We start from the raw sequence: 114,972 nt of genomic DNA, 5'->3' as shown, positions 1-114,972 counted from the left end.
TGAATGGGAATTTTGGACCATTCTTCCTGTAGGCATGTAATGAATGTCCCTTGATCTCACCCGACGTTCCACTTTGTCCAACAGATGTTCAATAGGGTTGAGATGTTCAATAGGGTGGGTGACTAGATTTGAACCACCAAATCCTTTCTTCGTGCTGTCAAGCGCCGTAGAATGCAAACGCCACTTCTAATCAGCTACTCAGGCTCGTTATCTAATCGCAAAATCACGAAAATAATTAATTTTTAAATATATATTATTAATTTCTTCTATAAAGAGCCACCGACCCCTAGACCGCCTGATGCTTCTGATCCCACTATAGCTCCCCCTAGAAGGCTTCGGCGCCCACTGGGGGGCGGTACTGCCCACTTGGGAACCTATACATTAGAGCAACCATCTCCAGTTCCCACACCATAACACAATATATTATTGTGTCTGTACAATAATGGAATTTCTTTAATTAATGGGAAGAAAAAACTCCCTTGCAGTGCTAGAGATTGAAGAACTAGAAAACTGATCGCCAAATGCTTAGAAGTTCCTATTATTGGCAACTATCAGCTGAGCCTGAACCATAACGATTTCACCAAACCATATGAATTCAAACGTGCAGTCTACAGGATTAAATAGGCCTAATTTTTGTTTTAACAAAAAAAAGTAGAAGTCGATCTCCATCATCATCATCATCATCATCAATTTCCTGATATGTCTCAAGGGACACTCAGGTTACTAGGACATAACTACATGATTAACATTACATTACATTATACTAATCTGCTATCATTTTCCTCCAAATCAATATATTACTTGTGGGCACCCTCAGTATTTTCATATCTAACATTTCGTACTTCTGCCTGAATCAAAACAACTAGATCTTGGTCAACCTCTGGGACTCTTTCCTGCCATCTTGCTACCAAACACCTATTTGTTAACATATCCTCATCCATTCTATTTAAGTCGCCATACTACGTTATGTTAGCTCTGCTTAGAGATTCTTGAATGCTAACAATTTCAAATTCCTTTCTAATATCTTAATTTTTAACATGATTCTACAATTGATGCCAACGGTTCACTCCCCTAATTTTTCTCAGGAGCTTCATATTTGTCATCTCTAGTCTTTGCTCAAGTGCGTTATTTTTAACCTAATTCTTAGATCCATGACTTAAAACTCGTTTAAACACTGTCTTGCATATTGATAGTTTGGTGTTTTGGTTAATTTCTCTCTTGTTCCATTTAAATTTATTTAGTCGGCTGCCCACTATACTTGTTTTGCTTATTCTATTGTTTATTTTCATATTTAACCCGTCATCTTCACTAAAAACTGTACCAAAATAGATGAAATATTTTATTGTCCTGCAGGATCTCATTCAAAATTCAGCTGGAGTTTTTTATGATCCTGCCTATTTTCATAGTTTTGATCTTTTTATTGCTGATTTTCATGCCAATTTTGTTACAGCGGATATTCAGTTTAGTTACAGAATCCTGGAGACTTTTGTGCCTGGTGTGTTTAGGACTACTACATCACCTGCAAAAAAAGCAAGGAGTAAATTTGACAACTCCATTTCTAATATCAGGCTAAATGCTATTTCTTTTTCATAATGAAATCCATATAGATGATGAATAAGCGTGGAGATAATTTGCATAATTATCTTATGCTTGATTTTACATCAAACCATCTTCCTGTATTTCCTTCAATTCTCACTGCTGACTGATAGCTTAAATATAGACTATGTATTGCTCTGTATAATATTCTTTCACTCCACATAATTGTAGTGTATTGAAATGGTTTTCTCTGGGCACCATGTTATTTGCCTTGTCCAGATCTACAAAACTAAGTACAGATCTTGTCATATTCCCATGATTTCTCAACTTTTTATTTGAAAGTGAAAATTTGATCATGACAACCTCTATTTTGTTTGAACCCAGTTTGTGGTTCTCCAAGTCTATCTTCCTCAATCTCTTTTCAAGTTCGCTTGTAAAAATCTTATCTGGAATACTTAATATTCCATCTGCCTTTCCACATTTTAAGTTTTGATAGCTTTTTCGATCTCAAGTATTTAAATGTATTCCTCTTGAAACGTTTCTAGTACAGGAGTACAGTGCTGTCACTGCTTGGTTTGTTTAATAGTCTTTCAAAGTAATTACTCAAGACATCTAGGATTTCGATAGCTTCATCTTTCTTGTCATCTTTATTGCAGGGAACGAAAAAATGCATCGACAATGTTGCCTTATGGATACTAAACGAGTAGTCATTGCGGGTGACTTTAATTATCCAGACATTGACTGCGTAGAAGGGAAATGTCAGGATAAGAATGAAGAAGAATTTACTCAATTGTTGCGAAACAATTTTCTCAAGCAACACGTGAAAGAAGGGACTCGAGGTCAAAGAGTGTTAGATTTCTTCATTGCGTCAGAAGGGGTCGCTCTTCAAATATGTGATTATTTTAGCACCAGTTGGTAACAGTGATCATGCTGTGCTTCCCTGGAAATCATCGAATTATATTAATGATCCCATTATAGCAGGTTACGTGCTGAACTACAAAGCTGGATATTATTATCCAATTAGGAAAAAATTATTTTTGATCCCATGATATCATTACTGAATAGCAAAAATATCAGCAATGCATGGAAATATTTGAAAAAGTGCTTAAGTGAAGCTATATATATGAATGTGTCCCTAGTGTGTGAAGAATAAATAGGTTGGGAGTGAAATGAATCTCCATCCCTATTAAGTAAGAGATCCACAAGAAGTACATTATGAGGAAAGAATATCGCGGGAATAAGAGTGAGAGGAATTATGAAATATACAAAGATCAAGCCAGAAAAGTAACAAATATTGTGCGGATAGCTAAATCGGAGTATGAAAAGAGATTGACTATGCAACCTAAGGGCAATCCAAAAGAATTTTATTATTATGCGGCAAGCAAAATGAAGAAAGAATGTAACAGAATCTTCTTACTGAATGTAAATGGTACTCTAGTGTCAGAAGCTAAAGAGATTGTTCAATTAATGAGTACTCACTTTGCTACGATATATCAACCAGGTGTGTGTGTAACATAGTGCACAGTGCTGCTTAGGGCCGGTCCGAGAGTATCTGATACCCCTAGGCAAAGAAAATGTAGGCGTCCCCTTTACATTGTCTTTCTATATATATTTTGTCATAATCACACAAGCACACGTACACCTACACATGTGGATATTTATAAAAATAATATCCTTATGAACATTAAAAAATGTATTAATCAAAACCAATAACATTTGTATACATATATGATTACTCCACGAACTATGTAGCAAAATATGGCACCCCTAGACGATTACCTAGGTTTGCCTAATGATAAAACCGGCCTTGGTGCTGCTGCAACATTGGATAAACACTTAGAGGTGCATAATAATCAGGTTGAAGAGTGTTTCATAACCTGGATAAGAATTTGTCAACAGGGATAGATTGAATATTAGCACATTTGCTAAAGGAATGTTCAGCCTAATTAGCTATGCCTTTCACATGTTTGTATGACTTGAATCTAAGCTCAGCAATGATATCACAAGAATGGAAGGGATGTATGATTGCTCCATGGTAATTTGGTGGTGAAATAACTGATGATGCATGAAACTATTGGCCTGCCAGTCTAGCTGGTGTGGCAGTGAAGATTTTAGAGAAGTTAATAAGAACCTGCACACAGACATGGGTAGATAAACAAGCTGTACTCTGCAAATAGCAGCATAAAGGAAGGTCATGTCTTAGCAATTTGCTCATATTTTATAACAATGTTATAAAATATGAGCAAATTGCTAAGACATGAGGCTGAGTTGGATAAAGGGATTGGATACACAATGAAAATGTTGGATTTTTCTGAGGCATTTGACAGGTAACACACGAAAGGCTGTTCCATAAACTGGAGAATATGGGATTAGAATATAATCTCTTCACTTGGATCGGTGAATTGGTTCACTGACAGATAACAAAATTTTGTATGTGGTGGGTGTGAATTTGTCAGATTTAAGGTGACCGGTGGTGTACCACAATGTTCGTTTACTCCTTGGGCCATTCTTGTTCAATCTATACATTAATGGCACGAAGGAAGGATCTAGCAGGTGCAAGTGCAATTGTGTATCGATGATAAGAAGATAGGCTGGTCAACCAGAGATGCTACCGAAATACAGCACTTACAAAATGATTTGAACAGGGTAGAAATTTAGTCAAACGAAAATGGCTCACAGTTTATTACAAGTAAGTGTAAAGTTATTCACTTTGGCGTCATGCGATTTCCAGCGGCATATTATATATTAGCACGGTTATGCTACAAGAAATTGATGAAGCTAGGGATCTTGGCATAATGGTGGTTAGGAATTTGAAGTACAAAGGTCATATAGCAATAGTTTATTTTGCCACTTTATAATGGTTTGATAAGACCAACTCTGAATTACTGTGATCAGGTTTGGTCTTTCAGGTTCTAAAAGGAAAACGAACCTGTGGAAAGGATGCAAAGAAGAGTTACAAAGATTACATTCGGATTACGGGATTTAGATTATGAGGACAGATTGCGAGTATGTGGATTACAGACTCTTGTTAACAGAAGAATAAGAGGTGATATAATAGAGGTCTATAAACTTCTGAATAGGTGTTATAGGATATCGGCTGACGAAAATTTTCGTTATATAGAAGAGAGAGAGAGAACACGGGGAATATCATTGGACGTTAAATTAGCTTTTTCCCTTGCTCTCTCTCTCTCTCTCTCTCTCTCTCTCTCTCTCTCTCTCTCTCTCTCTCTTTCTCTCTCTCTCTTTCTCTCTCTCTCTCTTCTAAGTAGGGGGTAGTGAGTACATCTAGTGTGAATGAATTTAAGGGAAGGTATAGCATCTGGTTTGGATGATTTATGGCTTCCACGATGAGTCTGGATTTCTCAAATAATAATAATAATAATAATAATAATATTTTCCAGGCCTTCAACCGAGTTCCCAGACACTTAATATGGCAAACATTAAAGAAAAACAAGATACAATATAACTTAATAGCAGCCATACAAAGCCTCTACAAAAGTAATAGAAATTATGTAAGAACCAGTAATACTAGATCGAAAGAATTTGAAACAAATGTAGGATTGAGGCAAGGCTGTATCCTCAGCCCTCTTCTCTTCATCGTAGTAATGGATGAAATTTTAAAGGCATGCCAAACAAAAACAAAAAAATTCCACTTAGGATACAGGAAACTGAAAGAAACCAGGATTTCACATATGGCTATTGCAGATGATGTAGTGATTCTAGCAAATACAGCTGAAGATCTGCAGTACAATATCAACACTTGGTATGAAGAAACAAAGAAAAGGAATATGACCATAAATATAAACAAAACTAAAACAATGATCATATCTAGAAACCAACAAAAACACATAATAAAAATAGAGAATCACCAACCGGAGTAAGTCCACTCCTTTAAATACTTGAGATCATATATATACAAGAATATGGTAGACTAGACACATTCAACAGGATAAGAGGGGGAACAAAGCTATTCTATGCAATGAAAGGCCCACTCCTAGATAAGAAACAAGTCATCCAAAATACCAAAATGGCAGTGTACCATTCAATGTTTCTACCAACATTAACATACAGTTGTGAGTCTTGGTGTTTAACAACAGGAAACAGAAATAAACTACCAACAATTGAAATGAAATATCTCAGGAAAGTGGCACAAAAAACAAGACTAGACCGAATAAGAAATCAAACCATAAGAGACAGCCTTCAAGTTGCACCTCTGAATCAATTCATGACACAAGCCCAAATGAGATGGTTTGGACATCTCAATCGAATGGAAGAAGGAAGCATAGCAAAAACTGTATACGAAAGCCAGAAAATAGGAAAAAGAAACATAGGCAGACCCAGGAAAGGTTGGCAAAAGGAAATTAACGAAAAATTGGAAAAGAAGGGAATTAACTGGAAAGAAGCAAAACAACAAACCTTGGACAGGACGGCATGGAAATCTCTTTGGCAAAATCTCGACGCTTAAACATAAGAGATCATAGACGAAGAAGAAGAAGAAGATTTTCCTTTTACAGTATTCTTTCCTCCATTATTAAGCTCTACTTCATCGATATCCTTGACAAACACGTTCACCCGGCATTCACCACACTCTCGTCCATCTCCTCGGCAGGGGATGTAGTGTATTTCTTCGCTCCATGACATAGCTTTCAAAGCTTCCACCTCCCACTGTACATGCTCTTTTTTCCACCACTGAAGGTGACGCAGCATGTTAACTCGAGTAGTGTGGGACTTGTATATTGCGGTCCTACAATGGAGACGCATGTGAGCCTCGGTTCTGAATGCTTTTGTACAGATTCGTGTTCCAGTCGATGGCTTAATCTCTTTAAATCAACGTAGAGTTGTACCCCACAGTTATGTTCAGTGAGAAGGGTGAATCGTTTACTGTGGGTTGTATTTGCAGTTGAATCACAGCGCTCTGATCTCAGTATGGTGTCACTGATCGTTGACCTGGAATGACCCAATTTGTCAAGAATTTCATATCTCTAGGGGATGCAGACATCCTATCACAATACATTAAAATCCCTCTGTTCCCTTCTTTGAGCCATTTAACTCGCACTCAGTTGAACTGACTTGGGAGCAGAGGCGTAGCTAGAGGGGGGCGGAGTGGGAAGTCCTCTTCAGGCAGCACTTTGAACATTTTTGAACTTTTGCAGTTAATTCTAAAATACAGTCTCGAGAACGTATTTCCAAATATTGTAATACTACTGCGAAATTTCATCACAATTGCTCTAAGTTTGCTAGTTGTGAGAGGAGTTTTTCTAAATAAAATTGATTAAGAATTACCTACATTACTATGAAACAGACTTCGACAATGTCGTCAATAATTTTGCTACAGAAAAGAAAGAAAAATAACATTTTAGAATGTTAATATTAAAGTTTTACTTCAAAAATAACATCAATTATTTCCCTATAAGTTCTTTTGACTTTTTGTAGTATTTTTGGTGTGTATTGAGAGGGGCAGCAAACTCAGGGATCGCCCCGGATTGCAAAAGCTCTAGCTACACCACTGCTTGGGAGCATCATAATTCCTCCAATTTATTCCGGACCCAGACACGTGACTCATCACATAGCATTATGCACCATTCCCATGGTGAATAACCATTTGCACCATGGGAAAGATGTTCATTCGTTAGAGTCGAACTAGGCGAACCGAGCCTCGTTAGTCGAACCAACGACGCTCTTTTTTCGTGCGGTTTAGCACTGAGGAGTGCAAACACCACTTCAGCTGAGCAACACAGCTCCTACAGAATTTATTTCAGTTTTAGTTCTTGTTGATTTTTTTTTCTGTTATCTGTTTCTGGTAATTCTATCATTATTTTACTTACTATGATTTTAATGCGTCATGAATCACGATTTTCAACATTCTTCTGCAACGAAAATAATTTCATAAGAAGTGTCAGCTATTGTCAAAATTATATTTATCACATTATATACTCTAAAGGAGTGTTTCTTAAACTTTTCTTTGGAACCCTAGGGATCCCCAAAAATTCATAGGGATTCTCTAGTGGGATGCAGACATTTAACTTCTATTATATGTAAATTCTTAAAAACCCTTGAGTGAAATGGGTAAAGGAAAACTTCGCTTAACGCGAATTCGATATGCGCGATAATCATTTAGTGCGCTTGAGTGAAATGATATTATTTCCGGATTTAAGCGAATGATTAATCAGTTAACGCAATTTTTTTACGTTATGCGAAATTTTCTGTCACCAATCTATCTACAGCGCAGGACGCAGGACATTTATGGCGCAGAGGGTGAAGCTGGACGCTTTTTATATTCCCTGTTGTCTGTTTCGAGAGCAGTAATGTGAGAGGTTTGTGAACTGTTTTTAGCTCGTCCTGAGTGGGCAGAGGTGGTTATGTGTCATCGTTGGGTGTTAAGATGGCTTTTGGTTGTTTATGTTACCAGTGGTCATTACAATCATAGTTTCCAGCTTGCTGTATTAGTTGGTTTAGATACGTAGATGTCTTCATAAAGAATTCCTCTGCTAGGGAGCGTAGTAGTAAAGAGATGTGGGGGATATTTATGACCCAGTGGATCTGGGCGTTCCTGACGAACCACGGGGCGTCCAGGATTATCCATAGGCACTTGTTTTGTAGTCTTTGTAGCTTGAGGATGTTTGTCTTGGAGGTATGGCTCCAGGATGGGTAGGCGTATATAATTGTGGGACGGATCACTGTCATGTAGAGTAGAGTAGAATTTTGTTTCTTGTGCTTAGTTTTATGTGTCTGTTGATCAAGGGTTCAGTTGGGCGATAACTTTGGATGCTTTGGTGCAAGTGTTCTCGATGTGACTGTTGAAGCATAATCTTTTGTCGAAGAGTATTCCGAGGTATTTTGTTTCGGTTTTCCAGGAAATTTTAGAGTTGAACAGGGTGACGTCTCCTTTGAGGGAATGCTCGTCTTCTTGTGAAGAGTATCATTGTGCTTTTCTGGGGATTTACTTGTAGTCGCCAGTCTGCAAACCATATTTCTAGGTTCTGAATGGTGTCTTGTAGTTTTTTGGTTACAAGATGTGGTTGGCGGGATCTAGCTACTGTAGCTGTGTTGTCTGCATAAAGGGCGATAGTGGATGTGATGGGATTTTGAGGAATATCTGCCATGTAGATGTTGAACAGGATCGAGGCCAGCAGTGATCCTTGAGGAACTCCAGCCAAGATTTTTCGTTGGGTTGAGACTGCTTCGTTTATTTTCACTTGCATCTTCCTGTTTGTGAGGTATGACTTAATCAAATGTGTCATGTTTAGTGGAAAGTTTGCGATAATAAGTTTGTAAAGGTGACCTTGATGCCAGATCTTATCAAAGGCCTTTGAGATGTCTAGGAAGACGGCTCCAGTGTGCTGATTCTAATTGAATCCCGTGGTGGTGTTCTACCAGCCTATGGATCTGTTGGGTGGTGCTGTGGATTTGATGGAAGCCAAATTGTTCTTGTGGAATGATGTTTAATTGGTTGACAGATTCTTGGAGTCTGATGAGGATGATTTTCTCTGCTATCTTTCCTATGTTGGACAGCAGGCTGATGGGAAGGTAGTTTTGCGATAGGTGTGCTTCTTTTCCTGGCTTGTGAATTGGGATGATGTCGGCTATTTTCCATGGCTGGAGGAAGTGCTGCCATTTGAGGATGGAGTTTATAATCTACAGCGAGTGGCGGTAGTTGTAAATGTAGCAGCCAGTGGTCACTGGGAGTACTGTGGGCGGTGGCCGGCCACACTCTGCAGTGGACTCAAAGCTATCATCGCACGCGAAAACTCTGGTCTCTTGCTCAATCACTTTTCCTTTATTTTGCTTTAATTTTGATACCTATAAGGCTTTATTATATTCAACCCCTGATATGGAAAAGGGAAAGACTGATAAAGAAAGTGGCAATAATAAAAAGAGAAGAAAAGTAATTACGTTAGAGGAAAAGCTGGAAATCATTAAGAGACATGAAAGTGGCGTAGTAATACAATGATTGTGCGAGACGGGGATACAGCGAGTCTACAATTCGGACTATATTCAAAAAAAAATAAGAGCAAAGAATACAAAGAACAAGAAAACTTGCTGCTGCTTCTTTAAGCATGCAGATCACCCGAAACAAAAGTCATTTAATGATCGAGATGGAACGTTTTCTATCACTCTGGATTGTGGATTGTAAGCAGGAAAGAATACCTCTCTTAGTATAAGGAATGTTCGGCAAAAAACTGTCAATATTTTTACACCATTGAGAGAGACCAAATTTCAAGAGGAATGTGAAAGCTTTACTGTGAGTTTAGGATGGTTTGACAGTTTTAAAAATTAACCTGGGAATCTGCTCGTGCTGATAAAGATTCTGCAGCAAAGTTTTCTCAAGAATTACAAAGGATAATTCTGGAGAGTGATTATGACGATGCTCAAATATTCAATGTCAACTAAATTAGTCTCTTTTGGAAGCGTGTGCCAATAAACTCTTTCCTAGCTAAAACTGAAGCATCTCAATCAGGATACAAAGTACTTAAAGATCGTCTTACGGTTTTATTAGGAGGAAATGCAGAAGGCGACTTTAAACGAAAGCCTGTGTTAGTGTATCGTGATCAGAATCCAAGATCTAACATTACTGAAGAAATTAGCACAATTGAAAAAGTACTTGGATTTAATGAACTGGATAATGAAGATGTGAGAAACTTGCTCGATTCCTATTCAGAACAGTTAAGCGAGAATGATCTCCTTCAATTAGAAGAACAGCGTGCAGAAGAAGAACTACAAAAGAACTTGAGCTAGTTTTCAATCACAGTGAGCATGCTAAGGAAATTTTGTTTGATGCTGATCCTGATATCGAACGAAGCTTCGAAGTCCGCCGAATTCTTGATAAAGCGATTGCAAACTGCATGACAAGATGAAAAAGGCAAGAACGATTCAAACATCTTTACTTAATTTTTTTGTAAAAGTAGCTTGATCAAATGTTTAAACATTAAATAAAAATTTAAGGCAATTGATTTTTATTAACTTTGATGATTATTAGAGAATGATTATAGATGATTATTAACTATATTAGAGAATAAATTCTCTAATATAGCTTATGCTGTATTTTTTTTCAAATTTACACTAAATGATGATTTACACCAACGAATTATAATTACAGTATGCTTATTGTTTACTGCATTCGCTTAACACGATTTCACTTAATGCGCATTAATCAATGGATTAATTAATAGATTAATTAGTCCTTTAACAAATACAAATATTTGTTAAAGGACTTATTTTTTAAGACAGTTATGTTACTTCATAAATCGTAGTATAGTATATTATACTAGAGTGTGCTGAATAGTTGTGATAATCACCATGAAGGGGTTTACCGTGCAGATAGAACTATGTAATGTAAACATTATTCTACATATTTCCCAAGAAGTGGTATACACTTGTTACCACGCTGCTGCATCACTTGCAATCCTCTGAGAAAAAAGTCTTGCCTTTATTGCACAAACAGGTCCTCAGCTACAGATATGACTTCATCATCTGCGATAAATTTTGTATTTTTTCAAGTGTTTCTCTAAATTTGGGAATAGGAAATAGTCAGATGGGGCCAGATCTGGGGAAGAGGGTGGGTAAGAACGACATTGAAAGCCCAAGTTGTGTATTGCCTGTTGAGTTTTGGGAGCAGGTGTGTTGTCCTGTAAAAGCAACATGCTCTGCACAGTTCCCTGCAGCGCTTTTTCTTCAGACCTGTTAATAAACTACTGCTGTAACAGTTTCACATTTTTTGTGGTACTTAGTAAGGATTACACCATCCATATCCCAAAAGACAATGGCATGGACTTTCCCTGCTGAGTTTTGGGTTCAGACCTTCTTTGGCAGTGGAGAATCTTTGTGTCTCTACTCTGCTGCTGTTGTTCGGATTCTGAGTCATAGAGATGAAGCTATGTTTCATCAACAGTCACAATACGAGTCAAAAAAATTTGCAGACGATTTCTCAAAATAATCCCAAATCCCTTGAGATGACAGCACATGCTCTCTCTCTCTCTCTCTCTCTTGTGGTCGGCATTCAAACATCTAGGAAACCACTTCACTGAGAGCTTTTGCATGTCCAAATGTTGATGATAATGACCTCCCCCAACTCGATATCACCGGATATCCCCAGCGTCTTTACAATGCTTTTGGCTGGTATTCGTCTATCATTAAGGATCATGGCATGCACTGCATTAATGATTTCAGTTGTGATCGCTGTGGAAGATCTTCCTGACTTGGGGGCATCTGTTGTCTCAGGATGCCCAGTTCTAAACTTGGCCACCCATCTGGCAACTTATATATATGCTGGGACAGCATATATAACAGTTTTTAGGGGGGGACTAAAGACTAACAGTCTTTAGTTCCCCCTTAATTCGATGACAGTGGCCCGCACCTCTGTCATCGAATTTCTTCAAAACCTCGGACGTCTTCTTATATATCCGAAAAGAAAAAGAAGAAATTATTAAATCTGATGAAACATCGGGTTGAAGGTTTTTAAGATATGTTCTTTCTTGTGGTTATATCAATTGAGTTAATATAATTTTTGTTCTAGGTGTTTATCAGAACTTTTCATCCCCTTTGCAGGTATTCATTGTAATAATTTTTTCCGATAATTTTTATAAAATTTTTATAGGGATTCTGCGGAAAAGAAATATTTTTGTATTCAGTCTCACAGTTTTAAAATGTTTAAGAAAGAACGCAATTGAATATTACACAAATATTTTATTTTCCAAAAAACTAAAAGCCAAAAAAATGTGCACATTACAGTGATAATGCTAATATCACTGTGTAATGAAAAACTGATAAATCAGCTTTTCTTATAAAAGTTGGTGTGATTTTTTTGTCTTTATTTGCATATAATTAGTCTCATCGAATTTTATCTCATTCTTACTGTGAGTGGAAATTTAAAATATTCAACGCAGTGTAGTATAAGTAGGCGTATTAGGTATTGTGTCCTGAAATTGGTAAACTGACAGTTAACCTACGAGCAAAGATCATTATATCAGAAAAGGGATTCATGTTCTGAATGTCAAGAGAAATCAAATATGATTTTTTTTTTTTTTCGTGAACTGCGTGACGTCACTGTCAGTAATTTTCTTATGTTCAGAATATGGTTGCCAAATAGTTTATCAACGTGTTTTGAGTGTATATGTTTTATAAATAAAACAAAGATAAATTCATGAAAAAGAGTGCAATAATTTGGTCTCAAACCGACTTTCTAATTTTTTACTTTAAATAGCAGTCAGATTGGAATTACTGCAGTAACTGGTTCTGTTAGTGGCGCAGAATGGTATTTAGCATACCCTTGAATGTGACAGTATATAATTTCCCACTGTTATAAAATAAACAAATGCAAGTATTTTCATTGATTTGTGGATACATATGTTTTTCTTAGTATTCAAGTACTTTACGAATTACTGTGGAATATTATGAATATCTTATTGTTTTGTATCAATAAATGAACAGAATTGAATTAATTTTAGATATTTATTAGGAAATAAAATGTTCTTTTTTGGTATCAGTGACATGGTTCTGCATACGTACAGTTTGAAATAAAATTATTTCGTATAGAAATCTTTTAGTAATTAGGTAGTAGTGATCACTTTGAATACTAATTTAATGTAATGCGTTTCTTCTCTCTCCCCCCCTCAATTGCATGTTCGCTTTCTAATAACTGTTCAATTAAAGATAGGAGGGAGGGGAGGTATATCAGCTGTTACTTTGCACATATTGGCGCGTTGTTTTTTGTAAACATATAGTTAATGAGAATCATCTTTTCTGAACTTAACGATTACTCTTGAGAATCTCAGAATCAATATATAAACATGTAAACGTTTGCTGTTTCTCTTCAAATAGCACCAATTTACTTTCTGTAGCAGTTTATGCGTTATTACACCACATTTCATTTTAATGGTAGTTTAAAGGTTCTAGTCATTACTGTAGAGATGGTTCATATAAAGTACTAGTGTTTCTTTTTGTCTAGATATCAGTTAAATGAATGGCCTTTTAATCAGGTTTAAAATGAACATATGTAATTTATATTATAAGTAACTATATATTTTCAAGCGTTTCATTTTAGGGAGAAAATGTGTGAAATGGTCTTTCTCGCATATTAAAATTTCATAAAACACTAAAAAGTTATTAATTTTATTCTCAAATAATCAGCGATCAAGCTGTTTTTTTTTTTTTTTTCCCCATTTGGTGGGGGAGTGTCATAAGTAAGGGCACCAGTGTTTAATGTAGCATGTAGATGGAGATTAAAGTAGTATAGATGGTGGGGGGTTGTGTGGTGTGGAATAACTTCCAGTGATGAGACCTTGGAGGTAGTATATAATGAAGGGATTTTTTTTTCCCCCTTTTCAGATTTCATTTCTCTGAAGAATGTAAATTTTAAATCATGCCTCTTAATAGACTTGAGAAATTGTTTGTGGTTTTCTTTTTTTCCAGTACTTCTCAACATGTCTCTGTTTTTGGTTCTAAGAATTCTTGTACTGGCTTCTCAGCAGTATAAATATACATCTATTAATCCAGTTTTATTGACTATAGGCCTCACTGGGAGGGGGGGGGGGGGAAGATAAAGATATGCACATTAAATTCCAGTTTCCTGAGAAAGCGCCATCCATCCATAATGCTCTAATTGGATGGCACTTTTTTCAAAGAAAAAAATTCATTTAAAAAATTTGAGAGCTTATGATCTGTTTCTATGAGCAGAATTTTGTTGGTTGTGGATTTGACATAGGCATTAGTAGGCGTTTTTACTTCCTACTAGATGAGGCAATAAAGAAGCATCCTATCCTAATTTACGCTCACGCATAGACTTATGCATTTTACCGTGTAGGCATTTGGAACTGAAATCCTACGGAATTGGTTGGTTACTTCTTATTCCCGGTTACTTCTTATTTATGTCTTATGTCTATAGAAATGTGTATTCATAGGACCAGTTTGCCTGTTCTGGGGGATGAAAAAACCCAAGTTTCCAGGTGAACTCCCCCCTCCCCTACCTCTGTATGAGACCGGCTAACTCTCCTTTCGTCGAAAGAGACCAGATAAAGGTTCCTCCCGTCACTGACGGGAATCGAACCCAGGTCTTTCTGACAAAAGAGCTTAGCTTATACTGACTGAGCTACAGAGGCTCAAAAGAGCATATCTTGATATATTTCTGCTGGTTATAAAAACAGTAAGAAAACTACATCATTTAGTTGTTGTTATTATTATAAGTGTCTCCATGGAGTCAAAAACCCATCATAGGAGACCCTACTTTGACACACTAACCATTATTCACACAATACCTATCCTCTTTAAATTCATTCACAGACGAAGTGCTTGTGACCACCTCTGGCAGTCCATTCCACACATTCACCATCCTCCAAGCAAAAAAATCCAGTCTTAACACCCTTAACTACATTTACAGGGATGACCTGTCGTTCATTCTCTCCCTTCCTGCACTGCACAGAAAAAAAAGTAATCAGTATCAATGCTATCTATAAAAACCCCTTTAATAACTTATATGCTTCTATCAGCTAGTTTTTGGAGCCCACAGACCTTAAATCTATCCTCATAGGAAACATTTCACAGATGTGCAACAAGCTTTGTCACTCACCTCTGGATTCTCTCTACCACTTCTTCACCAAGGAATCCAGGTGACCATATCTGTGCACATCAGATGTGGCCTTATTAATGCTTGTTCTTTGAACAATATGTCTTACAAATAACAAGCAAGGGGATCCAGTTGCCTTAATGATGAATCAAAAGTTTCTTTGCATCATCAGGTCTGGATCCACAGTAGCTCAACTGGTTAGCATGTGTGGTATTTATAAGACAGTACTTGAGTAATGCTGAGGTTTTAAGTTCCATCCTCACCCAGGGAAAGCATTTTTTTTTTAGGGATAGAATGTAATGGATATTTTCAGAGAAGATAGAGGAAATAAGGCAGGAGGAGGGGTATTATTAATGATAGCTAAAGAACTTCAACCAAAAAAAAAATATATATATAGAAGTTAAGAAAGATTGTAGATCTGAAGGAAATGGTTCATTTGAGGCTGTCTGGTGTGAGATGTTAGAAGATGTGGTGTGAGATAGAAGTCAATAAGACAAAATATATTGTTGATTGCTGTTTTAGACCTGGGGGTATAGAAGATGTGGATGCCATGCTTCAGCAACTTAGCACAATGAGTGCAGGCCAAGCAATTGTCTTGGAAGATTAAGGGGATATAGCAAGATGGAAATGGAATTTATACAGTTGCTAAGTGATAATTACCCATAATAGCAGACGATAGAGTGGACCAGGGGTTTGAGAATATTGGATCTGGTATAGTACACCCACAGATTCGAGACCCTTCGACACTTCTGCACATCTCGTAAAAAAGGAGAATCCATTCCGATAATAGGGTAATCAGTCCGTCTTCTGGGATGAGTTTGTTAACAAGAAAGCACCTGATTTCGCATGTTGGCGATCAATTCGTACATCCTTCATTTCTTTCTCCCCTTCAACATTAAGTGACACACTAACTTGACGCACTATTCTGGGCAGAAATCTAAGTGAAGCTCTACAAAGTGTGGGCATACTATAACAGCAACAGAAGATTGATCTGTAACTGCGGTGGCAACTCTATCTCAGAGCAGGGAAAGTGACCATGCAGTCTTGTCCTGGAAAGTTGCTCAACATTTGGAAAGTTCAGTCAAAAAAGGGTTTATGTAGAACTACAAATCTGCTGATTATGACAAATTTAGGAGGCAACTTGGAGCAATGCCATGGCATAAGAAACTACATGGAATGAATATCATTAGTGCATTGGAAGCAGTCAAGAATTGGTTGAGCAAGGCAGTATCGGAGTGCAGATCAGGGTCAGGAGAATAAACCAAGAAGGGATTAAGTAGATGAGTAGTAAAATAAAGCAGGAGATAAAAAAAAAAAAAAAAAAAAAGTATTGAGGAAAGAATATAAACAAAAAAAAAATGTGATCAGTATGCTAATGAGCAATATAAAGCACAAGTAACAAGGGTAATTAGTATGATAAGGAAAGCTAAATCAGATTATGAAAGAAAGTTAGCTAAGCCAGACAAAGTAAATACAAAAGAGTTTTTTTTTTTTTTTGCTACGTAGCAAGTAAGAGAAAGAATGATTATGGAAAGATAACTTTACTCAGTGCTGATTATAAGAAAGTGATAGAAGCAAAATACTTGGTTCGGTTACTAAGTGATCACCTTGCAAAGATATATCATCCAGGTGGTGACTTTGCAGTTGCTTGTATGATAGATCGATGCGAGAATTGAGGTAGATGAACTGGAGATGCTCAGTATGTTGAAAAATATCGATGTGAATACAGCAGTGAGCCTGGACAGTATGTCAGCCCATGTGCTACAAGAATGTGCTAGTGAACTAGCAATGCCTCTCACAAAGTTTTAATCTAAGTCTCACTCTTGGCAAGGATTCAAGGGTGTGGGAAATTTATATTATTATAAAGATGGCTCCAAGACAGAAGTAGCAAATTAGAACAATTTGGAATGGTATATTTCTGGAACAGTGGTTAAAGTATTGTAAAAGTTGGTTAAAAGTAAAATTCAGCAGTGGGTGGATAGGAATATGATGCTCTTAAGGGGCAGCATGGTTATGTAAAAGGTAGGTCTCTCTTCCAGTAATTTATTCACATTTTATAATAAGGTGACAGCAGAACTGAATAAAGGACATAGCTATGCCATGATACTGCTGGATTTTGCAAAGGCATTTGACAGAATACTGAATGGAAAACTGTTACATAAATTGGAGCAAATGGGAATGGATATGAGGTTGGTGGCATGGATCGGAGGGGGGGGGGAGAATGATAGACATCTGAAAGCAACTAGTGAAGAGTGTATACCAAATGAGAATGACTGGTGGACTGCTCCAGGGCTCTCTACCAGGACCACTTCTCTTTAATTTGTGCATTAGTAATATATAGAATATCCCCCTCCCCTGAAATTTTCCAAATTTCATATTCAGTTGTTGGCTGGTGGTGTAAAACTAGGGAGGACAATAATTGATAAAGGTGTTGTTGATATCTTATAAGATGATTTAAATAAATTGGCAGTGTGGGCAAAGGTTATCAATTTAATGTTGTAAGTTGTAGAGTAATGCACTTCAGGATGATGAGATTACATACTTCGTATCACATTGATGGTACTAGTTTACAGGAAATTGAGGCTAGGGATCTGGGGGTGGATAGAGATTTGAAATTCAGAGGACATTGTAAGAGTTGGTAAAATAGCTCAGAGGATTACTTTTCAATGTTCTTCAATGTTGAAGAACACATTGACAAGTAAAGATAGGGAGGTTATTATTCCTCTTTATAAGGCTATGATTCAGCCATACATTGACTACTGTGTGCACAGATTTAATCACCTGCATTTTTAGGGGATTGGGAGAAGTTGATGGAGAGGATTCAGAGACCAGTGATCAAGCTGATGATAGATCTGTGGAATGTTCCTTATGAGGATAGATTGGTGTGTGGGTTGCAGAATTGAACTGACAAGCAGAGGAGAGGGGATATGATAGAAACTTCTAAGTTGCTAATGGGATTCTGTAAGGTTGATACGAAGAACATTTTCCATGTGTGAGGGAGTACGGAAAAGACAAAGGATCACTCTTGGAAGTTGTCTAAGAGTATGTGGACTTCTTCTTTTACTTGAAGAGTGGTGAATGAGGGAAATGGATTACCAGAGGTGGTAATCCATTGTGAGCACCCCAACAGGGAATAAGTTTATGATGTATGATATACTTATCATACATTTTGTTGTACACAGTGTTAATTGACAGCATCAGTCTCCCACAATGAGTCTTTTGATTCCATGGAGTACCCTTATAAATAGTTAATAATAATGTTTCATCATGAGACCTTATGATGATTCTTTACCAATTTTTGAAATATATCTTTCGATTTTGAAAGCATTATTGGAAATGCTTTCAGATGTCAAAAACAAATGGTGAGCTTCTAGTTATAAAATGCCAGTGGAACAATGCAGATTCCAGTTAATTTGGTCCACTAATTAATTGGGGAAGAATTTGCTTCATTTATTGGGGATGCAATGCTATTTAATGGGGCTAGTCAATAACTTCTACCATGTGGAGAAGTTAAAGAAATTATATAATCATGCTTCAAAAATTTAGTGCTGATGACATCTGCACTGCTGGTAAAATGAGGCTATTTTATGGTGTTATACCAGATGGTTCCCTGTGTTATAAAGGCACTACTGTTTGCATTAAAAAAAGGGGGGACAGTTATGGTGTTCAAATATGTCATGAACTGATAAACAAAAGCTGTCAGTTATTGGGAAAAGGGCTAGGGCTTCACACTTTAAAGAGATTAGAATAGTGTGTGTACCAGTTCTGTACCTTGCTAACAGAAATGCATGAATGTCATCTGATTTTTTTTTTTAAATTTACTTATGAGTTGAGACATAGAATTACAATTGAAATTGAGAAAAATTTTACTGCTTGATGATTGCCAAGGAGGTCAATGCGAAAGTTAATCATTTACAAGCAGTATAGTTTATGGGCGGTAGTTGGTGAGGAATAAGCAACAAGACCATTCTAAACTGTTTTGCTCAGTGTGGTGTAAGCATTCAATAATGGATATAGCTGATATCCATTAGAAGTGAATCATACCAAAAACTATGAAGAGTTTGCATCCATTGATAGTCTTCAGTATTATAATAAAAATGAAGATTTTGAGCATGCAGTTGTAGAGGAAATTGTAGCTAAACTTCAGAGGATTTCAAGAAGAAGAAAGTGATGAGGATGATACTCCTGAGCTTGAAAAATGACTACCCAGGATGCTAGGAAATTTATTGCTGGATTAAGATTATTGAAAGAAAGCAATGAAGGCAGCAGTGTTATATCTGTACTAGACATTTGCACTTATCTTTTTCTAAAAAAAAAAAAAAAAAAAAAGGAAAAAAAAACCTGACAGGCTACACTCAATTATTTCCTAGAACATCATTAATTGCTAAGAACTACATGTGTATTTAATACGTATATAAATGAGATTATTTTTTGGGCAAATATTTTACTTTCAAATCTAAGTTTATAAGTCATTAATTTTGCTACTCAATAAATGAAAAACTGAATTTGTATTTTGTTTTATGTACATACACCTTTTTTAAACTCTTTATGTGCAGTTTTGTGTAACTGGGGCAGCTTATTAATTAAGACAATTATTCCTGATGTTGCCCAAATAACCGGTATCCATAATTAATATAATACTTAGTTATTATAGGGATACAGTAGCCTCAAACACAAAAGTTGCATTCATTCAAGAAATCTTGATTCTCCAATTTGTCTAACTAATAAAGAATTACAGCAAGTATAATTATCAACAAACTTCCATGTAGTTAAGAAACTCCTGTTGGGTGTGTCTACCTTCTCCATTGTCTGTCAGATATCTTAAATTCGAGACCCTGGCTGTTCTTTCTGACTACATTTTACTTGCTCACTGCACGACATATGATAAACTTGTAATTTAGGAATATTGTTTGATTTTATACACCTCGCTATCTTCCATTCTAAAAGACCCTTGCAATACATATCCATTCAGATATTGCAGGGAATCATCTGGAATGGAAGACAAGAACTGCCTAAAATTTTAATTTTAGTACCTTTTTCCAACTTTTCTCTTATTCATCAAGCTTTTCAGGTTGTATAGTCTTGCTCATAGCTGACATTCCATTCCTCTAAGATAGTCATAGATCATTGCCTAAAACAATCTTTATTATATTTTAAAGTTAATCTTTAATGGACTGGAAACTTAATGGGCTGAAATTTTATTCTTGGTTTCATCGTTTTATTCAAGTGTAAGTAAACAAAGTTTGCACATGAAATAACTTCACAACTGGGTTACTTGTATATAGAGGCTAATGACTTCACATGAATTGCCTTAGTATCCCATAATGTTAAGCACATATCCTTATGGACAAGTATAATTATGGGAAGGGCCACTACCCAGACTAGTTTCAACCACTGATTTTCAACCTCAATCTCCCACTGATTGAGGTCTTATCAGTGGGAGACAGACCCAGAAGAGATACCAAGGTTGAAGTACCTTTTTCTTTTTTTTTCTTGTTAGCCCAATTCTCTATTTTAGCCCTATTTTAACCACCACACACATGAGTTTTAATTGGCACATAAGCTGAATTCATGTCTGAAGTATTAAAACAAATAACTTGTATGAAAATAGTTTAGTATACAGAATATTTTTGTGAAGTTTCATGATCATATAAGATGGAAGAAGCACTAAAAAATAATTAACAGTGAATGATGTAATGCCATGATGATGTACAGTACACAAATTCTTTACTGTCATTTGCTGGGCCTCTGTACCAGTAACATTCTCCCTTCAGTGAATGACCCCATCTTGGCACGAGGAACATTTTATAACTTTCAACAGAAAGTTAGTTAGCCAATCTCATATGGATGTTTCCTTCCCAGAGACTTTGATTTTTCTTCCTGTAAAACAGATATACCAGCTAAATGGTACATGCAAGTAAGAAACATAATATACTGACCTCATAACCTGAGTTGTTTCAACTATAATTCTAATTCCAGCTGATACAATGTTATCATTTAGAGTCCAATGGAAGCTATACCAGGTGGGAGGAGGGAATCATAATTTGGTATAACTAATTGCACTGTAGTACTTGATGAATTACTTGCCTCTGCACGATGAAGACAGTTCATGAAAGTTGGCTGAAAATATATTAACAGCCCTTACCTTCACATTACTGTTTTCACAGATAAAGTGATCTCTTTGAATGTTTTAACCATGGAACTTTCCAGTTTTTGACTCATTAATCAGCCAATTCTGAGCTGAAAGATTTTTTTTTTTATCCCTCAGGATAGTAAGCATGCAGTCTGTCTTCACTAAGTGTTTAGAGCTGAATCTCAGCAATCTAACTGATATTCTGGCTTCCACAGTGTGGAGTAAATCAGATGCTGGTGAAGTCTGGCAGCCTACAGCAACAACCAGATCCTCTTGCTTACAGTTTAACATTCATGAACCATTAGCAGCTGAGGATAAAATCTCTAGCCAACATCCATTAATAATGATTAGCAACCACTGCCCAGATAGGCAGTTGAAGTATGATGCCCTACCCCCCCCCTTCTCAAGGAATGGCCAATAAGGTGGTGGATGAGTATAGTAAATTTAGTTTAATCCTTTATCCAAGTGTGAGCAAACAAAGTTTGCGCCTGAAAGTATCTTCAGGACTGAGGTAAGGTGGTACACACCAGGGCAACTCGTACCACCTTACCTCAGTCCTGAAGATACTTTCAGGCGCAAACTTTGTTTGCTCACACTTGGATAAAGGATTAAACTAAATTTACTATACTCTAACCAAGTGAAAAATAAACTTTCAAGGTGGTGGATGAATTTACAAGACACCAATAAGGTGGTGGATGAATTTCATCGTTTGGTGTGTTTCCAAAACTTTGTTTATTGGAACTGAAGTAGCCATAAATGAGGACTTGGTTTTTGGCCACTTTACTGTCCCAATAAGCAAAGATCCTGGTTTCTCACTACCCATTTTTATATATGAGTGGTGTTTTCAGAGTGACATCAAATGTCATAGAGAACCAACCAACTTATTATTATTCGTGACACCTCCAAGGAGTCCGAAGACTCATCGTGGGAGAACACCTATTGTACAACTCTCCGTCTCCACCGCTACACCGAACCTCTACTACCAATCATCAACATCAGCGCCATCTACTGACCACAGCTAGTATTTTGTTTTGTCTGTAAATTGTGTGTTCTGAAGGGCCGATTTGTCTGTATGCAGGATGAAAAACCTGAGTTTCCAGGAGAAAAAACCCTGCTACCTCCGTATGAGATCAGCTAACTCACCTTTGATTGAAAACGTCCATATAAAGATTCCTCCCGTCATGACGAGAATTGAACTTAGGCCTTTTCCAGTTGAAAGGTGCAATGTACTGTTGTTCTTCCAATTGCTTTACAGAGGCGCTTTTTTTCTTTTCAAAAAAAACTTCTGATCTTTGAAAAGCTTACCTTTGAAAAGAAACTTCTTTTCAAAGATATGCTATAAGTTTTTTTTTCAGACTGGATAGTAAATGAACCAAATGTAACATAATGCTTTAGGAAGTTTATGGGTCAGCAAGCAAAAATAATCTTTTGTAATGTGCGCCTGAAGACCTAAGTAATTATATTGGAGGGGGGAGAGACATTATAGTCCCAATTTGTAGGTGGTATAAAAAAATATAAGGGTCAGAGGATTCATCAAACTTTGCAGTTAATGCTAGAATTCCACAAGGTTCTCTCTCTTCTTTCTGTCCATGAGTGGCCCTTGCACTAGACAAAACCCCAAATTTTTGATAACGCTGAAATCATTGATTAGATTTCTCTGGTGATAATCCTCATCTCTGAACAGCTGTAAACTCTATACATATCTCATATCCATCCAGCTATCAAATACTGTTCTTTTCTGTATCAATACCTTTATCCAGCTGACTGCAAACAATACACATTTTGCCAAGGACAGTAGATACCATGCTACACTTTATTATTGAATAAAGCTTTAATATACACATATATTTATCCCATATATGAGAGGTACAATAATCTAGAGCATATCAATGTTGTATATTACTATTACTATTATTACGGGCAACTCCAGGGAGTCATTAGACTCATCGAGGGAGGCCCCAAATCATATTCATCACAACTATCTGACATTCATACAGTATCTATCATACCTCGCCTTAAACTCATTCACTGTCACAGCATCCACCACAGACTCAGGGAGCGCATTCCACTCATTCACTACTCTAAAAGTAAAGAACCCAGCTCTAACACCTTTACTAACCACACTTTTGCCCAGTTTCCATGGATGTCCCCTAGTCCTCCCACAACCAGCCCTGTTCTCAAAAATATCTTCTGAATTAATTTTATAGTATGTGTGAGATAACATTAGCCTAAAGAAATGAGGGGAAACATGCAGTGGGAAGTGATAGATTGTGAACATATGACAACCGTATGTAATGAGCGACCACTCTCCTTGTCATTCTCTGACCTCAGCAGTGCTTCCCACATAACACTACTCAGGCTTCCTCTTCAAGCACAACTTGGCAGATTGTACAGCAGTAGGATTTTGCATAAGTTAAATGAGAAGGTTCCTCATTTGTTACTTCCAAGTTTGAGCTCATATACTATCTGGCAACTGGTCTATGGTACCACTGTTTTTTAATTGATGTATCCTTGAAATTGAGAGGCTTCTGGGTTTCTTTGTTTGGCATGCTCTTGAAAGGTATCACTTGCACTGCATGGAATGAGAGGGAAGGACAGAGATTGAGACCATTGTCTGGAGGCCAAACACAGGCTTTGCTACTTCAGACCCCTCCCATCCCCAAAATAAGCAAGTGGCACTGTTTCACCAGGTGATGAATGGCATCTTTCACTTAATGGGTCTAGTTGGCATTTCCTTCAATCAGAAAAGTTTTCTTCTGCAGTCAGAATGCTTGCTATGTGTGTACCAGAGCCAATTTTGTGGATACAGGCCATACTGCAGGAAGGTGGGGTTTACTTGAGAGGCTGTATATTCTAAATCCCTGTCTATGAGTGGCTCTTGCACTAGACAAAACCCTCTAAACTTCCAGAATATTAGCCTCTGCAACCTTAAATTCTTATTTCTAAATGATTCCTCAGTGGGGTTCTGGTAATCTTTGTTAATTCTAGTGCTAGTTAAACTCGATCCTGTTTTTCCTCATAAAAAAGAGGTATTTTCTCTTGGTTTTATTTTTGATAACACTGAAATCATTGATTAGATTTCTCTTGTGGTAATCCTCGCCTCTGAACAGCTGTAAACTTTATACAAATCCATCCAGCTATCAAATACTGTTCTCATAGTTGATTTATTTATTATCCAAACAGAAGTGGTACAGTAGTAAGTTGTACAACATTATTTACAACATATTAGGATACATTACAAATGAAAACAGCTTAAATTTGATAGATCAATTATACAGGTAATAATAAGTAAAATATGAAGAAAGAAACTATACATAAGTTATATACAATAAATATGGTCAGATATTCCTCCAGTATCTTGTGCAATCAACTGCTCTTTCTGTGCAGGTTATAAGGTCTTTTTTTTTGTGCAAAGTGATTGAAGAAATGGACAAGAAAGATGTTCCATGGACTGGGTTGTTCCACACTCACAATTCTCTGGTCCAGTGAGGTAACCTCCATTTGAGGTTTTGTTTGCAGCATCTTGTTGTTCGAAGTCTGAGGCTTTTCCAAGTATTCCAGTCCAAGTGGGCACCACGTGGAAGATGTTCGGCTGTTGGAATACCAGTATTATTCTCAGGGTATAGTGTAAGCCATTGTTGAAGTCTTGTCTCTGGAGGGTTTTTAGTAGGTGGTTCAACAGTTGCTAGGAAGCTATGTCAGGATCTTAGTCTTTGGGAAACTGCGATCTGGTCAAACAGTCAATGTGGTACCTCATATGCCTTGCTAAATATGCTGAACTTGTGCAGAAGAAAATGACTAGATTGATTAATGCCTCTTCTCTCACCAATTCACCCTGTTCTTTTTCACAGAGACATTCAGTTTCTGTTTCTTGTATTTTTTTTTCCCCACAAATATTTCGATGGTCACTTCATTGAGAATTATAATTCCCCTGCTCTCCTCTAAATTTTAAACTCGTGCAGCAGCTATTTGCCATTCCTTCATAGTTCACCAGACATCAGACCACATAGATTTTTCATCCTCTTCATTCACTTTTTTTTGCTGTTTTCTTTTTGGAACTGTTATCACTTTTATGTATTCAAAAAAAAAAAAAAAAAAAAAAAGTAATCTTCAAATTCAATGTTACCAAGTTTTTTCTTTCTCTTTAACTTTCTGTCCATCTGTAGTATAAATGTGCTAGATTGAACAACTTTTTGTATAATATTAGGATTACCGAAAGTTTATTTTTCACTTGGTTAGAGTATAATAAAATTAGTTTAATCCTTTATCCAAGTGTGAGCAAACAAAGTTTGCGCCTGAAAGTATCTTCAGGACTGGGGTAAGGTGGTACAACACCAGGGCAACTCGTTGCAAAGGTGGAGTAAGCTACCAACCCTCCTATCTCAGTATCTCCTATAATGCGAAACACATCTCCTTGCGGATATGTCTAATGTTATGCATTAGACATATTTGGGTAGTGGCCCTTCCCTTAATGCATAACATTAGACATATCCACAAGGAGATGTGTTTCGCATTATAGGAGATACTGAGATAGGAGTGTTGGTAGCTTGCTCCACCTTTGCAACGAGTTGCCCTGGTGTTGTACCACCTTACCCCAGTCCTGAAGATACTTTCAGGTGCAAACTTTGTTTGCTCACACTTGGATAAAGGATTAAACTAATTTTATTATATTAGGATTACCATTTAAAAAAAAAAACTTTTTAATGGTCGGTTCACTATACATGTCTTTTCATAAGACATCCATTCTGCATGCCTCATTCAATGTAGCTTACTTAATATTTTAAAAGTATTTGTTGTGAGGACTTGCTGTCATAGGACATTATGAGTGCATTTCATAACAGAGGAAATGCACTTTCATAATGTGTTACATTATTTCCTCTACTGCTGCAACCGTTTTTCAGTGCTTCTCTTTACGTGTTCTACTAAGACATTCTTGTTTAGGCCACAATACAATGCATTTTTTTAATGCAGCTTTCACTCGTTCTCATTTTTAGACCAGATGTGTTATCTGCTTTGAACCAGATCATCAAGAACTTCTAGGATACTTGCACATTCTGCTCTTTCTTCTCTTACAGTATATCATTTCCATATCATAAACACTGTCAAAACTTACTGTTAATCCTTTGTGTAAATTATAAAAGAGATCAAAACCTTAGAAAATATTTTACAAATAATGATGTAAAATCATTTTATAACAGTCATTACAGAAATGCTCCTGGATGTGAATAGTATTTTTTTACATAAAAGGGGAAGTCTTTATTAATATAATTTTTTTATATAAGTGTCTCTGTAATTGGAAGAATGATGGGACATTGTGCACTTTGATTGGAAAAGACCAGAGTTCAAATCTCGTCATGATGAGAGGAATCTGTATGTAGGTTTTTCTTTCAATTAATAGTGAGTTAACCAATCTCACATGGAGGAGCAGGATTTTTTCTCCCAGAAACTTGGGTTTTTCATCCTGCATACAGGCAAATCATCCCTAGTACACATGCAGTTTATAGACAAAACAAATGTTATTGGTGGTAGATGGCATTGTGTACAGGTGGAGATTTGAGTACTGTAGACAATGGACTGTGTGGAGCCAACTGCAATAAGTTGGAAGTGTCACATAATACTTATATTTTTGATTATCCTGTTCAAAAGTGTATTTGAACTTTTTTTTTATATCAGTTACATAGGTTACAGAATATATTCAAAACACATCAGTGCTATACGAGGGTAGTCTGAAAAGTTCTTGGCCTTGACCATAGATGGCAACACTATCGCCAAGATTTTTTCTTTTTCTAAGTTGGTACATCTGTCATAAGCATCCATGTGAAATTGCAAGTCATTCTATCAAGTAGTTTGTTTTATACAGCTGTCTGAAGCAAAAGTGTTATCTGTATCTCTTGAAATGGATAAAATTGAGTATCGTACAGTTATAAAATTTTTGTAAAAGAAGGTTTAATGCCAAAAGAAATTCATTTGAAGTTCATAAAAAGTTTATGGGCACTCTTCTCCTTCGTTTTCGGCAATTAAGAAATGGGCTGCTGAGTTTAAACACGGCCGTACCAGCCTTGAAAATGATCCACATGAAGGATGTCCAAAAAAGTGTAACAACACCAGAAATCATTGATCAAGTACACGATATGGTATTGGATGACCAGTGAGTCAAAGTGTGTGAAATTGCTGAGACTATAGGCATTTCAAAAGAATGTGTATGATATATTTTACATGAAGAATTGCATATGAAAAAGCTTTGCGCAAGGTGGGTGATGTACTCGCTCACAGCAGATCAAAAAAACGCACTCGCATGAAAATCTCTGATCAGTGCTTGGAGCATTTTAACAAAAATAAAACTGATTTTGTGCATCAATTTATTACTATGGATGAGACTTGCATTCACCAGAATCCAAACAGCAGTCAAAACAGTAGACAGAAGATAGTTGTTCAGCACCAAAGAAGACAGTTGGTTCCATCAGCAGGAAAGGTCATGGTATCGGTGTTTTGGGATGCTAAAGGCATTCTCTTTATTAATTATCTTGAAAAGAGTAAAACAATAACCAGGAAATATTATTCTGATTTTTTAACCAGACTAGATGAAAAAATTTGTGAGAAAAGACCCGGTTTGCATAAGAAAAAAAATCATCTTTCATCTGGACAAAGCACTTGCCCACAAAGGTGTTTTGGCAATGGGAAAATTAAGGGATCTGCACTATGAATTGTTGGAGCATCCACCCTACACCCCCTCCCAGATTTGGCTTCCTTCTGACCTCTGTCTCTTCCCATAACTAAAACTCTTCCTCGTTGGTTAGCTCTTTTCTTTGACTCAAGAGGTGATTGCAGCTGCAGAGGGGTATTTTGCAGATCTTACTGAGAACCACTACAGGGATGGAATAATAGTGCTAGAGCATCGCTTGAATAAATGTATTAGTCTTAAGGCAGATTATGTTGAAAAATAAAAAAATTTGAAATTATAAATTTGTTTTTTCATTGTTAGGTTGAGAACTTTCAGACCACTCTCCTGTATAAACAAGGGGATAAGTAGAAAATGGGAATCTGTGTATTTCTTACTAATTGGAAGGTGTAAGTTCAAGGGGAAGATTGTAAGATGAAGCTTACAAAGAAAAGAGAAGAATGAAAAGTTAGTGGATTTGTAGGTTGAAACTGGCCGTCAGTTGATGTTGGTTAACAATTCTCACTTGTTCATGCTTAAAGGAAAGAGGAAGAAAGATGGTAGCCAATTCAACCAAATGTTACCCATGTACCCAAATGCTACCTCTTCGGAATGTCCGAGACAAGTTATTGAAGTAAATCTCAGAGAGAGATTGATTGATAGATACTTAACCAGACTGTCTTCTCTTTCTATAAAATATAATGAATTTTAGGGAGGTTTTTGGTGAGAACAGTATTCTAATATGGAGGATTTCAGACTTGTAGCGTTGGCAGTTATACAGGTGGCAAGTAACATTATGAACAGAAAAAGGACAATTTTTTTTGGAGGCTGTCGATGAATATTAACATTATGTAGCCCTTTCTGGCATAGACACAATTGTTTGTACCAGGAAAGGCTAGAGATGTAAGTCAGCCTAAGAAAAGAAATCTGGTTATCATCAGTGGTAAGAAATGAAGTGAGGTCATTCCTGGAAGGAATAAGATAAGCCTGCTGGCTGCACTGAAGTTTGTCCTTGGCCTCCTGGAATAGGGTACTGGTTAGGGAAGATCTGGAGGCTTGGAAAGATGCAATACATCGACAGTTTTCTTATGTGCTCTCAAGAGGTTCACAGGATAATGATGGCAGTCCTACATAATTAAGTTTACATTATTACTAATGCCTTCAACAGTTTTCCTCCAAATTTCTCAGTTACATCGGTACTGTCTGGATCTTATATTTCTGTCTTCTAGGGCATTTCTAACAGCATCACTCCACCTATATCTTGGTCTTTTTTCTGCCATCAAATACTTGTTTTGCTAACCTCCAGCCTGGCTGGCCGAGTGGTTAGTCAGACTGGAGGTTAGCAAAAGAGGCTGCAGGTTCGAATCCCGACGTGGGCATGGATGTTTGTGATTGTCTGTGGAAATACAAGTGGTGGTGGTGGGCGGCGGTAGCTGGCGTTGGTGTAGTTGTGGTCAGTTGGTGGATTGCGAGTGGTGGAAGGAGAGTTGTAGAGCAGATGCCCTCCCTCGAAGAGTCCTTGGACTCCCTGGAGGTGACAAATAATAATAATGATAATAATAACCTTTCCTCTCCCATTCTGTATATCACCTGAAATTAGCAGAGCTAATTTGAGGTGATATACAGAATGGGCATTCAGGATTTGCACATTCAGGATTTTCATCCTGCAAAACAAACCAGCTATAAGAACACACACAATTAACAGAAATAATACTGTCTTCATAGCCCGTGTTGCTTTGGCTATAAACTGAAAATAACCAAACAGCCTAGCTCACACTTTCTTGAATGTTAACAGTGTCAGTTCCTTTCTAATATCGTCATTTCTAATAGGATTCTGGATGCCATCTGTTCACTCCCCTAATTTTTCTTATAATTCTCATATCTGTGGTGCCAAGTCTTTGATCAATTGCTTTATACCTAATCCTTCTCACAGATTCATCCATAAGCAAAAATCGCTTTGAACAGTGTCATGTATACTGCTAGTGTAGTGGTTTGGCTAATTTCTCTTATTCCACATAAATCTAACTGGCTCACCATATACTAGTGTTTATACAACTGTATATACACAACTCGTATGATGCATGAAGCAAGAGTAGTTGTATACAGTTGTAAACAATTACTGAAATATTTTACTTTTTGTAGGTTCTCCATTGAGAATGCAATTAAAGATTTCCATGTTCCTGCTTATTTTCATAGTGCTGGTCTTTTTATTGCTCATGTCAAATTTGTTACAGCTGTTATTCAATTTAGTTAAAGAATCCTTAATATTTGCATGGATTTGTTTAGGAGTACATCACCATCCACATAAAGCAGAGAACTAATTATAATGGTATCTCCAATTCTGATGCCAGGTTTAATGCCACTCCTTATTGTGATCCATATAGATGATACATGAGAGTGGATATAGAATATCTCTTTCTAATATTTGATTTTACATCAAACCACTTTCCTGTGTACTTCCCCCAGTTCTAACTTCTGCCTTATAACTCAGAACTTAATGATGAGTAGTCTGTCCTGAACATCCATGCTGTTAGCCAAGTGGCTGTGTGCTTCGCAACCATATGCCTGGGAAACGAGTGTCCTGAGTTCGATTCCCATCTCTGACGTGAGATGGGAATTGATGGGAGCTTAAGGATCTTTCTCAAACATAGTCAAGTTAGCCAGTCTTGGACATGGACAGCAGGGTTTTTGCAGGATGAAAAACCCCAGTTTATCTGGGGTTTTTCATCCTGCCAACTGGCTCCATGAACACATGCATATACAGACATGGGACACACTAGGAGGCATAGGGCTAACCACCTTATCCTTGAGTTGCAGTTGTGAAGTCCAAGAATACTTGGAAAGGTCGTGGATGCTTAAGTGCCTGTTATGACCAATGATAGGATAGTCTGTCCTGAACAGAAGTCCAGTAAGTACTTTCATCATTATTAGCTTTTGCTTTTCTCCAAATTTTCCAGAAACAATTCTGTGCTTGGGATTCAGTTATTTAATAGAATATCAAATTTGTCTTCATCTGAGTAACATAAATTGTGTCCTTGGTATACTTAAGTTCTGCCAGTTTGATTCCTTTTCCATTGATACTTTTTATGTTGATAAGTTTGTTCCAGTAGCTGAGAATTCACTGTTTGCCCAGGTTCCATCAATCTGTTCATTGGACAGCATCTGAAAATAAGTCACTCCAGACACACCATCCATCTATCTCATTGAGGGTCTGCTCCTTCCTCTTTTTCCAGGAACTTTTTCTATTACTGTTTAAAAGTTTTTTCCTTTCATCATGTCTAAAATATTTAAGCTTTCTTCAGTTGGTATCCTTGAGAAGCCTTAAAGTTCTACCAGTCCTTCCTGAAACTTATCTATTTATCCACCTTTCAGTATATATCCTCAAGAGCTTTCTATAACACCACATCTCTAAAGTGGCTATTCTTTTCCTATCAGGCTTCTTTAGGTTCCGAGTCTTGCATCCATAAATGAGATGATGAAAACAGCTGGGGATTTGTTTAACTGAGCAATGCCTTGCTAGCAGGAGATTTCATTGTTTCAGGTATAAGCCAAAATACAAATTACAGTTTGGTCAGCTGAGTTCCAAATTGCCATCTCATCTTCATTCATTCAGTGAATGAAGATGAGATGGCAATTTCTTCAGTGGATACTTACTAATTATACAGGTTATTATATCTTTTTATAGAGCCTTAGTAAGACCCCCAATCTTGACTAGTTTGCACAGATCTAGTCAACAGTGTTTCTTTTTTTGGTGTGTGGGGGGATGATAGGCAGTAGGGAGGATCAAGAGGTAAGTCACCAAGATGGTAGCAAGTTTACGGAATCAACCTTATGAGTACTGGTTGAAAATTTTTGTTAGTTACAAAAATTGGTTGACAGGTTTAAAAGGGGTGGTATGATTGTAACATACAAATTACTGAAGGGTTTTTACAAGATTCATACAGAGGAAATTTTTCAGAACAGGTCTGGGGGTGGGAGAACTAGGGCCATCCTTTGAAACTGAGCAGGGGTGTCAGCACTAGATTTTTTGTTTGGAGTGGAATAGGTTGCCAGAGTCTGTTGTGGGTTAAGTGTTGGATAGTGTATGGCATGATGTTTAGGACTTCTCTCGATAAGTAAGGACTCTATGGAATAGCCCATAATAATAATGTGGTGTCCCAGGTGAAGGTAAGGATTAGACATAACATCAAAAGCCCTAGTTGGTTCTTCACATTCCTTTAAAGGTTGGGGTCCCCTTCTCAGTTACCTAGCTTTGATCTTTAAGCAACTCCATTATATGTTAGAAGTTTTGTGAAATACAGAAAACGTGGTGTGTTGTCAACAAATCTGGATGTGTACCACCTACCCCCATCCTCGGGAATTATGGTTATGATATTGGAAAAGTTGGTAAAAGATAGACTTCATGACTAGGTGGATAGGAATATGATGCCTTATAAGGGACAACACAGTTTGTGAAGGGCGAGTTTTTGCCTTAATGATTTGCTTACTTTTTTATAATAAAGTGACAGTGGAGTTGGATAAAGGAAATAGTTAGTGATACTGCTGGATTTTGCAAAGGTTTGACAAGACTCCACATATAACTCTGTTTGCATAAATTGGAGCAAATGGGAATGGAATATGAATCTTGTGATTTGGATTTGAAGGTGGCTGATAAACATATCAAGGAGCAGTTTATGGAGGAATTGAGTCCACGAGAAAGTGACTAATGCTATACCACAGGCTCAGTACTTGGTTCTTTTGTTTAATTTGTATATCAGTGATATAGGAAATAGTTTCATGGGATATATTCAGTTGTTTTACTAATGATGCAAAACTGGGAAGAGCGATGGTAAATAAAGGTGATGTAGAGATCCTGCAGATAAATATACTAGCAGTGTTGAGCAGAGGTAAATAGCTGCCGGTTTAACATGGCCAATGCAAGGTGATGCACTTTGGGAAGAAGACATCACTTCATAACTGAACTGCAGGAAACTGATGAGATGGACTAGGTGGGGTGATTGTGAACAGAGAGTTGGTTGAAGTTTAGGTGATATAGTACAAAGGTAGCCAAAACAATACATCAGATTATGTAATTGTTGAGGAACACAGTGAATAGCAGGAATAGGGAGACTATCGTTTTCCCTTTATAAGGCATCAATAAGGCCATATCTGAATACCGTAGGGATGAAGAAATGGTGGAAAGTATCCAAAGGCTAGTGGCAAAGATTGTGGCTAGTCTGTGGAATGCTCCCTATGAGAATAGATTGAAGGTCTGTAGGCTTCAAAAACTAACAGATATTGTATGAATAATTGTGTGTGTGTTCCTGCTATGATTCTTCTGACTGAATGTAGTCAGTGAGAAAATGTTATGTATAGGAGGAGAAGAGTAGGTACAGAACCCTGGAGGTGGGGGAATATTCTGAGGAAATTTAAAGAGAAAGCCATTGACCATGACACAAACATCTAGAAAGGAAACTGGAGACCAAGTTGGAAAAGATAGAAGGTAGACACTAAGAGCTTTGGTGAGCCAGTCTCTGTGATCAAATTCTCTGGAAATGTTGCAACTATGGGACTTCTAAATCTAATCCATAATCCATCAGCTAAGTGACCATTGGTGGTCATTAGCTGATGCCTCCAAGTGGTAAAGAGGTTGGAAGTTTATTTTCTACTTGGTTTCTACTTTATTTTCTACTATAATAAATTGAGTTTAATCCTTTATCCAAGTGTAAGCAAACAAAGTTTGCACCTGAAGTATCTTCAGGACTAAGGCAACTCGTAGTAAAGGTGGACCAAGTTCTCGTCACTCCTCACTCCATTGCTTCTGCCTTAGTATCACCACTTCTGGGTCTGGCTCCCACTGACGAGACCTCAATAAAGGTCAAAACCGGTCTGGGTAGTGGCCCTTCCCTTAATGCATAGCATTATACATGTCCACAAGGAGTGACGAGAGCTTGGTCCACCTTTTACCACGAATTGCCTCAGTCCTGAAGATACTTCAGGCGCAAACTTTATTTGCTTACACTTGGATAAAGGATTTAACTAAATTTATTATGGTAAAGAAGTTGTTGCTGGCTATTTCTGTGATTTTTAAGAGAACTGAAGTGAGAGTAATAGAATGATTTATTTAGTGGCTTTCATCACTCTTTTGGCTGAATATAGTCTCACTCCCATGTTGTTGAATGGATGCTGAATGAATTACTATAATGGTAATACAGGTAGTATTCCCCCCCCCCTCACAATTTTGGTGGCGGGATAATATCAGAAAACTTTGTGTGTGAATCCCACCCATAAAAGACTATTAGCATATAAGCACATTAGTATGGATACCATTGGTGGACTGAGGGTTAGATAATTCCAAAATCCTGCTCTTGAGATCAAACATGAAACTTTTTTAAGCTATTTCAGGCTTCCAGTGAGCAGTTCAGTGGTCTCATGCCAGATGACAAAATTCATCTACCACCTAAAAGGCATTCACAAAACAGACATGATCATGTTGTGATTAGAATATACAACATGTTGTTAGAAAGTGGATATGTTAACCACTTGGTCGACCAGACTGGTAATCTTTGCTAGTTTGATCAGTCAGGAAAGAAATAAAGCCAAGAAGTATGCCTTATTTTTGGATGATATTACATAGTACTATTGAAATGTAAGAGTGGTAGAAGCATGGGAAACCAGAAGGCTCGAATGCCATCTCAACATAACCAAAATTGGATTAGTTTTTTTTTTTTCCTCATCTACTAATTGAGAAGCTTCAGTTAGTCCTTAAGCCACTTGTGATATGCCCAATTCTTTTTAGACTGCCTTGGTACTGGAAAACCAAGATTTGAATAGTAGTTGGATTTTGAATGGAATTGAGAACAGCATCCTTCATTTGAGTTAGTTAGAATTGAGAATTATTTGCTGTAATTTAATCAAGTTTTTGGAACAGGAAGAATGAAAACAGTAATCAGAGACCATTAAAAGGAGTAGAAAAATGGAAATAATTTCATTTTGTACCATTGTAATGTTAAAGGATGCAGGACAGACAAGGTTTATAATTATTATTATCAACACCCGACCTCCACGGAGTCAGAGACTCGTCGTGGGAGGTACTCACTATTGCATACAATGCTCATCCAACTGAGTCTTAAACTGATTCAGTTTGTCCACATCCACAACACACTCAGGTAATGCATTCCACTCACCAACCACCCTCCATGCAAAGAACATGCTTCTCACTCTTTTGCTCACACCCTCCTTATACAGTTTCCAGCAATGGCCTCTGTTCTACTCCCCTCTCCAGTTATATGAAAAATCTCTTCCATGTCTACCTGATAACAACCCCTGATCAGTTTGTCTCAATCATATCCCCCTCCCTTCCTCCTATTCATGAGGCTTTGCAACTTACATTCTCTCAATCTGTCCTTGTACTCCACATTCCAAAGACCACTGACTACCTTTGTGAATCTTCTCTGTACCTACCCCTTTCCAACATATCCTCGTCACCATGTACCCTTTCCAACTTATCATCATCACCTGGTGACCAAATCTGTGCACAATAATCCATATGAGGCCTGATCAAGGCCTTATACAACGGAATCATAACTGCTATTTCTGCATGTCAGGGTTCTCTGCATCATTGCCATTATTCGATGTGACGTCTTCACAACTTGTGCAATGTGGCCCCCGAATTTCAGGTCCTTGTCCACCATCACTCCTAGATCTCTCATCTCCTCAACTTCTGTTAAAGTTTCCCCACCAAGTGTATACTTTGCATCCCATCGTTGCTTACCAAATCTCAAAACCTTATACAGTAATCCCCCCCCCCCCCCGAGTTACGTAAGTAATGCGTTCCGTAAACCTTTTACGTAAGTCGAATTTGTAAATTGCTTAAGTGTAACTTCGTAAGAAACTGCAATATTTATTATTATTATGTATGTGTGTATATATATATATATATATATATATATATATATATATATATATATATATATATATATATATATATATATGTACAGATATGTACAGTATATTATTTACACAGTATTATTTTATAAATGAAACATCATGCAGCAGTATTTACTCAGATATAAACTATAAAAGTATGAAAAATATATAAAAGAATATAAAAACAAACCGAAATAACACTTCTCAAATAAAAAAAAAAATGTCTTGTGACAGCTAATTTAGCTCTGTAGTAGGAGAGTCGGCACTGGTGGTGGATGGTTGTGAAAAGAAATGCTGTTCTCTGGCAACTTCTATGCCCCTCTCGATGTTGAAGGCTGAGTGTAGTCGGGGTCGTCTGAGTTGTCATCTTGACGTTGTTGTGAGCGGCATCTCACAAACATGTCTAGAGTAGATTGTGTGGTCACGCTTTTTGTTATCATAGATGGTCTTGTAGCTAAACATATCAGAATGGATACGGCGGCTAACATTCTCGAACTGCTGAGTGTTCGGATCCATCGATTCTAATTTTGCTAGTGCCATGTCTATCAGGTTAAAAGCCTTGGCTAGTCCCTTTGTTGTAAATTTCTTAATGTCTGGAGTTGGCGGTTCAATCGGCATAGTATTTTCTTCAGAATTTTGGAATGTCTCCAACTGAATAAGGTCATCATTAGTAAGTTCTTCATCGTGACTCAAAAGAAGCTCGTTAACGTCAATGTTATCCACTTCCAGCTCAAATTGCTCTGCCAGTTGCACACACGTCTCCGTCGCTTGTTGTAATTCTTGTGTCAACTCAACAACCGTATCAGTCATTGTCTGCTCTCCTTCCTTTAAATGATTTTGCACCATTTTTGGGCAGAGTTTCTTCCACATTGTTGTCCGCTTGACTTCATTCCTATGCCACCCCAATGTTTTTGATAGCGTCAAGGATATTATAATTCTTCCAGATATCACGTAGAGTAATGCTCTCACCACTATCAATGGCATTGATTGCTTGGGAAAACATATGCCACAGATAGTAGGCTTTGAAAGTCTCGATACCTCCTTGATCCATAGGTTGCAGCAGTGCAGTGGTTCTAGGAGGCAGGTAAACAACTTTTTACGTCAGAATGAAAGTCATCCAACTCTTCTGGGTGGCTAGGGGCATTGTCCAGGAGGAGAAGCACTTTAAACGGGATTCCTTTCTTGGCACTATATTCCTTCGCCTGGGGAATGAAGTGGTTATTGAACCAGTCTGTGAACAGCACATGTGTAACCCATGCCTTAGTATTGGATTTCTAGTTTACGGGCAGCCTACTCGGATCAATGTTCTTAAAGGCCCGTGGTCTCTGGGAATAGTACACTGTAAGTGGTTTAAGTTTTAAGTCCCCTGAAGTGTTGCCACCAATCAAAACAGTGATCCGATCTTTTGCAACCTTGAATCCAGGCATAGATTTTTCCTTTTTTGCAATAAATGTCCGTGTTGGCATCCTCTTCCAAAACAGAGCTGTTTTGTCAACATTAAATATTTGCTCAGGCAAATATTCCCCCTCCTCAATTATTTCTGCCAGAAGTTCGGGAAATTTACTTGCCACGTCGGTATCTGCACTTGCTGCCTCACCCATGACTTTGATGCTGTGTAGATTTGTATGCTTCTTGAATCGTTCAAACTATCCAGCACTAACTTTAAATGCACTCTCCATGTCCGTGATGCTAGCCTTCTCTTGTAAATCTTTATGTAAAAACCTAGCCTTCTCCTGGATTATCAGAAAACTCAATGGTATCTGCTTATATGTCAGATCCTCTATCCAGTGAAACAACAATTTCTCCATCTCTGAAAGTGCCCTTCAATGTTACTGCACCTTTCATGCTTTCAACAATGCGAACTTTATCCTTCATTATCGTATTCACTGTCGAAATAGGTCGATTTATATCTTGAGCTATTGTTGATATAATTTTCCTGTCTTCATAAAGAATTATTATTTTCAACTTTTCTTCTAAAGTAATTGCAGACCTTTGTTTTTTAGATTTATTACCAGCGCATTTGGTTTTGCGTTTCGAACCCATTTTAAGGGTAAATAAACAACGAACACTAATGGTGATAAACAAGTGACTAAACTAACTGTGCAAGACATGAACTACTGATGGGTCCAGGAAAGGAGGAATTGTTTACGGAGTCTTTATTTCTAATTGATTGGTTTCAGTTTGAATGTTACGGCTTTTGCTCACTTGCCCTCTGCTGCTCTCGGCGTTTACTGGTAACCTGTTGCTGTCTGTTACTCTTCGTTACATTTGCTGTGAATGCCAAGTCTAGTAACATTGTGTCGTTGCATATTGCAATGGATGTTAAAGATGCAAAAGCTGCAAAAATGTTCATACGTGCTAGTAGTTGTAATTTTCGAGATTTATTACATGACTGTGAATTTACCTAAGTCGCATATTATGTAAGTCGGGGGGGGGGTACTGTACTTGGCAACATTGAACTGATAGTTCCACTTACCTGCCCATTCATGCAATCTATTCAAGTCCTCTTGTAAGGCATTAACATCAGCATGACTGTGCATTGCTCTCCCCAGTTTTGCATCATCAGCAAACAGCTGGATATCACTAGTTAAACCCAATCCAATATCATTAACATACAAATTGAACAACAATAATGGCCCCAAAAACTGACCCCTGTGGCACACCACTGGTGACCTTTCTCTTTCGAGATACTGCACCACATATACAACTTTCCGATACGTATCTGACAGCCAGTCACTGATGCAACACAGAAATCTGTTATCCAATCCCATCTGTTTTAATTTATTTAAGAGCTTGTCATGTGGCAGTCTATCAAAAACCTTTAAAACTTTTGCAAAATCCAACTATACCACTATATATGCATCTCCTCTGTCCAAGGTATTTGTCACCTTCTTATAGTACATAAGTTAGTGAAACATAATCTCCCCTTAACAAACCCCATGCTGATAACCACAGAGAATACTGCTATTATCAATCCATTTCTGTATCCTACTTCTCACCAATCTCTCCAGGACCTTCACCACAACTCAACATATACAGACCGGTCTATAATTGGAAGCTACAGCCTTATCACTGCCTTTATGCAGTGGAACAATTTTACCCTCCTTTCACTCCCTTGGAACCTGTGCTGTTGCAAAACTCTTGTTAAACTGGCATGCCAATGCTACTGCCAGTTCTCTGGAACATTCTCTTAAGAGGCGTGGTGATATTTCATCAAATCCTATCACCTTATTAACATCAAGGTTATTTATTTCCTCAAAAACTTCCTGCTCACTCACAATTAAGCTATCCTCTCCTATGTCCTCTACACTTAAGTTCCTCGTGATTCCATCCTAATCAGGATGAAACACACAAATTGATCACTGAATACCTCAACAATGTCTTCTGCAGCAGTTACCATTTTACCACTTTCATCCCTTATCTTCATCTTTCCATGATCATACTTCCTTTTACTTGTCACATATCTAAATCAAACTCTCTAGGGTTTTTCTTTGCCTGATTTGCCAATTTCTGCTCGTGCTCTACTTTAGTTTTCCTTACTGAGTCACTCTCCTGGCTTGTTCTTTATATTCTTCATGTGGCTGATTAGCATTATTTATCTTGTACTTCCTCCTAAGGACTTTCTTTTTCCAGATTTCATGCTCTGCATTCATCCATTTTACACCAACCTTATTCAGTCTTTTGGCCTTTTGGGATCTTCTTCTGGTTCCCATCTGCCATACGGCCGCGGGAGGGTAGCTATATGCTACCATTCTAGGGAGAGATGATTATGAGCAAGGTGGTTTCCCGTTGCCTTCCTTGCCGTAAGTATTTATGACTGTAACCTGTGTGTTCACGGGGCCGGTTTGCCTGCTTGCGGGATGAAAAACCCCAGATAAACTGGTGGAAAAAACCCTGCTGCCTACGCCCAAGACCGGCTAACTTGGCTATGGCTGAGGAAGATCCTTAAGCTCCTCACGTCGTGGACGGGAATCGAACCTAGGACACTCCTTTCCCAGGCATATGGTTGCGAAACGCAAAGCCACTAGGCTAGCCGCGCGGCATGGGCCTTTTGGGATACATTTGTACATTGATGATGTTATGTATTTTTTATAAGTTCCCATGCAGCATTTATTTCCTTACTGCTCAACTCCTCGTTCCATGTTATAGCTCGAAGTTGTCTCCTAAGCTTGTCATAATCACCAGCCTTATAATTCCACATATATCCTGTCCTCGCAAAAAACCTGCATATGACTAGCCACAGCGCAAGTGATTATTTCATGATCACTTTCACCAACTGGAGGAAAATGTGAAACCCCCTCTAACAATTACATCCTCTGATGAAATGGTGAGATCTAGAACTCTTGATCCTCGCGTGCCTTTCTTTACATGCTGCCTGAGATAGTTATCTTTCAAGAACTTGAGAAATTCACTTTCCTTATTCCCAAATGCTATCTCTTCATTCTAATCTATACTGCCATAATTAAAATCACCCATAATAATTACCCTTCCTTTGTTCACTAATCCAAGTTGTTTATACATTTCTTCATCTTCACCTTCCACATTTCCAGGCCTATGGCAACATCCAACTAAATGTCTTCCTCTCAACCTCCACGTTACACCACACTGCCTCATAACCATTGCCACTGTTTTCCCCTTTTCATATCTACCTTATGTGGACTTAATTCCCCTGCTATCATCAGCAGCACTTCCCCTCCCTTCCTGTGCTTCTTATCCTCATGAAAAATACTGTATCCTTCCATTTCTATTCCCGTTACGATATCATCTTCATTCAACCATGTTTCACTTATTCCAATGATTTGGGGTTGAATAAACTAAATCACTGAAACCATTTCATCTCCTTTATTTCTGATACTTCTGGCATTTGTAAACACAACAGTTCATTTTTTAGGTCTATAGCCAGTCCTTTCCAAGCCCATATGTTGGTTGTGATTTCCCCACTACTCCTGCCAAATCACCTTTATCACTACTTACGACATTTTCCTGCTCAGTCTCCACTTCTCCACCCACATTGCGATATACTCCATCTTCATACACAAATTCACTGCCACTTTCAACATTCACTCTCTCTATGCCATGTCTCCCTGTCCACCCGAGCTCCTCCCCCATTTCCCTGTATTCCAGTTCTCTCTTCCTTTCTGACACCACTACTGTTTCCACTGCCAAACACTTGTCTCTTCAGTATAGTTCGCCCACCGATTAGAGATTCTTCGACACTTCTGCGCATCTTAGAAAAAGGAGAATCCATTCCGATAATAGGGTAATCAGTCCGTATTGTGGGATGAGTTGTTTATTATTACCGGTCGGAAAATTAACTTCTCTTTTGATTGTTGTAGTTAACTATGTTGCTTGTATAACAGTTGGAAAATTTTACCTATAAAGCACGTGATTTCGCGTGTTGGCGACCAATTCGGACGTCCTTCATTTCTTTCTCCCCTTCAGCATGAATCGACTATTCTTGGAAAGATGCGAAGCAGGGACCTACAAACGGTGGGCGAACTATACCACTCTTCTGATTTTTCTCTCCATCTCTTCCTTCTGATCTCTGGCACACATCACACACACACACACACACACACACTATACTTTCATCCAGCAACAATAATGTTCTATAGTAAAGGAAATTTGGTAATTGAAGGTTATGGTTTGAGTTATCAAGGAGATATCGGGAAGAAGAAGAACTAGTTAAGAAAAGTCAAGGGTGAGAAGATGGTAATTATTATTATCTGGCATTCTGGTGGGTAGGTGGATAGTTTTTGTTTAGTCAGTAATAGCAAATACACTTCTTGGAAAGAAGTCAATAGACACCAAACCATAGTGTAAGGAACAAACAGCCATGGCACCCATTTTAATAAGATGTAGGACCTCTTTTCGCTATGATGATTGCAGCAATCCTATGTGGCATACTTTCCCCCAAGTGTATGATAGCGATCAATGGGAATTTTGGACCATTCTTCCTGTAGGCATGTAATGAGCTCCTGGACTGTTATAGGTTAGATGTCCTTTGACATCGCATGATGTTCTAGTTCATCTCACAGGTGTTCAATAGGGTTGAGATCAGGGCTCTGTGGAGGCCAGCCAAGTGTAGTGATGATTGTATCCACAAACCACACAGTTACAGGAGCAGCCTTATAACACTATGCATTTTTTCTTGCTGAAAGAAACAATGGGTTCCATAGAAATGCCACAAAGTAAGAAGCATTGCATTATCCAGAATGTTCAAATACCTTTTGGGAATTCAGTGTTCATGGCACCACAAACAGAGCTCCATGGCCAAACCAGGAAAAATAGGATCATACCTTCACTTCCGAATTTCATAGATGGGTTATGCACTCTGGTAAGAGACATTCATCAGGTATTCACCACACCCTTCCATCTGCTGGTAAAGGGTGTAGTGCGATTCACCACTCCGTAACATAGCTTTCTAAGCGTCCACATTCCACTGTGCTTGCTCTTTGCACCACTAAAGATGATGTTGCATATTGGATCAGGTCATTTGTGTAGACTTTGATGGAGACTATGTTGAGAAATAAAGGTGATTTTTTTCGAAAAAATGTGTTTCTTATTTTTTTACCAAACTTTTCAAACAACCCTGTAGCTGTGATGAAACATCATGTCACTAAGCTAATCAAACAGTGGCAGCCATCAAACTGATAAATTTAATATATTGAGTGTCTCTTTATGTATGTTTTCATTTTATAAAATTAATTATTAATAATCATGAAATATAAAACAAAATACAAGTAATTGATTTTTTTCCCTCTCATTTTCTTTTATTCTTTTTCTGCTTAAAACAAGGGAGTAATTGACCTTTGTAGGTAGTGGTGCCAGAAAATTTATGAACCTCTGTTTCATACCTGTTCAAAATGGTCACCATGATTGTTTTAAACAGAGATGCCAGATGTATTGTAAAGTTTGAAATGTATTATTAACATTCAGAAGAGAAAACTGCACGTACAGCGCCTCTGTAGCGCAGTTGGAAGAACGATGGCACATTGCACCCTTCGATTGGAATAGGCCTAAGTTCGATTCTTGTCGCAATGGGAGGAATCTTTATCTGGACGATTTCAATCGAAGGTGAGCTAGCTGATCTCATATGGAGGTAGCAGGTTTTTTTCTCCCGGAAACTCTGGTTTTTCATCCCAAATACAGACAAATCGGCCCTTCGGAATACATGCAATTTACAGACAAAAAATACTAGTTGTGGTGGTGGTGTAGATGGCGTTGATGGAGATGATTCGTAGTAGAGGTTCGGTGTAGTGGTTGAGACAGTTGTAGGTGTCCTCCTGCAATGAGTCTTCGGACTCCTTGGAGGGATCAGGAATAATAATAATACCAGTCACTGAATTAGAAACTTTTTAGAAATCAGTGGTTTTCGTATAGTCACGTGACTGCCAATACTGATTATCTTCAATTTCCTGCCCATAGTTTGGTGAGATGTGTTGGGAATAGCCTTCATTAAATGATTCGGGCAATTGCTACACACAGGAAGTTCTGTTTGTCCATACAAGCCTTCTCAGATGATGGTGATCTTGTTCCTTACAGACTTTCTTAAGACCACAGTCATGCCTCTTAGACAAGCAATGTGGGCCATTTTTCCACCAATTAAACACCTATGATATCTCACCTCTTGGAGAAATCAGTCAGTTCTGCTGTTTTCAAAATCATGTCTCCAGCCAGACAGGCACCCACAATAAGCCCTTTATCGAACTCCAAAGATAATTTGTTTTTCCCCATTGTGAGCAACACAATTGATGATTGCTGAATCAGCAGCATTATACGTTACCAAGTATTTTGCATATACATTGCTTAAGTAATGTTTATGTATATCTGCATAATGGTTTCTAATTCAGTGGCCAGTAGGTGTACATTTCTCCATTCTTTACTCTGTGTAATATATTTATTTTCTGAGTGTTAATTTTCTTTAAAACTATTTTACTTCTTGTTGTATTATTATATGTGCATTCAGTGTGATATTATACTATAAATATAATCTTATTTTTCTCTGACTTTTAGGTTGCCACCAGATTTGGGTTCAAGTTTTCTTGAAAGAAGATAATATCAAAACAAAAACAATGTCTTCAGTAAATTCTAGATCCAAACCAAACAATAGTTCACATGTGTGTTCCCTTGAACTTTCTGAAGCACCTGTAAATGTCCCTGGAAATCATCGAGAAAGGGAAAATGCTAGTAATAATCATTGCCACTGTGAAGACTTCTCTACGGCAGTTAGTGCAAATGCTGTGAATTATGCAAGCCAAGTAATATTTAATTGGCAAGCCTCTAGAGGAACAGTTAAAGATCGTCTGACGTTCATTTTTAATAAAGAGATTCTAAGTGATGTACATTTCATTGTTGGTAAAGGGACTCAGCAGCAGAGGATTCCAGCACATAAATTTGTTTTGTCTGTGGGCAGTGCAGTATTTGATGCTATGTTCAATGGGGCTATGGCAACTACCTCTGATGAAATTGAACTTCCTGATGTTGAACCTGCTGCATTTTTGGCATTATTAAGGTTTTTATATTCTGATGAAGTGCAAATTGGACCAGAAACTGTAATGATGACTCTATATACTGCTAAGAAGTATGCTGTTCCTGCACTGGAGAAGGCTTGTGTTGATTTTCTGAAATCAAATCTTAGTAGTGACAATGCATTTATGCTTCTGACTCAAGCAAGGTTGTTTGATGAACCTCAATTAGCTGCTTTGTGCTTAGAAACAATAGATAAATATACATCGGAAGCATTAGGTGCTGAAGGATTCACAGATATAGATCATGAAACATTATGTGTTGTACTTGAAAGAGACACTCTACGAATAAGAGAAGCGAAACTTTTCAGTCATGTTGCAAGGTACTGTATATGTTGCTGTTAGTGTTAGATTTTTCTTTTTTGAAGAACAGTATTTCATTAATTTCTCTTTCTGAGATAATGGTTTTTATTTTGTAGCACAAAAAAAAATTTGATTTTTGATTAGCCTTTTAGTTTATAAATTACTGTATATATCCCTGTCAAGAAATTCAGCAATATTGTAACACAAATGAAACAAAACCAGAAGTAGCAGTAAAAATTACCTACTATGTATGTAGAATTAATAGACCTTTATTCTAATTAGAAATTTCTGATTCATCATCTCTTCAAATGCATTTAATGTTTAGCGGTATTTAAAGAAAATATTTAAAGTAGCAGTTCCATTAGAATGCCTTGATCAGGATTCATTTACTACTGTATGCTGATATAGTTACCTGGTTTCAAGATAATGAAAAGATTTTAGAAAGGGTCCAAAGAAGAAGAGCATCAAAAGTAGTGTTAGTGTACTACCATGTTGAGTGTAAGGACAGATTGAGGGAAATGCCTTGCAGAATGAAGAGGATAAATGGTATGATTGTGGCACAATGTAGTAAGGAATTTGTACCATATTAATGAAAAGGAGTTGTTTCATAGTATGAACAGACAGAGAGAGAGAGATGGATCAAGAAGTCATTCCTTAAGAGTTGTATGAGAAAGGTGTAAATAAGGGAGGTGGGGAAGCATTGGTTCTTTGTTTGGAGAATGACAAGCAAATGCCATGCATTGCCTTATTGTGTGATGAGTTTACATACAGCAAGCAAGTTTAAGGCATGGTTTGATATGCAGTGTGATTAATAGTAAGGACCTTACGCAGTGAGTCCTTTGGCTCCAGGGAGATGATGATGATAATAATATATAAATGAAATTTAGCACTTTCTCTAATTACAGACCACACATATCTAATTTACTTTCAAAATATAGTGTGGGTATTGAATGTTGAGATTCAGGATTAATGAAAACTGTGTGGAAGCAAAAAAATGATGAAGAAAAAAAAAATTGTAATCAGCAGGCAGCACAAATTATTCAAAAACTGATAAATGTAGTATGAGAGAGAAAATAGGAAAAAATTGTTTCAAGTGATTAGAATTTTCTAAGATGTGATAAGAATAAATAATGAGAAAAAGTCGTGTAATTATATATAATTTAATGCATAGAAAAGTGAATAGTGGCAGAAAGAAAATAATTCATGACATTCAGTTCAAAATACCAAAAATTATTGACTTGTGTAAGCAAGTTCTAGTTGCCAGAGGATGATATGTCGGCCTGGTTGGCAGAGTAGTTAGCATATCTGCACAGCCTGTGCAGATATGCTAACTCCTCCGAATCCGAATCCCACCGTGGGCATGGATGTTTGTGATTGTCTGTGAAAATAACTAATGGTGGTGTGCATTAGATGATATTGGTGTAAATGATGTGGTTGGCATGTTGGTGGATTGAGTGGTGGAGAGGTAGAGTAGGCACCCTTCCTTGATGAGTCTTTGGACTCCTTGGAGGTGTCATGTAATAATATAATCGTGGAGAATAAAATTTAAGAGGTATATTATTTTTTTGAAATGCTTTAATTTCAAGAAAAAGGTCTTAATAGGTTTGAGGATGTGTGAGAGATGGAGTCAAAGAAGAAATGATGTATGGATGTGTAAGAAGGAAGCAAGTGGAGCAACATTTGATTGACAAAACTGTGCATGAGAAGAGTCAAGTAAGTGTTATTAGGGTAGAAGCCAAAGGAGTTTTGCATAAGCAACATAGTCATGAATGGCTGCAGAAATGTGTGTGGTAGTGTTGTTGTTTTTATCACTGAGTTTTATAAAATCCAGTGTTTCTTACACTGGTTGTGACAGTCATTGCTGAGTGAAGGTAGAATCCTGTTACATTGCACTGAAGGAGAGGTACCTTTTTTAAATCTGGGAGTTGGTGCCATTTTATTTTTTTCTTTAATATCTGACTTGCACGTGAAAGGTCATAGGACCTATAGCATATCAGTGCTGGGGGAAGAGCATAAGAAGAAGGGGGGGTAATTATTATGTGGATGTCAGTTCTAATGAATGCATAAGGGTGTTGCCCTTGTGGGAGAAAGAACAATGTAAAGCAGTTAAGTTGCCAGCTGGGGTTATGCTAAAAATAGCAATTCTGGTTTAGATGATGGTAGGTGGCAGTGCATATCATTTATATTGCTGTTTAGACTATGGATGTTGGTGAAGTGGATATGGAAACTTTTTTTGGGGGGGGGGGGGTTAGAATTAATGTCAATGTTTTTTTGGTTTTTTTAATGTTCATTTTCATTGGATTTTTACTGTTTTTTGTTTTTTTTTTAAACTATTTTACGTAGGAGAATTTTATGATCCCCTAAAATAATTTTTCTTTGAGTTGTATCACTTATATGTGGAGAGGAAGAGATAGTAAGGAATTGGGCATGAGAAATGACAGGCTCACAAACATACTACACACATATAGAATGAATAAACTTGGTTTCTTCAACAGTTTTCCTCCCCCCTACATACCCTGCAACCACTGTACTTAATCTTCCTCCAGTCACAAACTGGCAAAGTAAATAGTAGCAAGATTTAGGTACTACCTTATCAGGAAGCCTCCTAATTCCTTACTAACTAGTAGTTCAGTCTTGTCAATTGGATTTTTGCTGTTTTTTGCATTTTTTTTTAAACTATTTTATGTAGGAGAATTTTATGATCCCCTAAAATAATTTTTCTTTGAGTTGTATCACTTATATGTGGAGAGGAAGAGATAGTAAGGAATTGGGCATGAGAAGTGACAGGCTCACAAACGTACTACACACACATAGAATGAATAAACTTGGTTTCTTCAACAGTTTTCCTCCCCTGCAACCACTGTACTTGATCTTTCTCCAGTCACAAACTGGCAAAGTAAATAGTAGCAAGATTTAGGTACTACCTTATCAGGAAGCCTCCTAATTCCTTACTAACTAGTAGTTCAGTCTTGTGCAAAAACTAGCAGCCCATCTTGTGGAACCATCGTGGAAGATGTCACTCTCACTGCAAATGGGAAAGGGGAGGAAGAAATTGGAATCCTTGCTCTAACTACCTAACAAGGCTGTAAACCACTTCATGCCTCCAGTAAGCAAGGGAGTGGTATTTCGCTAGGCAATGAAAGATATGTAACACCTAGAAGTCTAGTTGGCATTTCTTCCAACTAGGGAAGGTATGCATTTGCAGTGGCAGTACTCACCAGTACATCAGATTCCCCATTTGTGGAAACAAAGTATACCATGGGAAGGTGGGACGATGACTTCACCGTAAGAGACTGTATATCGTGCATCAACAGTCCTTTAATAGCCTATGTAGTGTTTGTTCAGTACTACCAGATATTTTAAGAATAAAGAAAAAGTCCATGACATTCAGTGCAAATTACCAAAAATTATTGGCTTGTGTAAGTAAGATCTGGTTGCCAGAGGATGGTATAATCATAGAGAACAAAATTTAAGAGGTATATTATTATTAGTTTTGAAATGTTTTAATTTCAAGGAAAGGGCTTAGATAGTAGGCTTGAGGATGTGTGAGAGATGGAGTCAAGGAAGAAAAAATATGATAGGATGTTATTACAGACCTGTGGGTGCAAAGAAAGATGAATGTGAAATATACTAACACAGTTTAGCTAGGTACCAAGGCAGCAGCCATTATTGGGGATTTTAACTAATGCATATATGTACTAGAAGAAAGCATAGAAAAGAAGGAAATTTATAGAGTTGCTTTGGGATAACTACTTCAGCTGCATGATAGAAAGGACCCTGGAGTCAAGGATGGCAGATTTGGTGATAACATTAGAGATTGAGTGTATAAAATGCAGGTCATCCCACATTCAGTTGAAAGAGAAATGCAGTTCTGATATAGGAAATGGTTCTAGATGTGAAGGTTACTTTAACGAAGTAATGTGTGATGATACTTAAGAAGAGACTGTGTGATAATAGCCTTAAGGATACCATCATTAATTCATGAGAAATCAATCAAAAAGTGCTTGTCTGTATCCTCAGTTAAATGGGTTACTTAGTTGGGATTAAATAAATTAATGTCATCATTAAGGTTTGAAAAAAAAAAATATATATATATATATATATATATTGAAATATAAGGAGAAGAATAATAAATACTACAAAGATGGTACAGAATACTTGTCAGAAAAACTTAACTTAATTATGCATGTTATTCATAATTATTAAGCAAGATGTGCAAAAAATAAATTAATATGGACGAAATATATGGTGGGGAAAAAAGGGCATGAAGAGGTGCATGAGTAGTATCAGTCAGGCCAGAAAAGTAACAAATAGAAGTTAAAATCAGAGTTTGAAGATCAGAAGTCTTAGTTCTTTTGTTATGTATTAGCATGTTAGAGGAGGTAACATGGAATCATTACTTTCATAAATTCAGATGATAGAAAGTGACTCCATTAGAAAAAGTAGTATCTGAATTATTAAATAACCACTTCTCTCACTTATGAGAAAATGGATATACCTGAATAATCATAAATACATAAGATAATGACATGACAAAAAAAATTAAACTGTTTCAACTTATATAAATACCTTATTGATGACATAATTTTTGGGAAGAGGATGTCTCTTGAGGACAGTCGAGATTTTTTGCCCATCCTGAATGCAGTTTGTCGAGAGGGCAGAAAGTAGAGGAGAAAGAGGAAACATGTTAGCATTGGATTGGACTTGGTGATCATAAGTTATGAAACATGCTGTATAGAGGGCTCATCTTTGTGAAGCAACTGTATAATTTTTTTTAGCATTGTCAGATTTTTGTTTGTTATAAAAAAAAAAATAAAAGCACATAAATGCCTTCCATTTTCACTTTCGCAAAGACTGATCCTTTCTAAAGCACATTCCATGATTTATAGACTACTCTGTGACTTATGGGTCACCCTGTACTTTACGTTTTCCTCATGTATTTCCTATTCCAGAGGATACCAGCAGAGGGAATGAACTAAAGGTGATAAGAAATTCTGTGATTTTAAATTTGAACTGAAGAGGTTGAATAGCTTCTACATGCAGGGGAAATTATTACTGCCACCCATGATATAGATATTCACTGCTGCTTGCATTTTCTAGCAATTCCATGACTACTATGCATCCTTTTGGAGCCAAAATAATTCCAGTAAGATTTAGAAGAGCCGCAACCTTTGGCCGATGCGATGATACGGGAGTGAGCGTGCACATGGGAAGGTGGGGATGCAGAAGGCACTGATCTATCAGTATCGTTCAACATATTGTTGTGAGAGTCCATTGATAGTGCTTGTTACCGTTGAACTCATTTTCAAGTGCTTAGAAATGTCGCATAAAAAGGTAAATATGAAGAGGAACACAGAAGTTTAAGGCCAGAGTGGGAAGAGGAGTTTCTTTTTGTGAAACGACAAAGTAAACCAAATAACAAATAACACTTGCACAATTCAAAGCCAGCAATTGCAAGTGTCATTATGACACACATCACAGTAATTTTAGTTAAGAATTTCCTTTTGGCTCTGATCTGAGGCAAACTCCATGGTCAGAGTAAATTAATGTACATCTTTACTAAAGAGACTGATTTTAGAAAGAAGGAGAAATTTTTCTCTTATCTTGAAGATACTCAGTGGTTGTTAGACGTGGCATTTTTCATCGATGTTTTCTAGCATCTACAGATAATAAATCTTTCACTTCAAGGGAAAGAAAAAACTAATAACCAATCTTGCACAGACTGTGCTAAACTTCCAAAACAAACTGCAACTTTTCCAGAGAGACTTGGAAAATAAAACTTTCAAACACTTTGCTTGTCTGAAGAAAATACTGACAAATTCACCAGGAGTGAAATTAGAAACGGGATCTTATGTTAGCAAATTAAATGATCTGGCTGAAGAACTCAACAATTGATTTTTGTGACCTTCAAGAACTTAAGCCAACATTCGGTTTTTTGGAAAATCCTTTCCTCATGAACTTGCTTGAGCATGGTTGTCTTATTTCAGAACCAATTGTGATTGATGTTGCAGCTGCAGAACTGGAGCTTTTTTGAAACTTCAAGAGGATGAAGGTCTGAAGCAAAGTGGATGTTCCATAATTGAATTTTGGAAGCGAGTACCAGACCAACAGTATCCAACACTTAAGCAATGTGACAGAAAACTGATCTCCATTTTTGGAACCACATACTGCTGTGAATCGCTATATTCTACTCTTAAATTTATTAAATCTAAATATAGATCTATTTTAAATGATGAACATGTAAGAACTGCTTTGACTAATCGCACACCTAATTTTAAGGAGCTTACTAAGAAAATTTATACAATGAAGGCCTCGACTAGTAAATAACTAAAATTATTGTGTTTTGAATTAAACTTTTTTTATTAACCCTGTTTTTCTCTCCCTCTTCGCTCTTTTTTTTTTATTTATTTTTTTCAATTTCCTCTTTTTTGTTCTCTTTTTATTTTTTTTACTGGTAGAGCGTGAAGAGCCTTGTGACACGAGCTCATGTGGCTCAAGAGCCATGTTTGGTCTATATGATCCTGCTCATTAAAATTCACCAAATGGCTTGTGTGTTTAGCAGGATGGATAAGGAATTATTTTATAGATGAAAAGTAGTGTTCAGAAACCTCTAGGAATCAAGTGGTTAGGAATGGACTATCCCAGCATTTGCCATCCTTATTTTTTAATTTATTTAAATTAAGGGGATATTAAATCCCACATTGTTTCAAAACCGAATAAGAAACTTAAAGATCTGAATCAAAGAGTTTCATGCCGAATATAGTAAACTATAAAAGTATCGGCAAATACTAGCGTAAGCCAAAGCACGTAGTACAAACTAGGGCAACTCGTAGCAAAGGTGGGTAGAGCTCTGATCACTATTCTTAGTATTTCCCATGATATAAAACATCTCCTAGGAGATGCATGATGTTATGCATTATGATGGGAGGTCACTACCCAGACTGGTTTCGACCTTTATTGAGGTCTCGTGAGTGAGTAGGTAGACCAAATTAATACTAAGGGTATTGTGAAAATAACTTATATACTCTGCTATATGAGTTGTCAAAAATGTGCACCCATTAAGTTAATTAAATGTAAAGAGCCAATTGACTTCACTTTGGCAATGTAATATTATTTAAATTAAGGGGATATTAAATCCCACATCGTTTCAAAATCGAATAAGAAACTCAAAGATCAGAATCGAAGAATTTCATGCCAAATGTAGTAACTTAATGGGTGCACCCTTTTTGACAACTCGTATAGCAGAGTGTATAAGTTCTTTTCGCTATACTTAATATTAATTTGGTCTACCTACTCGCTGATGAGACCTCAATTAAAGTCGAAACCGGTCTGGGTAGTGACCTGCCACCATAATGTATAACATCATACGTCTCCTAGGAGATGTTTTACATTATGGGAAATACTAAGAATAGTGATCACAGCTTTACCCACCTTTGCTATGAGTTGCCCTAGTTTGTACTATGTGCTTTGGCTTACGCTAGTATTTGCTGATACTTTTATAGTTTACTATATTCGGCATGAAACTCTTTGATTCCAATCTTTGAGTTTCTTATTCGGTTTTGAAAAATGTGGGATTTAATATCCCCTTAATTAATGTTACATCACCGAAGTGAAGCCTATTGGCTCTTTATATTTAAGTTATTTTTTAATATAATATATTCATTAATGATTGAAGTTCAGATATTATTTTTTTCTTGCTGATAACACAAAACTGGGGAGGTTGTCAATTGTCAGTGATCTCAAGTAGTCTCTTTGGGACCATCTTAAAAATAGAGAAAAACCAGTGGAAGTGAGGATTAAAATTTAATATAAAAAATGTAAGTGCATGAAATCTGATCAGGAAGTAGATTTTGGATATACAAATGAGAGGCGTTACTGCACATAGGGATTTGGGTTGGCAACAAATTTAAGTTCTGGAATTATATTAGAATGACAACTAGTAAATCTCAGATGACTTTGTTTTATTATCATGACACTGAGAATACTCTTGTTAAAGAAGCGTATTCTCAGTGTCATGATATAAAGCATATGATGCAATTTATATACAGTGCAATGCCTTCTTTTTCAGGCTCTTGACAAACTATCTCACTTTGTACTTCCTCATGAGATGAGGTGTAATGAATCCTTAAGGTGTGGTTTCCAGAGAAACCGTTTGTTAGTTTCAGGCTGTATGAATAACTGATATTTAAGAGAGATTTGGTATTTGTGTGGTATCTTTAAATGTGTAATATATTTTTATTTATATTTCTCATTTTGTTATCTAAAAATATTCTGATGAATAACAGTAATCCTTCTTCTCCCCAATTATACTACTCAAAAAAAAAAAAAAAAGTGAAAATTTTATTATGATACAGCTTCCTAACAATCTGTTTCAAGATAATTGATGAGAGAAATTTTGAAGATCATCCTTCTATTCTTTTATCCCCTCCCAAAAAAAAAAAAACTTTGTTTAGTTTTTGGAATTTATTTCTAGAATAGACTTACTAATCCTTTAATCTCTTATTCTTAGGAAATCACCTAGGATGAAAAGGTGGAAATAAGAAATTGAAGCTTTATACAAAATCTCTTGATATGCCGTTGATTTTATTTGATACAGAATTTGTGATATGTCATTACAGCATTTAGAATTTTCTTTGGCAGATTAAATCAAAAAGTATGATTTTTTTTTTTTTTTTTTTTTTTTAAAGGAATATCTGTATTTTCAGTGACTGTAGGGCAAATAAGAACATGAATTATACCTCTCAGTTTAACTTTTTAAAATGCTGCTTTCAAAAAAAGGAGAAGATAGAATGCAAGCAACTTCTGCAGAAAGAAAATTTTAATTAAATTTTAAAAAATCTTCAGTTAATAATTATGTGCAGTGCTGTTTTGATGTTACTGGAGTTATGTGGAAAGCAGAACTACTAATTGTTTTATTTTGATGTTTTTGTGGATAATGTAGGATATATATAATTGAATATCAGTGACCATTCATATATCTATCACCAGGCACAGAAGCCAACCCATTAATAAAAATAAAAAAAACACACAATATTTTGAAAGGTAAATAGGTTTTTTATTACTTGAAATAACGTTATTTTTGAGATTTACTATACTATTAAGTCAGTTCACATAACATGGGCACAATTTTGTAAAACTATGCCTATACAATGAGTAAGGAGCATGATACACAGTCAAATGAGCTCTCACTTGATGTGTGCAACACGCTCCATCATGAACGTGTTAAATAATATTTGTTTAAATAAATTTTGATTAAATAAATGTGGATACTGCCTTTTTTCATAACATCACCATCAGAGTTGATTTCTACAGCAGCTTACATAAATGTAAAAAAATGGAGACCTAAGTAAAAAGAAGAGCCAGTGATGATTTTTTTTTGAACTGAATAGCATTTCAGAGCTAAAAGCAGTTTGTATGGTTCATTGTCTCCATTAGCTTGTTGTTGAATATTAGTGGTATGGTATAGGTCTGAAGTGCTACAAGACTAGATAAGTGATTTCCAAGCATTATGAATTAAAAAATAAAGAAATAAATAAGCCTTATAAACTCAAGGAGCTATATGAGCATATACAGATCAGATCTTTTATAAACATCCATGCCCATGGTGGGATTCAAACCCACAATCTGTTGTATGAATGTCTATAAAAGCCTTGCTATCTATTCAGCTATGCTCTTCATTCAGTCAATCAGGCTGGCATTCAGGACCATGTACTGAATTCGGTTCATGATTTTTGTTCAGGCTGCAATATACACAAACTATCTCGCTAAACTCTTTTAAACAACAAGACATGAAATCCTTTTCAAGATTAGACATCAAAACCAAGACCAATTCATTTCATGGTTTTTCTGCAAAGGCTTACAGTGAATCCTGCACTCATGAGTAACATTGGTATAGTTTCATTTTCTAAAATTTCATAACCTCATACAATCTGATCTATGTAAGCCTTACCATGAATGTTTTGCAAATTTTATAGACATTGGGATACGTTTTGAAAAGGAATATCTTATTTGAAAGATCATAAAGAAACATTGGTGTTTCTGAACTGGTTTATAAGAGACTAATGCTTATTGTTCATAATCACGTGAACCCAAGTATGAAAGAAAAATAGATTCCTTGTTAAGTCTTGTGATAATGCATAGTTTTTTATGTGTAATAATTTTTGGACAGCTTGTATTTTTTAATAACTCTTAAGTGAATTGCTGTAGAGAAGGTTAAATTCTTTATCTTCATTGCATCTTAAAATGAAGTGCTCTCCTTTTTAATGTGGTAATACTTTTGTTATGAATATCATAATGATCTGTTAGCGAGTTGCCTATAAACTTCAAGTGATATGCCACCTCCAGTTTTTTACTAATGTCCAGAAAAGGGAATTGGCTATTTCCTTTCTATTTCAAGGAATTTGATTTTGAAATTAAAACTATTAAAAATAAAAAAAAAGTGTAGCAGTTATTAACTCTTCCAATTTATTGCCAAAAACTATCATCCATGCTGCCATTGATGGTTGCTTCAAATTTTTTTCATGGATACACAATAAATTAAAGATGACGTGTTGTCTTCACAATTTTAGCAGTGTCCACGAAATTTCAAGTCCCAATCCATCATCATACCCAGATCTTTCATCTCTTCCATCACCTCTAAAATATTCCCACCAATCCTATACTCAGGCATCCCATCTGACGCTCACCCATTCAGACAGTCTGTTTAGGTCCTCATGCAAGAGTTGCCATAGCACATGGCGGGGAATTTGAGCTGTGCTGAAGAAAATGCTTTTTAATCAGTGAATAGTCCATTTTTCTACCTTTTTTGTAGTGCTAAGTTGTTTCTGGAATGCAAGTGTCCTTGAGTGGTTGTTTTTTTGAAGTTAGTTGTTGTCGCGATATTGTGTATTTTGGTTACTGAGAAGACTGGGTCGGAATCGAATGCATAACGGTGGAAGACAAGACGAAGGATACGTTTTCATTATTTAATTATTTCATTTTATTTATTTATATCTAGTGTACTTAAGTTCTGTTTGTAATTGTTTGTACCTTTTGTTATAGTTTATTTTTTGACACTAATTAGCGATACTATTTTGAATAATGGCGACAGCAGTAGTTAAAATTGCAAACGTCGTATCCTCAAGTCCCCCCCCCCCCCCCCAATTTAAGGACTCCATTTTGCACGATATCATACAGGATTTTGCAGCATGTGGGACTTGTGGAATGCATGCATCCTGACGAATGTATATGTAGCAGGAGAGAGAAGGGGGGAAAACGTATGTGCACAAAATGCAGGCATTGGGAGGAACTTGGTGATTTAGAAATGACCATAACTGACTTTGTTGAGTCAGAGATGGGAGATTCTCCACATAGAGAGATTACTGGTATGATAGAGGGTGAGAGAAGTATGAATAAAATAAGAGTGGGGACTATGGAAAGAGTGAATGATTCTGAGGTTTTAGGAGATAGACTCAATTGGGAGGATGAATGGCAAACAAGAGTGGCTGACTTACAGAGAGAGAGATATGTGAGCTGAAAGAGCAGGTGGAATGTATGGGGAATGAGATGAGAAATGTGAAAGATGAGTATGAATAAAATTAGGCAAATGGAAGAGACGAATGCAAGATGAATCAGAGGAGGAGTGAGAGAGAGTTAAGGGAATAAGAGGAGAGAATAGGAACAATAGTAGAGGAGAGGTAATGAGAGAGAGTTATGGGAATTAGTAGAAGAGAGAATAGGAACAGTATAAGAGAGTTGTATGAATGATAGAAGAGGAGAGAATGGGAACAGTGGAAGAGAGGGAATGAGAGAGTTGTATGAATGATAGAAGAGGAGAGAATGGGAACAGTGGAAGAGAGGGAATGAGAGAGTTGTATGAATGATAGAAGAGGAGAGAATGGGAACAGTGGAAGAGAGGGAATGAGAGAGGTGTATGAATGATAGAAGAGGAGAGAATGGGAACAGTGGAAGAGAGGGAATGAGAGAGGTGTATGAATGATAGAAGAGGAGAGAATGGGAACAGTGGAAGAGAGGGAATGAGAGGAATGCAAGGGAGCACAGGGACTAGGGATAGAGTGATGTCAGGAAGGCAGGTAATTAGGGGAGCACAGAGAAACTGTTACAGGGAAGAGAGTGCATGATGCATGTAAGCAATCGAGGAATAGGGTGGTAAGAGGTGTAATGTATGGGGACTCGATGATCCGTGGTATTCAAGAGAGGATGCATGAGGAGTGTTTTTCAGGAGGAACGATAGAAAGTGCGGCTATGGCAGTTAAGAGAGGTGAAAGGGTGGACGAGATGATTGTGATGGTGGGAACAAATAACTTGAGTGGTGGTGTAAATAGGGCAGCGAGAGATATGAGATTCTTGCTTGAGGTTGTACGAAAGAAGACACAGAGAGGGAAGATTGTGTGTGTGTGTTGCCTAGGTATGATAGTGACGAGCTGAGCAGAAGAGCGGTGATATTGAATGGCATAATAGCGAGAATGTGTCAGAAGAGAGGATTGGAATATGTGGATGCTTGGAGTGTGTTTGAGAGCAGAGAGGAATTATATGTAAGAGAGTGCTTGCATTTGAATGAGGAAGGACGTAGGCATCTGGAGAGATTGCTGTTCTGAACAAGTCAGTGTGTCCCAGTGTGGATGGTAGCAGGGGTGGCCTCTTGTGGGAATGGGTACTTGAAAGAAGGGGGGGAGACAACATCAGGTAACGCTGAGCCCAGTGGAGTCTAGAGGGGATAATGCTGGGTATAGAAACAAAGGCATTTTTATGCTTTATACTAATGCTAGGAGTATTCGGAATAAGAGAGAGGAATTGGTGGCACTGATAGCATCAGCCTGGCCAAAGATTATTGGGAAAACCGAGACATGGTTGACAGAAGAGGATATAATAACAGGAATAGAAGTTGCTGGGGTACAGCATTTTTTGACAGGATAGGAAGGGAAAGCGTGGTGGTGGAGTACTGCTTATGATAAGTGATGACCTGTGTCCTCTAAGAGTGGAGGCTTTGGAAGGCTGTGACACTAATGATATTGAAAGCATATGGTATGAGGTGGAGGTGGGCAAGACAGGATATTTAATGGGGTGTTGCTACAGACCAAGGAGCACAGAGGGTGGGGACCAGGAGATGTTGAGACAGTTGAGCATGGCAAGTGCAAGAAGAATGATTGTTATTGGAGATTTTAACTATAGCAGTATAAATTGGGGGGGGGGGAAGATGCATGTAGCAATAAGGGAATGGAATTTCTAGAATTCTTGAGGGGCAAATGTCTTAGGCAACATGTAACAGAGTAAACAAGAGGTTCAAGAGTTTTGGATTTGATTATAGCATCAGAAGAGTTGATAATAACTGAGATGACGTTTCTCCCACCAGTTGGAGAGAGTGACCATATGGTTTTGACTTGGAAAATGAATAAACATGCAGGAGTATCAAAGAGACGGGAACTTATGTGAAATTATAAGGCAGGTGATTATAATAGTCTTAGACGTCAACTTGGGGAAGTTTCATGGAGGGAGGGAATTGGAAGGCCAGGATATCATTAGTGCTTGGGAAATTGTGAAGGAATATTTGTTAGCAGCAATGGTAAGCTGTATTCCACGAGTGAAGAAGAGGACACAATTTGGAGTAAAATGGTTGACAAATAATATTAAACAGGAACTGCATGCGAAAAAGAGACTATGGAAGAGATATAAGGAGATTTAAGAGAGATAAGACAGGTGAAGAGAAGATGTGTGAAGAATATAAGACATAGGCCAGGAGAGTGACTAGTATAGTAAGGAAGGCGAAACTGGAATATGAGAAAAGATTGACCTTTAGATCCAAAGAAAATCCTAGGGAATTTTTTTAGCTATGTGGCCAGTAGGAGGAGAAACAACTGTGGAAGAAAATGACATTGTGGGATAAAAATGGGGATAGAGTGAGTGATGCGGAGGACATAGTGGAATTGTTCAATGAACACTTAATTGGAGTATTTCATCCTGGAGAAGTCTATTTGAATAGAGCAGGTTCGAGGATGCAGGAGGAGAGCTTGTTTCAAATACTGAGTACTCTGGATGTCAGTAAAGCTGTGGAACTGGATGATATTTCACCACGAGTTTTGAGAGAATGTGCTAAGGAACTGACAATGCCTTTGACCTGGCTTTTCAATGAAAGTCAGGCTATGGGAAAGGTGCCTATGGAATGGAAGAAAGGTAAGATAGTGCCATTGTATAAGGGTGGTAGCAGACTGGAAGTGTCTAATTATAGGCCAGTCTGTGTGTCATCAGTAGTAAGTAAGATCCTGGAGAAAGTAGTGAGGAACCATATACAGCATTGGGCAGATGGGGGGGGGGGGGAAATGTTATCTGTGATAGTCAACATGGATTTGTGAAAGGGTGCTCTTGTTTTAGCAATATGCTAGCCTTTTATGATTAAGTTACAAGAGCATTAGATGAGGGAAAGGTATACTGCCATTTTCCTAGACTTAGCAAAGGCATTTGACAGGGTGCCACATGATAAGCTGATATTCAAGTTGCAGCACATGGGTCTGGATGTCAGATTGGTCAAGTGGATTCAGGATTGGCTATCAGAGTTGTGTATGGTGGAGCAACATCAAAGAGGCAGAAGGTTACAAGTGGGGGGGGTTCCACTGGGCTCAGTACCAGGAACTATATTGTTTAACCTTTATATCAATGACATTGTCCGTGGATTGCAAGGGGATATTGTTGTTTGCAGATGATGCGAAGCTGGGAAGGGTTGATGATTGATAAAAACCTGAAATTTAGGGGACATATTGCAAAGGTTGTGAAGGTAACACAGAGGATTGCTGCAATAATGAGAAGGACACTGACCTGCAGAGATAAAATGGTTATCATTCCATTGTGTAAGACTCTGATCAGACTACACTTAGACTATTGTTCTCAGATCTGGTCTCTAGGATTTGAAGGGGATAAATTAACTGTGGAAACGGTACAAAGCCAGATAACAAAGATGGTGTCAGGACTGTACAATGTTAGTTATGAGGATCGGCTGAGGGAGTGTGGACTGCAGAGTTTGGTGGATAGAAGGAGAGGTGATATGATTGAGACTTTTAAACTGTTGAGAGGTGGTTACAGGGTTGACACTGGAGAGTTAGTTCACTTGGTTGAACAGCTGGAAGGAGTCATGACGAGGGACCATTCCTGGAAGTTACGAAAGGAAACTGTGAGAAAGAGGGTGAGGAGTGGTTTCTTTCATGGAGGGTGGTTGAACCATGGAATGCATTGCCTGATAGAGTGGGGAGAGCAAGAACAGCCAATGCATCTAAGGAGTGGTATGATAGACTTGTGTTTCTTAGAATGGACCTCCCACGATGAGTCTTTTGACTCCATGGAGGCCTGAATAATAATAAAAACATTGTATCCTACTATCCTATCCTCTCTATCCTACTTTACTACTCATAACTCTCCCTAACTTTGCATCATCTTCAAACAGCTGTATATCACCATTTAAGACCTTTTCAATGTCATTAACATACAAATGAGTCCCAATACAAAACTCTGAGGCTGTGCCCAGAGTTTTGTATTGGTACTCATATTTGGAGTGATATCCCAGGGAGATCTGCACCGTGGGATATCACTCCTCCATATACAGTCTACTGATACCTATCAGACAGCCAATCTCTAATAAAAAGCACTAACCTACTATCCAACTTCCATTTGTTCCAATTTAACTACTAGTTTGTCATGTGGCAATCTATTGAAAGCCTTTGCAAAATCTAAATATACTACTGTATATGCATCCCCCTTTGTCCAATATATTATTAATCACCTTGCTATAATAATTAAGTAGATCGCTAAAACACTATCAGCATACCCATGCTGTCCATTAAAGAGAATTTTGCTGCTGTCAACCCAGTTCTGAATCCTTGTCCTCACTAGCTTTTCCAACACCTTAACCACAACTCCTCCTTTATGAGTGGAACAATTTTGCATCTTTCCACCCCTTTGGAACTTGGGCTAATCTATGGCTTGTGTTAAAAATGTAAGTTAAAACTGTTAACTCCTTGGAACATTCCCTCAAGACACACAATGATATACTATCAAGTCCCATGGTCTTGTTGACATCAAGTTTACTCAATTTCTCATATACCTCCTGTTTACTCACCATCATTGTTTCTTTCCCATTGCTTTCAAGTTCTGCATTATGTTACAATCATAAGAATGGAATACTTTAATGAACTACCATTAAACACCTCTACTTTATCCTCCTCAGTGTTTATCATTCTCCCATTATCATTGACCAACATCATCATCCCATAATCATTCTTCCTTCTACTGGCCACATATCAAAAAATTCCCTAGGATTTCTTTTAGCCTCATTTGCTAACTGCTATCCTTATCAAGGGTAGCTTGCTTGATTTTTGTACCTCGTGTAACTGATTATTTCCATTCATCTTGTGCTGCCTTCACAATGCCTTTTTCTTCCAGATTGCATGCTTCACCTCTTCAGTCACCCATTTACCTTATTTAATTTCCTGACCTCTGGAATATGCTGTCATTGCCTTTGCCAGATGCTTCCCTTCAAGCAGCATTGATTTCTTTCCCATACAATTCCTCATTTCATGATATTGCTGCAAGCCACCCTCCTGAGTTTGTCATAATCACCTACCTTATAGTTCTACATATAACCCTTTCTTATAAAAATCCTGATATGGCTGGCCACCACCACCCAAGTGAAAATCTTTTAATGCAATTTTTAGGTGAACAGAATTTTTAATAAATAAGAAAGAATTACTTGAAGGAGTGGGGCTAGTAATTTAGCCAAATATTTAGCAAGTTTGTATGTATGACTGTTTATATTATCCACAATTGGCACCAGGGTGTATCTTTTTCTTTTTTTTTGTGAATTTTTATCATATATTCTGGGTGACTTTATATAAAAAGGTTTGGATTTGTTCATAGAATCCAAACCAGTTACTAACGTGACTTTCTTCAGTAATTTACTTAAGTTCACAAAGTTATTTTTATAAATGCATGACACCATTTAAAAGAAAATACAGTGGTATCTCGCTAATCCGAACCAATAAAAACCTTGCTCATTCAGATTAGCGAAAAGTTCAGATTAGCTAATTTTCCCCCTAGAGACAATAACTAGCGTTTAAGACAAAAAATAATCAGATTCTAATGGTACATCAATTTAATTCTGTAAATAAATGAAGTAACTGATAGAAAAAAAAACTACTGTAATGTAAAACTTCAAAATATAATACATACACAAGTTTATTTTAGTAAAAAATTTAGTTTGTATGTACCTGTTTTGTTGGGGATTCTGATTTAATAAAATTGCATGGTTCAGTACATAACTTAATTTGCTTAAAAATATCACTTTCTTGTACACAACACAAAAAACGTTTTGCAAAATAACACACAAAAAAATTTTTTATTTCTTTGTAAAAAAAAAAAGTCACTGATTTTCTTTTTCTTCTTGTAAGCTAAACTTTTTTCGAATGCTTCTTCTCGGAGCTGCATTAGCAATAACATTTTGTGGAATGGCGTATCATTCTGCTTAGCCCATTTCATACACATATTAAAACTGTCAACTGCCTCTTCGTGTTTTACTTTTTTTTTCTTTGAGTTCTTTATCGTCATCATTATCTTCTAATTCATTCTGTAGTGTCATATTTATAATTTCAGCATCTGATTTGATTTCAAATTCACTTTCGGTTCTACCTGTAATCCATTCCATAACATTTGTTTGCGAAATTTCAACATCTGGATTTTATGTTTTTAACCAAATTATGCACATTTTGAATTTCCTCTTTTTGTGTATCACCGTAGTTATACTGCATGGTAATAATAATAAAATAAATAATAATCGTTAAAATAATAATTATTAAATAAAAATAAGCACAGAATAGTACACAAAATAATAATACGTAATAACTTTTTTTTTCCCTTTCAAACCACAGTTCGGATTACTGGAGGGTTCAGACTAAAGAGGTTCGGATTAGCGAGATACCACTGTATATGCTAAATTACACATGCAAAACCAGATGTGGCACTGAGTTGTAGTTGTATATCTACCTACTCTAACTGCAGTATGATCATGGTGTATGAACAAAGCCGTCTCATTGAGTGTTGACCTTGAACTGTGTAACTCGACTGCTGATTTCTGTCAAACAAAAGATATTTTCTTAAGCAAACTGAGATGGATCAATATGGATAGCAGTTTGTATTTAGCACATCCACTTATGTTAAAATCACTTTTGCTTAAAAGAAAATTTTAATATGTACACTGTAATAGGATGACTTAAGCTATATAACTTTTTGTATAACTGTATAACAATTTTGCCTTAATACAAGCAGTACTGGAATTTTATTGTTTCATGTTGGATGAATTAAAACTGAAAATGAAAATTTTCAAGTTTTTGATATACTAAGTTATAGTATACTTGTCTTTATATTATAGCATCTTATCTAACTTTTTTTATATATATATAGATGGGCTGAACAAGAATGTATACGTCAAAGCTTAGCAGTGAACCCTGAAAATGAGAGGACTGTACTAGGAAAAGCACTTTTTCTTATTAGATTCCCTCTTATGACAGTAGAAGAATTTGCTGTTGGAGCTGCCCAATCATCCATCCTTACAGATCGAGAAGTTGTGTCATTGTTTTTACATTTCACAGTGAATCCAAAACCAGGGGTTAGTTTTCCAGAAACACCAAGATGTTGTATTACAGGAAAAGAACAAATGGTTTGTCGTTTTCAGCAGATTGAAAGTAGATGGGGATATAGTGGAACTAGTGACAGAATTAGGTAATTCTTATTCAGTTACTTCTTATTCCATTACAGCGACACTGTAATTGAATAAGAATTATATATTGCTATCTAAACATTTATGCGATCTGCTTGATATATCATAAAAGTAATTTTGGAGTTTAGAATATTTTCAGAATTCGCTTGAAGGCGACTGCTTTAGTTCTTTATCAAGGGATAGTTTCAAAGAGATGCTCTGTTCTCTATTGAATGTGATGATATTTAGTATTATTATTTTATTTATTTATTTTTTTTTTTGAGTTAGTTGGCACCATTATTTCAGTGCCCTTTGGTTGGAAACACTGAGCTCCAATTCTCTGGAGGATGTGACAAACTATTATGACAGTTTTTCCTCTTAAAAACAAATGGTCCAGAGAATGCATGCCATGTCAGATATAGCAGACTGTGGTGATAGGGTTAAGCACTTATAACTTGGATTTTCATAAACCCAATTTGCTTGACTCTGATATGCTATTGGACCTAAACACTTTAATGAAAGATGAGAGGAGCAGTTCATCTTTCGTTTCCTTCTGTATTTGAATATCCTAGAGAAGCTTTGAAAGCAATGCCCAAAGTTAAGGATAAAATTAAGCCACTAAATAAATTTAAGGTGTGGGGTAAGATTTTGGAATATTTTATTCATTATAAATGAGAAACTGATATACACTGTGGATTGACAGATTAAAAAAAATAATCAAATACATGCTAGAAATAAGATTATTATTGGACCATATTTATAAAAATAAGTGACTAAACCTCAGTCACTTATATTAAGAATAAATTTGTATGCATGATTGCATAAACATATATACTTCCTACACAATATAGCAACAACGAAAAAACACTACCTTTATTAGAAGATTAAAGGCATTGATCAAAATGAAGAAATGGAATTTACTTACTTAAAATGTGATGCAGGGAACCTAAGGTTTGCGAACACTGGATCTGTGGTTAACCTCAAGTATGCAGAGTTTTTTGGTTAAGAAGGGATATATGTGTGGAGCAGCAGAGTTGGCAGTTGTGACACTCAGAAAGTTGCATAGAGAAGTACCATTTACGTGGGTGTTCTGAAAGGTTCTTGGCCTAAACCATAAATGGCAACACTATTGGCAAGAATTTCTTTTTCTAAGTTGTACATCTGTCATAAGCATCAATATGAAATTGCAAGTCATCCTATCAAGTAGTTTTTTTCATACAGCTGTCAGAAGCCAAAGTGTTGTTCTGTATCCTTTGAAATGGATAAAATTGAGTATCATGCAGTTATAAAATTCTTTGTAATAGAAGGTTTAATGCCAAAAGAAATTCATTTGAAGTTCATAAAAGTTTGAGCACTCTTCTCCTTCGTTTTTCAGCAATTAAGAAATGGGCTACTGAGTTTAAACTTGGCCGTACCAGCCTTGAAGATGATCCACGTGAAGGACATCCAGAAAGTGTAACAACACCAGAAATCATTGATCAGTGCACGATATGGTATTGGATGACCGGCGTGTCAAAGTGTGTGAAATTGCTGAGACTATAGGCATTTCAAAAGAATGTGTAGGATACATTTTGCATGAAGAATTGCAAATGAAAAAGCTTTGCACAAGATGGGTGCCATGCAGATCAAAAACGCACTCGCATGAAAATCTCTGAACAGTGCTTGGAGCCTTTTAACAAGACTAAAACTGATTTTTTGAGTTGATTTATTACTATGGATGAGACTCGGATTCACCATTACACACCAGAATCCAAACAGCAGTCAAAACAGTGAACAGAAGCCAGAAAACAATCAGTTCCATCAGCAGGAAAGGTCATGGCATCGATATTTTGGGATGCTAAAAGGCATTTTGTTTGTTAATTATCTTGAAATGGGTAAAACAATAACTCAGGAATATTATTCTGATCTTTTAACTAGACTAGAAAAAAATTTGTGAGAAAAGAGCCAGTTTGCATAAGAAAAAAATAATCTTTCGTCAGGATAATGCACCTGCCCACAATTTGTTGTGGCAATGGGAAAATTAAGGGATCTGTGCTATGAATTGTTGGAACATCCACCTTATTCCTCAGATTTGGCTTCCTCTGACTTCTATCTCTTCCCAAAACTAAAACTCTTCCTCGCTGGTCAGCATTTTTCCTCGAATCAAGAGATGATTGCAGCTGTAAAGGGGTATTTTGCAGATCTTACTGAAAACTACTGCAGTGACAGGATAATGGTTCTGGAGCATCGCTGGAATAAATGTATTAGTTTTAAGGGAGATTCTGTTGAAAAATAAAAATAATATTGAAATTATTTTCTGATCACCCACGTGTGTGTGTGTGTGTGCACGCACACACACAATGTACATATTTATTTACTTATTTTTATTTATATATATTTTGGCCTAACAATGAAAAAACGAATTTATAATTTCAAAATTATTTTTATTTTTTAACATAATCTCCTTTAAGAATAATTTATTTATTCTAGCGATGCTCCAGCACCATTATCCCATCTCTGTAGTGGTTCTCAGTAAGATCTGCAAACTGCTCCTCCTCTACAGCTGCAGTAGCCACTCTTGATTTGAAGAAAAAGGCTGATCATCGAGGAAGAGTTTTAGTTTGGAGAAGTCAGAGTGAGCCTAAGCGGGGGGAATAGGGCAGATCCCTTAATTTTCCCATTTGTAAAACACCTTTGTGGGGGAAGTGCATTGTCCTGATGAAATATGGTTTTTTCTTCTGCGAACCGGGTCTTTTTTCACAAATTTCTTGTCTAGTCTGGTTAAAAGATCTAAATAATATTCCCTGGTTTATTGTTTTACCCTTTTCAAGATAATTAATAAACAAAATGCCTTTAGCATCCCAAAACACTGAAGCCATGACCTTGTCTTCTTTGGTGCTGAACAACCAGCTTCTGTCCACTGTTTTTGCTGCTGTTTGAATTCTGGTGTGTAATGGTGAATCCAAGTCTCATCCATAGTAATAAATCAACGCACAAAATCAGTTTTTTTCTTGTTAAAAGGCTCCAATCACTGTTCAGAGATTTTCATGTGAGTGCATTTTTGATTACACCCGTCTTGCTCAAAGCTTTTTCATTTGCAATTCTTCATGCAAAATATATCCTATATGTTCTTTTGAAATGCCTATAGCCTCAGCAATTTCACTCACTTTGACTCGCCGGTCATCCAATACCATATCATGCACTTGATCAATGATTTCTGGTGTTGTTACACTTTTTGGACGTCCTTCATGTGGATCATCTTTAAGAATGGTTCGGCAGCCCATTTCTTAATTGTTGAAAACGAAGGAGAAGAGTGCTTAAACCTTTTACAAAGAATTTTATAACCTCACGATACTCAATTTTATCCATTTCAATGGATACAGACAGCACTATGGCTACAAATAGTTGTATAAGAAAAAAAAAAAAAAAAAAATCTAGACGATAATGTTGCCATTTATGGTAGAGCCGAGAACTTTCAGACCACTCACGTATTTAAGTTCATATTATTATGTATTTTTCGTGAACATCTAGAAATCTTGTTTAAGTAGTTCTACTTTATTTTTATGTTATGCCTTCTGATTTTATCTAGGTTTTTAAATACTTAAAATTCATTACTTGTTTTTTCTATTTACACCTAATTTGGTTGTCTCCTATTCATGTTTTTTATTTCACTGTTACATGATACCTCAACAGAGTCTGAGGACTAATTACAAGAGACCATGTTATATGATCTATTGTCTGTATTAGTCCATCTAAAAACCCACTACATTATATTTGTGCTTGTTAACTGGGTGTTTTCTGGCTGGTTTGCCTGTTTTTATGGAAGTTAAAATGCAAGTTTCTGGATGAAAGGCCTTCTACCTCCTTATTAGATCATAATTTGCTTACAATTGAAAAAGGGCATCTGAAAATTTCTCTTGAAATGACAAGAATCACACTTGGATCTTTTCCAATCAATGGCTATGTCTCATCTCTTTGTACATTATCTTCTGTGTCTGCTGTTATTACTATGTCATCTGCATAGCAGGTAGAATTTGTTATTATTAATATTCATCTCTTGACATATGTTGTAGATTCTGTTACTTCATCCAGTCTCCTCTGTGATTGCTTAATTTCAGTTTATTTTTGTTGATTTCAATATCTTATAAATTTATAAGTGTAAATATCTTTGATAGACTTTTTCTTTTTTTTTATTTTTTCACTATTATATTTAGAATATTAACTATGAAATGTTTGTTTTATTTTCTGTGACCCCTCTCCCATCCTATAGTACATTAATACCATGTTAAGGATTTTTAAAAAAAAAAAAAAAAAATATATTAGTTTATTTTTACGTAATCCAGAAACCAGCTCTGAAGACCAAACATGAAACTTTTTCAAGCACCTCAGGCTACCAACAAAAATGGTAATGATTTCGCACCAGATGATGATGTTCGTCTACCGTCCAAAATCAATCGCAAATGTCTGCACCCATAGCAGGATTTAACTCTGCAGCCTGTTGATTAGATAGCAGGTACATAAGCTATTTGGCTAACCAGGCCAGCAAATATATATTCATTTTCTATTAGCTGTTTCACTGTAATCTCCCAGATCTGAAATCTTCTTACTGCTCATCATTTAATTTCAGATTCATTTATAATTTCTTGAATAAGTTTCATACAGATTTTCAAAGTAGTTGATAACATTAATCCAACTGTAATTATTTGGATCTATTTTATTTTTTTAATAATTCAATGCCAGTTATTTTTTAATTGGCATTGTATTATTTTTTCTCCATTCATCTGGTACTTTTAATCTTGTCTTGTCTTGTTTAATAGTTATTACTATTACAAGAAACCTCTGGGGAGTCACATTCATTCAGGGAAGCCATATATCACTCACACTAACTGCCCACTCACCTCCCCCCCTACCTCCAAAGGTAGATCATTCCATTCATGCACCACTCTGCGAGAGAAAAATCTAGCTCTCACCACTTTCTTCATTTTCAACTTTTATGGATGTCCTCTTTCTACCCTCCAGAAAATTAAAAATTCCATCTACTGATATCTTGTATGACCCTTTCAGAAATTTGGAGGTCTCTATCACATCACCTCTCTTTCTCCTGTTTGTTAGTGACTGCAGTTCACAGATTCTCAATTTTTCCTTCATAATCTATGTTCCACAGTCATCTTTAATATTCTCCTTTGCACCCTTTCCACTGTAAATGCATCACCTTGGAAACCAGCAGATCAGATCTGTGCACAGTAGTCCAGATGAAGTCATATCAAAAGCTTAAACAGGCAAAATGACTTCCTTATCCTTACATGTCAATATTTATTTCGCCATTGCAATTGTCCTGTAAGTTGTATTTGCAGGCTTTGCTATATGGTCCCTGAACTTGAACCCTCCCATATACCTAAACTCCAAGATCCCTATTCTAATCAATTTCTTTTAGCATAATCTCACCAACATAATGCCATTGGTATCTAATTATGGCAGAATGCAGCCATTTTCACATACCCACAGTTCCAGCATATTCAAATCATTCTATAAGTGTTACATGTCCATCATATTACCCTGTTTATCTTTACATCATCAGGTCTCCTTTCGGACCTTTCCCAATGTCATTAACGTGAAGATTGATAACAATGGACTAAGGACCGAACCTTGTAGTACACCAATGATTTCCATAGATCTTGCAGACTCGCTTCTCCCATATACTACCTTTTTGATATCTGACATTCAGCCATATTCTTATCCGTGCTAATATTTTATAATCCAATCCGATATCCTCCAGCTTATGCAACAGCCTTTCACATTGTACCCTGTCAAAAGCTTTAGCAAAGTCCAAAAGTATCATGTGTATCCACTTCCATTGTCTAACTCAACTGTAGCTTATTATAAAATATAAGTTACCCAAAATGACATTCTTTGGGTAAAATCATGTTGTTCATTGCAGTATTACATTCTCTGTCAATCAACCCATTTTTGTATGCAATCTCTTGCCAACTTTTCCAAAATCTTCCACACACCACTCCAAAGATACTGACAAATCATTGGTTAGACATATCAGTTTTTGCACCACCACCCTTGTGTAATGGAATTATGATACATTCTTTCTATTCCTGTGGAATCTTCTCTGTGCTGAGACTCAAATTATACAGCCAATTCAGCTTGAACACTATTTTAGCATCCATACTGATTTATAATTATACTTCTATTATATTTATTATAGATGTATAATATATTATGGAATATATCAGTATTAATATTAGTATAAGTCCCTATTGCTGAATTCGTATTCAGTTTATGCAATAGCTGTAGTACCTCCTTATATACCTGAGTTTCTTAATCTAGTGTGGAGGTAGCATTGAGCTCTATATTGCATGTACTAGGTTGACAAATTTTAGCCAACCAGATGCTCATCAGTTGAACAATCACTTCTGCATCTGCCACCTGCATACCATCCACATTCAAGAGTGTTAATTCTCTCACATTTATTCTTTATTTTACTTGCAACAATAATGGTTGAATTTTTTTGGGTTGTCTCAGCGTGCAGAGCCAGTTTCTTTTCATACTCATACTTTGCTTTCCAATAGTTGTAACTCTTTGGGTCTGTGCCTTATAATTGATGTTCTTATGCACATGGTGTTCCTTCCACATAGATTCTTTTTGAGAATCTCTTGTTTAATAATATTGAACATTCATTTTTCTCTCTCTCTCTCTCTCACTCAACTTTATTCTTTGAAATCTAGACACACATTCCAATATTGCATCATTGATGCATTTTTTAATATTTTCCATGCACTGCCAATATCCTTCCCATCTACTTACTTGATCTATTATTTCTCTTTCTCTGTATATTCACAACTTGTTCTGAATTTTGTTTGTTCTGGTTGCTTTTCTGTTTTTAATTTTTTTTTTAAACATTTTCAGTTTGCTGTTATATTGATCATATGCATGAGAGATCATAAGACCTGTAGCACAATAGTGTAATGTGGGGGCAAGTAGTTGAGGAGGAAGTAGGAATCATTAAGTTTCTTTAAAAGTTGGAGTTGCATTCATTGGGAAAAATAGTATGGAGTGAAGGCTATTCCAAAAAAACAAAGGTGGATGGGATGAAGATAAGAACTTAGTTTGATAAGTTTGGAAATGAATTGTATATATAGATGTTAGCCAGTAGCTGCTTTTGTTCTTACATGATTAGAGGAATGGTAGTGACCAGTTTGATGGAGCCAAAAACCCATGAAAGTACCTATAAAATAGTATAATGTACAACAATGCCTGTGAGATAGTGACTGGAAGGAATCCATTAAAGAACAGTCATCTATTAGGCAGGCTTCTCTCTTTTGTATACCATTAAATTCTTATGGAGGTTTGTGCACTGTCCCAAATATAAGAAAACAGTATTCCAAGGTTGGTCAGATTTGGAATTTATAAAGTGTTCAGGAGAGAGGCAGAGTTTTGATTGAAAATGAATACTAAGTATTTTGGAAGCTGGGAAGTCTATGGGGATAAGCTAGATGTAAAACTCAGTCTGAGAAGGAAAAATTAAGCTTAAGTGGAAATCAGAACATTATCAACAGTAAGAAAGAAGGAAGTAGAATTTTTCTTTTAGATAATAAGACTGGACCATTTTTTGAAATTCATTAGATCTTTACCTCCAACAGATAATGGTGAGATCAGTGTTTAAGACATCAATTATGGAAGATCTTGAAGCCTGAATCATTTAGTACTACAAGATTTCTTGAATGAAAAGTACTCTTATCAACAAACTATGAATAGAATTTGAAGTCAGAGGTGGTCATTGATTTATAGGAAAAAGAACATGGCTGAGAGTACAGAAATCTGTGGTACTGCAGCACTGACAAAAAATCTGATAAGAGGAAGTCTTCCAGCATGAACACTGAATCATTAGAGTGGAAGCTGGCAAACCAGTCACAAATGGCAAGAGGGAGACCATAAGATGGTTGCTTGTTTTGTTATGCCTTAATGCCAAAGACTTGGATATTCTGGAGATATCAAGAGCCATCACCTGATTTTCTCCAAATCTGTCTATAGACTGTGTTCAAAGGTGGGCAAGGTGAGTGTGAGGTAGAATGATAATAGTAGAATTCATATTAGTGATCACTACTTAACTGTTGGATCTCTATATAATAAACTGATTGTTGGTGAATGTTCTTCTGCTTCAGTTTTGAGAGTATTGGAGGATAATGGGATAGTAGTTTGTCTACATTTTATCCCTTTTTTTTAGGAACTGGCTTGTTTGGTAGATGCCAGATGAGTGTCATAACTTATATAGTGATACAGAATGATTATTATTATCAAATAATAATACCATGACACCTCCAAGGAGTCCAAAGACACATAAAGGGAGGGCACCCATTCCACAGCTCTCAGTCTCCACCACTCACAATCCTCCAACTACAGCGAATCGCAACTATCATCATCATCTACACCATGCCACTACTGGCCACCACCACCACTGGTATTTTTACAGACAATCACAAAATCCATGCCGATGGCAGGATTTGAACCTGTAGCCTTTTGGCTGGAGGTGGATATGCTAACCACTCAGCCAAACCAGGATGGGTATAATTAGTGAAAGACCTACTGTCAGTTGAGCAGGAATGCAGATTATTGCATTGCCATTACAAAATCTGCCTTGAATTTATTCATAATTTTCTTACACATGTTTTTGGCTGTAGTGTGGGCTGACAGAAGTTGGAATTTTCAGCTATGGAATAAAAGCTGTATTTTTATCATGAACTATAAAGGCACAAATTTTAAAATCAAAAGCTTAGATAGAGGTTGGATGTTTGCATTGAAGTAGAGAATGAAGGCTGTCATTCCAGTAAGAATTATTTCAGTTATTTGGTTAGAGCAAGTGTTTGATTGGGTGAGTATAAACAGTAATCAGACCATGATAAAGAGGCATGCAAATCTTGGAGGTCATCTGACTTGGCACCATTGTGGTGCCATAGAGCATGAAGCTGAGATTTGGCTGAGAAGAGATCATCCTGTATAAAAGGAGACATGAATGATGTTATTGTTGGAGTTGTCAAGAGCAACATAAATAACTATGGTGTATTTAGAGGAAGAGCTAATTAGGAAACAGTCTAGATTGCTAGAAGAATGATGAGGATCTGGTATTGTGCTTATGAAATTAAAAATTTGCTGAACAAAAATAGGCTAAATAGCCATAACAATAATAAAAATTTGTATTAATTCAGCAAGTTTCCCTTCTGGCTTGATCTGTGAAGAGAATAGGAGCCAGTTTGTGTTATGAATATTAATAAGATAATATCATAGTTTGAATAATGAGACTATATGAAATCAACTTTTAGAGGTAAGCCAAAGAGGGCTGCATTGTTGTCTTCCCTTTTTTTATTGAAGTGTTATACAAAATGTAGTTGGGATGGAGAATGCCAATTAGGTCATGAACACCTGTAAGTGATTAATAAATTTAGTTTAATCCAAGTATGAGCAAACTTTATTTGCTCACACTTGGATAAAAGTTAGCAATGGGGGGGGGGATTCCATGGCTGTGCCTTCTTTTTGTAGATAGAAAGCATTTTGCCACACAAAATAACCAGAATGTATACATGCTCAAAGAGCGCTGTGATATTGAGAGGGAATTTGTCCTGTAAAAGAAGGATTGTGTCATTGATTGGAACATTCATGAAGAGGGCAGAGATGTCAAAACTGACTAATAAATCATCTTTTTTCTAATGTAATGTCTTTGATTATGTTTATAAAGCTGCATGTTTTGATTCATATGAGCACCATGTAACACTAAAGGAAAGGATTAAGAGGAAGGTACAGGTATTTTTAGTAGAAATGTTTTTGAGTAAAAACTTCATATGAATAAAGTAAAAATGAATAGTTAGAGATATGTCTGTTCAAATTAAAAAAAAAAAAAAAAAGTCTGTATTTTTATGGACCTGCGGCATTCAAAATTATCTCATTCAATTTTATCTGCTGCTACCAGGAAAAATTATTTATCTAGACCCAAATTTCCAAATGTAGACCACCAGAACCAATTCAGTAACCTGAGAAATGAGATCATATGCTTTTTACTTCATTGTTCCAACATGGAGCTTCTCCAAAATGTGTAAGAGTTCCATGTTCATAATGTTAGTATCATGGATGAGCTAAGAGTTAGATAATCCTTACTCTTGATACCAAACATGGTGCTTTTTAAAGCTACTTGAGGCCTCAGATAGGTAGGATGGCAATCTGTACACTAGGCAGTGAAATTCATTAAACATTAGTAGCAATTTAATCTTTAAATGTAACTGTGGCATAACTGTAAATAATAAATTACACGATAAACTCAGTAATTAACTTTAATGAAATAATTTCAGTACGAAATATTTGTACATTTAACAGTACATCATCAGTGTAGACAACAAGCAGTTCAAAGGAATAGAATACAAAGTACATAACACTCAGTGGATTACCAATTAAAAACTGTTGCTGCATGCTAGAAATTAATATTAATAAAATATTAAATAATTCTTTAAAACTATTTCTTTGATGGTTACATAAGATAAGAATCTCCCATACTTTTTGGGGGGGGGGATGAGAGAAAGAGAGACAATCATTTAGATTCAGATTTGGCCGATGTAAAAGAGCTTCGCAACTTTCTTTGAAAAAGCGTTCATATTTAAACTTGCATCTATGGAGAAGACAAGCTTTATCCCACTGGATATTGTGTTTAGTGTCAATACTATGTTGTGCAAGACCAGACTTTTGAGGTTTCATGTATTCGATATAATATTGATGTTCATTCATTCTTTTTGTCCACAGAACAGCTTGTTTGTCCAAAGTATGTTAAATTACGTTCACACAGTATCTGGTAAATGCCAGCTAATGATAGAGGTACCAGTTTGTCTTTTGTAGATGGCAACAGGTGAAAAATTTTGTTGATAGGAAAATATGTGGGAATGAGATGATACTTCTTCAGAATTCTGCCAATCGGTTCTGAGATGTCAGAAATATGAGGGATTGATTCCTATGTTCCAACACCTCAGGATTCTTCACAGACTGCAGGGTTCCAATTATCTGCCAGATTTTTAGGGAGAGGAGCACACTTTATGTGCTCTATTAATTAAAGACTTGATAACACCAATTTTTTTGAGAGGTGTGATGAGCAAACTTTTGATATTAAATATTATTTAATAATAATTTATTAATATTAAGTTCTAGCACGTGGCAAGTTTTTAATTGGTAATCCACTGACTGTTATGTATACTTCGTATTCCATTCCTTTGAACTGCTTGTTGTCTACACTGATGATGTACTGTTAATTTCAATACGAAATATTTGTACTTTTATTTTATTAAAGTTAATTACTGGTTATCGTGTAATTTATTATTTAATTAGTAGCAATTTATCTTGCAAAAATTGCAGATGAATAACAATACTTTTGAATGATGATGACCTTAAAAATAATAAATCAGATCAATGAATTGCAATTGTAGATGACATCATACCAAACATACTGAAGTGATCTTTGAAATTTCTTTTTTTGGTGACACAAGAATCTATTTCTGATAATACATGTGAATTGAATTTCATCTCATAACTATGTATTAATGCAGTTGGAATCAAGCCAATTACAAAATTCTAGTTATGGACATAAACCAGATTTGAGATTCATACAGAAAGGCTTTTAAGACTTAATAGCCAGACTTAACTGAATTAACTTTGTAGTTATCTGACCCATAGAGGGTGTCAATTACAATTTAAATTGTTTCTACAATTACTTTGTTTAGTGCTTTGTGCCTGTCACAGTTTCATTGTGCTCTGATGCTGGGTAGAAAACCAATGATATATTAGTGTTTAATAAATATATCCCCCTACCCTTCATGTTAGTTATACTGTTAAGCTTTATTATGGACAGGTTTGAAATGCTGGACATATTGTTTGTGGTATTGATGAAAGCCTTCATGAACAATATACTTTCATTTCTAGAACACCAAAACTCATGCATATCTATGAGAACTCCACTAAATTGCTGCAATAATTTTCTTATTTGGCCACGTCTTGTTTAATTATATATTCAGATTAAATATGAATGATAGGAAAAATGTTCTGTTTTCTCAGTTTCTGGAAAATATCTCTTCTATTCAATGGTAACAACAGTTGCTGAATTGGTGTTGCATATGGTTATTTAGATTCATTGTAGAATCTATCAGCTATATGCCTTTTGTCATATTTGACAAACATCATGATCATATTGAATAAAGCTTCAGATTATCTGCATGCTTTCACATAGGATGTTGCTTTCAAATAACTTAAATTTCAAGGCTATGTACTGCATTGATTGTTATATTCTGACTATGGGTGATATTTTTGAAAACCTAAAACCTGCTGTAAACATGAATTGTAAATTCTTCAATAAACACTGTATAAGGTAGGACTGCTTATTTTTACTTTGGAACATTTGAGAACTATTTTTATTTTATATTTTTGTTCAAACAGCCCTCCATGCCCATGTTCATATGAAATTTTTTTTGCTCAAATACTTTGGTTGTAGGTTCCTAAAGTTATGCACATTCCTCATGAATGATACCATATATATTTCTGAGAATATAGCACTCTGTTTGGAGATGCTGTGCACTGCAATATTATAATTATTGAAATTATATTTATTTTTTTTCAGTGATACAATGAACCTCTTTAAGCATAATTACAAAACGCATTTATTAGGAGTAGAGTGAAATAGCAGGGAAACTTATTGCAAAGTCAAACCTTTGTTTATGCATAAAAAAAAAACTTGTTTTGTGCAGAAGTGAAACTAAAGATCAATTCAATGTATTTATGTTGCAAGGTATTGATCAGTACCTTCTAATATACAAAGTAAGGTTGTATATTATATAACCTTTCTTATTTAGAAACAAAGGTTATATAATATATTCAGCTTATATAATATTGCAGAACGCTAACCTCTGTTGTTTCATATGTTCTGCTGTGTAGAAATCAGTATTCGTATGGGTTTTCTCTGATGTTTTTTATGTTCTTTTCACTTACACCTGATGGAGTCTGACAAAACTAGTAGTGTGTATTCAAGTTTTTTACTTGAAACCTTAGTTTTTAGTCATTAAATAAATTTTAATATATATATATATATATATATATATGAGAGAGAGGTAATATTTCACATGATTAGTTTTTTTTATGCATTCGACAGGTTCATGGTGGACAGGAAAATATTTGTTGTGGGATTTGGATTGTATGGCTCAATTCATGGACCATCTGACTATGATGTTAACATTCAGGTATTTTCTTCAGAATATTTTGAGATCAAGTTGCAATTTAATATAGATTACATGTCAGAATTTTCAATTGGTTATCAGAGTAAACTTACAGAATTGTGGCCCTCTAGTCAAAATAAAATCATTCAAAAAAAAATTATAATTTAAACCAACTATATTAATTGACCATTTCTTCCTTTCGCTCAGTGACGTATACCTTCAATTATATCTATAACAGGAATAGAGAAATACACTGGTTCAGTGTATTCCCATATTTCTATTATTATTATTATTACCACCCCAAGACCTCATGGAGTCAAAGACTCATCTGGGAGGTCCTTTTATCACACATACATCTCATCATACTGTGTCTTAAACACACTCAAACCCCTTGCAGACACCACACTCTCAGGCAAGGCATTCCAATCATTCACAACTCTGCATGAAAAAAACCTGCCTCTCACTCCCCTACTCACACCCTCTTTATACAGTTTCCAGGGATGACCTCTGGTTTTCCCCTGATCTCCCACTATTCTCTGTAGAACTTCTCCACCGTTGATCTTATAACAACCCCTTACCAACTTGTAGGTCTCTATCATATCTCCCCTCTTCCTCCTCTCCACCAGACTCTGCAAATTACATCTTCTCAATCTTTCCTCATACTCAACATTCCAGAAGTCAGAAACTACCTTAGTCAGTCGCCTTTGGACCCTTTCCAACATCTCTTCATCCTTCTGAAAACCCGGTGACCAAATCTGGGCACAGTAGTCCATGTGTGGCCTTATCAAAGCCTTATACAACGGAACGAGAATATCCCTACTTCTACACATCAGTGTCCTCTGCATCATTCCCAGAAGCCTTTGTTTTGTCTTCACAATTTTGGTGATGTGTGTCCCCTGAATTTTAGATCCTTATCCACTATCACCCCCAGATCTCTTATTTCCTCTACCTCCAACAATATATTCTCACCAAGCATAAATTCTGCATCCCATCTTTGTTTTCCAAATTTTAAAACCTTACATTTTGCAACATTGAACTCGCATCCCCATTTCCGTGCCCAATCACTCAATTTATTCAAGTCTTCTTGCAAGGCCACAACATCCTCACTACTCTTTATGGTTCGTCCCAACTTTGCATCATCTGCAAACAACTGAACATCTCCATCCAAATCTTCGCCAATATCATTAATATACAAATTAAATAGTAATGGCCCTAAAACAGACCCCTGAGGCACTCCACTAGTGACTTTCCTTTTCCTGGATATTGCATCCCCATACACAACTTGTTGATACCTATCAGATAGCCAGTCTCCAATCCAATGCACTAATCTAATATCCAACCCCCCCCCCCCCATCTGCTCTAGTTTGACTGTCAACTTATCATGAGGTACTCTATCAAAAGCTTTTGCGAAATCCAAGTATATTACTGTGTATCCTTCTCCTCTGTCCAAGGAAGCCTTACTTTATTTAAGTAAGTAGATTAATAAAACATGACCTCCCTTTAGCAAATCCATGCTGTCCATCAAAGATTATACTATTGTTGTCAACCCAACTCTGGATTCTAGTTCTCACAAGCTTCTCCAACAACTTAACCACAACACCTGACACAGAGATATTCCTATAGTTTGATGCTTGAGTTTGATCACCTCCTTTATGAAGTGGCACAATCTTGCCCTCCTTCCACTCTTTAGGAACTTAACCAAGTGCAAGACTCATATTAAAAAAATATGTCAAGGCAGGTGTCAACTCTCTGGTGCATTCCTTCAGAATACGCGGTGATATATCAAGTCTCACAGCCTTATTTACATCTAGTTTACTCAACTCCCCAAACACCTCTTGCTCACTTACAGTGAGTCTCTCCTCCCCATCATCAACTGCTCTCAATCTCTCCATGAAGTCACATTCACAAGATTGAAAGATCTTTATGAACTGCTCATTAAGTATCTCCACCACACATTCTGCAACATCTGTCTTTATACCATTTTCTCCAATCAATGTCATCCTTCCATAATCATTCTTTCTTTTGCTGGCTACATATCGAAAGAACTTCATAGATTATACATTCATTAAGAAATTTTCAGTTCTCTGGTAAACTGTAGAATTTGCAATTAACTGACCTGAATTGAGGAAGGAGGAGGATCAGATAACCAAAAAAAGATGATTAATAAAGAAAATGAGAAAAGCACTGCAAATATAATTTTATTGTATAAAATACAATTGCATAAAATAAAAGAAAGCTGAATAAATACATACTAAATTAGAAAAGGGGGTGGTGGGTAAAAGTTTTAAAATGAAAAGCTGTTGTTGAAGAAACTGTTACTACTGCTGAGAATGATGGTTAAAAGGAGTGGCAGTTTACTGAAGGTCAGTTAATCACAGCCATATCATATTAAATGAATATTTTCAAATACTGAACTTCATAGTTCACATAGTTTGTTAAGTAATAAAGCATTCAAGTGAATAAAGAAGCCACTTGACTCCTGAGAAATTGAGGTGAATATAGATATGAGGTGAAAATAATTAATAAAATTATTTTATGTTTATTCTTCAGAAAGAAGAAGAGACAGATGCTGTCTTTATCTCCGAGAAAGTGATAGATATATATGTGAGAGATTATTATTATTATTATTATTGTTCCGGGAAACTCCAAGGAGTCGACAGACTCATCGAGGGAGGCCCTAACATCATGTCAAGAACAACTATTCAACATTCACACAGTATCTATCATACCTTGCCTTGAACTCATTCACGGTCGTAGCACCCGCAACAGACTCTGGAAGCTTATTCCACTCATTTACCACTCTCCAAGTAAAGAACCTAGCTCTAACACCCTTGTCAACCACGCTCTTGCCCAGCTTCCATGCATGGCCCCTAGTCCTCCCACCACCAGTCATATTTTCAAAAATATCTTCTGGATCAATCTTATAAAAACCCTTCAGTAATTTGAATGTCTCAATCATATCACCCCTCCTTCGCCTATCGTCCAATTTCTGCAACCCACAAATCTTCAACCTATTCTCATAAGGTTCATTCCACAGACCTGCTATCATCTTGGTCACTCGTCTCTGGACCCTCTCCACTTCCTCCCCATCACGAAGAAACCCTGGTGCCCATAGCTGGGGTCTTATCAAGGCTCGATACAGAGGAACAACAACTTGTTCGTCTCTGCATGTTAAAGTATTTTTCAGAAGCCAAGTGATTTGGTCAGCTGTTTTAGTTACTTTTGCAATGTGCCCCTAAACTTCAACTCCCTATCCACCAACACTCCCAAATCCCTGGCCTCATCAATCTCCTGGAGTATGGTGGAACCATACTCCAGGAAATTGATGTTGTTCTTTGTTATCATGTTGATAACAAAGATAGTTATCTTTGTTATCATATGATAGATCCTTAAGAGAACAGATAACTGGATAGTATGAAACATCTTTAGAAGTTCAAATGCAGTACCTGAAATGTGAGAAAAATATTCTGAAGTTGGTCAGATGTTGAATTTATAGTGTTCAGAGTTGTACAAGTGAATAATGATGTCTTCAAAATAATGGCCTCTTTACTTGAAGAGGTTATAGATGTGCTTGTGACAGGAAAAAGCTGGAGATATAAGCAAACCCTAAAGGAGAAATTTAATCTTATCTGAAAATATGAATAAAGGTTTACACAGGAGCAGTGACATTATCTTTCTTACATGAAATAAGAGTGAGCTGTATTCTGGTAACATGGAAAATTTTGAAGCTTAGAATTATTATAAACTATAAAGTTTGTCAAAGAAGAGGAGCAATGGAACAACAGCAAAACTGTGTGTAGGAGGAAAAGGCCTCCAATGTCAAAATTGGTCTGGGCAGTGACCCTGCCCATAATGCATAGCATTATACATGTCCATAAGGATATGAGCTTTTGCAACATGGGATACTAAGGCAAGTGATGTGAAATCATTAGCTTCAATATATGAGTTGCCCAGTCCTGAAATTACTTCAGGCACAAACTTTGTTTGCTTACACTTTGATAAAGGATTAAACCAAGAATATAATTTCTTGGCTTCTTTAATTTACACTGAAGAGCTTGGTCAGGGAGAAAAGTTTGACAGACTTTTGGCTCCATGTACAGTCAGAATATCCTACTGATGAAGAAATGTAGTACTTTACTTACTACCATTCTCCTCTGGTAATAACTGTCAAGTTTAGTTTTCAGCTCTCCTTTGTCTGAAAACAAAAAAACAGAAATTGGCTAAAAAAAAAATTTATTATAGAAATTGGCTAAACATTGAGCCAAATATGAGACTAAAACTCTCTAGCTTGGAACTTGACATACGAGTAAACGATTCACGCCGTACCTTGTCTCGTTATTTAATAGCCACACCTCGTATGTTTACAAAATACATTTAATATATTTTATACTTTTTTATACAAACTTAATTCTGTGAACTGTTAAGTACTTTAGTTGTCTCACTGTTTTTGGTTTCATTTACAATATACCCCATTCCTCTCCTAATTTTCTTAATACTTAATTTTCCACTAAAAAATATTAAGGTTGTGCATGTTATGGCCTACTCTTTTGCACTTAGGGAAATCATAGGAGGGTTCACCTCTTGTGGATATAATTTGACACATCAGTAAAGGGTGGGTTTGGGGGCTAGCAGGCCAGTGTTATATGCTTTGTTCAAGTGGGCTGTGTCCAGAAAAGTTTGAGAAATGCTGCACAAGAACAAGGAATCTGGTAGAATTATTAACAAAAATACATTACAAAATACATTTAATATATTTGACTTATTTGAGTTAAGGGATATTACATCCCATATGGTTTTCCCCCATATCCCTTAACTCAAATAAGTTTAGATGTTGCTGAATTGAAGCCTTTGGCTCTTCATATAATTAATAATATATTTGATATTTTTTATACAAACTTAATTCCTTGAACATGTGAACAGTTAAATACTTCAGTTGTCTCACTGTTTTTGGTTTAATTCATGATATACCCTATTTCTCTCCTAATTTTCAACCTAAGGTGGAGGTAAAGTTGTCCTTTGGTGAAAAGAGAAGGATTTTTCTAAAAGGACAAAATGTCACAAAAAAAAGGTTGAGAGACTTTAAAATTTTTGCAGGCACATTTTGATATTCCTTTCACATAAGGCAGTGGAATATGAGAAATTCCCTTCTTGAGCAAAAGAGGCAGGAATTCTATAGATATCGAAGGCTTGGTTTTAGCGGTCTTTAACACTTCATTGACAAGAAAATTTTTGGAGAAAATTAATGGTTGTGTTCATTTCATTATTGCCAACTGTAAAGTCATACACTTTAGCTAAAGGAAAAGGGACAAGATGTGTTGTACTTCTAGGACTTTATCCCAGAGTTTGAAAGAAGCAAGGGATCTGGGGACATTGGTTGTGAGTTGAAGTTCACAGAACAGATTGCAAAAGGTTACTCAGAAAATTTCTGCCAATATATTTACAGGAGCTGATGAGTTGTGATCATTCCATGTGTGCATAGATCTGGTCACATGAATATTTAGTGATAAGGGAACAGAGAGAAAGTTCAGAGGTGATTAACTGAGTCTTGGGATTGCGATGTCAAGTATAAGGACAGAATGATGAAACCTACTTGTCAGATGATATGAGATGATATAATAGGTTCTCTTCACAAAAAGTAGTGAGGGGAACCTATTGAGATAGAGAATATTAAATTAGTTATTGGCTTCACCAGCACTGAATATGTTCACATTCAGTGTTGGTGAAAAATAATGCTAATTTTGCTTGTGATTGTCTTATAACATTAAAGATAGAATGTATACACTACACTGAAGCTGTATAATTTGTTAGTAGAATAGATTCTTAACAATTATGCAACATGCAGCAGACTTTTGTTATACTTAATAAGAAATTATTTGTGTTATCCTAACATTTCCTTTCTGACTATATGTGCTTCACATGTGTTTAGTTTTTGTTTATTTTACACTACTTTGTTTTACAGAAAAGAAAAAAAAACTATGTAAAGAGGAGTTTGGTTCTGTGAAATTTCAAAACTTTCATCATTTTGAGAAGATAAAGTAAAAACAGTCACCCTAAGGATACTTCAAGCATGATGCATAAGATGCTAACTTTCTGAAATTTTTTTCATGTGGCAACTCTAAATATAACTCGATACAATATAACACAAGCTTATATTCTTAAGGTGCACCCCTGGTTGAAAGCACTGGCTCTTTCCTGTGTTTTTTGTTAATAAAAATTAAAACATAAATTATATATATTTAGGCATACCTTAAAAGTATAGTAAAATAAATTATGTATATTCAGACATACCTTGGGGTAGATCTGGAATACTAAATGTTCTTGTCTTGTTAACTTTAAAATTTACTGGAAAGATCAATTGATGAGAGATAATTGATAAGTATAAACTCATAAACTAAATCCATAAAAGAAATCTCTCTTCCACTAATGAAAGACAGATAAGGCTAGATTGTACATGGCCATAACCAACCATGTTTCCATTCTTCAGTCCAGAAGAATACACATAAATCCCTATGATATGCAATATATCCCCTCCTCTCTGCTCTCCTGATGAAATAAGCTAAAATCATGAGACATCTACCCCTTTTTCTTATTCTTTAATATGGTTCTGCAGAATTAGTTGGAATCGGAATATTTTTCAGTGGAGGATTCTGTTTAGCTTGTAACTGTAATGTGTTTCATTCATTTTGAAGTGCATTTTTTTTTAATGGTATCTTAAAGGTAGAAATTAATTTATTAGCATAGTTCAGTAGTTTTTGAAGTTATTTATAATGCCCTTGGAAATCTAAAATTTTAGACATTGTATATACTCTTAAATATTTCATATTTTATTAGAATTATACCATCATGTTATACAAACTGTCCTTGTCTTTCATACAGTTTACTATGCAGTTTGTTTTTTTACAAACCCTTCGTAATGCAAGAGTTCATGTTTTCATGTGACTTGAAGAAATACAATTGGAATATAATGTGGAATGTCTGGTGTACTGAGAAGAAATTGACTAGCAAAACCTAATGAGCCTACCAACAAGGTGTATGCAGATGATTCGGTTACTGCAAGTCTCATAGGACTGTTCAGTATATATCAGTTGGGGTAGCCTAAACATCATTACATAAGCATTTTAGACCTTGAAAAGTCTAATTGAATTGAACAACATAATTAGTTAGCTTAGGATAGAATGCATGGTTTTTATTGTAACTATCCCAAAAAATATTATCCATTTTTTTTGCCCTAAAAGTAAGAAAGTAACATTATAATAAAGCTTTATTTATCAAAATATATTTGTTTCTTTATATAATTTTCATTATGTTTATCACCTGTTATGAAATCATTGAAGTAGAGGATGACTGTTTTTTAGTTTTAATAATTTTTATAGTCTTGTATAAGAATCTTATGTGACATGTGACCATGTTCTCTTAATATACATTGTTTGTAATGTGAAAGAGAGCTCTGAACAATAAGTTCTCTTTAGAACCTATAAATTTGAACAGCTATGTATTGTTCAGTGACTTTGTCTCTTTCAGTATTATATTTTCTGCTGCTTATGATGATGGTAGATATTGTCAAAACTATTTAGATTTTGTATCATTATATTACTTTTTAAAGTAATTTTCATGTGAAGTTTGATCCACTTATGCCATTTATGTCACAGAAATATCTTTTCTTATTAAAATCATAGGTTTTAAAATATTTGGATAAGACAGTATTGCACTGGATCTAATTCTGTGGCATGAAATTTTATGTATTGCATTTTCATTATTGGAAAAGTTTTTTTCAGTAGAGCAGTTACATACATTCCCTCTAAAATAAATCCCATATGAGCATATTTCAGAAAATAAATAAATAAAAAAAAATAATAGAATAGACAATGCAGTTATCACCCGAACTTACAGAAGATTTTTAACCTACCTTCTATCTGTTCTGTTACATTGTTATGTGCAACAGTATAATACAATCATCTATAACTGTGGATTGTACTGTCATGTGTGTGTACCATCTGTGGTATGTTAGTTGAAATTATAATTAAGAATATGTGATATGCATTTGTAATGTTTTGGGAGGCCTGTTCTCTCTCTATAATCTTATATCTTAACTTCTATGGTTCCTTAACTTAATATTCGTTTTCTATTATTTCCCTTGTTTATTGTTCTACCTTAAGTATAATTTTTCTTGCCTGGGATCTCTAGATATTTATTTCATTGAAGACTGTGCCTCTGAATTTCCCCTATAGGCAAAAGAAAGTTTTTATACCCAAGTAGATCAATTAATCTTATATCCTATTTTAGTTTTGCAGTCATGGAAAATTTTTCTCATAAATCACTACTAATCAATGGGGTTCTGCTATCAGGTCCGAAATAGTTTTTTTTGAATCAGTGCATTACAAAAAGATTGAATCGAACAACTATTTTTTTATCAACAATAACAAGTTTAATTTCTGATCAAATAATTATACATATCACTTGAAATCACAAGATTCATTTATGAAAGGTAATTCTTAGTTTTCTCAATCACTCAACTTGGTTTCTATTAAATTCTCTCACACTTACTTAGTTGGACCTTCAATAAGCATACTTTATGATACGAATATCAGGAAGTTATACCTATAACATGAAATCGTTAGTTGCGCTTGACATTCCTAATTTAGCATCAATCAAAATACAACATACATGTATACAAATATATCTCCCAGAATCTCATTCCTTTCAAACACTTAATCATAATCTAGGCAATTATATTTATACAATCCACCTCATTGAGTTTCAAACATTCCAATGATACGATAGCAAGAACATACTATCACAAAATTCAACCATAAGTACACATATAATCAGTTAAAGAAATTTCAATAGCTCAATCTTTTCTCTAAGGGAAATTAACTGCGCTCATGCTTCACTCATTTGCAATTACACACATTTACGAGAAATATTAATACTCTAAATACTATCTCCTTAAACTAGACAATTTAGCAGTTAGATAGGGAATTCTTTCTTTATTCACAAACAATAAATGAATGTATAGACTTGCATGGGCCTCTTCCTATCTTACATGTGTAATTCAATCGTAAGTAAACCTATAATTCATTAAAAGAATTTCAACAGCTCAACATTTTCTCCAAGGGAAATTAACTGCGCACATGCTTCACTCATTTTGCGATTACACACATTTGCTCTAAATACTATCTCTTTAAACTAAACAATTTAACAGTGCGATAGGGAATTCTTTCTTAATTCATAAGCAATAAATGAATATGTAGACTCACATGGGTCTCTTCCTATCTTGTATGTGTCTTCCATCCTTCTTTCCTTATTCCGGCGCTCGAGTGGGGTTTTCTCTCCTCCGTTCCATGTTTTGGAATTCTCCTCGAAGCGACACCGGGCACCGATGAATAGTCGTAGCAGCAGCAGGCGGGATATAGGGTAGGCGTTCCAGCATCTTGAACTGCCCGGAAAAGGATTTCTGCATAGGCCTGGTCGCACTTATTCGACTACAGGACCTTTACGGCAAGATTTCTCCTTAACTATCACCTCCAGATACCTTTGGCTGTGACTGGAACGACATCGGTGGATGGGTCTTTCCACCCCTCCGGAACTTGCACCTCGGGTCCTCTCTCGTGGATGGTTCACTCAGGATGAAGAAAAGGAAGCCTGTCTCATCTTTGAACCAACCCTTTTATACACCAGAGTCCCTGCACCTTTTGATTTAGTTTTTGGGACCCCTAGCATCCCCCGTGCGAGTCTTGTTAGTAGTTTGGAGAACCCTGCATAATGTTTCTCGAAAATACGCCGACAATCTTACTTCCTCCCTTTACTACCTTAATCTTGCCTACGGGCCTATCTTTTTGATTCATGCCGTGCCTTTTCAATATTGACCTTGAAGGTCACCTGCTACGGATCTTGCAAACAATCTTCAAAAGACATGCCGAATTTCGGGCGATGCTCTTGGTTTCAATACTTCTACATCCCTTCTTAAACAATAAGCAAGTTAATTCCCTTTGGGCTTATTTTGCTCTTTATACAGATGGCTTTACATAGGTGGTTAAAATATACATTTTTAAAAAAAATTCAGGTGAATTCCTACTGTAAAAAAGTCTGTTTTTAGATAAGTTATTTTGGCAACATCAAATTTTTACACAGTATATTATTTTTTTTTTTCTTCAGTTAATACTTAGGTTTTTGTTTTATTCTCAGTGTGCTCTTTTTGAAGATTTATACATTTTAGAGGTAAAACATTTAAAATATATGTTGCAATGTTTGTTATATTATGTGCATTAAGAAATTTTTTAATTTTTGTTAGGTAATTCATACAGGTACTGGAAAAGTTCTTGGATCTAATGACACTAGCTTTAGCTGTGATGGCTCGAGTTCAACTTTTCGTGTTATGTTTAAGACTCCAGTTGAAATTGTTCCAAATAACAATTATACAGCATGTGCAACACTCAAGGTGAGTGTTTGGTTTGGTTCTATCTTTTTAATACAGTTGAAAATTATGTTTTTAATATTATTAATCATTTTATAAAAGTGGAAAAATACCACAAAGTTGCACTTTCACACTCTCAGTGAACAAAGCTCTCTAGACACCTAACTCTGATGTGCAGTCCATCAGCAAATCTTTCTATCATTAAATTCAGACCATAGGTCCACAAACTCTATGTCATTCCTTCTGCACAACCTGCATATTGGTTAATTAGCTATCATCACCACCCTCCTCAATTCACCTCTATCATAACTTGGCAGTAGGCTTACAAACTTCATCCTCTTTCTTCTTTTTCACTTCTTCTGTCACTGGTTCCAGCCAAAACAATCAATTCTTTCACCTTCCTTTTCTGCATTCTGACAGCATTACTAATATTATTAATTTTTGCATATTTGGTAAACACAATGTCCCTTTTTTTGGAATTCCCCTTGAAGAAAGAATTTGTCACTATCAGGAATTTACTTAGTGTATTGTCCATAGTTTCCAATTGATGACTCTTGAAATGGAACATCTTGCTTATTTGAGTCAACTTTTCTGAATGTGTTCAAGTAGCTGTAAAAAGTAAGGGCTATTGGATCATCTTGTCAAACACCTTTATTGATTGAGGAAGTAACCTCTCTTTTGTGCAAAAAAGTTGCTGGGCATGTAGAATAACTTAAATTAGCTTGGTGTACTGTATTTAACATTTATGCCTTTCCACTAGAGTATCTAAAAAAGCAGCATAGATTGTGGAGTCAATGCTTTGTAATAGTCAATGTAAAGAGGTTTGCTATTCCTTGTATTTTTCAGGAATTTGATTTCTTGTATGCAAGAGTGATCTGTTGCAAAGTAGAAATTTTTTTTACCTTGGGTATGCTATGCGCTAAAGATACCAAGCAATTTTATAAACATGGTTTTAATCCTTTTTTCCCAAGTAAGCCAAGTTTGTGCTGAAGTATTTTCAGGTCTGAGGCAACTCGTGGTAAAGGTGGAGTAAGTTCTGATCACTTTCCTTAGTATCTCCCATAATGCAAAGCACATCTCCTGCAGACATGCATGATGCTATGCATTAAGGGAAGGGCTACTACCCAGACCGGTTTCAACCTTTATTGAGGTCTCATCAGTGGGAGCCAGACCCTGAGATGCCAAGGTTGAAGTAATGCAGAGAGAGATAATGCTTGGTATCTTTAGCATATAGTATACCCAAGGTAAAAAATTTTTTCTACATCTTTCTCTCATCCTGAGATTTTTATTTAATAAGGTCATAGCAACTTGTATAGGTAAAATTTCGAAGTTCTGCATTACTTCGACCTTGACATCTCAGGGTCTGGCTCCCAGTGATGAGACCTCAAAGGTCGAAACCGGTCTGGGTAATGCATAGCACCATACATGTCCGCAAGGAGATGTGCTTTGCATTATGGGAGATACTAAGGAAAGTGAACAGAGCTTACTCCACCTTTACCATGAGTTGCCTCAGACCTAAGAATACTGCAAGTGCAAACTTGACTTACCTGCTTGTTTGCTTACTTGGGAAAAAGGATTAAAACCAAGTTTATAAAATTGCTTGGTATCTTTAATGCTCTGCAAAGTAGTTTTTTTAAATCCTGCTTTCTCATATGGCTGGTTGGTTTCTAGTTGGTCAGAGATTCCATTTTGAATAACTCCGAATAAGGTTGTAGTTAAATAAGACTGATTGATGTATAGTTGATTATACGCGATTATAAAATCTTTGATTTTAGCCAGTCTTCTGGGATCGATTCACTGATGAAATTTTGTGGAGTTTTGCCAGAATAGGTGACAATTATTCTAGTCCATATTTTTCAATTTCTGCTGCTGATCTCTTGAGAGTTTTCATATTATCCACTGTCTATCTCAAGCCTGTGATGGGGGAAAAGGGAAGTTGGTTAGAGTTGGAAAGTTTCATAATCTTAAAAATAAAATTCCTTATTTTGAAGATTTCTTCTGTTGTTTTTGTGTGCTCCTTTTTCATTTATTAGTTTGGTTTATCCAAACTAATAAACAAGTATACATCTCCTCTTTTGCTATTTTTAAGCTAGTACTATTTTCCAATGTATCCCTTATTGAAGCAATGCTATCATTCCGTTTGTCTTGATATATATATTTTTCCAAGTTTGTTCAGTTCAGCATGTTATTCTAGTCTAGATTTTTTTTTCTTGAGGAGTCATTCTTACTCTTGAATAATAATTCTCATTTTCTTAATAGTTCTTCAGTATTTTTGGCAGGCTTTTTTTTTTTTTTCCCCCACACAGATGCCCTTCATTCTTTCCTTACCCTCCATAAAATGAAAAATTCCATCTACTGAAATTCTATATAATCCTTTCAGAAGTTTGTAAGTCTCAATCATATCAGCCTTCTTTCTCCTTGTCTGCAACCTACAAATTCTCAGTTATGGTCATTATACCCTCAAATCTTTTCATTTAAAGAGGCTATGTATTCAGAGTATCCCTTACATTTCTGTTGGATCAAACCAGTAGATAGAAAACGTTTCTTCAAGTTGATTAACTGCTCGGTTTCTCCTTATTTCTGCAAGGCTTCAGATGTGCCATTTCACTGTTTCCAATATTTCTCAGACTCTCGTAGTCTCTCATTGATATAAGTGTTCTCTCATATAATTAATAGATGGACACAAATCTTTTTGAAGATTTTACCTTGGAGCAATTTTAGGTAATCATTTTCTCTACATGTACATTTAAGTTAGAGACTAGAATATTTTCGTGACTGGCTAGCAGTCTAGGACTGCAACTCATGATCCTTGTTATCCCAGGGAATGATCAAGCTAGGTTGAGAGAATTGATTTCTTAGCTTCATGAGGAAAGGATCTACTCTCCCATGGCAACTCATATCTTAGGATTGTATACTAAATTTCATCTGGCTGCTATCCTTCCAGTATACCTAGGGTAGCCCTATTGGAACTTGAACTGCCATTGGTATAATTCACTAGGCACTTTTTCATAAGTGCTTCATGGTATAAACAACACCACTAAAAAATAGCTTTATTGAAATTACTAATATTTCACTGGATTTGTATTACAAGAGAGTCCTACCTACAGACTTGCCAAAATATTAGCAAAATCACTTCACCCTTCCTTATTAAAAATTCTGTTCACTTTACTAAACACACACACACACAACACTTAGGTTGTTGTAGAAACAGTTCTGTAACTGAAAAGGAACTAATGTCCTCACAAGGCACTCATAGTGGACCAGATAAAAATGAAGTTAATTCAGAGAAGTAAGGTCTAGGAGATGGTCATTCTAAATTGCCAAAAAATAAAACCTTCTCATATCTGGGGTGGTTTGATATGGTGCCCCCGAATTTAAAAAAAAAAAAAAAAAAAAAACAGCAGTTGACAGCATAGTCCTACCCTACACACTTGCCAAAAAATAGCAAAATCACTTCTCCCTTTTTTTATTAAAAATTCTGTTCATTTAAAAAACTTAATAAAAAAATTTTAAATGATTCAGGCATCATGGTCAGCTTTGATATTACTTCATTATTTCCCAGTGTACCACTCTAACCTTGACCTTATTAAGCAATATTTTCCTTCTGACATTTTTGAATTTCAAATTCACTGTTTATTGAAGTTTTTTATTTAAAATATCCATAGGAAAAATATAGAAAATGGCTAGATGAGACTGCATCAGGTTCCCCTCTTTTCCCTCCCCAGCCAATTCTTTTCTTGATTTTTAAAAACAAAACAAAGTACCACAACTACACCAAAACCAACAGTTTGGCTTGCTTTTGTAGATGTTTGCTATTTGGCCACATGTTCCACACACATTACATACATTTTTTAGTGCATTTGAACAGCTAGCATCGCCAAAAATGAAAGAACACTTTCATCATAATAAATTTAGTTTAATCCTTTATCCAAGTGTAAGCAAACAAATCTTGCACCTGAAAATATCTTCAGGACTGAGGTAAGGTAGTGCAACACCAGGCAACTCTGAGCAAACGTGGACCAAGCTCTCATCACTCCTTGTCTCAGTATCTCCCATAATGCAAAGCACATCTCCTTGCAGACATGTATCCTGCTATGCATTAAGGGTAGGGGCCACTACTCAGACGGGTTTCGACCTTTATTGAGGTCTTGTCAGTGGGAGGCAGACCCAAACGTGGAGATATACCATCTTAGTATCTTACTACCTTAGTTACTACTTAGTTAGTACCTTAGTTATCCCTCAAAAACTCAAGAAACTCATTTTCTTTACTTCCAGTTGCTACAGACTTAAAACTCCAATAGTTATTCTCCAGTGAATTGATTTTTCTTTAATGGCTTTAGAAAAAGCAACTGACACAATGAAAAATGAAAAGTTGGTCCTTGTTGGGGGTCTAAATAGCAGAGTAGGAAATGATTGTGAGACATACAAAAATATTTTGGGAAAATTTGGAGAAAAGAGCAAAGCTAATAATAATGGCAAATATCTGTTGGATTTCTGCTCAGGACATGGACTGGTTATTACTAACACCATGTTCCAACATAAAAATGTGCACAAATTCACATGGAGAGAAGAGGCAAGGAATAAGAAAAGTCTCATTGACTATGTTATTTTTGATAGTGATGTTTCCTCCCTGGTGCAGGACACCAGAGTGTACAGAGGATTTGAAATTGGAAGTGATCACTATTTAGTCTTGTGCAGGATAAAATTGAATTTCATATTGAAAAGAATAACATGTAAGAAAGTTTTAAAGCGAATCAAAGTTGAGCAGCTCTCAGATGTGAACTGTAGACTAAAATACACGATTATTGAAAAAAAAATGAAAGAGTTTGAGAACAGGAATCAAACCTTGGAGATTCAGTGGCAAACTCTGAAGAAAACATTGATTGATTCTGCCAGAGAGGCATGTGATGAGGTTGTCTGCAAGGATAAAAAAATCAGAACTCCCTGGTGGACACAGGAAGTTAAAGAGGCAGTGAAGGAAAAGAAGAAAGCATACCAAAAGTTTCTGTCAAATAAGTCAGCTTGTGCTCTTAGAGAATATAGAGACAAATGTAAGAATGCTAAACACTGTGTAAAACTAGCTAAACAAAAGTCATGGGAGGACTTTGGCAAGAATATAGAAAATAAATATCAAGAAGGCGGCAAAATATTCTGGAGGTTGTTGAAGAAGCTTAGGAATGGAGGAAAGAGTGCTGTAAAAGGAGTTAGAGATGATAAAGGTGACATGAAAACTGGAGAAAAACATATCCTTGGAGTATGGAGTAATTACTTTGAAAAACTGTTAAATAAAACAAGCAGTGATGACAGCACAGTGGTAAAAAACACTGATCAGGCATGCAGGCAGGAATACATAACCATACTTGAAGTAGAAAAAGCCATCAAAGGCTTGAAATGTGGAAAGGCAGCTGGAGTAGATGATATTCGGCCAGAAACGCTGAAGTATGGTGGCTGCAGTGCTTAGTTCAGAAAGCCTGGACAGAGGGACGAATTCCCAATGATTGGGGTAGAGCTCTCATAGTACCCATATATAAAAAGGGAAATAAAACAATGTGAGAATTACAGAGGTATTTCCCTACTGAGTGTTCCTGGCAAGATCTATGCAAGTATACTTGAGAAACGGTTGAGAAGAATTGTGGAAGAAAAGCTTGGTGAAGAACAAGCTGGATTCAAGCCAAATAGAGGCTGTCAGGATCAGATCTTCACTTTACGATAAATAGTCGAGAAAGCATGGGAATATAACAAAGATCTGTATTTAAGCTTTGTCGATTTGGAAAAGGCATATAATAAGGTGCCAAGAGAGAAGCTATTCAATACACTGCAGTTATATGGTGTCAATGGGGCATTATATCAAGCAATACTTAATCTTTATTTGAGTTGTAAGTCAGCAGTTAGAATTGAAGGAAGTACAGGAAGATGGTTTAATGTTAAATCTAGTGTGAGACAAGGATGTACATTATCCCCTCTGTTATTCATTATCTATATGGATCACATTATGAAGGAAAGTGGTATTAAACATGATATCAGAATTGGAGATGTTAATGTCAGCTCTTTGCTTTATGCGGATGATGTTATACTTCTAAATAAATCTGCTACAAGTCTACAAGATTCTCTGACTAAATTGAATAGCTGTTGTAATAGATATGGTATGAAGGTCAGCAATAAAAAGACAAAGACAATGAAAATAGGCAGAATCATTGAAAATGTCAACTGTGTTGTGAATGGAGAACCTGTGGACCAAGTAAAACATTTCAGCTACTTAGGCACAATAATTACTGAAGATGGTAAATTAAATATAGAAATAGACAACAGAATCAGCAAAGCTGGTATGGTGGGAAGTCAATTGAATAAATTCATATGGAATAAGAGAGAAATTAGTCGGAACACTAAATTAGCTGTATACAAGACAGTGTTCAAACCAGTTTTAACTTATGGATCTGAGAGCTGGGTCAGAAGTAAAACACTTGACCAAAGACTAGAGACTGCAGATATGAGAGTCCTGAGAAAGATTATAGGCATGAACAGATGGCATCAATGGCAATATCATATTAAAAACGATAATATTAGGAAAGAACTTGACATTGTCGGCATCCAGGAATGCGTTAGCAGAGCTAATCTCAGGTGGTATGGTCACCTAAACAGAATGGGCGAGGAAAGATTAGCAAAACAAGTGTTCTCTGCCAGGTTGGCTGCAAAACGACCCAGAGGAAAACCAAGATATAGGTTGGATTGATAAGGTACAAAGTGCCTTAGACGATACAAATATAAGATCTGATAATGTTGGAGTCTTGACAAGTAACAGACTGATTTGGAGGAAAATTGTAGATAGGAAATTAGTAATGATATAATTTTTTCATGTAGTACCATCATATCCTGTACACCACTTGTGGATACATGGCAGGAATTTGATGATGATGAACTAAACTATCAAAAAAAAAAAATCAGAATAATAAAAAGCACTGAAAAAAGATAGATTGTACTTGTAATAGTACTGATATTTTTAATTTTTGTTCATGCTATGTAGATATCATGTTAGTTCTTATATTTGTCCTCATTTCACATTTTATTAAGCTTGCATACTATATATTTATTTTAATTTAAAAAAAAGAGAGAGAGACTCTTATTCCCAAACTGTCTTGAGATTTTGCATCTCGAGTTAACAGCAAATTCAGTAAGTGAAATATGCTGTTTAAGCTATTGTAGCGTAGATTATATGAAATATTCTATTTACTATTTGATCCTGAAATAATTTCATTTAATTTATTTATTTATATTGATTTACAGGCATTTATTTAATAGTACTCTTTTAACAACCATAGTGAAAAAGTATCATTACGAACTCTCGTGACAATGAACTCCTACACACACACACACACACACACACACACACACACACACACATGTATATGTATATATATATATATACATATATGTGTGTGAGAGAGATTCAGCCATACTCTGACCCACAAATTGACACAGCAAAGTGACATTTGATGGTAAAAAAATGTCCTATTCTTTTCTTCATTCAATACAGGCTTGTTTCCTTTGCAATTCTTGCCTTTTAAAAACTTTTCAGCTGAAGAAACACCTTTTAGTTTGTTTTTCCAGTATTTTTTTTTACAGAACCAACCACTCTCTTCCACTTCTCACTACTCATACTAGAAAACAATCCATGCAATACACAAACACCACCAATGCTCATCTGTAATACATCCAGTATCTGCCCTATCATTTGCATGACTTGTTCATTCTCTGGGATTGCTGTAAAAGCTGTTTTATTAGCATTTAATTGCAACTATATATTTATTTTAATTAAAAAAGAGAGAGAGAGAGAGAGACTCTTATTCCCAAACTGGCTTGAGATTTTATCAGTTGACTACTTTACTATAATCCTTTACAGATAAGTTATAGAAATATCTTAATGTTGCTTGTTAGAAGGAATATTATTGCTACTATTTAACTCTCTCCAAAGTAATTATTACATTGTTTTCATATGCAGGGTCCAGATTCCCATTATGGGACAAAAGGAGTTCGTAAGATTACATTAGATTGCCCAAGTGGAGGCAAAGTGACCTTTCAATTCACCTATGCAGCTGGAAACAATAATGGAACATCAGTGGAAGATGGACAGATCCCTGAAATAATTTTTTACACCTAGTCATTATTATGCTTATATCAAAAGTTGCTGGATATTGTACTGTTCTGCATTGGCTGAATAACTCTGTGCGTGCACTTGTGTTGCAGATTAATTATCTTTATTAGTTTAGTATTTGATCATGTAAAGAAATGACATAATAAAGTTTTTTATATAACAGTGAACAGTTGATATTTGATTACAGATTTCCAGATCTGTGTATAATGTTAGTGTTCGTTCTTGTTTATAAGCATCACATCAGTACCCATGTATGCAGAATTTTCTTAGAGGAGTAGCATCTAAACTTTTATTTTTCTGTACGTTCAAAAGAGCATTATCTACCATTTTGATGAATAATGCTGTGTTTGAATCTGCTGTATTTGAATATCTTTCTTGGGAAGAGGTATTGAGAATCATCCCCCTCCACCACCACCACCACCCCATGTAATCCTGCTGCAACATATCTTAGTATAACCTTCTCTTGAAATCAAGCATTAAGGTCTTACATGCATATGAAAAATTAGTTTTTTAAAACTTGTTGATATCAGCACCAGGGCTTTTGCTATTGTTTTTGGATACTTTAACATCCTTCATGCAAATTGGATTAAACTATATAGCATGTACCTTCTAGTCTAAATTTACAAAATATAGAAAGTAATAAATAATTGCTTCCATAACACAGAAAAGATTCACTTTTATTCAGTTTTATAACATATTAGTGAATACACACGAGTTAGGGAAGAAGAATCCTGTTGATATTCGTTTTGAATAAGACGAATATCAGTGGTATCTACAACCTCCAGGTCTTTGTCTGGATATTGTAGTTGGAAAATATTTTGCAAGGAAGACTGTTCCAGAGACGAATGGAAGAGGGAGAGGCAGGTTTGGATTTGCAGTTGTAAAAGGATGTTGGAAAGCCACTAATTTAAGGTGGTATCAGTTAAACAGAAGGAAAGCTTAGCAAAACTGATGACAGGAAAAAGACTGGGGAATAACTAATTGTTTCAGTACAGTTTGAAGTGAGTTTGGATGGCCAATTAGAGGAAATTAGTAATAATGTAAACTTATTATGTTTAGTATTATTATATTCCTAGAGGATGCATATCACGAATTTAAGGATAATGATTACAGATTTATCTTTTTTGACAGGGATCTTGTTTGACAGGGAACCATGTATTTAAACTACAGTTCCATCTGCTGGATGTTCACTCACTTTCAATATTTGGTACTTAAGGACATTTCTTCAGCAGGCTGATACAAATTCAAAAATCTTGGTTTTTTGTGCATTTGGAGGAAAATTGTAGATAGGAAGTTAGTACTAGGTGAAAAAAATTACATCATTACTATCATATCCTGTACACCCCTTGAGGGTACATGGCAGGAATTTGATGATGAGTAACTTATATAGATTTTCCAACATTAAATTCTTCTTTTGAAATCTTCATACTTTTCAATTTTTAAATCTTCACAATAAACTTGTTTTCTTCAAGTGGTAATGTTTTACTTCTTTTTAAGCAACTTAAATTTTGTATTTACATGCACTCTACAATATTTCTCAGTAATATGTATTGAGTAAAACAAAAATAATATTCAACATCACATCCATCAATAGTGTTTGAACACTGAAAGCATATACTATATTTTTTTCAGTAAAAATATGCAAAAAAAAAGTTGAGGAAATACAGAAATGGATTACAATGGTAAGTTTAAACAGAAATCAATCTGACTTCAAGTGAAATTTCAGTGATTGTCTGGTCTCTGAAAGCCTAAGTATCATTTAGATTCATTAGCAAAAAAAAAAAAATTCATGTAAAATGGGCAGAAATCTATTGTGTAATAGTCATGTTAGTGCTTTATGATTTAAAGAACACCAAGAGATTGAAAAAATAAATGAATTTATCATACTTACTAATATTTTGCTGGTTTTTTTATCCAGAATCATTAGAACATAAATTATATCTATGACAAGCACACAAGCTCCACACTAAAACATTAGAAACAGTTCACTTTGTAACTAATGAAAACTAATATCCTAACAAAGACGTCCTTAGGACATTATTTCTGGGTCGGTTACCAACTGAATTGTGTCTAATGTTTTTAATGTTTAGTGTAGTACTTGTGTGCTTGTCACAGTTGTGTGTTCAGATGATACTCGGCAGTTAATCAGCAAAATATTAGTAAGTTCAATAAATAATTTTTTTTTCATCCCTTAGTGTTTATACCATGAACACTAATATGAATAATCAGTATCTAAGCCTTTTGATATGTACTATTATATAATAAATTACTTGCAGACTTTACATCTGATGTCTAGAAATAGTTATATTTATTGGAAGTCTGAATTGTTGTGGGGTTTTGATTACAGAGGTTGTAGTGTGTGTGTGTGTGTGTCCTACCTATTAAAGATTGATAATATATATCACACTTCACAAAAATGTATGATAATATGAATGGCTCGAAAATCTATCAAACATTTTCAAGCTCTACTTCGTGCTGGCAGCATGAAGTAGCTTGAAATGAAGACAAACCTTTTTTTTTTCTTAGCTATCTCTTCAGATATGCACAATATTGGTAGTAATGTTGCATTTGAAATTGAAATATTCAGAAGACCCATTCTGCAATCTTCATTCATTGGAATTTAAAGTGAGCAAAACTGTGTGTTAACAGAACTCAGATTTAAATTATTGGATTTATATTTCAGAACTAGGAAAAATTAAGTGACAAATATTAAAGAAAGGATACCAGGCTTTTTTGATATTTCTTGCTTTATTAAAATATAAATAGCATATAAACCTCTTCTCCATATATATATATATATATATTAAAGATACCAAGCAATTTTAAACCTGGTTTTACTCCATTTCCCAAGTAAGCAAACAGACTAAAAGTTAAGTTTGCACCTGCAATTGATGCAAGTCTAACTGATCCCACAGGTAGTGCAGGACCAGGGCAACTCGTGGCAAAGGTGGAACAAGCTCCGATCACTAATCTTAATATTTACCCTTAATGCCAAAACACATCTCCAAGGAGGGGATGTTCCTTGGAGATGTGTTTTGGCATTAAGGGTAAATATTAAGATTAGTGATCGGAGCTTGTTCCACCTTTGCCACGAGTTGCCCTGGTCCTGCACTACCTGTGGGATCAGTTAGACTTGCATCAATTGCAGGTGCAAACTTAACTTTTAGTCTGTTTGCTTACTTGGGAAATGGAGTAAAACCAGGTTTAAAATTGCTTGGTATCTTTAACATATTTATACCCAAGGTAAAAATACTTTATACATATATATATATATATATACACACACACACACATGTATATATATATACATATGACTACTACTATTAACTCGGGGTTGGGATATGTTCATTTTTAATATTAACCGACTTAAAACCCGAGAATTATAACAAAATGAGATTTATTTGAAAATGCAACATGTTTCGTCGAGATTGACTTCATCAGGCATTAAGAACATAGAAAGATATTAAAAGACACTAAAAATAACATTGAGACACTCTAAAGCTATACAATTATAAAGTTATAATATTCGACTGTGAATTACAGTTATTATGAACTTGAGCTATAGTCAGTGTTCACAGATTATGAACTTGAGCTATAGTCAGTGTTCACAGATTATGAACTTGAGCTATAGTCAGTGTTCACAGATTATAGCTCAAGTTCATAATAATCTTAGACTGTGAATTACAGTTATTATGAACTTGAGCTATAGTCCGTGAACACAGACTATAGCTCAAGTTCATAATAACTGTAATTCACAGTCAAATATTATAACGTTATAATTGTATAGCTTTAGAGTGTCTCAATGTTATTTTCAGTGTCTTTTAATATCTTTCTATGTTCTTAATGCCTGATGAAGTCGATCTCGATGAAACATGTTGCGTTTTCAAATCTTATTTTGTTATAATTCTCGGGTTTTAAGTCAGTTAATATTAAAAATGAATATATATATATATATATATATATATATATATCATCAGTCTTGGGACTGGTAGCTCAGCAGCAATTTCCTCCATTCCGCTCTGTCATTGGCTTTCTTCTTAACCTCTTGGTAACTCCTCAAACCTGTGCTGTCTTTGACTTGGTCAAGAAAGCTTTTCCTTGGTCTGCCTCTTCTTCTTTTCCCCCTCTATTTTGCCTTCAGTTATTCTTTTCACAAGTCCATGTCGAAGTATATGTCCAAACCACCTATCCCTTTTAATTTTGATCGATTTTATTAGAGTTCTTGTTTCGTTTATCTCTCTCTTTCAGGACTTGTTGGTTTGATTTTTTTTTTTTTTTCCCTGTCCATTTTATTTTGCTCATGCTTCACATTTCAAAAGCCTCCAATCTTCTTACATCTTCTCTGCCTAGAATCCAGGTTTCACATCCATACAGTGCAATGCTCCATATCAATGTCTTTACTAATTTTTTTTTTTTTCAATTGTAGGTTGAGGTTTCCTGTTAAAATGCTTTTCATCTTAGAGAATTGGGCTTTTGCATTGTTTATTCTTGATCTTATGTCTTCTCTTGTTCTGCCATCTTCTGTTATTAGGCTTCCTAAATATTTAAAGCTTTTCATTTGTTTTATTTGTTTCCCACTGATGTCTATATGCTCTGTATTGATAGGGATTTTGCCTGTAACAATGATTTTAGTCTTATCTGTGTTGATTTTCATTTTATATTTTTCAAGGTTATTATTTAGTAATTCTAGCATTGTTTTTAATGTTCTTCTGTTTTCTGCTACAAGGGCTATGTCATCAGCAAATCTTATACACATGACTTGCTCACCATTTATCTTTATGCCACTATTTATTTTATCTTTAGTTTCCTGAATGGCCTTTTCAATATATAAATTAAATAAAAGTGGTGAAAGTATACATCCTTGTCTTACTCCACTCCTGATATTTATTATTTTCTCCTTATCATTAATTTTAATCCATCCATTTTGATTTTTGTAAATTTGATAAATTATTTTCCTATCCCTCAAATCTATGCCGATATTAGTTAGACAATTTAGGAGTATTTGCTGGTTTACTTTATCAAACGCTTTCTCTAAATCAAGGAAGCAAATGTAAGTATTTTGACTAAGGTCTAATCTTCTCTCTATTATTGTTCTTAAACAGAGTATTGCCTCTCTTGTTCCTTTATTCTTTCTGAATCCAAATTGGTCTTCATCCAATAGACATTTTTGAATAAATTCTATTGAATAATTTTTAGCAGAATTTTGCTAACATGTGGGATTAAAGCTAGTGTTCTAAATTGGCTGTATTTGTTTGCATTATTCTTTTTTGGTATTGGTATTATGGTTGATTTCATAAACTCCTTTGGTATTTCTCCTCTATCATAGATTTGGGCTATTAATTGATAGAGTAAGGTTTTTCTCTCATCACCTAGATTTTGTAGCAGTTCTATAGGAATACTGTCTACACCTGGACTTTTTCCATTACTCATTTTGGACAGTGCTTTATCAAATTCTTCTTGCATTATTGGGGGTCCTAGATTACCTTCATTTTGATTTTCTATGCTGATATCAACACAAGTTCGTCGCCATTATAGAGATTTTCAAGATAATTTTTCCATTCCATTAATATATCCTCAGATTCTATTAGTAATTTTCCATTTTCATCTTGGATGGCATTGTTTTTGCTGTTCTTATTAAATTTGAAAGTCAGTTTGTTAATTTCTTTATAGGCTTTCTCTATGTTTTCTTTTTTAAATAATTTATGTTATTACACTGTTCTTCCAGGTATTCTTTTTTGACTTGTCTACATTTTCTTGTAATTTGATTTTTAAGATATTTGTATTTGGCTACATCTTCTTTAACGCATTTTTATATTTTCTTCTTTCATCCGTAAGGCCAAGTATTTCATCTGTTATCCAATGTTTTCTTTTTTCTTTTTCTGCATTTTTCAATAATTGATTTGATGAATTTGTAATTAACTCTTTAATCATATTCCATTGATTTTCAATATTATTCTGACTATTTATGTTTTCTGGAATGTTATGATCAGTTGCCTCTTGGTATCCTTTCTTTACTCTTTAATTTTTCAAGGTTCCATCTTATTGGTTTGTATCTTTGGATTTGTTTCTTGTGTTTCAGTTCTGTTTTCATTAAGACAAGGTTATGGTCACTACTAATGTCAGCACCTGGATAGCTTTGCAATTTTTTTATTTGGTTTCTGTATCTTTTCTTGACCAATATATAATCTATTTGAATCCCCAGATGCTTTCCAGGTGTATCTTCTTCTTTTTGAACTTGAAATAGCGTATTTGCTATAACTAACTGTTTTTGTGTACAAAATTCTATTAATTGCTTTCTTCTTTCATTCCTAAAGCAAGACCAAATCTTCCTGAAACATTATCATTGCTCTCTTCTCCCACTATAGCATTCCAATCTCCCATTATTATTGTATTGTCTCTGTCTTTAAAGCTGCTCCAGATTTCTTCTATTTCTTCATTGCTATGTTGTGATGTTGGCATGTAGACCATTATAATATTGAGGTTTACTGGTTCATTTTGAATGCTTATTGCCATGATTCTGTCACTATAGTTCATTATTGTAGTGATTAACTTTCCAACTTTTTTATGAAGCATTATTGCAACACCTGACTCGCCCTTCTTTTGTCCTGAATATATTATCCGAAATTCTCCACTCCAGAAATCACCCTGCCCCTCCCATCTCGTCTCACTAATGCCCAGAATGTCTATTTCAAGTCTTTCCATTTCTTTTTTCACATTTTCTATTTTACCTGGTTCTAGCAGTGTTCTTGCATTCCATGTTCCAATACTCAGCTTATTTCTTGTCTTCATTTTTGAATAAGTACTAGGATTTTGTTGGCTGTCAACCCGGCTGAGAAGCCCGGTTACTTCTCCTGCCAGACATGACTCCTTCAGTGAAGGCTCCATTGCCAATCTAGATTTCATTTTTAACTTCCATTGCTGCTTTTACTTGGGAATGTAATATGGTGGTTTCCCCTTTCCTCCCACATCGCAGTATTGTAACATGTATGCTACAGGAGGTTAATACAAGTAGCGCTGCTGCTGCCTACTACTATAATTATTAGTGGTTAGTTGAAAGAGGAGGAAACACCCCTAGCCCTCGAGTACTCTAATAGCTTCAGGGAGAATGGAGGACCTCCTCCTGGGGTTAGTAAGCAAGAAAAGAGACAAAGTTTTAAGTAAAGAATCCTCATTAGGAACAATGTTAGTATGAGGATAGAAGCAGGAAGTGGAAGAGTTAGAGAAAAGTATGACCAAAAGCTTTGAAATAGATCATACTTAGCTCTGGGACCCCAGGTTAGCCATGCACGGGCATGTGGCCTATATATATATATATATATATATATATAATTTTTTTTTTTTTTTTTTTTTTTTGTTGTTATTCTGGGTGTTGAAGCTTATACATTGATTGTTACTCATTGTTTTAGAAAATTGCAATATAGAAGATGTAATTAATAATCATTCATTACGAATTCAACTATTTCACCAAATTTAAGTTATCAGGAGAACAATATACTTACAGATATGAGCAAGCAAATACCACTTGAGCAGGTGAGATTAGAAAGTAGAAACAAGATGCCTACACTTCTAAATTTTGTCACCTGTTGGGCTTGATTGAGTGTTCTTAGCCAATGGGTTGATTATTTGTGGATGAGTTTCCCAGGTGAGAAGTAGTTTAATAATAGCAGTTTAAGATGCCTTCTGGGAACTAAAGTTGAACAGCGAAAAGTTAGCCACAAAAAAAAAAAAAAAAAAAAAAAAAAAAAAAAAAAAAAAAACAGCTGAACTGAAGATGGCCATCAGCAATGTGTAAGAGGTATAAAAGAAAATAAGTGGAATTGGCAAAAGAACTGGAGATGTACCATGTTGACATAACTGAGATCACTAAGAAGAACAAGACTAAAACATGTGTGACTTCTAATTATAAGATGTTATTTTCAGGAAAAAAGTGACCAGGTAAAGTAAAGAAAAGTATAGGTATAATGTTCAACACTAAATGCAAAAGTAAATTTCTTAAATGTCAAGCAATGTAGAGTGATAGGCAAATTTCAAAATGAGAAATTCAAAAATGAGACCTAGTTCTACTAAGGAAGAAGTAAAGGAGTTTTTCCAATCACTAGAGATGACAGTTGGCAAAAAAAAAAAAAAAACTTGTTGGGCATCTGAAAACCATATATACAGACACACACACAAAATAAAATAAGTCATCAACTAGGTCATTTTTAATACAAGGAGAATTATGAAATTTCATTTAATTTTGAGCAGGTTAAAAATATATTGAAAAGAAAAATGAAATCAGTCAAGTAAACTGTAGACTGAAATATACAAATATTTATTGAGAGAAAAAAAAAAAAGAAGCCTTGGATCTGAAGAAAATTTCAGCCAGCCAGGAAGGCATTTGGAATGATTTATTTCATAATTGGTCTATAACACTTCATCCCCTCATGCACATTGCATTGGTATTATATCATTTTGTTTTAATAAATGTTTGAGTGTCATCTAATAAAAATGTTTATTGTAATATGCCTGAAACCTACAACATAATTTATATATATATATACTAGGTGTGGTTCTGTGCCTACAGCACCAACCCCCAAGTTCAGGGCTGGTAAGCCGGTTCTCCATTGTTTTGAAACGTCCAACAAATTGTCTCATGAAGGCAAACACATTGTTGGATGTGAAACGTTTCAAATTTCGGCTTAACCCAGCTCAAAACAATGAAGAGATAAAACGTGACATAAAAACGTTTCAAATTTCGGCTTATCTTTATATATATATATATATATATATATATATATATATATATTCATATTTATATATACTGACTATAACCGAGACTAGAATAACAATTAAATTAATTCAAAATGCAACATGTTTCATCGGATTGTCTGACTTCTTCAGGCGTGGGAACATAGAAAGCAAATAAACACTACAAGAAACATCTTATCACTATACAAACGACTATTATAAAATTCAATTAGTTTTGAACTGTAGCTACAGTCTGTGTTGAAGTTCTATTAAGCAGCTGCGTGCATCTGATTTCATGAGTGTGCCAATATTGGATAGCAGAGCTGAAAGAGTCTAGTAGATTATAGCTAAGGTTATTTATGTGATGAGGGTCCATAACAATTTTCTTAGACTCGACTATGTGGCGCTCCACCTCGTCACGGCATATATGAAGGTTTTGAAGTTGTTGTCCAGTTTATGTCATGTTGACGGCCTTCATCATTTGTGTTTACTGAAAACAGTACATGGCTTGACAGGGCACTTGCTCTAGTTCTTTTGTAGGCAATGTCCCTCTGGTGTTCTTCCAGACGGAGGATGGATTTTTCAGTTTGGCCATAGGATTGCTTCCCGCAGTCACGTGATTTTTTACACGTAATTGTAGATGGTTGTCAGCTTGCTTAAAATCAATCTTAGTTTAGGAAAAAAACCTGTTTCTCTTCTCTTCCTAAACTAAGATCGATTTTAAGCAAATACAAACAAGCTCACAACCATCTACAATTCCCAGGAGTGTACAAAATCACATGTGACTGCGTTACTATGGCCAAACTGAAAAATCCATCCTCCTACATCTGGAAGAACACCAGAGGGACATTGCCTACAAAAGAACTAGAGCAAGTGTCCTGTCAAGCCACATACTGTTTTCAGTAAACACAAATGATGAAGGCTGTCAACATGAGATAAACTGGACAACAACCTCAAACCTTCATATATGGCGTGATGAGGTGGAGCGCCACATAGTCGAGTCTAAGGAAATTGTTATGGACCCTCATCACATAAATGATAACCTCAGCTATAATCTACCAGACTCTTTCAGCTCTGATATTGGCACACTTGTGAAATCAGATGCACACAGCTGATTAACAATAGAACTTCAATACAGACTGTAGCTACAGTTCAAAACTAACTGAATTTTATAATAGTCATTTGTATAGTCACAAGGTGTCTTATAGTGTTTATTTGCTTTCTATGTTCCCACGCCTGAAGAAGTCAGACAATCCGATGAAACATGTTGTGTTTTGAATAAATTTAATTGTTATTCTAGTCTCAGTTATAGTCAGTATATATAAATATGAACATATCCCAATACCGAGTTAATACTACAAATTGCTATATATATATATATATAATAAAATAAGTTTAATGAGTATATATATATATACATATATATATATATATATATATATACATAAAATAAGTATATATATATATACACACACACACACACACACACACACACATACAGTGGAACCCCGGATGTCAAACTTAATTCATTACCGAAGGCTGTTCGGAAACCGAATTGTTAGAACACTGAAACCATTTTCCCATAAGAATTAATGTAAAATGGATTAATCTGTTCCCAAACCCCAGATTATTGTTTAAACCTTTACAGCAGTACTTCATGCATAAGATCATGTACAAACATAATGAAAATGCATAAAATCTTACATAAAAAGAATAAACCCAATAAATAGATAAAATATAGGCGAAAATTGATCGCCTCTTTATTTTTGAGTATTGTATAGGTCGCTGATTTCGCCATACCGAACTGCATTGCAAGATCTGAGACATGAATGCTATTTTCATGTTTGGATATGATTTCTTTTGTCATCTCTATCGTGGTTCTAACCACTTTTCTTTTCACTTTGCTGCTATCACTATTCTTCTGCGGCCCCATAGTGGCTTAGTTAATAATTTATGGAGAAAAAAAAACCACAAAGAAAATCGAGACAACTTACTGCATCTTTGTTCAATAACGGTAACATAAAGGAGATTATTCAGTGTACTATCTGCGAAATGTATGCGTTGCGGAGAGCGGTTGGGGTATGGTTAGATGATGATTAAAGTGTGTTTCAGGTCGTGAGTGTGGTATTTTTGTCAAATTTAAGAATGTAGAAAATAGCGATATAAGAAATTGCGAGGTTGTACCAGAGAGCTGTGAGGGCGTGAATGTAGAAAGTGTGAATGAAGGTATTGATACAGAGCAAATTAATGGTTTAACAGATAATAAAAAAAGATGAGATAGATGCAATGAGTGAGATCGCGCTTTTGAGCAGAGCGATACATAGAGAAAAGAGGCAGCTGGAGCGTATGCACAAATGTCTACTGAGTGTGCCAGCCAATAAAAAAAAGTATAATAGGAAAAAAAGAGTATGATTGTGAACATAAACAAAATGAAGGAGCGAGTGCTGTGTGTAGATTCGTTAGTACGAGGTGTGAAAGTAGAAAATTTGACAAAATCGTACCAACCTGGTGCGACCATTAAGGACGTAAGTGAGTATTAAGGAGCAAAAGCAAAGAGTGAAAGAAATGATAGTTGTGGCAGGTACGAATGATTTCAAAGGAGATAAAATGGAACTGATAGAGGACCTGAATGAATTGTTTGAGGTAGCAAAAGAAAAGAGTGAGAGAGTTAGGATGGTTAGTCTTTTTTTTCAGCAGTATGACAGTGAAGAATTTAGGAGTGGGGCCATAATTGCAAATTACTTTATGCGTGGTTTATGCATGACGAGTGGTGTGGAGTGAGTTTGATGGGCGAAAGGATCTATATAAGATTGACGGTTTGCATTTGAGTGGATTCGGTGTAAGGAGACTTGCAAAAGTGTTGTTGAATGAAGTGGATGTGCAGAATCAGGGAAACTAGATTTATTAAGGAGTGGGGGAAGTAGATATAAAGACCTTAGGGAGGCAGTTGAGTATATGAATGAGTATAATATGCCCGAGCGAATAAAAACAACAAATCAGAATGGGATGGTTATTATAAGGCATCAAGGTAGGAATGGGGCCAACGGAGGTCTGAAATTCATGTATACTAATGCTAGGAGTATTAGGAACAAGAAGGAAGAATTTTTGGCCTTGGTTGGCACTTCCAGACCACAGGTTATTTGCATTAGTGAAACATGACTGACTGTAGATGATATAGCTAGTGGGATTAAATGTGAGGGGTATAGTGCGTTCAGGAATGACAAGGAGAATAAAATGGGGGGAGGATTATTATTGATGATAGCTGATGAGCTGCAGCCAAGGAGAATAGAAGTTGAATTGCAGGATAGAGAAAAGAGCACGTTTGAGGCCATTTGGTGTGAGGTTGAGGCTAGCAGAACAAAATATACAATTGGGTGCTGCTATAGACCAGGTGATGGAAAAGATGGTGAGATAGTATGCATAAGCAAATAGAAGAAATGAGTGGAAGGAGGATAATTATTATGGGAGATTTCAACTATTGTAGTATTGATTGGAGGGAGGAGAGGACACATGGGAGGAAAGAATTGGATTTTATGTGGTTATTAAGGGATATCTGCGACAGCATGTAATCGAAAATACTAGGGGGTCAGAGAGTGCTTGACCTAGTAATTGCATCTGATGATCTGACTCTAACGAATATGACCATATTGCCACCAATTGGTGAGAGTGATCATAGGGTCTTAACTTGGAAGTGGCTAAAAGTGTGGAATTTACAATTCCACACCTTTAGACAGCGTACATGTGGAATTATCGGCTTGGTAAGTATAACAAGCTTAGGAGTTTGGTTCAGTGCCATGGCATGTAAAACTGCAAGGGCTGGATGTTGATAGTGCATGGGAGGCAGTTAAGAAGTGTTTGCAGGAGGCAATGGCTGACTGTATACCTAGAGTCCGAATAATAAATCAAGTACGGATTAAATGGATGAATAACACCATTGAGCTTGAGCTGTAAAAAAAAGAAACAACTGTGGAGGGAATTTAAGGAGAGAGGTGACCTACAGGTACATGAATGGTATAAAGCCCAGGCCAGAAGGGTAACAAGTGTGGTAAGAAAAGCAAAAGCGGATTATGAAAGAACATTAGCCATGCACGTTAAAGAGAATCCCAAACAGTTTTTTTGATATGTTGCAAGTAAAAGAAAAAATGTATATGGTAGAATGATTTTAAAAATGCCGACGGTAGGGAGGTAACTGAATCAGTTGATATAGTAGAATTACTGAGTGAGCACTTTGCAAGAGTATATCATCCAGGTGGTGACATTGCAGAAATGGAAGAACCAATAGCTTATATGGGAATTGTGGTGAATGAAGTGGAGGTGAATAGTTTATTACAAAACATCAATGTCAATTCATCTGCGGGATTGGATAGTATACCAGCTCGTGTCGTACGAGAAGCGGCTAAAGAACTGTCAGTGTCTTTGACCATTTTGTTTAATTTGAGTCTCGGGTCTGGGTTAGTCCCAAGGGGATGGAAAGAGCGGAAAATAGTTCCACTGCATAAAGGAGGTTCCAAGACTGCTGTGGAAAATTACAATTCCTGATATGCCGATCAGCATATCAGGAATTGCTGTCAATATCTTGGAGAAAATAGTCAAGAAAAAAATACAGGATTGGAGAGTTGAAAATGGGATACTGTATTGGGGACAACACGGTTTTGTGAAGGGTGGATCATGCCTCAGTAACCTGCTCACGTTTTATAACACAGTGACCAGTGAACTGGATAAGGGTAATGGGTTTACGGTGATCCAACTGGACCTTGCTAAGGCCTTTGACAGGATACCACATGGAATTCTAATCAGTAAACTGCAGCATATGGGGATGGATATAGGATTGGTGAGATGGATAGGAGGGTGGTTGATGGAGAGATATCAGAGAGTGGTTTATTCAGGAGTAGAGTCCTAAAGACAGCCTGTAACTAGTGGTGTGCCGCAGGGTTCTGTTCTTGGACCACTACTTTTCAATTTGTTCATTAACGATATAAGAAAGGATCTGAGAGGAAGTGTTCACTTGTTTACTGATGATGCAAAGTTGGGCAGAGAATTGTGAGTGCACAGGATGTCAAAATTTTGCAGGATGATTTGGATAGTTTGGAGGACTGGGCTAAGGAAAATGGATGTTAATTTAATGTGGCAAAGTGTAAGGTTATGCATTTTGGAGTGAAAAGATTAGCAGCAGTATATCACATTGGTGGAACCGTACTCCAGGAGATTGATGAGGCCAGGGATTTGGGAGTGTTGGTGGATAGGGAGTTGAAGTTTAGGGGGCACAGTGCAAAAGTGGCTAAATCAGCTCATCAAATCACTTGGTTGCTGAAAAATACTTTAACAATCAGAGACAAACGGGTTATTGTTCCTCTGTATCGAGCCTTGATAAGACCCCCATCTAGACTACTGTGCCCAGATATGGGCGCCAGGGTTTCTTCTCGATGGGGAGGAGGTGGAGAGGATCCAGAGACGAGTGACCAAGATAATTGCAGGACTATGGAATGAACCTTATGAGAACAGGTTGAAGATTTGTGGGCTGCAGAAATTTGTTGATAGGCGAAAAAGGGGTGATACGATTGCGACATTCAAATTACTGAAGGCTTTCTATAAGATTAATTCAGAAGATATTTTTGAGAATAGGACTGGTAGTGGGAGGACTAGGGGGCCATCCATGGAAGCTTGGTAATAGTGTGGTTAGCATGGGTGTTAGAGCTAGGTTTTTTTACTTGGAGAGTGGTAAATGAGTGGAACAGGCTGCCAGAGTCTGTTGTGGGTGCTATGACTGTGAATGAGTTCAAGGTGAAGTATGATAGATACTGTATGAATGTTGAATAGTTGTTCTTGACATGATGTTTTTGGCCTGACTCGGTGAGTCTAAGGACTCCTTGGAGCTGCCCGTAATAATAATAATAATAAAATTTGAGCAGGTGCCTGCACTGAACGAAGGCTGCCGCGTAACTGACGCTTTTCTGCCTTACAGCTCAGCACGTGGAACACGTGATTGCCGTTTGCCTGTTCGGGAACCAAGGAGTTTTTTGTTCGGAAAATATGTTTGGGAACCGAATTGTTCGAGAACAGAGGCATTCGACAACCGAGGTTCGGTTATATTCAGTTATTTATTATCGCAATGGATTCTCCTTCTTTTGAGATGCGTAGAAGTGTCGAAGGGTCTCGTATCTGTGGGCTTACTTTAGTAGATCCAACTCCCTAGCAAAGGGAGAGGCCTTTGCCCTGTTGTGGGTAGAAAAACACGTTGAATATTATCATTAGTTACATAAAATTAATTCATAGCACAAAATTTTGTATTAAATGAAAGCTGTTTTTATGTACGGTTGACCAGAATGGACTTTTTTCAACTGAAGGTGATTAGCCGACCTGATACTGGGGTTTTACTCCCGGAGCCTGCATACAGAAAAATCGGCTGAAAAATAGTAGTAGTTGTGGGAAGAGATGGCGCTGTGTGCGTGGATCATGATAGTAGATGATGTTTTGTAATTCTGTACAGTAGTTAGTGGAGTGGGGTGCACTCCCTTAATGATGTGTCCATCCTTTTTTTTTTTTTTTACAACAGTCAAGATCTTTTCATTGCAATATCTTTATTCCATTGTATAAAAGATAATGAAAGTAAGCAAGGAATAAATGAGAAATCGATTACAAGTGAAAATAAATTGAATAAAAAGAAAGCAAACATTGCTGACATTCTTGAAATACTTCCAAAACGTCATAAATTTAATAACTATTGGTCTATACTTTTTTGCCAATGAAAAAAAAAAAAAAAGTGCTTTTATCATTTTCATTATTAGTATATATATGATGTTAAATTTGAAATATATTTAAATAATATATTACAAACAATAAAGTTGTATTATTCCAGGTAAATCTTCAAACTTACTCATTTTTGCCTTTTATGTACTGTTTGTTATCTAACTGCGTCATTTAACTGCGACTTCGCTAGGATCAAAAACTTTGAATATTTTATCTTCGTCTAGCATGGTAACAAGTGCGAACATGCATCGAAATAAAAAATATCAAACAAGAAGCTCCTTAAATTAGCAATCTACAGATATGCCAATTTAACCATCACAAAATTTCTTGATGAATTAAACATATGGCTTTCTCCAACACAAGAAGATACCTCGGAATACCTGATAACAACATGTGAGATATAAACATAAACATAAATAACAACCCAACACAATATCTAGATTTTCTATCAGCATATAACAATACCCCACAAATACAGTAGAAACACGTGAAGAGATAGTCGAAAATACAAGTACCTCATCCTGTGCTGACCACATAAATATACAGGCCTCCATCCACAGCTATTTAACGGCCGTTATAATTTGTAAACTGGCAGATGTAGCGTATCTGCATACTGAACCAGAATCCTTAAAACCCACTCTGTAAGAAGATTCTTAAAACAATACAGAGATTTGCAAGACAATCAATGAAGATCGTCGATAGGCCATTGAACAAGTTTCCCAAGGGACGAATTTGTTATGGAGATCGTGCCAGCGAATTTTAACGGAAGATTTTCAAATGAAACGTGTCTGCGCTAATTATTGCCTCCTTTGCTCACCGAGGATAAAAAATCGTGTGAATGTTTTTCCTCCATATGACTTTTTTTTATTCCTATGCTTAAAGAAAACCAGGAAAGGGCAGCGATTCGTCGATTCGCTTTCGATGTGATGGAGTTGTTAAAATATTAAAGTAATTCAACTTTTCGAGGTCAGTGATAATTATTGATGTCGCATGTGGATAAAAACGTTGGAATCCCTTGGTACTTATTTAATTTCTTTCTGACTGACACATAAATTGGATTATTCATTCATAATAACTTCCTCCGTTTCAGCAGTTAAAATCGGAAGAAAAAAAACTTTAATAGGGTTTTCTGAACCCTTGAGGTCCTTCCTTTCTCATCCGTCCCAGGACGAGTTGAATCCTCCCTAATGAGGGGTTTAGGACGAATTAATGCAGCCGCTTCGTCACTCCTCTGCTACATCCCCTAAGCCTTAGGGAATGCAGCAAAGGAGTGATGAAGTGTGTGTGTGTGTGTGTGTGTGTGTGTGTGTGTGTGTGTGTGTGTGTGTGTGTGTGTGTGTGTGTGTGTGTGTGTGTGTGTGTGTGTGTGTGTGTGTTCACCAGGCCGGTTTGCCCTGTTCTGAGGGATGAAAAACCAGAGTTTCCGGATGAAAAACCTTCTACCTCCATACAAGACTGGCTAACTCACCTTTAGTCGAAAGAGACCAGATGAAGGTTCACATCATGGACAGGAATCGAACCCAAGGTCTTTCCTACCAAAGGGCCTCATCTCTGCCGACTAACCTTCAGAGGTTCGTCCATAACGTTCACATTGATCTAATCTGACACTTAGCCATGTGATCACCAAGCTTCGAATTTTTGAGTAACCACTTGATTGAAATCTTCACACAGTGTAAAACTAGAAGAAATTAAATATCCAAAACTTCTTCGCTTCGCGTGTTAGGCAATTATTTGCCTGTAACGTTTTAAGCGGTTTAAAAAATCTTCTATCCATCTACTCCTGGGTCTTCCTCTTGATAGATGTCCCTTTTGTTTATATTTCCAGACAATATTTGGCCATCTGTCCTCATTTATTCTTTCTACGTGGTTTTTCCAGTTCTTTCTATAGTTTGTGATGTCTTCTGTTATGTTAATTATTGATATTGTTTTCTTATTTCTTCATTTCTTATCTTGTCTATTCTTTTATACCCTGCGCACGGTTTTAGGAAGTTCATTTCTACAGCTCCCATTTGTCTTTTATCTCGTTCTCCCCCAAGTCCATGTTTCACTGCCATATTTCAGAATTGGTTTGACTATTATTTTATATAGTTTTATTTTAGGTTGTTGTTGACATCTGTTTATTGAAGTGTCTCTTCAAAAGTTCCAATGACTGTTAGGAATTGTGTTGAATTTTTTCTTGACAATTATTCATAAGACTATTACACTTTTTTTATAATCTTTGTCAAGTAGCTTTATTTTATCCTCAATCTTTTTCTATTGGCATCTTCAGGGAATTGGCGAAACATGTAGGAGGATAAAATAAAGCTACTTGACAAAGATTATAAAAAAAGTGTAATAGACTGTTAGGAATTTTTGCTTTATATATGCAATGTCGATTTCTCCATTGGAACTTATGTAATAGGCCTGTGTAGCTTAGTGGAAGTGCACTTGCGTCCTCTGCGCTTGGTCGCTTGAAGTCAGACTTAAGTTCAAGTCTAGTCGCCAACTGGAGGAACTTTTTTTCTAAGCCTTTCTTCGACCTATTCCCGAGTTAGTCGATCTCTGGCACGGGCAAGCTGGTTTTTTCCTCCCAGAAACTCAAGAAAATCGACCGTAGTACCCACATTATTTTAGACAGTAACATATCTTGTTAGGTTTAGGTACCGGGTGATGGCAGCATTTGTTTGCCAGCCTCTTCATTGCTGCTGCTGTAATTAGTGATAGACACGAGCCAGCTATTTCTGATTGGCTACAGGTGGAGATTGAACTGCCCACTCAGTCTCCAAAAGCTAGTAGGGTATAATGGCCTCGCGTACTCCATGTAAGGGAATAAAAGGCGTTAGGTGATTTATTTATGACTTATGCAATTTCCTAGATATTTAAATTTGTTCACTTGTTCGATTACTTTGTTGTGGATGACTCGTTTGCAACTTTTAATTTCTTTACCTTAAAATGATATTGATTTCGTTTTATTTACTGAGATTTTCATGTCATACTGTTCTATTGTTTTGTTTTGTTCAATATGTGAGATTTTTCTGTTAATGGCCTTCATTTTCAGTAAAAATACTTGACCATCAACATTATGGCTTGTTAATTCTTTATTTCCAATTTTAATTCCTATGATTTTGTTTTTCCTCAGCTCTCTTGAGATTTTTTCCACATATTGTTTATATTTTCCACACACACACACACACGTGTGTGTGTGTGTGTGTGTGTGTGTGTGTGTGTGTGTGTGTGTGTGTGTGTGTGTGTGTGTGTGTGTGTGTGTGTGTGTGTGTGTGTGTGTGTGTTAAAGATACCAAGCTATTTTAAGCCTGGTTTTACTCCATTTCCCAAGTAAACAAACAGACAAGTAAGTGAAGTTTGCGCCTACAAGTATTGCAAGTCTGGGTGACCCCACACGTAGTGCAAGTCAAGGCAACTCGTATATATATGTGTAGAAATTTTTTACCTTGGGTTATATGTTAAAGATACCAAGCTACTTTAAACCTGGTTTTACTTCATTTTCCAAGTAAGCAAACAGACAAGAAAGTCAAGTTTGTGCCTGCAAGTAGTGCAAGCCATAGGCAACTCGTGGTAAAGGTGGAATAAGCTCTGATCACTATTCTTAATATTTACCCTTAATGCAAAGCATAACTCCTTGAGGAGATGTATGATGCTATGTATTAAAGGCAAGGGGCCACTAACCAGACCGGTTTCTACCTTTATTGAGGTCTCATCAGTGGGAGCCAGGCTTAGAAATACCAAGGTTTAAGTAATACAGAGCTTATAAATATTCTACATCTATCTCTCATCCTGAGATTTTTATTTATTTAATAAGGTCAAAGCACCTTATGGTAACCTGTTTTGGTAAAATATGTTTCATCGGATTGTCCGACTTCTTCAGGCGTGGGAATATAGAAAGCAAGTAAACACTATAAGAAACATCGTATCACTATAAAACGACTATTATAAAATCAGTTAGCTTTGAACTGTTACTTCACATAAATAATAACCTCAGCTATAATCTAATGGACTCTTTCAGCTCTACTATCCGATATTGGCACACGCGTGAAATCAGACGCACGCAGCTGATTAACAATAGAACTTCAACACGGGCTGTAGCTAGTTCAAAGCTAACTGATTTTATAATAGTCGTTTTATAGTGATACGATGTTTCTTATAGTGTTTACTTGCTTTCTATGTTCCCACGCCTAAAGAAGTCGGACAATCCGATGAAACATGTTGCGTTTTGAATAAATTTAATTGTTATTCTAGTCTCGGTTATAGTCAGTATATATATATATATATATATATATATATATATATATATATATATATATATATATATATATATATATATATATGTGGCGATTAGTTTTTACTCGGTTGTTATACAT

General features: G+C 36.0%; 1 protein-coding gene across 1 annotated transcript; it reads left to right on the top strand.

Moving 5' to 3' along the window:
* Positions 1-12,622: 12,622 nt before the first annotated feature.
* LOC150105750 (BTB/POZ domain-containing protein 2-like) lies at positions 12,623-95,307 on the top strand. Its single transcript, XM_090395058.1, has 6 exons — positions 12,623-12,849; positions 43,810-44,644; positions 63,063-63,380; positions 76,514-76,601; positions 86,869-87,015; positions 94,988-95,307. Exons 2-6 carry the CDS (start codon positions 43,869-43,871, stop codon positions 95,144-95,146), a joined length of 1,488 nt encoding a protein of 495 aa, XP_090251184.1. The 5' UTR covers positions 12,623-12,849; positions 43,810-43,868; the 3' UTR covers positions 95,147-95,307.
* The last annotated feature ends 19,665 nt before the right edge of the window (positions 95,308-114,972 follow it).

This window comes from Typopeltis vanoorti, chromosome 6 (genome assembly GCF_054136105.1).
Source record: "Typopeltis vanoorti isolate ZY-2024b chromosome 6, IOZ_Tvanoo_1.0, whole genome shotgun sequence".
In the NCBI taxonomy this organism is placed as follows: domain Eukaryota; kingdom Metazoa; phylum Arthropoda; class Arachnida; order Uropygi; family Thelyphonidae; genus Typopeltis; species Typopeltis vanoorti.
Note: the sequence above shows the minus strand (reverse complement) of the source record. Positions and strands in the feature narration are given on the sequence as shown.

Coding starts and splice junctions, on each gene's coding strand:
- LOC150105750 (XM_090395058.1), top strand. CDS start 43,869: ATGTCTTCAGTAAATTCTAGATCCAAACCAAACAATAGTTCACATGTG. Junction 63,381..76,513: donor GGAACTAGTGACAGAATTAG/GTAATTCTTATT, acceptor TGCATTCGACAG/GTTCATGGTGGACAGGAAAA. Junction 76,602..86,868: donor ACTATGATGTTAACATTCAG/GTATTTTCTTCA, acceptor AATTTTTGTTAG/GTAATTCATACAGGTACTGG.